At 42.8% G+C, this 144179-nt stretch overlaps 3 protein-coding genes across 5 annotated transcripts in view; all 3 read right to left on the minus strand.

Annotated features, from left to right (window-relative positions):
* Positions 1-493: 493 nt before the first annotated feature.
* Positions 494-92489, minus strand: BCL2 (BCL2 apoptosis regulator; the record flags this gene model as incomplete). Its single annotated transcript, XM_084205214.1, has 2 exons — positions 494-1604; positions 91905-92489. The coding sequence occupies 2 exons, from the start codon at positions 92487-92489 to the stop codon at positions 1470-1472; spliced, it is 720 nt and encodes a 239-aa protein (XP_084061340.1). The 3' UTR covers positions 494-1469.
* Positions 92490-101165: 8676 nt separating this feature from the next.
* Positions 101166-126118, minus strand: KDSR (3-ketodihydrosphingosine reductase). Its single transcript, XM_084218726.1, has 10 exons — positions 125814-126118; positions 118689-118778; positions 117531-117587; positions 112593-112658; positions 112346-112441; positions 111186-111377; positions 109369-109452; positions 106913-106996; positions 105004-105105; positions 101166-104655 (listed from the first exon to the last, which is right to left on the minus strand). The coding sequence occupies exons 1-10, from the start codon at positions 125919-125921 to the stop codon at positions 104536-104538; spliced, it is 999 nt and encodes a 332-aa protein (XP_084074852.1). The 5' UTR covers positions 125922-126118; the 3' UTR covers positions 101166-104535.
* An 11411-nt stretch (positions 126119-137529) lies between these two features.
* VPS4B (vacuolar protein sorting 4 homolog B) overlaps positions 137530-144179 on the minus strand; it is a gene marked incomplete at its 5' end in the record, with an annotated part of 18636 nt that continues 11986 nt past the window's right edge. Inside the window, 2 exons of one of the 3 annotated variants that reach the window (XR_014616990.1) lie at positions 137530-139822; positions 141626-141699. Coding sequence is in view for 2 of the 3 variants with exons in the window: in XM_084226080.1 (XP_084082206.1) it covers positions 139721-139822; positions 141626-141763 (240 nt within the window). Of the gene's footprint in view, positions 139823-141625; positions 141764-144179 lie in introns of all 3 variants that reach the window. The other 2 variants (XM_084226080.1, XM_084226081.1) reach the window with 2 other exon arrangements.

Raw genomic sequence — 144179 nt, forward strand, 5'->3', positions numbered from 1 at the left:
CCATGCCTCAGAGCAGCCCCTGGGACTCAATGCTTCAGAGTCTTCGGTTTCCAGGGGACTCCTGGCCCCCGTCAAGCTCACGGAAAGCCCCGCTTTGAACACAGGTCTGTTTATAAAACTGTGTTATGTACTCTGCGTTAATTCTACATGCGTTGCATTTTGTAACAGGAGCAGATGACTTCACGCCTCCCACTCCCCCTTTTCCTTCACCCTATTTTCACTTGAGATGACAGTAGGCACCTGCACAAGAGAGGTGTCAAAGAGTCTCTGTCCAGAGAGAGGATTTTTAGTTTCTTCATCAACTTTTCTTCCGCAGAAAGTCTTAGGAGACTATTCGCATGAAAATATTTTGAGGGTGAGGGCTGGGATGATAAATCTCACTTTCCTTTCCTGTTATGAATATGAACTTGATTTTGGTGTCCAGTTTGATAAACAAGGATAGTCAGAGCTAATCTGTAACTTAGCTGAGGTCTGCTTTTTGCCAAATAAAATTAAGATCTTTTTCAACTTTCAGGGATTTAGAGACCACATCTAATTGGTTTCAAACCCCCGGAGGAACTCTGTAAGTAAGCAGGATTAGTTGCAGATATGAGCCCACTAAAGTGGGACACAGGTCAGGTCTTCAGACTCCAGCTCTGCTCTGTTGAAGCAGGCACTTAAGGTCTCCTGATGTTTCTGTGTCAGTAGCCACAAAAAACATTTTGCTGTTGAGAAAATCATTGGAACAGCAATTTCCTGCGAGCCCCAAAGATTCAACTTCACACTTCTATTAAAAAAAAAAGTTGACGTGTTATGTGGGTGTTGTGATTATGATGTGATGGCACAGCTGGTAACTTGAAAACACGTGTTTAAAAGGCATAGGCAATCATATTTCCAACTGTTCTCCTGTAGGGATAGCAGAGTGTCCTTCAAGAAGTTTCTGTCTTGACTCCACATATGTACCATGTTGAATTGTTTACTACATCAGTTCTTGCCAGCAGGACAGGGTGAGAACTTTGTTCATGCTGACCTTGTCTTTCAGATCCCTCCCAGAAAATGCTAGGAAATTCAACACAATTTGGCAGTTTTTAGCAGCTCAAGTAACTGCCCTTGTAAGTGTAAGCAGGTAGGTCTTTGTCAGTATATTCGCTCTTCAGAGATAAAATAATCCAGCCAGCGGCATTAATTAAAAAAAAAAAAAAAAGAACGTAAAATACTCTGGGGCTCATTAAAGTTAAGAATAACAACATGATGTGATGACAGATACAACTTGCTGAGGTTCTGAAAATAGCAGGTTAAAATGTAAATATCTTTTAATAAATAATTTTCCGGCAATGTAAAAATAAATGATATTTCCTTTGGCAGTAATAGCTGATTTAATCTTTCGCTGGGAAGTTGCTTTGCTCATAAAATATCATTGTGCTACAGAAAAAAAAATATTATTTTGTTGTTTTGAAAGACTTTTGTAATCCACAATAAACTGGGTGACTCTACTTATGTCCGAGATAAGCGCCAAGAGTGATGCAAGCTCCCACCAGAACCAGACTCAGGATAGTCTTCAGAGAGATCCAGGAGAAATCGAACAAAGGCCTCATACTGTTGCCATACAATTCCACAAAGGCATCCTAGAAAGGGAAATAGTGAGAAAAGGAACATCAGAATTGCAGTTACTGGGTTTTTTGGGAGGACAGGGGCAATGGGGAAAGGGAGGCAACTTCTTCACCCTCAGGGGTCACCCAACAATCCCGCTGGCACAAGAAGACCACACAAACCTATTAAAATAGTGATTTGGGAGGTCTGTTTTGTGTGCTTAAAAAAAAGTTCTCCCGCCTATTTCTTTATAAATATTGCTGAAATTACTTATGGTTGTGACTTCTTCTTTAGGCATGCCTAGTATCACAGAACAGAGAGAAGTAGCATTGTAAAATATAAGTTACCACTATTTTGGGTGCAAAATGTTGTCTATATGAACGCATATGAAGGAAGTAGATGAACCTTCATTCTCCAAATCTTTCATTTCCACTGGATAAGGAGCATCTATATTGCAGGTCAGCTTCATTGAAAATAAGGCAATATTTGTTTGGTTCCCTGGGGATGGGCTCAGAAGACTCTGTGTAGTAGCCACAGATGAGGTGTTAGGGTTGTGTTACACCTATGATAATCTTTCACAACTGTCACCAAAAAGGGTGATGCCGTGGTCCAGTGCTCCAGGAAAATCTGGTCGTGCACATAGGCACCAAATGGAAAGGCTGTTTAAGAAGCAAAGATAAAGTTTTTGTGACTCATAAATAGAGTGGGATTTGACCAGGCAAATGACTGGATTGGTGATACTCTGCACGTAATGCCTTTCTTTCAGGCTGCAATTCCTAACGAGCATGACGCTTCAGGGCATTCCTCAGAGACAGATAAATCATACTGTATGGCACAAAAGCAGTAAATAGCCAAGCTGAATGACTTAAAAAATGTGACAAAACTGATAGCATCATTTGTGGCAACTCTTTCACTGTGCTGCCAATTAAGGTCTGCTCCCAAGCTACTGCAATAAGCCCATGAAACAGCTACCTAACGTGACAGTTTCTGCCTCTACTTTTATTACCCTAGACTTCCCATTTTTTAGTAGAAGTTCACATTCTCTATTAAAGTTATAGTGCCTTTAGCTGTTTTGCAATGTTATTATGCAAGGAGTTGACCTGTCTTCTAATAATGCATATCTGTCTTCTAAGAATGCATATATTGTTATGGTTTACAGCAGGAACTGAGGAGAGAAAGGTGTCCATTATTGATGTAAACTTCCCAACCGAGCTAATGACAATCAAATTCTGTAGTTAAATTAGCTTTCTTCATCAGGCATCTCTAGTTATCGTCAGAAGAGGCACGTTTGTGGTTTTACCACGAGAGGGCGTGTAAGGATTTTTAATATTCTGACTTCTATTCACTAGACGCTGAATGAGATTCAAATAAATAATAGATATTTGCTTCCAAAATGTGTTATCACATTAAGTAATATTAGTGCATGTTGTAGGTCAGAGTGGATGTAAGTAGGTAAGGCTTGACAGCAGAACAGCCACAGGCTCTGGCCAACTGAGTGACGTGAAAACACGTCTGCCTCTTGCTATTTCTCAACACTTGTTCCTCTAGGCAATCATTTTCCAACTTGGGTTTCCAAAGGTATATTCTTAAGTGAAAGCAGCTTAACCTTTTGTGGGGAGAATGGAATGTTTTAATGCAAACTCTTCATTTCAGAGAGAAATTGGCAACTTTTGCTTAGCTGCCTGTTTTTTGACATAGACATTTGCAAACTCTGGCCTTAATATTCTGCTGTGCTTGTACTGTTGCAGAGCTGAAAAAGCACACTCAGTTTGCTGCGCAGCTCTCTGGAAAGCTGCTTTTATTTCTCCTTAAGGCTATGAAGTAACACAATATCCTAAAATGTTACAGACTGGGCTAAATCCTGTTGTCGCCAGTACAGACTCACTGACTTCCACGGGAGCCTTCTCTGTATAGGGAGTTCAAGACTGAGCCTTATAAAAATACAACAAGGGTAAAGTTCAACACTTGGTGATATTATTATGGGTGGAAAAGAGAGGAAATGAAAAAAAAAAAAACCCATGGAAACGCAAGTCATGTGAAAACATTTAAATGTTAAGGTTTTCATGGTTTCTTTCTGTGGGGAAGGTCTCACTTCTGTATATTCAGGACAGTTGAGGCATACACAGTATCAATATCAAAATGAGCGTATTTTGTGTCTCCCTTCTATCCCAGTTCAGGAACATTCCTCCCAGTTTTTCTGTGAGACCATTTCCAGTGATTCCATAGAGCTTCTGGTACTGGGTATGGAGATGGACTGAGAAGAACAGCAAAACTTGGACACCAGACAAAAATATGGCACAACCTATGGCTCAAAAGAGGAATGTTAACAAAAAATGTGCAGCATGCAGTGCTTTTTTGTCCGAGATTATTACAACAATAACATGAACCCAACCTAATGGTGTCTGCACTATATATTACAAGTAGCCCTTTATGATCGTTCCCCCTCCCCTTCTCAAACATTCTGATTAGGCCTATTTCCGAAGCTTGTTTGAACAGCCTGTCACTATTTGTTTAAGTTTCAAACCTGTTTTAAATAAACACATGTCCATTTTATGTACTAAAACAAGAGGGGTGGGAGGAGGGAAGTATGACCCGTTGCTGAGAACTATTTTAGCACAAAGAGAACCCTAAACAGAATTTTAACCTTTCATAAGGTTTTGTCTTCTGTAAACCCATGTATTTGTCACTGGATTTTTGTCACCTAAACTGCTCTGTTTAAAATAAAAGAATCTCAGCTAAAATAAATAAGATTAGGAAAATTGTTTGAAACACTTGATGTCCTTTGAAAAGCACTCTTTTTAATGAAAGCAAGGGTCCCCTTGGCAAATAGACCGAGGCAAGTTCTGGCTTGGTCAACCTTTCTGGAAGTCTTACACAATTGGAAAGAAAATCGTTGCAGACCTTGCTTTTAAGACCTTCAAAATTTAATGGGAAGTTATATCCTGGATGTAAAATTATATCAGGGCTGTTAAAAATTATATGGAAAAGAACTCTTCATTCAGTGCTGTAACTTTTTAAAAAGCCATTTCTTAAGAAGCTTTTATTAAGTCAAATCAGTCTGTTGCTGATTTACTGTGCAAATTTGTGTTGACCGTTTCTGTGAAGCATGAAAGGTGGTGGTGGAGAAGGAAAAGATGCTCTGCCTGAGCTCCTCTTAGGCACCAAAGCCCCTGAGATGTCTGCTTCACCTTGCCTGCTTTGACTGGAAGCCATGAGGATTGCCCCAAGGGCACCCCTCACTGCCTTCTTGCACACCGGACTATATATATGGAGGACAGAGCATGTTCCTTGCCAGAGTTCCAGGGATTTGCAGGGAGCCCAGGACAGAAGTGAAGTTCATCACTCTGGGAGGATTAGGAGGTGTAATAGTGCACTGAGTCAGGGCAGTCTCAAAACAAAGAGATCACACTATCCCGCTCTTCCTCTGGCCCAAATTCGACAGCTCTGGTCCAAGAAACAAATGTCATTAATTACATGGGCATTCTTTGCTAGTGGAATGAGCCAATTTTGTTCAGCCTCGGTCCTTCTGCAGCTCGGCTTGCACCCCGGCTCGAGAGGCAAGGCACAGCTCCTCAGCCACAGAGGAGGACCTGCAGCCCACAGCTGAGTCCAGAGAAGCATTATGGATTTGACAACTCCTTACCAAAAATGTGGAGGGAGAAGGCAATTTCTGCCTTCTGGCCGGAGGTATTTCTGACCGAGGGGGCGGCGGGGAGAGCGAACATGAGGAAGTAAACGCTTCCTTTTTCTACCTGAATCAAACAGCTGGTGAGGAAGTGACTTTATTTCCCTCGTTATCATTGGTTTGGCAGGATATCCTCTTGAGCCACATTGTATTGAATGAAGAGCCAGAGAGACTACCATTTTACTGTACGGGAATTGCCTCGCAGCTATTTTACGCTGCCCTCTCTGTGACTCCAAAACAAACAAACAAATAAACACTCAGTAGCCCCCGGCTTTTGAAGAAACTTGCACAGGTCTGAACAAGGCTACTTTGCGACCCACTACGGGGCGGGAGAGGGAATGGCACACACTCTGATGCCAAGGTTTGGCAGCTGAATGACTTTTACCTCATCCCTGCCTCCACACGAATGACATAAATTCTCATAAAGGCTTTTGTTCCCGCATGGTAACTCATTTCAGAAAGAGTTTGGGGAGGGAGGAGGGAGGGAGGGAGGGAGGGGGTGGACAGAGCTGGTTAAATCGTCCCATGTTTTCTATGCCATGAAACCTCATTAAAATGTCATCTTGCAGCTAACAAGAAAAGTTCTTGGAACACAAAACGTAGACAAATGTGTAGCTGTTCTTTTCCCAGAGAGTTTATGAGTCTTTCATGCAAGCCTAAGTCGTGAGTACAAATAAGGGCAGCTCAGCCCCTGGCTGTGCTGTGCTGAGGTGTGGCGTTTCACAAGGTCTGTATCTTTAGAGAGGCCGATATCCTTTTACACCTGGGAGTGCCAACATGCTGGTAGTCCTGCCAGGTGCACATTAACAAATTATAATGGGAAGGAAAAGAAGGTGTCACCACACAAACCCTGCTGATCATGGAAAAAGAACCTGCCCGGGGAGTGGCTTTGGCACGTGAACGCCTGAACCAATTTCCATCGGGGTTTTTTTCTTTCCCCCTTCACCTCTGCTCGTGGTAGGAATTGGGTCTATTTTGGAGACACGGTTCAGTGGTGAACATAGCAGTGCTAGATTAATGGTTGGACTTGATGATGTTAGAAGTCTTGTCCAACCTGCTATGATTCTATGATTCTGTATTGAATTCTCTGCTTCTGCAAGGCCTGACACAGTCTTAGGTCTGCAGCTGATGTATTCGATGCTGGCTGCATACACTTTTTAATTTTGTTTCTCCAGTGTTGTCTGAGGTTTCTGACTTTGAACAAAACTAGTTTTCATCACAGTAGTCTTGCCTAACTTCTTTGTTCCTTGTCATTACTATCTATTTTTATAAATTCCTGCATCAGTGAGGCTGTGATTTTGGGGCTCTCACTGTAAGGCTCTGTGAACTGGCATTAGTGGAAATAGTATTTGCATGACTGACTAAACATGTCAGTCAGATGGAGACATCTAAGGAGCAAGGACTGACTGTGGTTAGGTTTGCCCATGAAAAGTGATGCATAGGCTTAGAAATACATAAATGTGAGTAGTTACAGTAATGGTGATGACTAGTCCTCCTGTCTGTGCTCCTAAAGAGTGACTCTGCTGGCAGGTAGGTTTTCTCCAGACCCCTGAGGGATGAAGGGTACATCCAGGCTATGACGAATAGTCAAGCCACATCTTTAAACACAGGATTTGTAAGGTGCTGATCACTTAGCTTGGATGGAAATCCATCTGGTGCTCAGACTAGGCCACATTCTTGTCAAACCAAGTCAGCATGAGAACTGTTTCAGTTATTTAGTCTTGGCATCTCTATTTAATTCATTTAGACATGGTTCTGCAATATGCAAAAGGCCAGACCTAATGGAGGCTGCCTCGTTCTCTTACTCCTGGAAAGGCCCACACTATAAAATGAGGTATTTCTGGCATTAGGATAACAGCTGTAATGCCACTGCAGCAGCTAGCTGGTGGTATTTGATGGGTGCCACTTCTGAAGGAGCACTATTAGCAATTACGAGAAAAAGAAGGCAAGAAGGCCTTCTAGATAAAATACTGTGTTCAAACAACACAGTCAAAGCCACCCTATTTGATCCTTCACAATTTTGAGATTTTTTGTAGGTTGATAGTCCCATTCAAATAATTTGCTGCTTTATTTAATTTTCTGGAGGTATCTTACTTAAATAGAGTGCTAGAAACTCTTCTACCAAGGAAACAAATGTGTCCCTACACATGAATCTCAGTTGCACAAACACCGAGTCATTAGTGGGCCATATTCTTCCCCAGTTTATCAAACCCATTCTAAAGAGGTTACATTCCCATGCAACAGTAAAATTAGTGACATCCATTTGTGGATTTGTGAATCCCTTTGAAGGAGAGACCAAATGTCACAGAGCTGCTGGGGAGACTCATCTCACGCTGTAACATCGCTCTTATACCGACATCCTCCAAAAAGAGGTTGGATGCATTAAGACCCCTGTCAAATCTTTAGAATGGCTTAAAAAACAATAATGACAAAACAGACTTGAATGTCAATGCAGGCCTGTTTTTCTCTAAATCTTACTTAAATTCTCTGTCTTGTTTGTAACTGGCTTTCGATGTGAGTGCCCTTTTCCTGCAAATAGCCCAGCCAATTTAAAACCACAGCTCTGAAGATTTGTCTACAGTGGGTGCTGCACAGACAGTAGAGGGAAATGTGAACACGTCCCCCATTATATTCCCTGCCTGCTCCAGCTGCCAGGGCTGCCCTTGGGCTGCTACAGAAGAGTTAAATCACGTAACCGCCTGGGAAATGGGAAATGAAAGTAGCTGCTTGTACAAGCGCTCAGGGTGCTGCGGCACAGTGTCTGTCCTCCAGGCCACAGAGGCTTTCATTTAACCAGTGCATCCAGAGGTGCCGGGCTCAAGGCACAGGTATGAGCGGAGGCAGAGAGAGGACAGCAAGGTGGCAAAGCTGTCAGCCTGGAGAGGGACCTGGCTCAGGGTGGCCTTGGCCAGAAAAGGCTCAGTGCACGTGTGAACCAGATGGGTGAAATCCGACTGGTCTGAGCAGGTTGTCCCATCGACTGCACCACGAGGGACCAGTCATGCGTTTTTCTGCTGCTTGTTTTAACATCCCTCAGGGATATGCTCCATCTCATGTTTGTTGTTTCAACACTCAGTTCTGATCCAAACTCCTTCAGCTTGACAAACTCGTGCTCGGCATTGAGCAAGAGTAGCACAGAGCTGGAGTGGTGGCCTGGCTGTTCCATGATGCTCCATGGTGCTCCAGCAGCAAGAGGCCGTGCAGAAGTGCCACCCAATCCTCCTGTGACTTGATGCAGGCACTTGTTTTTTTCATAAATCTTGTGACAAGCAACTGATTTACAGGGCCAGTGAGACAACACAGCTAACATTACGCCAAAGTAACCTCACGATAAATCCGCAATTTAATGAGTAAGTGCAAGAAAAGGCCATGCTGTAGACTTCAATGGACAGTTACATTTCTACCACCAGCCACCTGGAAAATACGAATTTGCCCATGTGTTTTCTTTGGCAGCCTACACCTCATTAGCGGCTCAGACCATTTCTGCTCACCTGAAAAAGCCTCATTTGAAGCAGAGAAGAGGCAGCATTTTTTGGTCATTTCTGTCTTTTGCCATTTCCTAAGTCAGCCCTCCCAGCAGGAGCTGTGGGAGGCAGACAGGTCCTGGCAGTCTGATGGATCGCTGAAAATTCTCCCCTTCCAATGTGGTGCATGTGAGAATGGGGCCTCTTGGTGTCTCGCTCCATGTTCTCATCAATTCACAGCTAAGTGATAATGGGAAATTAAAATAAGGGGAAGTTCTCTGCTCAGAAGAGATTGTTTTTAAATGGGTGCCTTCCCCCACCACACTTTTAGTCCTTTCTGTCCTGTTCACCACTTGCACAAAAATGTTTCTCTGGTAGAGAAACTAAGGGTGAAGGAGCAGGGAAAGGAATGAGCAGAGTCTGCATAGACTGAGGCAATTAGAAACTTGAACAAAATGAACTAAGTGGGACAGGTGAAAACTGTTGTCAAAAAAGCTGAAATTTTAAGCCAAGACAGCTTTATGTGTTGCTTGCCTTATAGATGGGGGAACTCGTAGGTTAAAGTGGGCTGGTAAATCTTCAATTTTTGGGTTCATCCAGAAAGTCCTTTGGTAAATGTTATCAGGTAAGAGCTAATAGAGACCACTTGAAAAAAAAAAGGACCAGTAAGAGTGCAAGAATACAAGCCAAGTCACAGAGTAAAGGACTTTGTTTTGTTATTCAAAACAGCTCAAATTCATTTGCATACACAGTTGTAATTCATTAACTATGACCAATAGATTTATTTAAATGTCACCCAACAAAACCAAAATATGAAGACCTAATAAAAGGCAAACCTCTCGACCTCCAAAACCAACACCAAAACATATAACAGCCATCCTGCAGGAGAACTGGGATCTTCTCCTATTCAAAATACCACCAGGATGTTGGAAGGCAACACACCTCCTATCCATATCTATACTTTAATTCTTCTGTAACAAGAAATAATGTCTTGATGATATGAGAAAGGGCACAAATTCTGCATATTTCCTTTTAGCAGAAAGCTCTAAAACTGAAAAATACTGGACACTGGTAGCAGGAGAAAAAATGCTATTCTTTAAGTACTTCAGGGGTGTCACTATTCTGGCCATATTCCTTGATGGAAACATGGCTTATACCAGCTGCAGCAGTCCGCCAGCATGGTTGAAGTATCTCCCAAACAATGTGAGTTACACTGGCAAAAGGACTCCTCTCTGGTCTAAGTCTACGTAAGTCTACATAGTGGGGAAGGGAATCATGCCAAAATAGCTATCTTTGTAGGCTAGGGATGTGATTTTTTCCCCATGAGATAGTTGTGCTGGCCAGACTTTGTCATGTAGACCCTAGGAATTTTTATTTGCAAAATAAGACTGTAATTTATTTTAACCAGATGTTCAGCACTGATCTGTGTCTGTGCATTCACAGCACACTCCAAGTAATTTTTGCTGTGAAAGACATATACCTTCAACACTGGTAAGATTTTAAAAACATAATGCTGAAGCTTTAAGACTGTGGTGGGCTTTCCTTTCTTTTTGTTAGTAATGGGTAGCTCCCAGTGAAGTAAGCTGGTGTTCTGGGTGTTGAGTTTTGCTCCTATCAATCAGATCCCCCACAGCCCTGTATGGCAAAAGCCTCAGCTCTCCCAGGTATCAGAAATTCACATCAATTGCTGGAGCAAGTCATGCAGTTCCTTACAACCTAATGGTTGCTGGGAGAATAGAGTGGGAGCTGAAATGACCTAGGATCTCTCTTTTCTCAGTAAAAAGCAGGAGGTGCGAGTGCCAGTCCTCTGAATAAACAGATCCCTCTTTGTTTTCTTTCATGCCTGGTGTTCTTGAGGGGAGGCAGGGGCTGGTTCTGCTACAGGACAGTGATCATCAGAGTGGTCACGTAGCTGTCACTGGAGCCTGATGTACCAACCACTATCAACATGTTACACATACACATCCTTGGGAACAGCTGAAATACAGCTTAGCCTGCATTCCTATGGCCAGTCATTCAAAACAGAAACTAAAGGATTTAGCTAACTGCTGGTTTTTTTTTCATAAGCCTGCATGTCCTTGCAGATCATTCACAAAGGGCTGCACATTTATATTTCCTGTTGACATCCTCTGAAAGGGAGAATGCCAATGGAAATTGGATCTTTTAATCAACAATTTTTGTGGACGGCAAGTCAGATGAAAATTCATGAAGGATTAAATTCTATCATTGTGACCTTGAACTAAGAGCACAAGGAAGGAGAATGCTGTAAACTTAGGCAGGAAAGATTGGTAATTACTCAATGCGTTGGTGCTTGCAAGTCAGTAGAAATTTCATGCAAAATTTCAGATCCTCAAAGGAAAGAATATAAAACAAAATCAGGACTGTCAGCCAAGGAAACAAAAAAACATCACCTATAAAATCGGCCTTGAAAGCTTCTCCAATTTCTAAAATAAATAAGACCCCACAGATCAGAAACCACAGATCAAAACTGATATGAAGTCCTTCATAAATGTGATAATTTATTTTTTTAATACTTCTAAGAGCAGGTGGAAGCACACAGCAGAGTGCAGTTCTACAGAGGGGAAGAGAGAGCTCACCTTGCACTCATCAAGCTACCTCAGGATCAGGGATAGGGGTGCAAACACTGTGGGTATATTAGAATAGCACTCCAGGCAGACTGAATATTCCTGCTGTGAAAGTAGCACAGCCACTGCTCAGAGGCAGCTCCAGAATCCCAGTGCAGCGCTGCGCTCTGCCCTGTAGATGTGCCCCGAGGCACTACGGGAGAACAAATGACGGATCCTGCTCCTGCTGACGGCATTGCCTTCCCCGTAGAGCAGCGTGAGCTGTGAGTCCTGTGCCAGCAGCTGCTGCTGAAAGCCTCGTCTCTCCTGCCCAGTCACTTCAACGTAGCCTCAAGAATTTCATTAACACATTAATCTGCAATTAAAGAGCTGCCCTTGCTTAAGAGCCAGAGGAAGTGATTACAAGGGCTGAGGAATTCATTTGTGGCGGAAGGAGAGGCACTAGATTGGAAGTAGGTACAGCAATCATCTAGAGGATGACCACAAGTAACTCCTGTGTGCAACCACCCCCGTTTCTGTCCCTCTTCAGGTGATGTCCCTTGAACATCTTGATGCTCTTTTCCGTAGAGTTCTGCCATTGCTGCCAAAAGGCTTCTTCTCCCCCTAGATCTTCCATCACCAATATCTGCTGCTCCTAGCCCAAAGTAGGAAGGCCCAAAGATGGTTTCCATCAGTTTTGCTTCCTGCCACAGTGGTAACTCTCAGCTGGCTCTTTATGGCTAGAATCCAATGTATAAGTGTCATAAACCCATCCAGAAGCTGCCTTCATAACCTCCTATAATTAACTGTTGCTGCTATAAGTTTAGACAAACCCAGGAAATCACATGCAAAATTTTGTCTGATTTGCTATCTAATCATCTTCTATCTAGGTTCTTATACCACACACATTGCTGTGGTATCTGAGCATCTTGATGCCTGGATGCAAGTCAGATAAACCCTTTTCAAGCCAGCTAAGCTGCAGTCCTGACACTTCTACACTCTTTTTCAGCCCACACTTTTGCTACGAGCAAACTGCAAAGAAGCTTCTTCAAAGATTTGCTGAATGTACCAGCTTCTCCTGTCTTCCTTTCCCAGATAATGTAAGGTTGGGAAATTTGCCAAGCATCATGCTAAACTGAAAGAGACATTCAAATTGCAGTGAGTGCATGAGCCAAGGGAGCTCAGCCTGCCAGAATGTTATTGTAGTGTTCTCAAGAAGTTCTCAGCATTAAGACTTCATTTCGCTGTGTGCCTGTCTGTCTGGTTAGGAGATGCTCCACTGGAAACCAGAAAGCCATTGCTTCCTCAATATTAAATACAAGTGTCTCAGCCAGCTAGAAACCATTTGTTAGCTTCAAACTTTTGAATCAGTTTTGTTTCTTTTTCTTTTAAGATTGGAGGCGTTTGAAACAAAACTTTTGCTTTCAAGAAGATTTTAGATATACCCTTTTCTGATGACCATAGGATCGAAGCAAGAACACGGACAGGGACCAGCAGTCAAAAAGGAGATGAAAAAAAGGTGTATTTTTTCTGGATGAGAAATAATAGATATGGGTTTGATTGATTTAAGAACAAGTAAGGGAAAAGTTCAGAACTTATTTATACTTTTAACAGTAAAGAAACAATCCTCCCCCCAGGAGGAACCATTTATACTGATATCAAAGTGTATTCTGACTCATTAACTGAAATATGTTGTGCTGGTGGGAGACAGTTGAATCAGCAAGATTTTGTCTACAGAAGGGTTCACACCAGTGTAACTTATATCCACAAAAAAAGTCAGATACATCAGCAACAGGGGCACAGTAGAGTGCAAACCAGGTATGAAACATAGGGAAGAACTTGCAGATCAATGTTTTGGGCTATTTTTCATATCTGTGTTGTAAAAGTTCCTGTATGTCCATAGTGAGAGCAGTTAAAATACAAACACCCTCAACCCCCATCTAGAAAAACACAAGCATCAAGAAACTAAAAGAAAACCAAAGCACCTTCCTTTTTTAGGCTATTTACTCCCACAGCTTTAGCCATTGAGTTGGGGGGAGGGGAGTGAGGGAAAGAAGCTGAACTGAGCTGGTAATCACAGCATTAAGTTGATTTGACTATTAGAAAACTTTAATTTCAATGTTCCCCATGGTGTTTGTGGTATTTATTTCCTTATTTACTTCTTGAGCCTCTTTAATACTTTGACCTGAAAGAAGAAGAATTCGTACAAGCAAGAAGATTAAAGGTTCAAATTAGTTAAAGATGAAACAAATCTATTGATTCATTACAGGCCAGTGTTCTCAGTGTCACCAGTGATACCATCATGTACTAATGCAATAATGTACTGTCATGTACTATGCTTGAAGAAAAAAGGCATTTTCAAGATCAGGTTATAGATGGTTTTTGATTGGAAAAAATACACAGCTGCTTTGCATTCTTTTTGCCCAATGTTTTCTGTCCCATCCAAATGGTCCTTCTACACATGTAAGAACCAAGAAAGGGTCAGTGATTCTCTTGTCACACCAACCTTATATGTTGGTTTCAGTCTAATTTTGCCATCTGTGTTCACTCCAAAATTGTACCTCTGAATTTGCATTCCTCTCACACATTGAGGGCTTTTCATATGCTTTGTTCGTGTAGTCGCTTTCCTTATGGTGTGTGTTTCTTCTGCCATTTCTTGTGTGATTCCTTCTTCTTCTGGCTGTTTACCCTTACTTCCTTCATTACTTCTCTTTTCACTATTCACCTTCAGGCATTCAGTGCTGCCTCGCAGAGTTTCCACAAAGCATTTGTCCATGCACAAGTTATGCCTTTCCTTGATGGTATATTGCTTATTCCTGTCTATGAAACCCAAGTTAGTGGAGACAAATACATGATTGTCATTGTGCCAGCTAATCATGCTTGAGCCGTGGTCCCAGCAGGTTTTAACTGCAGTTGGCTGCTACAACGCTGAGCGTAGCCTAGGTGGATGCAGTAGCCAAGTCACCGCAGGCACTGTGCCAAAGGGACTCTTCAAGGTTGTGCTGTGACACAGCGGTAGCCTGCAGCGAGACTAGCCCTGACTAGTACTCAATGATAGCTCAAGACACAGTTTGTGACTCGAAGAAACCCAAGCTGAGATGGTGTTCCTCTAGAAGCAAGCAGGGATTGGGTAGGAATGCTTAAAATAAGGCTTAGTCCAACATCAGTCTTGCCAGGTTTGCTGTGAAGCCAACACAAAACCGTGCTCAGAAAGCAGGGATACCTGGGCACTGTATGGCTGGAGACCTGCATGCAAAAACCTCCTATGTGGAAAGCACAGCACACCTGCATGATCTGTCAAGGAGTTGGTAGCAGCTGAGCCGTGTGAGAAGTTCTCTGAAGGCCTTCACGCTCCCGGGAGGAGGAGCAGCTCATAAAGCTGTGTTTATTACTTCCCCTCTGGTCAATTTTTAAGGGTAGATTTAGGAGGAGGAAGATGAAGTTGCTCTTTGTTGAATTTTTACATGTTCAAATACATATTTATGTCACAGAGGTTAAAGAAAACAAAAAGAGCATCACCTCAAATGGGTGAAAGTTCAATCCCTGAACTGCCATCCCAAATTAGGTTTCTGGTACACCTAAGCGTTAGTACCTAGTGAGTTAGCTACAATCAGTTTGTAATTAATACCCGGGTTAGTAGTTTCTTTCTTCTGTCTCTCACTTTTCCAAGATAGTGTTGTGTCAAGTGTTAAGAAAATTGCTCTTCTAATTTGTGTGCCTCCTGATTTATTTGGCCAGGCTTAGGGGAGTAGCCCAAGTCCCCGTTACCACAAATCTGTTAACAATTCTTTTGAGTTCAACAATGCTCATTCTGTTTCCTTTTCTTAAGCTGGATATTAGCAACAAAGACCTGCTAATGTCTTTACTTTTCAAAAGTTGTAAAAATGCTTTCGAATTTCTACTTTAGCATTTATTTATTTGTCTTCAGAGATTCAGTTGCACAGCCCTTCCTACTTACAGTTCAGCTAAATAATGTTCATGTTATCCTTCTATACAGGAGTATTTCCTCTGCCTCTGCGGCCCAGTCTTTCTTTCCTGAACAGTTTGTAGGTAGATAATTATGTTTTTCCACTACATTTCCCTACCACCCATGGCTATTAAAATCATCCTCCATGGCAAAATACTCCGATTGTTCTTTTGCTTTTAAGATTGTTACATTTGTCTAAATAGTTACGCTACTCAATTCCTTTTTCTGATACCTTCCCAGTTTTCCTGAATTCCCTTTTATACATTTACCAAAGTTACGACTCTCCAATGGTCGTAATTGGCATCGTGTTCTCTGAATTCACAAGACGCTGCCATATATACAGATGTCTTTAATAGACATATCTGACTAATATGTTCCCCAGACGCTCATAACTTCTGGCTTATTTGCAGGATCTACTTCTGTTCTGGTCCTCTCCATTTTCTAGGCTCTCCTTCACTCAGTTACTGTACTCTCTATCTAGCAAACTAAAACACCTTCTTGCACAGTCTGTTCTGGCCACACTGAGAACTGGCACAGATCTCAGTGCTTCATCAGACTTGCGTATGAAACTGGGAACAGCTGAGTCAAAGCCATTTGCCCCGTCTTGGACCAGAGCTTTCTGCCTAGCCAAATGATGTTACTTCCCAGACAATTTCTCTTACTTACTGGTAAGAAAAGTTCATCCAGTGCCTCATGATATCCATTGTTTTGGCTGAAATTAAGAAGCTTGCTGAGCTCATGTTCGTCACGACCGTGTTCCTGGGGACAACTGGGGGTGTTTGCCTCACCAGTCTCATTCTGAGCGGTGGCAAAAGTCAGCTTTAGTTGCAAAGAGTCGCACTGTCTGCCAGAGAAGGATGATCTGACCCTCCACTCTGCAGCCATAGGGGGACTGACTTCTTGAAGCAAAGCCTTGGCCAGCTTGTGCCTGAGAGCCACCCTTCCCTTCCCAGATGATATTTCAGCTTCTGAGCTTCCTCAATTTGTCACAGACATTTGTGGGACTTCAGAATATTTGAAAGTAAAGAAGCAGAAGTTGTGTCAGATCAAGGGTCCTTAAGGTAAGATATTTTAACCAGTTCCATAGTCAAAATAAGAGTTACTGTCTTTTTATCTACTTGCTTGTGGTAATAAAATGTTTGGCTTTTGGCTGGGCAAACAACTGTCAGTACTGTATAGTTCATGTGAGTGCTTTCCCATTGTCACTGGAATGTATCCCACTCACCTAAATATTCAAAAAATATGCTTTCAAAATATGCTAAACACGAGTAGACACCTGAGAAGACTGAGCTTCGCAGTGGGGGCCTCCTGCCTTGGTGGCCTGAAGTTAGGCACATGACAAGAATTGGAAGTCTTGGGCCGAGAAATACACCACAAAGCTACAGTCTAGATGGGGACAGAGGAAATCAGTAAATTCCTGATCCCATTTCTAAAATTTTAATATTATGCATCAGTCAGTGCACTGATAATAATTTATTAAAACTGTTGGAATTTAAGAAATCTATTCTGAAGATGGTGTTCGAATTTTCTGCACTCTTTATTTGACAGGGATCAGAGTAGAGCAATAAGACTATAAGAACACAGAAAACTTTTCCATAGGGAAAGCACTGGAACAGGCCATTTGGGAGTGTAGCCATCTAACTGAACAGGGAGTCAATGAGTGACAGGGAGAGAGAATGTGCAGATGGAGATTCAGCACTCCCGGTCCTCACCATGCAAGCAAGAAATAGAGGGATTTCAATAACATAAGGAAGGACAGGAAATTCAAAGCCGGTAAGACAGCATACTTTTGCATGCCATCCTCAATTAGACCATCTTATTATATAAAGTATTTAAATTAGATAATTGCTACAGAATGCTGAGACGAGAGTTTAGTGAGCTTCAAAGAATAAGTAAATATTTCTACAGTAAACAACAGCCATTAACAGTCCAAAATAATAGGGACAGTAGTAGTAATAATAATGGTGGCAATAGCAATAATAGTAATAATAGTTGTTATTATTATAATAATTATAATGAAAGGCTTTTGTTTGAAGGATTAAATAAATCTCTGATTTTGGGGATTACTGTGAGATCTTCAAAAGGACTATACAAGACAGGGGGAAGGGTGGGAGATGACATTATCCTAAATCCACCTCTTGGGGCATTTTTTTGCCTTCATTTGAAGCAGGTCGTGCCCAGTACAGGCACAGACATGGACACGGTCTATGCTAGATTGATCATGATTCCAATAAAGATGGACGATTTTAAATAATTATGTATTACCTGAGCAGGGGATTTTTGTGTCCTTTTGTGTTTATAAAGACATCCTTCTAATTTTTTTTCATGTTCATCAAACAAAAAGACTGATTGAGACAAAATCCATGGATTCCTAAAGTAAGACTTGTATAGAAATTTGAAAAAAATTCTATACAAACAACATAGTATCTTTAACTTAAGAAAAAAATTCCAGGATGCTTTTTTATCTGCAAAACTAATGGGATTATTTAATATTAAAAAAATGCTGTGAGTTAAATGCAAGGCATAGTGAAAGATAGAGAAAAGAAGTTCAAACCCGAATTTTAAAATGGGCAAATTCTTTAATCTTAGAAGGAACATTTTCATAAACTCTTTAATGAAAACTAAAAAGGAAACAGAACAAAATTTAGGCTTTGTTCACGTGCTTTATCCAAATGGAAGGAATAATAATTCAACATATAACAACAGCATCATAAAGGGAAGAGGCTGTATTTAAAAAAAAAAAAAAGATAGTTCTGGTCCTTACTTAGCTGAAAATAAAGCTAAAAAACCTGGTAACAATACAGAATTTAACCATGTGCCAGGGTATAAAATGCTACTGTTTATGTAGGGCTGCCTTCACTCCTTTGTCCAGCCACAGACACTGTGATGGGTCAGTCATGGGTTTTTAACTGAATTAATCACAGCAGGGGAGGACGCTCTTCCCGGCTGCTCTGAGGACCACCCCTGCATTCCCGCTCTGTTTGAGGCTTGAGTGAATGCTGGAAGAGGCCACAGAAGTGTGGCTGATGGTGCTGGGGCAGAAAAGGATTCACTATGCCCTAGAGAGGGAACTGGATCCTGTGGCTGGAGCCAGGGGCAGAGGGGCAGGCTGAGCACAGGTGTCCTCATGGAAGGTCACCTGTAGGAGCAGCGACACAGACTGTCTCCCTTCATGTGGTGCTACAGAAGACAGCAAAATCACATCAGTCTGCAGGAGTTTATCAGTCTTTGCTTCTTCTCTACTCTCCCTAGGGGACTTCTCAGTTTATTTTTATTTTTCAGCCTTCCCTGAATCTCTTTCATTTCCTCCCCTGCTTAATTATGCAGCACTACATTATATAATTTAGACAGAAGTGCGTGAGCACTTTTAATGTCATCAAGTCTTTTAAAACTGCTTCATGGAAGAAAATACAGCTTGTGCATCTGTACTGTGCCACGGGGTAACACAGCAGTGTCTTTCCCACCATCAGCCCTCCCCCAAGTACTTTCACTCACCCCTTTTCAGACCACTAAGCAACCACTGCCAATCACCCTTCACGCCCCATCCCACCACTTTCGCTCTCAGTCATTTGCCCACTGCCTGTGAATCTGTCAGGACTTCACCAAACCATTACAGACACCCACCCCTTCTTAAGCACCTCCTGAACCCTTTCATGCGGGCAGGGATATTCAGCAGTTGCTCAGCTACAGCTCTCGGTACTGTGGCCAATGCAATAAATTCAGAGAGAGAGAGGAAAGAACCAAGTGATACGAGCACTAGGTGGGAAACTCCTCAGTCAGAAGTTTAAGCAGGTATGAGACTCTCAGGACAGCTGGGGAGTGCAGGAAACTCATCTGTTAGAAACACTTCTGTAATGCAACAACTACACCCAGAGGCAGGTCCCCTTAGGTTCAGTAATTACAATGATTGAGAAAGAAACTCTTCCAGGTGATTCAGAGAAACAGCCACATAATGTGGCTATTCCCACACGTCCCTCCCATGAAACCTCTCTTCCCGTCTATCAAGCATACGAGGGAAAGTCCTTGCCTACCTACCTGAACCAGAATCCCTCATTTAGTCTTTGTATCTCAGCGCATCATCTGTGGGTGGTGGTAACAAAGGGCTTGTCTGGGGCCCGTGGAGAAGTGTTCCTGGAAGGTGAGCGCTACGGCAGCTGTGGAGGATCACCCACAGGGGGAAATGACAAGTGCCTCTGCATGTAGGCAGAGCTGGGAAGTCCCCACAAATGCGGTGTCCATGCCTGCTGAGATCAAGCACGGACACTCTTCTCTCTGTTTCTCTTGTAAAAAGGGTCATGGTATTTCCCTTTGGGAATTGTGTATTGTGGCAAGTCACTTCCAAGCTGTGTTTATCTTAAGTGGTTTTATATTCCCGTATGAGTTTGCTATAGCAAAAGAAACTTCCATGTACATACCTCCTCAGTTTTTGAGTAGAAAATGACGACAAGAAGAAGAAATTTCTCAACAACTCTTCAACCTGAACACTGCTTATCTTTCCTTTCTGTCTACTGTTGAATGAAGTACCATTTAAGTACCAGCTAAGGGAGGCACTATTTGACAGAACAAAAGGTATCTCTCCATGCCTGTCAAGCTCAAGAATATCTGGAAGGTACTATATTCAGATTTACTACCTTACAGAAGTATTATGCAGAATCCAAGGATATTTTTCCCTGTAAATAAATCTAATGCCTAAATACTGGAGATACACCTATATGTATATGTATATACATATGCATATTATTCATGTGTGTATATATATATATATATACACACCCAATACATGTGTGTGTATATATGATGCTGAGCAGTCTGAAGATCTAAGTGAAAAATCAAGACCCATGCAAGGAAATTAAATCCAGTATTCTGCTACTGTTTTCCCAGCCAACAACCATCCTCTAAAATACTCTGGTTCATTAGTAGAGTCCACCAGTGAGTGGTTACCGATGCAAAACATCCATCTTACACATTGTAAAGGCTCAGTGCCAGAGCCTGCTTCCTGTAAGCACCTGTTTTATCCACAGCCCTGAGGTCAACAGAAAGAGTTCCCATGCTTTCGTTTGACTTTGATCAGGTCCTCAACATCCTCAAGTGAACCTTCCCACCGTTCAAAGAAAGAACCTCCCAGCTGTGAAAAGGACCCCAGAGCTCAGCTTGCTGTGTTACCAGGGGTGTGGGGGTAGTATCTGCACAGAGACCGGGCAGACCCTGGAAGAGAACGGTCTGGACCGTGCACTGAGGGTTTCAATTACAAGGTTCATTTAACCCAGAAAGCCTCCTGCTGCAGAAGGCCACAGATGTTTCGTTACTCCCCCTTGGTTCTTCCTATCTTGACAGACATCACAGAGACACCGTGCATAATAAGGGTTTATTCGAGTTTTCCGCTCGGGACTGTGTCCTGACCCCAGACCACTGAAGAGCCGATCTCATCCCAGCTAGCAGATGCCTGTGTGAGATCTTAGAGTTCTTGTCCTTCACAAACACTTCTTAGTCCCATCTATTGCCAATTAAATCTCCCTATTGTGATGCAAAGAATGATAGCAGCATTTTCTATGTCCACACACTGCCTAAACTGATAAAACGCTCAGTATATGTTAAGAATGTAAGTGTGCTCAGTCCATTCACAACACACAATAAGTGCACAATTCAATTAACTAATGCAATTCATATTTCATTAGGACAGAAGCTGTTTGTGACCTTAAACGGACAACAATTTCATGACGGCACTGCAGAATTTTAATTAGATAGGAAAATAACAAAGACAAATGAAACAGAGGGAAAACGCGCTGCCTGGCAGAATTGTTCCGAAGAACTTATAAACAAAAGATGCAGTTGTTCTGCTAAGTTCTTCTCCTCCTTCCCCCTTACTAATGATGCAGAGAACAAAACATTATCGCCTTTCTTTGCCTTAGGTTTGCAGAGAAGGCTGTCTCAGCACTGGTGGTATGAACCTGGTATGGTACCGAAAGGCACAGGCAAGAGAAGTCCGAGGGCCTGGTTTAGCTTTTGTTCTTGGGTACCTAAGGGAAGAGCAGCTCCTCCAAGAATAATAATTTTTATATCAATTCTTCAGAAAAGGCCTAAATATTGGGGCCTAAAATCATTTGTGAAGGAAAGTGGTAAACCAACCAACAACAGACATGATTAATAAAATTGTTAGTAATATTAGGAATAAAAAAATAACACAATCACAGTATATAAAGGACTCCGATTAAAGCCGAGAAGGATTCAAATACTAAGCTGTGATTGCTGAAATATTTCTTTTTGATCTACTCTTAAGAAAATGAGAAAAGATTAACAAGGTTAGTTATTACAGTCCTGTAGTAATTTCATACTTAATCCAAAGTATTACCATATATGCTGACCCTTATGTGAGAAAAATGGCTCCCTACAGTCTGTAATTTGGTTTCATTATTTTACTACGCATTACCAGAACTGTATCTCATCTTACAGAAACATAAAAGGATGACATCCTTCAGGTTTTAGATACTACATATAAAGAGATGGCAGAAGGATGAAACTATAGATCTGAGTTCACGTTCTGCAGAACAGTCTTCCCCCTGCCCCCTCCTTCCCAGACTATGATTTATGTTTTAAAGATAAAAACAGTAAATACATTTTGTACAAAGCTGGCCAGGTTTTGTGTTAAAGGCAAGATGCTGAATAGGAAGCAGTTGGATGTGTAGCAAGATGTGTCTGTTTAATCAGGATATTTGTTGATCTGGGTCAGTAACAGGATGGTTGTTTGTCCCTGGCCAGTGGGTGGCAATGGCAGCAAATGGCTTATAGTAGACAAGGATTGATTTTGATAAACATGTCCAGATGGGTATGATTTAAATCAGTAAATATATTGCTTCATATAAAGAGATATTTTCAAATTAATTTTAAACCAATGTTTGCATCTACGAGTCAGTAGGTCCTACATATACACTCTTAAAATAGTATTTGAACCAGGAGAATATCAGTAAAGAAAAAGGAAAATAGCTTTGCCTTCTCCAATCGTAACACCTCCGATGCTTTAGTTTTTCATGATATATTAGATCAAAGCCCCGCTGTCTGTATATTAATATTATTTAGTAGTTATTTTCTCAAACTTATTGTGATCTGAAGCTAGTTTTACTGGAAGAGATGAAGCCAATTTATCGTCAGTCTTGTAAAGTAAGTTTTTAATGCAATGAAAGTATCATAACAGCTGCTACATGAGAGAGACCATAAAAAGGGAGTTTCCAGAACTCACTGATATTAGCTGCTCACCCATACATTCCCTTCCTCTCAAGTTTCAAGATGAGATTATTATAAAAAACAGGCTGATTTGTTACCAAAAAAAAAAAAGAAACTGTCTGTACAAATCTGCAAATAAACCAGCTTGGGGGAATTCCCATGTCTGTGTCTGACCTCCATGATCAAAATAAGGCATCCTCGACCCGATTGAAATTCTGCTATTTTTTAGTACTTAACTCTTCACCTGATGGGGTATCTGAGCATCACGGCTCATGCTCCAGGAAAGCTGTGCTTTAACTGTGGTGGGCCCAGCCTGTGCCAGACCCCTCAGGCTGGAGGGGTGACTGCTCAGGGATGAGCAGTGGGGAGCAGGGTGGTGGCCATCGCTGGTCACGGCAGCAGCGTCTCGCCCAGCCCCTGAGCTCCGCGCTGAGTCCCCACACCATGGAGAAGCTGGGCCCAGGCTATTTATCTGTGATAAGTGCAGCCAGTTGTGCAGCCAAATTGCTCTGTACGGCTTCCTTTTTATTTTTTTTCCTGTTAAGTTTTTGGCTTGGCTGATGGAAGACGAAGAGGAAATGCATCCCAGCAAAACTGCCTCTCTTGGATTTGCGGGGGCCTTGTTCCAGTCTGCTTGCTGGCCTTGGGCTGACTATGAGCTGCGATTGTTTTATTTTTTTTATCCTTTTCTACACTTCAATTTACAAATCTGATGCCAAATTCTTTTCTTTCCCTTACTGTACTGCAAAATGGGAATCACCCTGCAGACATTCTGGGATCTGCTTTGCACAGCCAGAGATGCCACTGACAGCTTTTAGATAGGAGGAAGCTGAGGCTAAAGAGCAGAGAATATTTCTTGCCCTACATTGTTCTTGAAGACTATTTCTGGCACACAGGAAGGTCTCACAAAATTACCATCAAACTTATTTTAGCTAATTCCATACGTGACTTGAAGTACTCCAGAGGTGTGTGTCAAGCCTCGGAGAACTGATGGCAAGTTTCACTCCCTGATTAGACATAGAAATAAATGTATGACACTCTAGGGGTTGCCTGGAAGTGCTTTTCTTATAAACAGAGGGGAAAACAGCTTCAAATGATACACAAGAAAATTAACAGGAGTGGCTCCAAATATTGTACTCTGAAATGAACACTTTGATAATCATAACAATGTGGTTTGAAAAGCATCACTTTAAAAGGTCAGCTATACCACCCTCTGACTGCACATTGAAAGCACAGCGGATATATTGAGTCATACATATTGTTCATTGTCATTTGCATTTGGTGAAATCCCTGCATTTTACCCAATTTAGTAAGCAAGCACCGCCTCGGACTCCCTTGGCAATACCTCTAAATGCAGTTACTGTTTGTTGGGCTAAAACAACATCTTGTCCCATCCTGCACCAGTAAATCACTCTTCGGTCTTTTGATCAATGTTTGCCTTTTCAAGCCTGTGAGTCATTTTGCATTAATGGAAAGAGAGGGAGTGACACACGAGAGCAATGTGGGTATTTTGAGCTGCACCTCTGGGATACTTTTGTGCACGTTGTTCTGAACAAAACGACCATCTGTATCAGTTTGCTGACAGCCACTAGTGCATCAAAAGATCTGACTTCCTATCTTTGTGGATAAAGACTGGCTGAATTCTACAAACACCACGCAGAGTTGTCGGGCAACATGTCATGAAAAGGCCTTACTGAAAACCAGCACACTTTTTGCAACCCAGCATTTTTTTCAAAATTGTCCTCAGCATCCGACCTCATGGCCTTTTCCATATTTTCCTGCACATCACCCATCACTGTTCAACTTCCCAATAGTCATGTCAGTGATGTTTCCAACCAGAATAAGGCGGAAGCTGTCCTCACCCTTCCGGGGGCTACACCTGAAGAGTAAGCAAATTTTGTGGGTGTTTAAGCCTTTTTAAATTTTCTATGAGCAATGTAAAAATGACTCATTCCTGCTTTGGCCGGAATATATAATTGGTAAACATTGGTGGGGAGCAATCATATTTCTAAATTTGTAAATATAAACAGTGCATAATGCACCAACTCTTTGGTCCTGTGTTTTTTGTGGGAAGGGCAGGGCAGAGGCTCAGCCTCACAGCTGGGCAGGTTTGGTAGCTACAGCCAACAGCAGCTGAGGGGGGAACCAAGAACTGTCCAGCAGGAAGGAGACTAGGAGGAGGTGGAGAAAAAGAACAGAGGCACCTTCCCATCACAGCACTGATTGGGGCTTTAAAACCATTAAAAAAAAAAAAAACCTCACTCACAAAGATGCATGGATACGCAAAGCACCATGGAGCCTAATCACCACAGGCAAAGGAAGATCCAGGAAGGAAAAGTCATGGATGTTCTGGATTGAGTTCCGCAGGGAGGACAGTCAAAACACATGTCCCTGCAACACACAGACTACTTTAAAACTAGTTGGTTTGCTGACTGAAGGAGAATTTAGACTGATTGTGGAAAAGCACATATATAGCATGCACAAACTCATCAGGAAAGAAGCCAACCTAAAGTGCATTTATAAAACCTAACACTTTTACAGTGCCTTCAAAATGTTGCTAATAAGGATTTTTGTTAGTATTCAATAATTTGAATACTAACAATGACAAATTTGTTAGCATTCCACCCAAGAATGTATGCAAGTCATATGCCTTCCCTTGTCCCTGATAGGGACAAAAGAGCAATGCTCAGAGGGTTTCATTTGGACCCCTAACCCAACTTGTATAAGCAATTCTGATGGAAAATCTGGAATGGGAACCCACTGACTTGCTCCCTTCTCTCCATCAACCACCAGAAGGAGCACACAGGCTGCTGAAGGTCACCTCTGTGTGTGTCCTCCCATTCTGCTGGACTGGGGTCGCTGGGCTGCCATGCCCAGCACTCTGGTCCCCGCAGTTGTTCACCCACTGACTTCCCAGTCCCAGCTGAGGATTCATCTCACACAGCACTGCTTCCCTGCTGCTGGGCCACAAAGTTTCTTTGAGACTCTGCACATCCCTCCAGTGACGCCTGTTCGGAGTTACCCGCTGATGAGTAATAGCGTGTAAAAGTCAATTACATTCATATTCATAGAGCTGCTACTTAAAATGTTAACGATGAGGAAACTTGCCCTACAGGAATGAGGATGGGGGCAAACTTTTATTAGCCCCACATGAGCTTTTATCTGTTTTAAATGTTACATTGTCCCAGGGAAAGAAGTGCCATTGTTAACAGCATTGGAGGCAGTCAGCTGCACTCAATTTAAAATTAAAAGGGGAAGAAAAAATAAATGAAAAGGGAAAAAAACCAAGGGTCTGCCTGACGCACTGTAGTATGGCAGGCTATGGTAACTTGCCCCAGAAACTTTTTATTGAATCCAGCCTTTCACTACAAAAGAATTCATTAACCACTTCATGATGCAAAGTCTGCTAAAGACATTACCCTCAGTGGCCAGCACGGGGCTGTTGCCATACACTGTGAGCACTGCTTTCACTGATCACTGCTGAGTCCAAGGTCACATCTACGAGTTACTGTTATCCAGTCCTGGGCACCAGTGGGATGTCCATGCTCTAGATGGCTCCACATCTCTGCCCACTGTAGCCCTGCTCAAGTCAGGTCTGGAGAGCTCAGCTCAGGAGAAGTACAAAGTTAGTGTTTTAATCAGGTGGCATTGAGTCTCTTGAGGGCTGAATTTCCTCCCCTCTCTGAACAAGCACTACCAGGGATGCACAAAGCCCTTCTCCTGCTTTCCCCAGCAAACTACCTGTGCCACACACATGTTGCACAAATGGCACAAAAACCACCGTGCCAACCACCAGCTCAATTCTGTATGGCTGGGTACACCCACCCTTGGGGCAGTGCAGGAGCTACTCTAACGAAGTCATCCCAGTGTAAAAACTCCACAAACAATAATGCTACATGAATGTAGCCTCTGTTACTGGGGGAGCCCCACCTTTGAAAATGTTCTTTTTAGGGCCGTAAAAAAGGCTGGGGCAAGAGGAGCCAGCGTGACTCTGGGAACTGCTAGAATCTTCACATCAGTTTATGATTTCCATTCACTATCAGACAGTTTGCACTTCACCGGTGCACGTGGTGCTGAAAGAGATGCACTAGTGGATGTTTGTTATATTTACGAACCAGGTGGCCCTAACTGCCCCAATTACACTCGCTGCCTTCCATTCATCACGCCGCCTTAATGAACAGAGAGGCTGGCGGATGTCAAACAACCAGCCAGAAGAAACAAAAGAGAAGCCAGGCACGGTGTCACCCGGCTTGAACCAGCCCACCGGTACCTCTCACGTGGCTGTATCCATTCAGCTCCCCTGCAAATCCCAGCGTGAATGAACCACAGCCACTGCAGAGCAAACAGATAAGAGTCCAGAGGAAGTGATCGATATATTTAGATAACGTGTAACAAGAACACGTAGCAACCTGCCCCCTTTTCCATGCTTGGATAAAGAGGAGAGGAAAATAAAAATCTCTGTATTGGCTGCTTCAGGCTGAGTGATTCTTTGACACTATGGTTAATCGACACCACCGTAACCATGGAGTTAGCCTAAGTTCAGGATAACACGGTGGCTTTATTAAGAAACTCAAGCCCAGAAGTGCAGTTGGAAAGTCCTACTTCTCCTCAGCAAATGAATCTTTTGAACTCAGCTCAGCCACCTGCACCTTCGCGTTCGCTGTTTTTACAGAGCAGATGCTGGAGGTGTAAAAATAATTCAAAATATGTTAGTCATGCTTGAAATGGTCAAATGAAGATTAGAGATAAACCCAACAGCTTAAGAGAATGTGAAGGGACATTAAAAGGTATGTAAATATTTATCCATAATTTTAGAGCAGTATGCTAAATACTGTACTTTTTTTTTGCTCACACACTGATTCCAGTGCTCATTAATTGGAATTTCTTCAACTCTGAAAAGGACCTTTATGGGATTGAGAAAAGAAAAACTAGGACAGCACTGAATACGAACTAGCTTTTGAGACAAGAGCCACTTACGTGACCAAGACTGTGCTCAATTGCCTTTGCTGTTTTCTTGCAGAGAAGCAGCTGAGCAGTTTTAAATAATAGAAGAAAAGAGTCTGTTTATAGAATAAGCTGGAAATGAGACTCTACCTGCAGAGGCTGAGCACACAGCCAGCCTTCCTCTGGGTTCACTTTAGTTTTGAGTTTATTACAAAGCTTAGTTCTCAATCTGAAAAGAATGTTTTTCAAGCTGAGAGTTAGTCTTTGCTAACTAGGGTATAGTTCAGCAAAGAAGGTATAGTTTTTCTTCTCTAAATGACATATATATATAAAGACACATGCAGGGACACACAGGGCAGAAAGAATAAGTCTGTCTGTATAAAAACCCCTCTATCCTTAGCTGAAAAATTTTCTGCTGCGTCAAATTCATAATACAGTGCAAAACCAAAATCTAGAGAAGAGTATTTTGAGACATATTTAGTTTTCAGGGGACTTTTTTACCTTAGAGATAAAATAGACTGTGAGCTTACCTGTGTCTTGTGTAAGAATCTCTTAATGTTCTGTGACTATATGTCTGTAAGACAAGGTGTTTGGCATAGGAAATGCACCAGTTACACAGACTTTTGTTAATCAAATCACAGAAAAACTTAGCAAATTGCTTATGGGGAAAAAACCCCCATCCCATTAACATCTTAGCATCTATGTTTGTTCAAATGTATTTTTTGTAAGCACACGCTGTATTACCCACCAGAAAAAAAACTCAACCAAGCTGCATCCCAACTCTCAAGTGCAAGGCATGTACATGGGTCTCTCCCTCTGCTCTGTTCCTTTAAAAACAATTTCTCTTCAGCTCAGTCAGGTACTTTATTTATAGCCTGGCCCAACATTTCAGCTGTGGTTTTAGCTTCAGTTTTCATCCACTGAGTCCAGTATATTTCAAGTGTTGTTTTGGCCTTTGAGGTGTCCATCGTCCATCCCTTGTGCAGATTTACCTCTTGGCAGCTGACAACAAGGAACCCTTCAATGTCAACAGCATCCAGCAGGCCCACAAAGTGATTCATACCTTAGTTGTCATCTTACCCACACCAGCCCCAAATTTAGGCAACCCCTCTCAGTCACCGTGAGCATTAATGTAATGTTTTTTAGGTCTCTAGGTGTTGGCTGCCTATGTGGCTTTGCTCTGGCTTGATCTGGTATGCATCTACACAGATCACTGTCAAGATCAGGCCTTCCAAAAAAAAAAAGACTTGTGTAATCCTTGTGCTGCTATTCCCAAGAATCAAGGTCTGCTCTCTCCCTTGATCACTACAAGGAGTATAACATGACCTGCAAGATTGCTCTATAAAAGAGCATCTATTTTCAAGTTCATCTTTTTCCTATTGAAGGTCTTCCATTTTGTTTTAAGCATTTAAAATTAGTCCCTAGAAGATGATGAATCCCACATCTTACGTCTGGACCAGCATGAGCCTGCAGAGTCAATCTGCAATAGTGTCTAATACAGTTATTGCAGGGAAAATGAAACAGTATGGAGAGGAGATTACATAGATGTGGGCTGGCTACATAATTCAGGGCCATGGGAAGATTCCTCAGTGATGGCCACTGCAGCCCTCAACAATTTCTTTGTGAAGACCAGACCAGTGCATGTTGCTGATGCTTCCAGATTGCAGGATGCAACATTCACAGTAATTATAACCCTAGCATTTGGATTTGTATCAGAAAAAAAGCAGCTCATTGCCAAGTGCAATTGTAAATACCACTTACATTTTTGCAAAGCCTAAGCCAACAGATAGATCCCTACAATCCAGAAAATGCTGAGCTACAATGTTCCTCATGTGCCTGCAGAGCCAGGGATGCTGTAATACCACGATGCTAAACTGCAATCATGCACTTTTCCCCCCTGAACATTCACTTTAATGAATCCTAAATTATTTGCAGGCATAGTAATAATAACAATTGTCATTTTGATCACCTAAGACAGGCACATTATCACCTGTCTGAGCTAACAGTGTGCACAGGGCTGGGGTTTTTTCCCCAGCTCAAAAATAAAGTCTAGCAGAAAGTACTGCAGAATGACCAACAGCTGTGACAGTCTTAGCAAAAACTAACTCTCAGCTTGAGAAGCACTATTTTCAGCTTGAGAAGCACAATTTCCAGTCAGGTGGGGATTTGTGGGGCAATTCCCACACTGACTGAGACACTGGCTCCTTAGAAAGGAAGAAGTAGCATCACACTAGTGAGACATCAGAGGCCTGTAAGAGAAGGTGTTTTAGAAAGGACAAAGTCATCCACAAGCCCTTCTGCCTCTAAGCCACCTGCAATCCTGAGAACATCCCGCAACTCCTCTTTCATTGGACAAAGATTTGAGAAAAAAACAACCAAACAAACAACCTTAGCTTCATCTTGAGAGAGGCAGAGGGGGATATTGTACACAGAGACCCTGAGAACATCTTGCCTTGTGCAGGTGCAAAATCCCCCTCTCCCCTGCCCATGCTGGGAGTCATTTCCAGGGCTCTGCCCAGGTGGTTATGTGCTACTACCTGCAGATAAAGAGCCCCATGCTAAAGTGAATCTGAACTGCACAGCCCAACGCTCTGCATCTGTTCAGCTTGGATGGGTTCAGTGGTTCAGTTAATGTAAGCTCAGGCTAGTCTGAGCCTGTTAAGTGCTCAATTAAGCCTGATCCACTGCACCTCTTTATTTCCTTCGTAGCTGGGTTCTGTTTTTTCCATGACACAAGCATTTCCCTAGCCTTTTGGAAAAGGCATTTAGCTGAAAAGCACGGAGTAGTAGGAAGTTGTTTGCTCTTGGTATGCTGTGCCGGAAATAAAGTCAACATGATAGATTAGTACTGAGTAAGTGGAAGTTGTTTTTCCCAAAATGTCACACTTGTGTTTCAGAAATGATTGATCTTGAGCATCAAATAAAGCACCAGCAAACCCACCAAAATATACATCAGGTATAGCAAAACAAATGCCATAAAGAAATGTGCTATAAGCTCTTCCTGAGGCCTGCAAAGCCCAATAAACATTTGCTTGTCACAGGGCAGAGCAATGGCTACAGCATGCAGAGGAAATTATGTCTCCACCAGAAGAATGTGTGTCTGGACTTAAAACTAGGTGAATGGATCAGATCTTCATCTGGTGTAAGTCAGAAAAGCTACAGACATTTCAGTCAGGTTTTAGATGATTACTCCTAATGAGCTCTTGTTCCATGATGTCTGCAGAGATGCTTGGTTTACAAGGCCACAGCTTTGAAAATTCATAATCTTCCTTTTAGGCTTCTCCATCAGGAATTCCTCTTACAGATTTGTTGTTTGATCCTCCACAGGAGGAAAAAGCCTGAATAACTCCTCTCTCGTTTGACTACAGCTGACAAATTGACACAGGCACCGAAATTAAAACTCTGTTCCGTTCAATTTGGGAATGAAAGAAGAACCTGCTTAGGGGTTGGGGAGGTGGGGTTAAAAATAAAGCCCACACAGCAGATTGCCTCCAGCAGCTCTCACAGGTCCTACGAGCTCCTATGACACAGACAAAGCGCATCTCCAGAAGCAGGGATGACAGGGAGTTTCCCTTGAGAGCTGTAGCTGTAGTTTATGAACGTGCAACTTCATTAGCAGCCGGTGACCCCATTAGACAGGGCTCTTAATTTCTTGGCTTGGACAAAACTCTCCAGGGATTATCACAGCTGTGTGCCGCGCACAGAGATCTCATTGCTGGGGCAAGGAAGATGGCTTTCAAAGTCACCTTGAGAAAAGCTCAAAGATTCAAACATCATCCTGTGGATTCACAGAAAATAAAGTGTTTAATTTCAGATTTTGCTGAATGGAATTGCTGTAACTTGTAGGAAACCCACTCGAACTCCCAGGTGAGGAGCTGACACAGAAAATCACATGTAGCCCAACAAGGCTCCTCTTTCTATTATTAGGGGAGAAGGATGAGACTATTTATTTCTAACATTACTTCATACTGTGGGGTTTTTTTGAGAAAAAAAATTAGAAACAGAAGGAAAGCTCACAAGCAGCTGATGACCTGCTCCATGTAGAACAGTTACAGAGGAGCAACTGTGCTCTTCACAAAGGACTTTTCAAGTAGGCAGCAGGCCGTGATTTAAGATGGGCCGGGTTTGCGGGGTGGTAATGGCAGGCCCAAACTCTTTTGTCAGTTACCTCAAACCACAACAGACCTCAGAGTTCTGTTCTCTGGGAATGAGGGTGTTTGGGAAGCCCGCGGCGGTGTCTGGATAGCTGGGGGCGCTGCCTTTACGAAACAGAGGAGAGGGAATAAGTGACCCTGCAACTAGAGGTCCTAGTGGGATGGATGGATGGATGGATGGATGGATGGATGGATGGATGGATGGATGGATGGATGGATGGATGGATGGACGGATGGAGCAAACTCAGCATATCAAGCACTAAGACTAGGAAGACAGCAGAGATTCAAGTATCTACTGAGAAGAAAGGAGCTGTGAGAACAGTGCGGAAGGAAAGGTCATTCTGATGTCATGTTTTTCAGTATTCAAATCTGTCGGGTCACAGAGGCTTTCAAGCAGCCTGTAATGCTTTAAGTTGGATCGCTCAATTAAGAGCTGTTTACAGCTTTGACCCAAGTTTAAATTTTGTCTGGAGGGAGAAGCAACAGTAGTAGCGTTCAGCAAAAGCCTGCAGTGGTAGGAAGATGTGGTGAATGTTGTACTAACGGAGTTTAAACAGTGTGCTCTGGCTGCAAGGTTCTCACATCTATTTTGGAGAGAAAGGGGATATATATGTTGTCATTAGTACATGCCATATTAACTGCTATTCCTAATGCGTTCATCTGGCATGATTTTCTGTTCCTTTCCTTAAAATCTCCTTTTATGGCTGCCACGCAGTAGATCTGTTATTTTTAAACTACTGCATTTTTTTCCTCCTAATACTCATCTGATTGTTCAAAGCCTGACCATGGACTCTCAAAATACACATCTGCATTTTTCCACAGCTTCATGCTGAGTTCAATCTAGATTTTTATCAGCAGAAGGATTTCAGCCTGGGAGGTTTCATGGCTTCAGCCCCAGTGGCTACAGGTGGGAAGCTTTGATTCATGAGCAAGCAAGTTCGAAGGCTGCAAAACAATCTCCTGCCATGGCACTGAGGCTGAGCAATGAGCTATCTAATGTACCGCAGTTTCCAGTGAAAGGCATTTTTCAAGATGTATCAGCAGTCTTGAACTGCTGGTATGAGCGAAGGGTAGTTTTTTTAAACTGCCCCAAACTCTCCCTTTGTCCCACTTTTGTGCTCTTGTTCTACTTGGGAAACTTTTTTCTGTTGTTGGTTTCTTAATGCCGACGCTTTCGTTTAAGGGAGCTGCCCTTCGAGGCAGTGCCGTGGCTGATGTGGAGTGGTTCAGCTCCACTGACTTTTCACTGGAGTTGCGCCAGCTTGCACCACCTGAGACAGAGCCCTCCCTGCATTTTCAGAATCAGATCTGCTGTATTTAGAAGCAAAAATCAATTTCAACAGTTTCTTAATCTCGTTAGCTCTATAAAATCATGCAGCAGGGCAGGGAATGGCAGCTGGCAGGCATCTGTTACAGAACAAATTTTACCAGTGAATGGAACATCTCCTCAACCATCTGTTTGTAATGTGTAGAGAGAGGAATTACCATCCTTGGTGACTTCAGCCTCAGAGATATTTGCTGGAGATCTCATGTGGTGTGGTCATTCAAAAAATACCTTAGACGGTCATGCACCCAGCACACTTGAGATGAGTACTGACCTCATTCAGACAGATAAAAAGTAAAAAAAGTTTGTGACTGAAGGATTAGCAGGTGGCTGGGCATAATGATGACCATATTAGGATCAAATAGAATCAAACATCAACCCCGAAAATGTACGAAATAAATTTAAACGCATCAGTATCCCCAAACTTGACGTATTAGCATAACTGAGGGGCAACAAAAATTAACAACAGAAATAATTGACAAAAAGATGGTTTTATAAAAGGACAGCCGCAATTCCACAGGCAAATTCATGACTAAAAAAGCCTAAAACTGCTAGTCTAGATAGAAAGGCATTTGTACTAAAGAACATACAGAAGCAGTGTGAATACAAGTATAAAACACGGAGGAAAACCAAAAAGACATATCCAGTTACTAAGGGATTTAGAAATCACCACAGGAGCCTGGTGTGAAAAGATGAATGCCTTTTTCCTTGGTCCCAAGCCAGTGAAAGGTGCATGAAAGGCTTACCCATGGAGAAACACCACATTTGGGAGCCATGCATGAGACTGTTGGGGTAACACAGCACGGTGCAGTGCTGTGTTCATCTGTCCTGACCTGCTCTTGTATTTCCAGGCCCAGAGGTAGCTTGGAACCTGCACATCACAGGAGACAAGGCTATCACCATGATCCATCACCTGCACTGATCATCTGGAGTACATTTCTGGGCCCATCTGGGGATGCTTCATTTTCCCCTCCCTTTTTGGCTCCAAACACCGCAATATGAAATCTTTCAGGCTTAGCAAATGAACAAGTGGGTGAAACTTATGCGTGACACACAGGCAAGTAGGTCAGGTGAGTTAATAGCCACCATGTCCCTAACCTCTGCAGATCTAAGGAGAGTCTTACTCTTTCCCAAAGATCAGAGACAAGTTTAACTACCCTCTAGCAAGCTCATTTCCCAGCCAGGTTGCAGGTGGTAATGTAAGACCTGCTCTTCATCTCGAGGCAGAAAGGCATGCAAAGCTGCACTGGGGTTGGTCTGGCGGCTGAGGAACTGTGCCAGCCCTAACAAACGCAAGCTGCAAAGTATTTAGATACAACTGCAGGTATCACATCATAAACAGATAACTTTTACTTGGCTGTTTTGCAAAAACAAAGTCCAGTATTTACAAAGCTCTTTTTGAAGGCACATGAGCACTCCAAGGAACTTTGCTGACTCACTGAGCCTCTGCAGTGAAAGGAGACCACAAGCTCTTGAGGAGCAGCGTACGTGCGGCAGGAGAGCTCTTGGGTCAGCAGATGAGGATGTTTATGGCCACCAGAGTGTCATCATTAGACCTGAGGCCCTTTCCAAAGGGAAAAAAATCAAAGGAAAGCGAGTTCAGCCATAGACTGTCAATAGTGACAGCTCTGCAAGGAGGGAGAGCCTGGTGGGTGTTACAGGAGAAGGGCTAGGCTGCTGTAATCTCAGGGTGGGCAGGGGGAAAGAGTCATGTATTCTACAGTCTGAAGGCTGAAATGGTTTGCAATGAACTTCAAGGCTCATCAGCTGTAGACAAGGCATGGGTTGCATTGGGACTGCAGCTAGTAAAACAAAATGCTGCTGCATGGAGATCCTGAGAAAGATTTCTTTCAGCTACGGACATCTTCACATATCCAAGCAGGGGGTGCCAAAGCCACAGGCTTTCTAATCAGCCCCTGGCACTACAGATGCCTACCCACTTTGCCTCGGGACAACCTTATTTGTGACAGCCTCAAGCCTGCAAGAGCTGGCCTTTGAGTCTGGCCAAAGCCTTGTGTGGGGCTGGGGTTTCTCTGCTTGGAGCAGAGGGAATTTTAAACATTTAGGAAAAGACTTAGTGAAAATCAGCTGGCTAAGCGATGAGCTAAACCAGAGAAAATGTGGGAGACAAACCATGCCCTCACCCCAAGGCCAAAGTGTGGGGTTAACTCGGGATTGCAGAGCAATGCCTGTGTCCTCAGGGAGTTCAGACACTTACATTTGGAAGCACTTACTTTCCTTCAAAGAAAAAAATATAACCCAGAGGCCTGTGCTTTCCTCTTCCTTCCAAAACTATTTCTCTCTGATCTAATCCAGGGGGTCTGGGCTCACCCCACTCTGCAGGGATATGGGAGGACTGGGGATCATTCCTCTCCCAGCCCAAAGGGATTGCAGCCCACTATTTCACTTCATTTCAAACTCAACACCGTGGGTTTGAATATCCTGAGGAGAAAATGCAGCAAGCCCCACCTGCTGTAGTGTTTTCACATCTCACAGCTAATTTCTTGAGACAGAGGGAGGAACAACCCCTATGATGGAGCAGCAGATGCCCTCGCCCAGGAAACATTGCGAGATCCAGCATGAATGGCAGCAAAGGATGGCTGCCCAAATGGGCATCTGTTCCCCACCACCATCCACTGGGGTAGGAATGCTATAAAGATACCTCTGCTGCCTACAAACTCTGCCTGTCCCGCTTTCCATCGCTGGGGTAGCAGCAAACTGCAGATTCCCACACTCCCTGTGTTGTACCTTAGCCCACAGAAATGCTGCAGAATCACTGGAGCAGTCTCTTTACAGGTGTGCACACTGGGCTTTCTTTCCTTTGTTCAAAAACCAGCCAGAGCATTTAAAGGAAAATAATTTCTTTATCCTTTGCTCCTGCAAGTAGGATTTACCTTGTGTATCTAAAATGTCCTGCAGAACAGCATGAAGGGAACATAAAAGAACCTCCTGCAAAAATTATTTATTTTCATGTGTCTTTGAGAAAGATAATTTTATGTTTGTTACTTTATATAATCATAAATATGTTACAAGCCAGTAGATACAAGCAACAGAGTTTACTTAATATAGGGGTTTTTTTTAAACTATTTTCCTACATTTTAAGGTGTCTTTCTCTATACCTTTTATCACTTCACTTGGCTTAAAATTGGAACTATTGCTCTTTGACCTAGAACTGATTTGTTTTTCTAGACTTTTGGCCTACATGTTCGTAATACAACAACCCAGGTTATCCAATATCTAATTAAACACAGGTGGAGCTTGAATTTCTTACAAGAAGGCAGCAGAATGAGCAGTCTGAAAAGGGAAAGGACTGCATTGGCAGGGAAGTGGGGATGATGAGGAAAAGAGATCACCTTGATTAACTTGGTCTGCTACTAGCAAATGTATTCCTAAATAGCCAATTTGTATGTGAAATTTTTGGGGGGTTCGCTAGTATCTGTTGCATTGATTATGTTATTATGGGTGAACAGGTTTATCTGTAACCTTGAAGCATCCCCACAGCACTCACTTAGAAGATGTAGCTAGCTCATCCTTACCCACTCTTGCTTTTTCTTTGTGCCTTGAATGTATTTCATATTATGTTACTGCTCCCTGTAAAAGGCACTGTGCTTCTCACCTTCTCCTGCCTACAACTTCACCAGAAGTGACAAAGAAAATTTTTAGGCTTACAGTACAGAAAGTAGAAGAGAAATGAGTTCTTTGAGTTCCACTTATATACGAAGCTACTCCTAAATAAGAAGAGCTCTATTAACAACCCTGTCCTATATGAATCATACTCAGGTTCCAAAAATGACAGAAGCTTTGTAATTGCAACCTTATCTCAGAAAGATGCACTCCAAAAAAGATCTCAAACTCTGCACCAGATTAGTGCCTTGGGCCTCGGTTCTGCCCCCAGCTTTTGTATTTTTGCATCTTTTACATTTGGAACCCCAGAATCACAGAATGGTTTGGGCTGGAAGGGACCTTAAAGATCACCCAGTTACAACCTCCTGCCACAAGCAGGAACCCCTTCCACTATACCAGATCATTCAAAGCTGCATCCAGCCTGGCATTGAACACTTCTGGGGATGGAACCTGTACCATTGCCACACCACCCTTGCAGTAAAGAATTTCTTCCTCATATCTATCCATCACCTTTGTCCTATTCCTGCCCATGCTTGTAAAAAGTGTCTCTCCAGTTTTCTTGCAGGCCCGTTATAGCTAGTGGGGAGGTCTCCCCAGAGCCTTCTCTATTCTAGATGGAACAACGCCAGCTGCCTCAGCCTGTCTTCATAGAAGAGGAACACAGATGTAACTGCCTTAAAGACAATTGATTAAAGAGGTGACGCTCTCCCTGACACAAGAGCATGGAGCTGGACACCAAATAGGCAATTCCAGAACCATGTTGTGAGCCATCCTCCCTGCTTCCTCATCCAAACAGTACTGTGGTGTTGGATTTATACAGAGATTACCATCACAGGTAAGCCAGGCAGGTGAGCACCCGTGTCTGTTGGCTGCTAGTGGGTGCCTGATATACCTCAAGTCCCTCGACAGTGTCACATCAATTAAAGGCACACACTTACTGGTGCTACAAAACTGAAACCCCTTTGTGCCATATTTTCTTGGATTGCCTCCTCAGCATTCTCCTTCTGAGTGCAACAAAACGGCAATGGGAAGAAGGGCGATGGAGCCAGATGGGTGAAGGCACTGGTGGCGGTGTGTCTTTAGCCAGCTGATGACTGTGAGGGAGATGTGCGACATGAGCTGGGGATACGGAGCTCACTGCCTCACTGCCAAGTGTCTCGAGCACAGCTGGACCCAGGATACCACCCTGACAATTCCCCCAAGACCAGAGTGATACCAGCCTTCCCATGGCAGCAGGATGCTGGTGTGTGAGCCTCTCTCTGTAGGATCATTGCAATTTGCTATTGCATTAGCAACATGGAAAACACTGGTGATGACAGTGTCTGTGTTTCTGTAAGGAGGCAGTCGTTCAACACTCGTGGGCACGGGCATAAGCACCAAGTATGGACACAAACCTTGCCCACATTACCCTGCCAGTGGCCCCAAGACATGAAGTTCCCATGAAAAAATGCCAGCGCAGTTCCAGCCATCAATCCTTTGGGACATCCCGGTGCTGGGGGCTGGCCAAAACACAGGGATGCCTGCCTGGCTGCGAGGGCACCAGCAGCACCACCCCAGCTCAGGGTGCAGCGGCGAGGACGCACCTCTCCTGCAGTCAGGGGCGAGGTCATGGGTGCTGCAGAGGTTCTTCCTTCCACGATCTCCTCCGTGCGCAGGAAGCCTGTCTGATGCGACGGGGCGATGCGGCGCAGCAGCAGCCCGCGCCTCCCCCACTTCTGAGAAGCCCAGCTTTCACCACTACCGGCTTTCCGTGAGGCTGAGGGCCACAGCTGGCACAGCGCAGCACCGCACGGCACCCGCCTGCTCTTTTCACTGGAATCCCCTGCTTCTGGCTATTTACATCCTTTTCTTAGAGAGAGACAGGAAGCCAAATGAATCAGAGCCATCTATGGTTACCTCCGCCCCAGCCCTTACCAGGCTCTCGGCGGTCCCCGTGCCTTGATGGAGATCCCTCCGTTTGGGTTTGTGCTCAGCCCCTGCTGAGATGGGGCAGGAGGGGACCAGAAGCACCTGTGTCATCCCTCCTGGGGCAGTGGGTAGGGACCAGGGATCACACTGGCCCTGGGGAAATGGTGGCGGGGGGCAGGCAGAGGCATCCCATGCCCTGCTGGCTCCAATGGTCCTGTCAGCATTTCCTACAGGAGCCAAAAATTGGGCTCTCCTGCAGAAAGCAGGAGACAGGACAGGTCCCAGGGCAACCCTGCAGCATTCCTGCTGCTGCAGCCAAAGTCCTAATCCTGGGTCTGCAGGGGTGTACCCCAGAGGAAGAGAGGAAGGATGTAGGCAAAACATTTCATGGTAAAAGTTGGTTCCACATAAAACTAAAAAGCAAGTTGTTCCTCTGAATGAGCACAAAGTATATGAAAACACCCCACCAGAGTAACTACAGTATATTCTTTGCTCTTCCCTTGCAATACCTGACTGACACACAGGGTTAAACACCAGTGAGCTTTGCTGTGCATCCTCTGCAGAGAGGTTTTCTTCCCTCTGAAACTTCGAACAACAGGCAAAGTGCAAAGCAGCAGTTTAACCAGATGCCTCTGATCAAGGAAATAAACCCCATGAGTGAGGATGGGGCCCTTCCCTCCTGTAAGTGAATAGCAGTTACAGTCCTTTGCCCATCAGATGTAGGAGGCTGCCTCTGAACTCCAGTGATACATCCATACACACACAATTGGTTCTGTTTTAAATGACACCTCTTGCTTCAGGGAATGCTTTTAGCTGCCAGAAAAAAAACTGCAAGGAGGAAACGAACATCATATTTGGGCTACCTTTGTCCAATCCTCTTGTCTTAGGCTGTATTAGCTGAGGGTCAGTGCTGCAAAGGAGCTCAACTCCCACTACCCTAAGCACAGCTGTGCTCAGCTGCTCAGATCCTTCCAGACCTCCTGGGACCCCCCAAAGTTACCAGGATTTCTGGCTGCATGGCAGGTTTCCCACGAACTCATGGAGGCAGCTCTCTGCTGCACCAAACTCGCTCGTGACATATGCATGGGGTCTGGGACACTAAATCAGAGCCAGGCATCTTCCTGACAGCTTTAGAGCCAGGCTCGGCAGCACCATGCCTAGTGCTGCAGCACCTGAGGTGAGGCAGGCAGCTTGCTGGGGACCCACAGAGCGCAGCAGGGAAAGTCAGATGCCTGCAAATGGCACTTGCAGAGCCTTGCAAGTATTTCCTATAGAGGTCTATCCAATTGCCTAGTGGGCAGTAACACTCAGGGGAGATGGCAAGCGATGCTGGGAAGCTCCCCTGCCACCCCAAAAAATTCTCTGTCCCGCAGGCTGCCAGCACACGCTCACTCTGTCGACCACAGCTCCCAGACTTTGTTCTGGCTCACACAGCAGGCCCCAGCTCTTGTATGGGAAACCAGAAATGTTCAGGACTTCTGAGGTCCAGGCCCTTTTTGCCAATATAAAAAATTTACCAGCATGCTGGGAAGGTCAGAACAACGCACCCTTTGTGTCTCAGCTGAATCTGCAAAACAAAGCGTATGTCTTCCCTTTTCCTCTTCTTTTCATTAAGGGAAAAAATTATCCGTAAGTTACAGCAACAGGACAACCAAAAAAACCCTCTCCAACCAAACGAAGCCTAAACTTGCAAAGGCAAGTACTTAAAAGTTCAGAGATGCCAGAACTGAGCCTGCCTGCTCAAGAGCAGAAGCAGTAAGTGACTGAAATGAAGGACATTGGTCCTGCCTCTCTCACAGAGGGAAGACTGCATTCTCTGGCCACGTCGCACTGCCATAAAGTACCTGGAGAGAACAAATGGAAATATTTTCTTAAGCGGCAGGGGAATGCTGGGGAGAGGTGAAGCCAAGCAGCTCAGAGCCAGGGAGCTCCAGCCTGGATGCATTCCCTCCCGCACCCAAGGACTGTCCCACTGCACGACCCAGCAGAGACAAAACCAAGTTATGAGTCTGATTCAATCCGGCCTTGCTCCAGTTTTCCACCAGTTCAACACCCATTACTTGAAAACAAGCAAGCCCTTAGCTATAAAAAAAAGCCCTTAGCTTTTCGTTTTAAGGTAGGGACAGAGGAAAGAAAAGAGAATAAAGGACCCTCTGCCAATAATCCATTATATGGAAGCATTTAATGGGAGCTGCATTGCATAACAAAGCAGTGGTTTTGTTCTTTCCTGAACAGATAGAGCAGACGATGCTTTTTATCAGCATCATAAATATCAAGTTATACTTTTTGGAACTCACACTTCAATATATATTTCTGCACTGTGGTGTAGTCATGACAGCTTGGGCTGTCAACTACTCAGGTCCTGTACTAATTCTGAAACTAAATGTCTGTGCTTACAAACAAGCACCACAAAATATTTGGCAGCTCGAAGTCACACAGCTATAGAGAGCGCACCCCCCTCCCAATAGCTGATCATGTCACTGAAAAGGCACCTTTTTTTGGAAATTCAGGATCCAGAGATGCGCAACAGAAAAGGGTTTGTTTCAAAGTTTCATTTGCTCCATGGTTCCAGTCATTTGGTTTATCAGAGGGTTCGATTTATTAGAAAAATACAAACAGTGAATAGAAATTAAAAATGCAGTGACCTTTCACTGCAAGGAACAGCAGCATCACAATGCATTCCTGATTAGAAGAAAACACCAAACTACCCACATGCTGGTAGCTGAGCAACTGCAAAGCTGACTTTTTGCTATCTACAAAATCATGGGATTTTTCAATTTTTTCTTTAAAAAATATAAACAGTCTGTGTTCATGTTCCCAAGTGGAAAAAGTGTCTGAGGACCTTATTTACAGACTTGGAAGGACAGCCTAATCCCTTGTCCTTGCAGCCAGTTTTAGGAACTTACAGGTTTTTCTTGGCAAACACTCAAATGCAACACTGCTGTCTTGCTCAGACTAGCTTTAGTCAATATGATTTCTGTTAAACTCACCTGCAGCGTGAATCGGGCAATTGTTTGGCCTTATTGCTACCAAACAGCTATTTTAAAGAGCAATCCTTACAGTTTACGAAATGACAGCGGAGGCCTTGGCTTAGATATGCACCAGGAAGAGAGCATTTTCTTAGAAAAGCATAGTTCTCAGTAAATGATAAACCACAGAGCTACTGCTGTGCACATTAAACCACAGAGCTATATTTATACAGAATTAAGGGGCTGAAATCCCACCTCCACCTCCACTCCCCAGCTTCTGCCATCCAAAAGCAAGGATTTTGAGATGCACATCTGGCATTTGGACTCCTAACACAATCTCCTGACCCACCTATAAGGCATACACATTATAGCCATGGGGAACACAAACTCTTTTTCCATATGACTGTTTGATTTAAAGCATCTGAAATGTCTTCACTATTTATTATTATTGATCTTCTGGGCTATGGTGATGCCAAGGAGCCTTACTGTGCCAGCTTCTCAGCAAACTAAAGAGTCCCTTCCTTACAGAGCTGCAGTTCAAAGAGACCACAGAGGCATCAGGAGTCAGAGGAAACAAGTGCTCTGATCCCAAACACGTACAGGAGGAAATAAATCAGCCTCCAAAACAAGCAAGCATCCCGATTCAGAAACACACTTTAAAAATGCCCACACTTAACCCTTGGCAGGGACCTGTAGGACTAGCGAACTCCACAAGCTACTGCTTGTCTGGGCTTCATTATATGTCCCAGGCACAACCAGTGCTACCACCAGCACTGCCAGGTTGGCAGGGACACTTGAGGCTCACTTCATTTTTCCAGTGGAGAAGCATGAATAGCCCTTACAGAGGGTTCGTATCCAAAGCTGGTATCCATAGCTGTGCGGCTGCAAAAAAGTATTTGGCGAAGCAGCTTCTGTCCTGAGGGGGAGAAACGCAAGGCTCATGGAATGGGACAACAAAACAGACCATGGAGATGTTTTCCTATGCCTGATCATGGAGCAGATTCTCCTGGAAACTAGACTGAGGCACATGGAAAATAAAGAGGTGGTTGGTAACAGCCAATGTGGCTTCACTAAGGGAAATCATGCCTGATAAATGCGGTGACCTTCTTTTATGGAGCTACAGTGCTGGTGGATGGGGCAGAGGAACTGACATTGTCTACCTGGACTTACGAAAAGCGTTTGACACTGTCCTGCATGTCATCCTTGTCTCCAAGTTGGAGGCATGGATTTGGTGGATGGACCACCTGGGGATAAAGAACTGCCTGGATGGCTGCACACAGAGAGTTGTGGTCCACAGGGAGGCCAGTGACCAGTGGTGTCCCTCAGGGGTCGGTCCTGGGGCTGACACTGTTCAGCATCCTGTTGGTGACAGGGACAGCGGGACCGAGGGCACCCTCAGCGAGTTCAGTGCTGACACCGAGACCGACACCGACACCGACACCAACACCAACACCGACACCGAGACCGAGACTGATACCGAGACCAAGACTGAGACCGAGACCGACACCGAGACCGACACTGACACCGAGACCGACACTGACACCGAGACCGACACCGACACCGACACCGAGCTGTGCAGGGCGGTCACCGTGCTGGAGGGAAGGGATGGCATCCACAGGGACTGGACAGGCTGGAGAGGTGGGACTGTGCAAACCTCCTGAGGTTTAACAAAACCAAGTGCAGGGTCCTGCACATGGGCCAGGGCAATCCCAGGAACACCCACAGGCTGGGCAGGGAGGTGACTGGGAGCAGCCCTGAGGAGAAGGACCTGGGGGCGATGGCTGATGGAAAACTCAGCGTGAGCCAACAGTGCGTGCTCCCAGCCCAGACAGCCAATGGAGCCCTGGGCTGCATCCAAAGGAGCGTGGCCAGCAGGTCAAGGGAGGTGATTGTAGCATACCCCTCTGCTCTGCTCTGCTCTGCTCTGCTCTGCTCTGCTCTGCTCTGCTCTGGTGAGACCCCAGCTGGAGTGCTGCATCCAGCTCCAGGGTCCCCAGCACAAAAGGACATGGAACTTTGGGAGGGCACAAAGCTGGTAGGAGGACTGGAGCCCCTCCTCTACAAAGTCAGTCTGAGTTGGGGCTGCTCAGCCTGAAGAAGAGAAGGTTGCAGGGAGATCTCACAGCAAACTTCCAGTACCTGAAGGGAGCCTGCAGGGAAGCTGGAGAGGGACCCTTCATCAGGAGCTGTAGTGATAGGACAAGGAGTAATGGGCACAAATGGAAGGAAGGAAAATTTAGGTTAGATAATAGGAAGAAATTCTTGGCTGTGAGGGTGGTGAGACACTGGAACAGGTTTCCCAAGAGATTGTGGATGCCCCAACCCTGGCAGTGTTAAAAGCCAGGCTGGACAAGGCTTTGAGAACCTGGTCTGATGGGGGGTGTCTCTGCCCATGGCAGCAGGGTCGGGACTGGATGATTTTTAAGGTTCATTCCAATCCATTAACATTCCATGATTCTATTATTCCATGTGATAAACTGCCAGGAACATTACTTCTGAGGAATTTTTTTCACAGTTTCAGATAGACAAGAAGAAATAGGAGTTAACAGTGCTGCACCTGCACAATGCAATCCAAACCTGCATTCCAGAAAGACAGACTCTCCTCAGGAGAGACTTGGGGGGCACATCCTGCATTTCTCCAGGCTTACATGTGTCTCACCCTTTCTAAAGAAACCAAGGGAGGAGGCAAAGGGCACATGAGTCTTGTCCCAGCACAGCCTTTTTAAAGGCATCTGCTTGAAGGAGGGAATGAGAAGGTAGAGAGACTCAGCTGAGGCTCTGTCAGTACACTCTAACACTTTAAGAGAAACACAGAGCTTTCTATATGCCTGGAAAGACTTCTAGGTTTAATCCTGCTGTCACAGAGCTGAAGGCAAAGAGCAGCTTCACTTAGGCACTTAGGAGCAGCACTTCTCAGGAGTCAGGGGGCTGTGTGTTACCATGAACAAGCCCCACTCTCAATCCCAGCTTGCAAGGACTTTGTTCTCCCGCTGACAAAGGGAAATCAAATAAACCCTGTTTGTCAGAAGAGGCTTCAGCTGACCACAGTCGGACAGTTTCTGGCCTCCATTGTTAGGTGAGTGCCAGGATTCAGCAATAAATCCAGCAGAATTGAAAGCTGTCTCAATACTTCAAAAAGAATAAGCAAGATACTCTTTGCAGAGTAAGGTGGCCACTGGCTGTACCAAAGCCTCAGAGCAATTGCTGAGATGTTCCTTGAATTTATTTGTGATTTTGGGCAGTGTTAGCTGTAAAATGACAACTGCCTACATCTTAGTGGTACAGAGTCGTGCAGGGCATGCAAATACCAGTGGGGCAGGGCCTGTGATAAGCACTGAGTAACATAAAAATCAGTTTCCCAGCTCCCTGAGCCCTCAAGAGAGTTAACAGAGCTATGATCACAGAGGACAGAAACCAAAACACAGTTATAGGCAGGACAGGGGCTGAGTGAAAGCAGGATGTGCAAGCTCAGCCGGGCAATGCCTGCCCATGGCCCAGGGGCAGAGCTGGCTCAAGGGACAGCCCTGAGGAGCTATTCAGTAGTTTGTGCCATGATCTAAGTAGGCTGTGGGTACCACTGAACTTCATAGTTACTGATTGCTCCCCTCATTGGCTTGAGTTGGACAAAGATATCATGCACTCCTCTCTGACCCCACAATGCTGACAGCTCTGGGAAGAAAGTGGAAAGACTCCAGCAATGACTAGGAAAAAACCAAAACCATTGGGTGACTCACTTTTCCATATCAAACATGATTATTTTGTATCTATAAAGATATTTAATCCCACAGAGACTCCTACATCAAGTTCACTCACAATGCAAATAATAATTTTCCCCTCTCAAAACATCTGATTTGGGGGGCACCTGTTATCAAAGCACGTAGAGCTGGAATGAAGGTGCAATTGGTTGTTTGACCTAGGCTGACCAAGCCAAAATATTTCATACTGCACTTTTCAGGCTGCTGAAGAATGAGGCAAACATGGGTTAAAAGTACTCAACTGACCCAGTGTGGAAAGAGAAGTATAATTCTGGTACCAATGAATTCTGTATTAGCAACGTATTCACTGGCGGGAGGAGAGGAACATTTCTGTCACATCTCAAAGGCAAGTGGGAAAGCAGCCTTATGCTGGAAATATAAATACTGCTTCAATAACCCTTACTATATCTAAAGGGGTTTCTGTTTGGGGATAATTATCTTTCTTTCCCTCCAGGCACTGCTTTAAGTAAGTGCTTTGAGTAACAAGGAAAACAATGACTAAAATAGTCACTGTGCTCTCTGTAAGCTCACAGTGCTCCATTAGCTCCCAATGGGAGACACTTTGGACAAGTTTTTTTTCCCCAATCCACACCACCTAAAGTCAGTGAGTGTTCCATTTCTGCTCCTCCAAGAGGAATTTCACCCATAATATTTCACTACAATGAGCAAATCCACCTTATTAGATATTGGTGGACTGGAAAAATGCCCTAGGTATTTTTAGACGGCAACCTGGAGGACACTCCAGATCCCAGGGTTTACCGTGGCTAAGCTCTAATTTATGAAGCAAGAGTTTGGCAAGAAGAACAAAAGCACATGGACACAGCTATTGCACATCTCATGATCAGCTCTTAAATGGAAAAATGGATGAGATACCTGAGCTTGGAATAAAATTAGTCCAGCCAAAGGAATCCACAAATGGAGTGGGTCTTGAAAAATTGCAAGGCATCAAGAAAACATGAAGATACCAGTCTAACACTATGTCACTATATATTACACAATTATTATCATAAGAAGGGGTTTACTAAACAAGGGAATACTTGTTTCTTTTATTCAAAACAAATCAGAGTGGAATAAAAAGCCGCCTAACAGATGAGCAGCTAAAAGCTGAGGAGAAGACTAACAAAATCTCCTGTTCATGGACCCAAAATTATTAGTTGGATAGAGCACACCACAGAAGCAGTTTCAGATGAGGAACCAAACACTTCATGCTTGCCACTCAGATTAGCCAGCACTTAACATGAAAAGTTTAAATGCTGCATAAAATTAATGGGGGTGTTGGTGTTGGTGGTGCTCTAGTTTATGTCTCTAGACCAACTGATGATATGCTCTTGGCATTTCTATAACCTCAGAAACTTGCAGATGTAAATTTAAAAGAGTTGCTTAGATCTGTAGAAACTTTAAAATATAAGTGCCTGGGGAAGTGAGGAATCCCTTTTTTAAAGGAATGGGATTACGCAGAAGAAATGTGAAGAACTGTAAAAGGGAAAATATCAATGGAAGAGTAGCAAAAGCCTTCCTGATGAGATAAGTTTAGCTACAGAAGGAGTAAAAACACTATCACTGGATGCATATAAAATTTTACTAGGCTGTCATAGATGTCTTGCATACTCACTCACAACCTTTTCTGGTTAGAGTTTCCTTTGTAACAGATGGATAGGCATGAAGGAGCAAAGTGTTTTCCAAACACTTCTCTTACCAAAAAAGTTAAGGCGTAAGACAGCAGAAAAACTTTTCACTCTTGAAAGAAACAAGCTGAACAAAATCCACACCACCACATGACTTTTCAGCAAACCCTACCAAGGGTTGCACAGAGCAGAAGAGGTAACTTTACCTCTTTGTTCAGGTAGTAACAGATGGGAAAGCTGGGAGAAGAAAAGCTACCCAGCTGTCTCTGGAAATTTTAGTGGCATCAACAAATTCTTAGCTTGATTGGCCCCCATATCACCAGCTCCAAATAATCCTTCCTTTACTGTGGCACTGGAGGATCGAAGAAAATCTCACCTCTGTACAACTGCGGCAATTGGAAGGACCTTATTTGGATTCCTCCCCCCAGCTCCACTTTGCGCTGAGAATACATGGCTTCAAGAGCATTCACGAAGGGATTTTTTTCCTCCTCTGGCTTAAACAGTGAATGGCAGAGCTCCGAGTCTGAATAAACAGTGTGGGTGGTGACTGCTCTGTGAGGCCCATGTAAAGGATGCAATCATTTTCTGACTCTGTTCAGCATTAAATCATGTGAAACTAGCTTGATTACCACACATAACATTGACTCTGTTACAGACTATAACGTACCGTGTATCCTTCCCTAACTTTGCAGGGGAAAAAAATAACAATTAATTCTCCCAGATTCAAGTGTTTAATTGTGTATAAAGTTCATTGACCTCACTAGTTGCTGTCAGATGATCTTGCTAAGGCCTGTGAAAAACATCCCAGGAATGCAGTGATGTGGGCAGAAACAAAGTGAGTTCATGCCACAAAATACTTTAAATGGAACAAAATCAGCAACCATCCAGAGAGCCTGCACTGAAAACAGGACTTCAGAATAATCGTTGATTTAACCTCACCTAAGCACAGCTAGTCCTTGAAAAGGGGCTATTATAAATCATAGCCTTTAAAAAAATAAATCCTTTAGGGATCCTGCATGTGACTACATGAAGTAACTTTGTTTACTGGGAAATCTCTGCAGCTGACTGGGGAGGCAATGTTTTGGAATGACTGGAGAAACTGGGGCACTCAGGAGATAAGCTGGGAAGTGGGGAACCTGCTTTTGTGCCCTGTCCAGTCCCCATTAAGGGCAATCGCAGATAAGTCGGTTTGCCTCTGTGCAACTCAATTTCTTCCTCAATAAAAATGGAAATAGGTCTGCTTATCTACATGAAGACATGCTATGCTTTTTTCTGTGCAGGGAAGCCACTGTTAATGGGAGGTATTATCATGTATTTGACACATACGTGAGCATCCTGCATCGTTTTTGACATCCCTCTGAAATGTAGCTTCTGAGCTGTGTTTTAAGAAATCTTTCCCTCAATGACCCCAAAGAAGTGTGTTGTGTTACTCATTTCATACACCGTTTCCAAATGAATAATTCAGCATGAATTCTGCTGGTAGTGCCCATTAAAATGTAAACTGCTCCTCTTACCTACTTTTCACAATTGACCTATGCGATTTCAGAGGGATGTCACAGTCCAATTTTCTAGGGAAGCAGTGCAAGTACCACTGATTAGATGGCAGGTTTTGTTAACCTGTAAATCCAAGCACAACTTAAAGCACATGTGCTAAATGTCTGTCCGACTGCAAGGCCTCTGGGGCGGAAACCACAGGTACCTATGGGCATGGATGGCATTTTTACCATCCCCGCTTTCATCTCAGGGTGATGCAGCCAGATGAGCCCCATACCTTACCAGGACTGCAAACTGAGTTCTTCCCTGCTTCTGCTGTTTTCTTGGGAGCCTCCAGCAGAACCTGACTGTTAAGAAACAAGTTCTTTAAGTGTGACCCAGCAAACTGCATCACTGCAGGGCACTTATTCATTGCATTTATTTCACATCCCCTCCTGTACTGCTCTCACCATTCCTTCCCTCCTCCTCTCCAAAGGCTGATGTACACGAAGAGGGAAGGTATGGCTCATAGACAGTAGAAAGGGGATTGAAAAGCTGGTCTGCAGTGATGATCATGCTTTCATCTTATTCAGAATGCTGCTTAACAGCAGCTGTCTCTTTGCTTGGTGGGGGGCACCATTGCCTGAATCCCTTCCCATATACTTCTGATATTTTGCATATCTTATGGTGGCTATAGCAGATAAGCTCCTGAACAAATAATTCTGGTGAGACCATTTTGCATTTGGTTATTTGGTTCATTTTGGTGATCATAACAGGCTTGGATTATAACTTCTACCATCTGGAATTTAATCTTCTTCACAGACAGTTAAAACCAGATAATAGCCATATTAAATTGTGGATTATGATTTCTCCTGGTATTAAGTTCTAAAGTCTTGCCCCAGAAGGGTATGGGATTAAGACAACCTCTACTATTAAGTGCATTGGAAAATATGTAGTTCATAATTTCTCATATCTATTTTATCTGCTCATTATCAATGACAACAGTGGCCTTAAAAGATAAGAAAATGCTCCAATCAAGCTCTGTAACCCAAACAAAGTGTCTGTGGGAAAAAGGAGTTTAATTAAATTTTTCTTTCCATTGCCCCATTGCAAGTGTTTGCATGGGAGAGGAGGGGATGGAGAAGGAAAAAACAGAAAGTGTGATGCAACTTCATGTTTATGGGAAAAATATTTGGAGGACAAGATATCTATGAAATCAATGGGTTCCAGGCCTCAGTCAGCATTTCATGCTTTTCCCAGATGGTGACATATTGGAATGTTTTCCCAAACAGCAAGAAGCCAAACTGGGGTTTTTGCAGCTGCAAATAGGTAAGAAAACTTTGAGCCAGTTCCTCAAACAGCTACAAAATATCAAAAAATTTCAAGGTATGTGTGAAAGACAACTGTAATATACAATGACATACCATTCTTCTGGATTCTACTTTTACTAATAGCAGAGCAAACTACCTAAGTAGTAATAATAAGAAATAGGCTTCTGAGCAACACCCACACATTTAAAAGTAATGCTAAGACTTGGGTTTAGTTCAATCATTTCCAAAGTTCAAGATAAATAATCTTGAGCAAAGGACTTAATGTAAGTGCAACCCTATTTTATTACCCAGAAAACTACACTCCACCAGAATAAACCAAAGAGAAGTTATGGAGTTTGCAGCTTGTCAAAAATGGAGAAGACATTAAACTTGCCTTAGGGGAAATACACACATGTATATATTATACACTGTGCAATCCTTGGCCATTAAGACTTCCTCTTACCTGAAAATGCCATTCTCTCTTGTTAGGAAATGAAAAATACAACACTAGTAATCCAAGAACAGCTGGTGAAAACCAAACAAACCTAGGAAACCATCTGCATATCAATTCAGAAATTCTTACCACATCATTCCCTTCCTTCAGTTTCATTTCAGGAAACCTAACACATCCTGCAAGCAGGAGTTTTACCTGAGAAAATCCTAAATAGCACCTTGAATCCTCTCCCTCTATCTCCTCCCTGCTGTTTAAATCCAAAATTATTTTATCGGCCCAACAGCTAAAATTTCCTTGGACTAGCAACCCCTGCTTTGCAGATTCCAAATGCTGAGTTTCTGAACTGTATAAAGAAGGGGGTTGTTACGTCTGATAGCTCCTGACACAATCGACAGCAAAAGCATGCTGAAATTTGAATTAAGATGACAAGTATTATCTATATATACATGAATAAAGACTTTTATTTATATAAGGTTTGTATCCTCAGATAGTATGGAGCTAGAACATTGTTTGGATAGTGGTACAACAATATAATCCCAGCGTTCCTGTGGGATACAGCATGTGTTTCTATCCCTGGTGATTTATGAACTATTGGACCTTAAAACTCTTGCTGCTTCTTTCCTTTAGCAACCTTTCACTGGCACAGATCCAGCTCTGAATACAACCAGTCCACAGCCTTCGACTATTAAAAGTATTTGGTGCCTGTTTATGTCGAGGTGAGGGTCTGCACAACCAACCCTGCAAGGCCGACTGCTACACTCACTGAAAGAACCCCACCAGGTTCAGCAGAGACATCCTGATTTACACCCCTTCAGTATCTTATCCATGATCCCACGGCAATCCATTAAAGAAACACTGAAAAATCTAAGAACAAACAAACAAATCAACCCCGCATTCCCATTAAGATAAAAATGTGAAATGAACATAAAATGAAGGGAGATACTGCTGTCACTTCAAGGAGTGAGGATTAAAGGACTCCAGCCTCATCAGATAAGACTCTGGATTTTCTTGTCTAGCACTCTTGTTTTAATCCATTTTCCAGTTCTATATGAAATGAATTATAGCTAGATCTGCATAGCGTTTAAGGACATAAATCTATCCTACAGTGTATTTGAATTTAAAATACACACAGCCTAATATCTTTCATTCCTGAAAAAAATGGACGTGAAATCTCAGGGGGAACAGAGCAATTACCTATTTCAGTCAACGTGTGAAGAACAGTCAAATAAATGGGCTAACAGGCCCACCAGCTGGAAAAATTAAACTGAAAGCCTGCTTCTGAATATATGCATTATATCACCCTTAGCCAGAATGGCTTTAATTATTCTTAAATATAGCAGTGGAATGAGAAATAGGAAAATCTTACAGCCCTTTTCTCCCACAATGGAGAAAGAGATGAAAATTGCCATCATTATAATTTTTGTTGCCATTAGATAAATGGGTAGTCTTCCAGGTCATGGTAATCCTCCTTGGCTTTTTATATTATCTATTTAGCCCCAGGATCCAAAGATGTTTTTTCAAGTGCTTGTGGATCTGTCACTCATATGTCATCTGCTGGTTATGGAAATAGAATTGGGCCCATTGTGCAGGTAGGGACAAACACAGCTCTCTCAGTGACAAAGTGTGACACTGGCTGAGCCCGTGCAGTCAGGTCTCTGCTCCGACCATGAAGCCGCTCAGAGAGTCAGGGAAAGGAGGGTGGGATGTATTTTACCTAGCTTGAGCTGCCTTAAAACTGCAAGTCTAAACAAAGTGTTCATGTAGACTTGCTCTCTGGATGATTCATCTCATTTCGCACCACCTATCTTAGGACCAGATGAATCACCTTTTGAAAGTGTCTGTCTGTTGGATGTCTAACTTTTAGGCACCTCAAATCCATCCTATGCAGAAAAGCATCATCATCTCCACTAAATACTTGATAAGCTCTAAAATGCCATCTCTCTAAAGCTAGTAACAGAAGAGTTTTACCTAGTATTCTTTGACAGAAATTACAAAAAATACCAAATGATTATTTTTTATAATCTCAACAGTTTCTCCTCACAGAAAACAAACAAAAGAGCCACTATGTTTTAACAGAAAATGCTTCAAGAAGAAACTACTACTTTGTCAGGCACACCACACAATTGAAATCAAGTCTCTCCATTGAGATAGTGAGGAAGACAATGCAAACACACAAATAAACTTTGCAGCCAGGATACCTTTTTCTGTAGTTCTAGCTTTGTACATATGTCTTAGGAAGGGCTGAAGTTACATTTGTGTTTTCTTGCCAGTCATGTGCCAGATGGGTTCCTTCTCAAATGTGGGCTGTTTTAAGACCCAGTCTTGCCTAAAACAACATACAGCTCCTAGGTCAAGCCCACTTTGACACTACAGCTGGACACAAATTTCTGCTGCTTCTCTCTCTGTTGCTCGCTTTCCTTTTAATGTCCAATTCCAAAGAAGATTGTGGAGCTCAGTACAGATCTAGCAGCAGGAATTATTTGCAGAGATGAAGTGTTTCCCCTCTCGGGGAGACTCCCCAGTGATTCCCATGTGACCAAACCCCTTCCAAGCCATCAACTTAAAAATAACATGTTGGGTTTTGGAAAAAATGTAATTCCAGGGGGTTTGTGGAGCCTCTGGTTTTGACTTTTTTAGGCTGCACTGGTGTTGAGTTTTCAGAAGACTCCTCCACAACCGAGAAACTTCTCAGCAACCAGCTCCAGAAGCAAAGGTCTTAAGGACACGGGTCAGGATGAGACTCAGCCCTTGTAAGGAAGGCTTGGCAATGCTGCCAAGGCACGTGGCAGCCCAAAAGGCCTCTGAAACCCAAGAGGCCCATCTGAGCAGACCTACAGACAGATAAAAAGCATCTTTGCTCCCACAGTGACAAGTGCCTCAGGCAAGCCAACGGATAGACTGCCTCAAATTCAAACTGTTGAGTTTCTATTTCATGACTGATTTCACTCTTATGGGCAATCCCCAGGGTAAAAAATTGTCCTTGCTTTATGCCAACTGCTACCAACAGGTTTTAGGGAGGTTCTGCACAGCTTGGGGATTTTTATTCAAGTGTTTTAAAGCCTACATGATGAAAACCACAGTGACTAAAACAAAAATCCTGGGCATTCTGCACCATATGTTACTGCTTTGCCATAGAAAACTTCAGAGCTTTAGGGCTGGCAACTGGGAGATGATGACCTCCTGCCTGTGAAGTTGTGAGTAATTAGTGCACTTGCACAACTGCATCATTCATTCTTTAAGCTCATAGGCAGGAGGAACAGAGGTGGTTTTCATTGTTAAATCTGTTTCTCTAAAAAAACCCCATATTTTAAAACCTCTGAGCAAAAATGGACTTAGTGGATGCGCAGAGGTCACAGATGGACTTCTCCCCTTTGCCCCAAAGTGCAGTTTCCTTGCTTCAAGCAGTCAGGTCTTACATTGTTCAGTTGCAAAGCAAAGCTTCTGGATGTGACCTGATGTGACACATACAGTCAGAAAAAGATCAAAGCTCTGGGAATTGCTCCTTTGAGTTATATGGACAACTTTATTGATAACAGCTTCAAATTACTGCATTGCTGATAATAATAATGGAACAACTCCCTCGCCAGGTGTACGGGCACGGCCAGGAGCTATGGGTGAACCTGAATATAGTTGTACACAAACTCCCAACCTTATAATATCTTCTCTATATGAACAGCTGACAAAAAATATAGAGGCCCTTGAATCTTCCTCTGCTTAAGTTCTGAAATCTAGAAAAGAGATTATATTATATTTTACCTTACAATGAATTAACTCCTTCTCAGCATGTCCATTCCAATGCCAGGTTTGTGAACTAAGCCACGACAGAAAAACTGCCAGTAAGTGCTAATTTAGTGCTAAGGAAGACATTTCTCTAAAAATGCAGCAAGGAGAGGGTGATAAACCCCAAAACGTTGTAACACAAGTTTTACTGAAGTATGTAGGTAAGTAAAAAGTGAATAAAGGGTGGTTAAACTGAATGCACTTTCCCTATTCTGGGTGACAAGATTATTTGGGATTAACTTCTGTATTGGATGGATGACTCTGAGTACACTGTGGGTAAGAAGGAAATAATACACATTCTTGTGGCTACAAACACTAAACCAAAAAACTAAACTGTCTGGCTTTATATTGCTAAAACACCGAGTTGGGGAAACATTGCTAAAGTTTTGTTGGTACAGACCATGGAACTAATCTTGTCTCTTTCTCAGTGTATTTGTCTCGTGCTTTATCTCCCCTTTACTTTCTACTTTCTCCCCCTTTTTCTTTTCTTCCACATTTCTCTCCCCACTCAGCATTCAGTTTCTTTGTGTCTCAGGCAAAGCAAGGTTGGTTAGCAAGGAAATCCTGATGCAATCGTGATGCTTTCCTGTCACCCTCCATTAGTCATTAAGGTTATAAAACCATAATGAATGATATTGTTATTATTAAATAAATTCTGCACAGATTAGATTTCAATAGCTCAATCTTTCTCTTTTGTTTCATTCTTTAAGAAAAAACATTTCATTTTTTTCAGTACAGTCCACAGAGGGCACAAGAACATCTACAGATTATCTCTGAACATAGTCTTTTTTTTTTCTTTTTGCACTGCTCAGGCTGCAGTGGTGGCAGCCCATGAGGCCACCTTGGTGGCACCGGGTGCTCTTGGAATACACCTGTGGGGCAGTCCACCTTCCCTCTGACCCAGGGGCATTGTCCCCTCTGGTGGGACACTGGCCACTGAGGTGGGCAGCTGCTTCCTGAAGGCTCCTGAGCTAATGGACTGCATCCCTTTGCCTGCCTGTATCCACAGGAAGAGTGGGAAGCACAGCTTTGCTGCCAGCACCATGCTGCCACGCTCAACAGGAGGGCAGCGATGTCCCCACCCCAAGATGCAGACAGAGATGGGGTCACCACGTTTCCCTGAGGTGTCTGGCAAATGACCCAGAACTTAGAAGGATCCATAAGTGGAGAGGATTTTGAAACTCAATCCAAGGCTTGAAAAAGCAGGCCCTAATATCTCCTCTTCATTTTCATCCAGTGTAAAGCTCTAAGCACACTAAGGCTGGTGAGATAAAAGAAGAGAGGCTAACATACTGCGTCTACTGCTTCCCCTTTAGCACCCTCCTACCGATTCCATACTCATTTCCATCTGTGCAAAGTGCATGTAAAACAACTTCACCCCTTGCCAGCCAGACATTGAACTGTGGGATTTGGATCGTTCTGAGTTCCTGGGCCTCCTTAGGTACATAAAAGCCGCGTCTGCGCCTCGGGAGGCGGCTGAATCGCAGCCTTTGTGTGCCGGGCACGGGGGAAACGGAGCCCAACTGCGGGCATGTGCCAGCCCCTGCCGGGTAAGAGCTGGCATTGTCTGCCCAGCGCAGCCCCGGCATTTCCACCAACCACACGGAGCAAACTTTCAATGGCAGGATCAGGCTGTACATAGTGAAATGTACAAATCCAAACTTCCTAAAAGCGGGAAGGTCTGTGATCAAAGCACGCCACAGAAAGACCTGGGTTTCCTAGCTTGGTGCATAGAGCAGAGAGAGTAGCAGCACATTTGGAGCATCCTCAAATGCTGAGTTTTTAGAGCATCCTCAGCTGCAGCAACCCATGCTCAAGATAAGGGCCAAAAGATGCTCAGCATTGCATCACCTATGGGTGCACAAGGGAGATGTGCCCAGCAGGACAGTTTTGAATGAAGCAGTTCTATGCAAAACAGCCTTTGCTGTGTCCTGTTTCCCCTGGACAGATGCATCTCCCCGTCACAGAGTAGTGAGGGGCACCAAGCGCACTTGACACAGCAAAACAGAGGCAGAGGAGCGTTATGGCACATCAGCAGTTCCAGGTTACCTCTTCCAAAGTAATAAGAAAGAATAACTTGTAGTCTGCTACATGAAAAAGTCTTTCTGCAAAGTTTTTCTAGCTACAGTGAGATACATATAGCTACATATTAACAGTTAAGACACCAGGGAGATAATCTATGTACATATACTTCCAGAGTAGCTTTGGACAAGAACTGGAATTTTCCTCTGCAAGTAGCGTAACAACTAAATATTTAAATGGTTAGAAGGCCAAACAATTGCAAACAAGTCTGCAACAACCATACTTCTCTCAGTTCCTGACATCACCCACTAAAGACAGCTGTAAGACAGGACCTGAGTAAGCCCCAAGTTATTCCTTTAAGCTGATCATACTCCTCCTCCTCCTCCTCCTAATAATAATAATAATAATAATAATAATAATAATAATAATAATAATAATAATAATATTCAACCAAGAAACAGCTATATGAAGTAGAAATATGTATACGCCTCTCAGAAAAACTACAAAAAGCCAGTGCTTCAGAGAGTTCACCATTTTTTCATGTAGCCATCAATAAACACTTCTCTGATAAATTGTTATGCAAACTGATGCTTGATGGAGTTTGGACTAACTAAATAGTCTTGTGTCAGAGTCAGACTCATAGAAGAGCCTTATATGGGTACCCAGCATCTCAGCAAATGCTCCCAGTGCTGCCTGCTCAACTGGTGCTGTGCCCTGCAGACAATCCGTGACCGCTGGCACCCTCACAAGCCCACACGTGGCGAGCAATGGCCGAGCAGGCTAACCAGAAGCAGCCAGCGAAGTTTTGGGGTGCGAGGAGCTGCCCTCCCCAGCCAGGGAGGGAGATGGGTGCAGGGGCATGGGGAACGGCATCACGTGAAGGAAGAAGCGAGGCACTACAGATGTCCCGCCGGGACAACGACACAGTGTTCCTGCTACATCCCGAGCGCGAACGTGGTTTGTGTGCATTCAATGAAATTGTTTTTGTATACAAAGAGGATTTCAGCTGCTGTGAGGCAGATGGAAGGCGCTTTTGGCCGCGCTGAAATGTCTGGTACTGCCTGCGTTCGGAAGCATACACGGGGCAAGAACAAAATACACTACTGTGCAATGTAAGTTGTCTGGTAAAAAATTAATTCAGCACAGAGCTATCTGAACTACAGGAAAACAAGGAGGAGTGGATGGCTTACCCTGACGCTCTGCCCGTTCCTTTCTCTTAGAAGAAAGAGAGCTGCTCACACTGCTGATCGTGAACCCGGGCAACCCAAAGAAAGGTGAGGGGGCGGCAAGTGTCAGAGGGCAGCAGCAACCATGAGAAACTTCATTTAGTTGAGTTTAAACTTGGAGTTAGAGAGCAGAGCAGAGCGAGCAGGGAGTAGCCACAAACAGGGAGCCTTAACCTTCGGCAGAGCGCCGCTCACCTCCTGTAGTTGCTGGCAGCAGTTCTTCGCCCTGGGCTGGGGGGAGGCACCCCCAGCCGGCGGCTACAGCTCCCCCTCCCTCCGCTCTACTTTCCCCCAGGAGCTGAACTGCTTCTGCATGCCTTTCAGGGTGGCACAAAAACAGGTGAGACAAAAGGCAGTCCTGCTTTCAGAAAGTTTTAGAAACTCTTTACCAGCTAGTTCATCCTACCAGGGTGTTTGCATCACTTAAATATCTGGTTTGCTAAACTCTTTTTAATTGGGAAAGTGTTTTTCTATTAAAATTGGCAGGTCTCCATAGATCATTTACCTTCCAGTACCCCATGCCTGTTAAAATCTTTCTCCCAGCCCAGTTTTGTATGGTGCTAATGTCAATCCACATCAAAGTCCACAGGAATTCTACACATGTGAATCCAAGTTTAAGCAAGAAAAAAAAAAGGGGGCTCAGATTTTTATTACGTGAATTTTATTGGAACATTCCCTTCATGTCCCTACATACAGAAGAGCGTCTGGATTGAGTTACAGCTGCATTTACTCCCACACATCTGCTCCCTTATTGTTATAGTTACCTTTTCTCAGGGGATTTAAGAGACTACCCCCCCGAAAAAAAGCCCTTCACCTTTAGGTCCATGATGACAAAGATCAAAAAGCCTTCAGCATTCCTGCACCATGACATGAATTATGCTCTGCAGCAGTTTAAAAATTGCTTTTCTAATTCGAATGCTGCTGCTTGACCGCTGGGTTTCCAACAGCGGCGCGCAGCAGGGCCGGTGCCCTGGCTCTCCGTGAAGGTGTGCAGCTTTGCTTTATAACCCACAGCACGTCTGTGACTGGCGTTGCACTGGGAGGGGCGTGAGGCAAGGTATAGCAAATCACCCTGGCAACAAACATGGAAACAGAAAAATAAACTTTGGATGCACAACACCCAATTGATTTCACAAGTTGCTGGGCTGGCTGCGTGATGGAAAGCAATCGGAGGACAGCTGAGCCCGCCAAGAGGGGATGCCAGCCAGATTAAAGGTACCCAGCACTTAGAAACATAAGGGCCCAATTGTGTCAAAAATCCTATTTTAATAGAATAATACTGTATGAAGCAAGATACTTCCCTATTTCCAATTACTCCATTGTGCAGACCCTCAGGAGAGCTTTGAAGACCAGATTTTATCTTGGTCTCACTGCAAAGTCGAACCCCATCCCAGCTGAAGGCAGGAGGAAAGTCCTGGTTTATTTCAGTGGTAATGAGGGCGGGCATTAAATGCATATGTTGATGGACCTCGTGCAGGAAGTGAGACAAGGATGTCAGGGACATCAGGAGTGAAGCCCCGCAGCAGCACACCTAAACATACACCCTGGCAACGGGGGCTTGGGCAAAGGAGGAGAAACCACTGCTCCACTGCAACAATTACAAAAGACAAGGCTATTACTGACAGGAACAAAAACACATCGATTGCTTTCATTAGCTGGCTATGGCCAGCTAGTGCGTATTTGGGGCCTGGAACTTGAAGTGGTTCAAAGACAGACATTGACTGCATTTTCTATCCAAAAAACACAAGGTAGGTCCCAGAAGTAATAATCTTCTGGAGAGACAGTTCAGAAATACTTGGTTTTAAGTATGGATGGATATGATTTCGAAGAACCAAACTTGTGCATGGCAGGGATAAAGGCTAAGACCAAGGGAGGCACAGCTTATCTGAACTATCTCCTGATAACCTCACTAGTGAGCTAACGCTACTGGGTGCAGAAATGACATGGGCAGATGGGGTGCAGGCTGCAGGACTGCCTTTGCCCTGCCCAGCCTGATGACTGCCCTGGGAAGATGCTAGTTAGTCTCAACAGCAATGTGCACATTACCATCCCAACCATACAGTAGCAGTCCTATCTGAGACCTGTAAGTAAGGAGAAACGGCGTATTCCTCAGCTTGTAAATTAATTTAATTCCTGGAGTGCACTTATAGAGTAATGCCTGAGGCTTATGAAGGCAAAATGGAGCTAGAGACAGCACATTAGTCTCTGGAGAGACATACCAGCTGTTTCGTGTCCTGATGGGGGTAGGGTGGAAAACAGTTGTATACAGTCTGCACCATCCACTTAAAATCAGACCATTTTCCCCTTACTTTCCCATACTATTAAAAATCATATACCTGAATAAATATATAGGGAATTGGCAACTCACAGAGATGCATTAAGTCCAAATCCAGCACCTCCGAGGTGCAATGCTAAAATAGAAACAGCAGCCTTCTCCTCCTACAGAGTATTATCAAGAAATAATGGTTCTCTCTGATGAAGAAACAGATTAAGAGAGAAATTAAAGTGCAGATTTAATTTCAATAGTAGTGCACCCAAGTCAGCCTGTAAATAAGCCAATCTCACCACCTAAATTAGGCATCAATAGAGAATTAATGCTGGCCTTAGGAAAACTTTAAGCCTTAAGAAAAGGAAAGGGTAGATGAGTGCACCCTTTTCAAACATAAATCTATAATCAACCCTCTCAAAACCAGATAGAGGCTGATGGCAGGCAAATTTCATTTTAGAAGTATCGAAAGAGTTTTCATCTTACTGAAGGGTATGATGAAATCTTACAGGGTTGGCCTTAAAGCTGGGATCCTATTGCTCCTAAACTTTGTGGAAGCCAAAATTTATATCCAGACATTATGACTGGCCTATATATCTTTAACAAGCTATATCAAGGGCTTGCATTCAGATACCTTATCAAGTTGAAACACCTCAGATGCAAAGCTCATCTATGGATCCCAAAGCTTGATTTCCATAAAAAATCCCCTTCCAAAAGCTTATAGTACCTGCTAGGAGGTTCTGCTTTGGTGTCCTCCTTTCTGCCTCCCAATGAGTGGTGGTTGGTACAGTACTGAGTCAGAATATGATGTCTCCAGCTCAGCTTGAATCAGCCAGGTAAGGCACAATGCAGCTGATCACTTAGAGCACATAATTATATCATCCATGAGCTGCTCGGAGGATGCTGGCACTGACAAAGTAGGAAAGGCTAAAAGCATCATATTAAAATGTCATAAAACATTCATTTTACATGATTAGAGAAACTGGTAATTAGCATTTTTCTTTTAGTGCTTGACTTTTTATTCCAGCTGCTCTAATCCAGCTTCTTTCCATGGCAATTATTGCCAGGAAAGCTGAATTTGGCATCCTTTTCATGTCCACTTTAAAACCTGCTCTGTAATCTGTCAGCTAGGCAGGTCTCACATGCAGTATTGGAAGGTAAAAGTGAGGGGGGTTTTTGCCCTATAGTCAAATTACATTTATAGTAAGCCTTAATTGTAGGAATATGTCCATACACCATTAAACAAATCATATCAATATGTTTATTCTCTGTTAGTCTAGATTTATCTTGCCAAGGCTGAAGCTTTGCGTAAAAGGACTGACCCCAGGAGTGCATATGTCAAGCTGAATTAAGGAAGAGAAAAAAAAATAGAGCCGTATCTAAACTTCCTTAGAATAATAGGATGTTGATTAAATTGTTAGAAAGTTAAATAAACAAGCGATTTTTTTGTAATTGTCCTTTGAATGCCTCAGACTTCCACTCGCCTTAGCTGTCTCTGAAGGTGAGGAGGAGAAATGGCCCATTGCTGGAGGGCACATAGATTTCAGGAGGCAGCCACCCTGCCAAAGCTTTCTGAGTGACATTGGGTAAGTCGCTAAAGCCTGGGGCATTTTGACATCTCATTTCCATCAAACTAATTGAGTTGTTGTAGGAGTAAATAGAGAGCAGAGCCCGGGACTTCTGCAGCAGAAGGGCAAGCTAAGGTCTGCTTCAATGGGCAGGGCAAGCAGCCACGGTACTGCAGCCAAGAGCCGTGCTGGGGCCCTGGGCTGGCCTCCTGGAGAGCAGGCACCAGCACCATCCTGCCAGGAGCACAGGCAGAAAACCTGGGTCAGGAAGCTCTGAGAAACAAGCCATCACGTGGCTTTGGCTGTGCACTGTTTGGAGAGAAAAAGACAAAAGCCATCAAGCAATCCCCAAATCTTCTGACCAAGAAAGGGTCAGGTGCTATTTAGACCGGGGTAACATGGCCATGTCTGTGCCACAGACACAGAACCACTACTGTGAGGGGAAGAGAGAGTGCAATTCAGAGGCTTAAGCCATCATCCATCCCTTTTTGGGGTCATCACTTCTTGGTCTGGCTTTAAGAGAGCAATCTACATTCATGATTTGCAAACTGCTTGCCACCCTTCACTTCCCTGAGGAGGCAATATTAAACCCTCAAAGCCCTTAATGTAGCAAGATTTCCTTAGCACTTAAGCTAAATTTTGGCTTTTTCAATGTCATTTCTGCCCCTGCTGTGCTCTGACTGTCAGACCTCATTACGTGAGTTGTCCTAACCAAGAGTCAGTGGCTCCAGCCACCCATGGCTGAACTGCCTCCACACCACTGGAAAGCCATGCAGCCACCTTTGTGTGGCACCATGCTCCAGCCACTGTCTCCAGTCCCCAGTAAGTGTGTAACCTTGGGGACAGCCCCACAATCATCCACAGACATGGATTTTGGTCTGGAATTGCCTTAACCTTCAAGCTGACCTTAGTGGGTAACCCTGGTCAAGTGTAGGGTTGTCTGCATCCCCTCCCCATGACCCACAGCCACTTAGAAAAACAACAGGCACCCTTCCTCATACATGTCCTTTTTAGCACTCCCCCACTAACCTGCTTTTGTTCTTTCCTGAACCCCTGCAGAGCTATTAATCTCTGTCTGACAAAAAGTGTCAATTTTTCCAACTGCAGCAAAGTCATACAGAAATGCAATAGCATTTCTTGGCTCATTAATAATTCCAGAGAGGTAGCAACATTTTTCCTCCTTTGTATGATTGACAAGCTGGTTTTTCATTTCATATTAAACACCATAGGTAGACATTAACTAGCTAAACAAAGATACTTTTATTTCCCTAAAATGATGCTTTAAATATTTCAAGTTCCAATCACATTTCTGGTGCAACATGAATTCCTAATAAAACCATTAACTAATAAATGCTCCTCTTTGATATGTTAGTAAGAAGCCCCACTATGTCCATGTCTTGCCATAAAGCTCTAGAGAAACTTAGAAAGATGCTTGCATTATTTACTCTTAAAAGGATCTCGCCAGCATTTGAGGAAGAAAAACATGGAAATCAATATCAAGGAACATAAACACAAACAAGGAAGATATTAAATTAAGCCACAGTTGAAAAGTTCCTTCTCCAATGAGTACATGGTGTGCAGCCAAAAGCCTATTTTTATACTACAGAAAGTATTTAAGTGAGCACATCTGCAATAAGCTTCTGTGGGAACATATACGGGGGAATCTCGTTCGCACGAGGCACTCAGGTGGATTCCCGTTCAGACAGCAGACTTCCAGAGCACTGCAAGTGGCTCCTGCCCACCCCCCCTGCCACACACCGCTACAGAAAACTGGCTCAGCCCGGCTTCCCAGCATTTTCAAGATCTCTACACATATGGCTGTGGCTTTTCCTACTGCCTCTCTGGTTTTGCTGAAAGGGAGCGTGACTTCCTACACGTCAGCTTTCCCCCACTACTTCCCTGTGGCAAGCAGGCAAAGGTATATCATTTTGGCTAAATCTTGAATCTGCTGAATGTATCTGAGGAGGGTGCCTGCCTTGCTCTCCTCCAGCACATCCTCTCCTTTTGGGAGCCCCTGGGTCTCCCACACCCAACCTGGCATTCCGGATGGATACGAAGGGCCCCTGCATTACAAGCAGCTCCCCAGCAGCTGAAATTGTTCCAGAAGAACCAACTGCAATGCAGTGCCCAAGGGAAACGGCAATTCCTGACAGATACCATCTCTCCTGCCTTCAGATACAATGTCAGCAGTGCACTTCGCCTATCTTGGTGACTGATAAGAGGAAGTGGCAAGGTAATGTTGGACCTCACAGGAAAAACCTGAAGAGTAAAACTTTCACAGCTGAGCAAAACCAGTCCCTTTTAGTCCTTCGTTTCTTTAGCTTGCAAAAATGGCGAGCTCTGTAAATGTTTCCAATAGACTGCAATTCCTTTTTGTGCAATTATAAATATTTTAACATATGACATCAGTACAATATGTTTTCATTGTGTTTAGATCTCTTTAATTAGGATGGGGCCTGAGTTCTCCTTGCTGCCTTTGGTACTTGGACTTGGCAACCAAATTTGTTTTGTCTCAACTTACTGTTCTTTCTTTCAGTGCAGAAGGAGCAACACGCACTTTTTTATTTATTGTTCTTGATAATTGGCTTCATTTTCAGTCAGAACTGATCTGATCATCATGGAAAAAGAAATAAAACACATAAAAAAACCATTAAGGGATATTTATCTCCAAGTTAGAAGGGTAGTGAAAATATCCAGAAGGATGAGATAAGTGGTATTTCTAATCTAACGGATAAAATCTCCACTTAAACATCTACAGACGACGATACAGCTTTCAAACGCAACTATTTATGCCCTTTTATTTCTGGACTTTGCACTTAATACGGCGGTTAATTTATAGCAAGCAAAGGCAGAATTTACAGGACTGCAATAAACCAGGAGCCCATTCCTGACATAAAAGAAGTCACTGACACACCGTCCGTTCCCTCTCCGTCACACGGGCCACAGCTGCACGCTGGGTCACACCTGGACAATGTCACCAGCTGCAGCGCTGGGCCACCCCAGGTACCAGCACCCCTTCCTCCTTGGGTGAAAACAAGAAGCGTGTCCCACCCCACCCCCTTGCTCCAAAAAGCCCTCAATTCCCTCCCAGTGACAAGTCCCACCACCCTGAAGCCATACTGGGAAACTCTGGGATTATTCATCCCGTAGCTGGAGCCCCTGTGTGCTGCTTAGTAATGTGAGAAGTGCCAGCAAAGGGGACTTTCCATGGCTTGTTTAATGTTTCCTGGTAATGGCTTAGGTGAGAAGCAGGCCCAGAGGCTGGGCAGAGGGGACTGCTTCGCTGGGACTTACACGAATATGGGCAGGAAACTTCTGTTTGGGTACGTCTGACTACCAGAATTAGTCTACAACTTTTGCTTGCTTATTTGTGGTCATCGAAATTGAGCTGCTGCACCGCATTATTAGTCAAGGCTGATACTAAAACAACTGAATCTCTAGAACATGGAAATGAGCTAGTGAGAATGAAAGATTGCAAATTAGTAAAGTACATGGAGTAAGAATGCAACTCTTGCCAGCCAATACAGCAAGGACAAGTGTTTTCTTCCCACAAGCAAGCTGATCAGGAATGCTAGGATAGGCTCTATTTGTTCTTGAGAGAGAGAGGCTTTTAAAGTAGATTTAAATGTATTAACTAGCATACCAAGATGCTTTATGAGAAACCCTGGCAATAGAATTACTGAGGTTGACAGCACATTCGAAGTGAGAAATTAAATCATAAATGGTGTTCCCTGTCTAATCCCATTCATTTCAATCAGTAGAAGAGCAAAACTTGTCACAGAAAGAAAAAGAACTAAACTATCATGATGCCTGGGGACCCTCTGGTCCTTTCCTTGATGTCTCCCAGAGGCATCGAGAGGAAGTTTCATCCAGTGATTCAGCCAACTGGCCCAAGACTGCATGTACCTGGGCCTGATTCTCTAGTCCCTGCCTCACTTCAGGCACATCAACTCATGGTCTGATCCAGAAACAGCAATTGCAAGCATTTAAGCAGGACATGGGCTCTTCATGTCTCTGTAAGACCCACAGAGAGCCCAGCTGGGCACCACATAGCCCTGGAGCTAGGGAAGTTGCTGGGTCACCACAACTTCACTTTTCAAAGCAGCCCTACCCAAGGAGGTAGGACCTCTTAGCTATGGAGCCAAACCAGTAGAGCATCCCTACCCATGCACAAGAGCAGCTCCTCCCACCTGACGCAGCTCCTTTCTTTTCTCTAAGCACAGAGCAGTGGCCATCTCCAGGCCAGCAGTTAACATTCACCTAGGGAGTGGATCTCTCTGCCTCCAGTCTGATGGAACTCAAGGTGTCCACTACCATGGAAAGCAGCCTAACCATCTGAACCAGGGTGGGAAAAAGAGCTCAAGTTTGGGAAAAAGGAGATAGCACATTACAAGCACCGATGAACACCAAGAGCTGAACTCTGTACAAGGTGCCTGGGAAACCAAAGCTTACAGTGTGTTCTCCTGGCGAAAGAACAGTGCTACGAATGTAACAAAAATACTTGCTCAGGGTCCCTCTGAATTCAAAGAAAGGAAAGGATTTCACTATACAGCATTAAATGTAAAAATATGACATGTGAAAGTACTGAAGCAGTAACATGAAAGAGATGGATATTTACATTTTAAAACCTCCAACTGTTACACAACTTTTTTTTTTTTCTTTAAGGATATACAAAATTTGCATACAGAAGAGGGAAAATGTTTGGGGGGTAAAAATAAGGAGGAGTAATATGATCCTCAGTTCAGATCTTCCACGAAGTATTGAAAGAAACCAGAAGGAAAGCAGAGGCAAAGCTTCCAACAATACTGTAAGTTACTCAGTAAAAGTCTTCGGGAGCACATGTCTTTGAAGTACCACGGGGAAGGCTCAATCCTATTACAGCCCTCCTGAGGAAGTGTTAATCTTCTAGACAAAGAAACCAAGGCTCACTTTTTATGAACTCCCATGTACTTTTGATTGCTTCTGGCTTGGTTTATTTGTTTCTTTAAGGCTCATCAAACCTGATTTTTTTCCTGAACCACTAAACCTACAGTTCAACTCGAAGGCAAATGGAAGCTGCTATGAAAAATCAGGCCACTTTATTTTGGGAAGGGTGAATTTATGGGCCTGTATTCTACTGTTATTGATGAAATGCCAGCATTGTGGAAATCAATAAAGCAGCCTATCACCAAAAATGGCACTAGCACTAGGACTGTATTCTTGATTTAGAAATTGCTGGCTATGATTAAAAAAAAAAAAAGGCAGAAAAGAAGACAAAATGCATGCTTTGTGGGTTCACAAAAAAGGCAGAATGCTAGGAGATAAGCTATATTGATAAAATGTAATCCTTTTATGTTGGAATTATAAAGGATTCAAGGTTTATATTTCTGGTGCTTTAGACTGCATTTATCATAAATAAACCAAAGTTAGTATAACATCGTGGCACTGTCTGTTGGTGAAAATTTATAAATCTGCCTGTTTATTAGGATTACTGTTATTACTTTAGGGGGAGGGCAATCAAATCCAAACTCTGGGCTTTTTTTTTTTTTTTTATCTTCCAGAGACAGATGAACAGCTTTTGGTTGGGGATTTTTTTTTTTGTATGAAAACCAATTACTGGTCTTGACTGAAGCTGAATTCAATTCTTTTTTTGATGTTCTGCAGTGCACTTCTGAGCAGCTTTTGCAAGCTATGACTAGAGTAGAGCATTTGCAGTCCCTCCAACAAAACAGAAAAAGTATTTGTAAGCTCATTACTACCAGAGTAACAGCACGAATACGACTCACACAGTTTGTTCTTGCAGCAATGATGAAGGAAATTCACAGTATGAGCAAGGGGAAAATCACAGTGAAAAATTTCTGATTTATACAATCAGTTAGGGTTTTTTTTTTTTTTTTTTTAGTTTAGGTGTGGATACATTGCATCAGATGTTTTTCAACATCTCGGCCTTCTTGCAGAAAGGTTAGCAAATCCAAAAGGCAAACTGTCCCAGAGGGCAACATGCATCTTATACAAACCTGTACCCCTGCTCAGGAGGCCTTCAAAATGGGATTAAAGAATTGAAAGTCATTTTGCATTTCTTCCTCCTTTGCAAGGATCAGTGATGCCATCCTCACCCTTGCTCTCAGTGACCAGGGATCGGCTGCCCATGGTTTGCCCACTGTTTCCCCCAAAGCCCAGCCTTGCTCCCAGGAACATCATCCCGCCTCCCAACCAACAAGAAATGCTGCACGCGGCCAAACCACGGAGGAGAAGGATTTGTGACTTCAACATGGACTTTACCTGGTATCCAACACTGGGGCCAAGACTTAAAACCCAGCAACTGCATTTGCTGTGGCATTATTGCTGCTCTGCATGCACACCGCAAGCTGCTCCAGAGTAAGTAGAGAAAAAAATGCACTATGGAATTTAATTATTACATTAATTTGATTTTGTTCAACAGCAAAAGGGAATAAAAAAGACATATGAGAGCAGCTTCAGACATAAACAAGGAGCGTTTCCCATTCTGGAGCGGCTCACGTGCTGTGTATGGCACAACATGTAGTTTTCTTCTTTTTGTTTGTTGTTTTCAGTTTAGGTTTTATCCAATTATATATCTATTGTGTGACAGGCCTGGCATGAGAGATCCCATTTACAGGAAATATTTCTGAGATCACAGGCCCTGCAGGCTAAATGCAAACACTGGAGCAGATGGTAACTGATCCAGTAGAGCTGTACCTAGGGGTGCTGGAAGGGGGAAAAGACTTGGAAAGTCAAGCTGCTAACAAAATAACCTCGCATTATTAAAAACTACAACCAAATCAGCCCAGCGAGCAGCTAGGGACCTCATTAAGGATGCCTCTGACCACTGCTGCCGACCTGCTTGTGGCAAGGGGCCGGGGCTGGGAGGGAGGGCAGGCAAAGGAGGGTGCTCGCTTGTGGAATGACTCGCTCCTTGCCCGAGAGCAGAGCAAAGGGGGTGCTCTGCCCACCGAGTAATCACCATTGAACAGCGGTGAAAGTCGTAGAGGAGGAACAGGAGAGCTAAATGTCCATCCACTCTTTAACACAGTCGTTCCCAGGCTCTCCCTCCGGCACGGCTGCAGGATGCCGGGCCAGCCCTGTGAGAGGAATTCCCTCCCCTCCCTAACACAGTGCCTGTGTCCTGCCGGCCCGCCGATGCTCCGTTTCAAGCAGGTGCTCTCTAGACTGCAATGCCTCTGGGGTTCACAAAGCTGAGCTGAGGCTGGGTCAGCAGGAACAAGAGCTGACCAGGTTAACAGGCAACTGCATTGCACTGGTGAGCTCAGGTGGTGAGCAGACTCTTATCCCGGGGAACAGTGCAGATTAAGGAAGGAAGCAGGCATCAGTATGCTCCCTTTCTTGCAGCAAAAAAACCCTTTTGATGATAAATCTGCATTTATACTAGGGTTGTAGAAGTGTGGCTGTGACAAGAAATCACAGCCCTAACGAAGTGTACTGTAGCAGGAAAACAATTCAACTACAGACCCGCAGAAGCAGGTAACTCTGTCTGCCCATACATTTAAGCAGCATTTCCAGTGCATTTCCAACCTCATTCATACTCTGACAGTATCTCAGTATACTGACATAAACCTGGTTCTGAATACATGAGGGGAAGCACAGAGAGACTGGATGACAAAAGTGAGATTCCAGACCAGTAAATGGGAACATCTGACCAAAGCCCTTGAGAAACACTGACTCATTCACAATCAGTATTTCAAAGATTGTTAAAAGTTACATCATTTCATAAGGCAGAGTGCAAAATATCAGCTTAAGTACTTCATCTACTTTATTTTCTGGAGAGGGACTAATTATACCCACTTAAAACACATCAATTGTACTGTTCCATCTTTACTAAGTTGAGTTTCATTAAGCTAGCAGTGATCCCTCACCTATGTGTTTTTGGTCACTTCTGTTCTTGTCACTTTTGTTCTCTGTCTGCTTCTCACTCACTTGAGGACTTATCCTTCCATCCTTTAGCCTTCTGCACTTTTTCACAGAGCAAACAAGCAGCTTTGCTCTGACTTTCCTTGCAGACGATGCTCCCCAAGCCATGGGGGAGTCCCCAAGACTCCCTCTCACAGTGGTCAGCTGCTTTTTTGTTCGAAGCAGGGCACAGCATCCAGCTGAGACTTCCCCAGCGTGGAGTCGCTGTATAAAGGTTTCTTCACACGTCTTGCATCTCACTCCCCTCATGTGACTTTTTCACCCTTTGGAATGCAAAAATAAGCCTTGATTTACATGAGCAGTCCAATCTTACCAAGATCCTCTAAAACAAACCTCCCTGCTGCTGCTGAGCGCTGTTTAAATCAAGAGGCCTTCACATGGGTGAAGATGTCTTAAAAAAAGATCAGGATGTAACTCTGTCACAATTATTATGATTTGGTAACATTTAGCAGCTGTGTTTTTTTGCTGCAGACATCAGTTTTATAGCTGAAACTGTTCCTTTAATTTTTTTTGCAAGAGTGTTTCACTATTTTTTTGTCATTGTTGTTTCCTGGACTCCTAAATATAGCCAAGTGGAATAACTAGCACCTCTGTAAACTGTTGGTTAAATGCCACACTGAGTTTCATTTTGCTCTCTAAAAGGCCATTTAAAACACATCAGACTTGTAGAGCTCAAAATTTAGGAAATTATTTACATTCTGGGAATAACTCATAACCATTTCCGCAGCCTTTTCTGCCTTTAATACACGTTAATGCTATTCCCACCAAATAAAAGCATGGCCTGATAAATACCAGGTATCAAAATAAATGGCACTTCAAAGTTTAAGAAACGCAATTGAGAAACAAAAAACTGTAAAGGTTGCTCTGCTGTCCTGAGGTGTTTTATCACTAGGGTGTTAAACAGCAAGTAGTCTGCTTTAGGCTTCACGGGACATTTCAGGCAAACTCACTGCTGGCAAATGAAGTCACTGCTGCTCTTAACCCTACAGAGCTGAGCTCATTTATGTCATTATCTAGTATAAAGATGCCCTACTTCAAAACCAAAAATGCCATGGAACTGAGTGCCACATTCCTGCCAGAAGGGGAAGTAAGATGTCCATCCCTCTTTGGTTTACATGCCACAAGGTGTCAGATGGTGAATGGCACTGCCGTTGGACATGAGGCCAGGAGTTATGGAATCACAGGTTGGAAAAGACCCCCAAGATCACCCCCAGCCCAACCACCACAAATCCCTCACTCCATCCTGAAACAGCACCACACACACACACCTGAAAGCTGAGGTAGGGGGATCAGTATTGAAAAACATAGTAAGTCCTCAGAGACCCAGATCCTGTGCTACATCCCTTTGCTCCAAAGTTATTTCAAATAATAGAAGCTCTGAAATCCCTCTGAGAATAAGACTGCCTGACCCCCAGAGAGTAGAACATGCTTATTTATTCAACTTTCTGTCAACATTTAAAAGGAATTATCATTCCCATTTTGCAGCAACTAAGCTGTTTGCCTAAGGTCAGAGAGTGAATTAACGTTAAACTAGATTACACAGTATCGTAGTTCCCATTCCTGTGGTCAACCAGCTACCATCTGATTAGGTCACCTCAGCACATTTAATTTAAAAAGAATGTTGAATCTAACACTTTGCCGAAGAAGTGCTTGGGTCTTCAAGAAAAAGTCATGTGAAAGAGAGAGAGGGAACAATAAACAAGAAAGCTTCCTACGTCTCAGTAACTTGCAAGTCCAAAGAGACAAAGAGTAATTCAAAGTCCTGAAATACCATAATTTGCTGCAGAAAAAGTCACATAAAAACTCTTGGCTTTTGGGGCGGAACTGCAGCCCACAAGGCCGGATCATTGCTGTAGCTCAGGGCCAGGGCAAGCAGCTTTGGGGAGGCTGAGCTTTGGGGAGGCTCAGCCGTTCCTCTCCCATAGCCCAGTCCTCCATGCAAAGGGCATTGCAGCCTGCCCAGAGGCAAGGTGTTATGAAAATTAGGTAGAATGAAAACACTCAAAACGACTTCTTGTATTTTTCAGCTTTAAAACAAGAAAATAGGCTGCAAGACCTCTCCAGACATCCCCATGAAGAGAGCCTCTCAGAAACAGCAACCATCCTGTGCTGGAAGGGAGACTGGAAAGGTTTTAAATTAGGAACTGCATTCCTCTTCCAGGTGCTGATGAAACCCACAACACCAAAACAATTAAGATGTTTTCTATTTTTTTTTTTATATTTGCTGAAAGAGCTGGAGCTTCTCAAAAGAAGAGAAACACATGTTTTTGCAAGGCCCAGCTATTCCTTCTCTTACCACTGGCAAAGCAGCAAATAGCTGCCTGCCCAAACAAAACTAAGGCAGCCCACGAATGAGCACTGTTACCCCTGCACTTTCAATATTCCCAAAGCATCCCGATCTCAGAATGTGTACTTTGAAGCAGCAGGAAACATACAATGATTTTGCTGAAAATCCAATGTCATTTGCTGACAATTCCAAACATCATCTAGCCTTCTACACCTTTGTGGTCATTTAAACAGAGCTTGTTCAGCCTGCCTGCCAAGCCAAGTGCTCCTGAAGTCACCGTTCAGATGACCACTACAAAACATAAACTGTGACAACAGGTGTTCAGCCGGCCCAAACCAAGCCCTGCAGCACATCCACAGAGTCCACTGAAAGAACACAGCTCAGCTTCATGTGGGATTACTGAAGAGCAGCTATTTATGAATTCTTCCACGAGTTGCCACCTTTTGCTCTGCAATAGGAGTGCTCTGTTCCTCTTCAGCCAATACCAGCGCTGCAATACCCAAAAGATTGTTGAGGAGTGATGTGGCCTCTTTCCAAAAGAAAAAGACTACTGGTTCATGGACTTGTTCTGGAGCAACTGCTCTTCCATACCTATTTCTGAATAACACGAGCAGAGAAATCATGGGAAATCTGCATCATCAAAAACGTCAAGCTATAGTCTAGGGAGATCTGTCAGTCACCTATGCACAGGTCACTACAAATAAAACAGTGGAGGTTAACTAACACTCCTGGATGAGCTGCACAAAAAGCTGTTAAGAACTTGGAACAGTCACTACAAAACCTTAATGATCAGAATCTCTGCTGGCAGAACCACCACATGTTTCCCAAAGGAGATCTCCCTGTGGTATCATCTTCCATCTGTGTTGGTATATATATCTATAAATATCTATATATACACACACACACACACGTGTATATATATATATATATACACACACACACATATATATACATACACATATGCATATATATACATATACAGGGTTGTATTTCAATAAAAGAAATTATAATTATGTACTTAAAGAAGCTTTTCTTAATGGGCAGGCAGCAAATAAAAAGAATGTATTCATCCATCTATGCCATGTGGTCTCTGCCCATGAAAATCAGAGGCTTCATAGTTGCATGAGGAGGATGTGGGATGCCTTTCCTCTTGTCCACTTCCCCTGGCTCCCCTACTCTAAAAGGTCTTAAAAAGCTCTACAAGCTCTACAGCTCTGGCGGTAATTTGGCCAACCAGTTTTATTGAGCCTCTTCTCCAAACTCCCACACAGCTGATGTATCCAGCTTGCATCCGCATCTTGTGTGCTAGCATGGAAGAGAGCTTGAGAGCTACTGCTACACCCACAGCTGTTTTCTGTGAATCTGAAGAACACAATCAGCTTAAATGTTTCTTTGAAGATAGACCATCCTTTTCCTGTGGCCTAATTTAGACTCAACATTAAAAGCACATAAAGCTAAAGCTGGAAAATCAGTCATAATTAAACTTGTAAAATATAGAATCTATTTTTCATGAAACAATCTCAAATTCTACTTTATTCCTCCCTCATTCAGACAGTTTCCTACTTCAAATGGAAAACATAATAGCAATGACCTACTCAGTTATGAACTCCAGCATTTCTGATCTGTAGCAAGTAGGACACCACCCGGGGTGAAAAAAGATGCCTTCGAATCTGACTCAAATTGCACCAAGGTCAAGTGAGAGCCTGCTAGGACTGGGATGATGACCACAAGGACTGCAGGCCTTCTGAGACAAGAGCATGAGTGCAGAAGGGTGCAGAGGCAATAGCAGGAGGACAATAACCATTGGCCTTTCAATGAAAACAAGCAGGTGTGGGGTGTTGGGATAAGCTGCTAAATAACGCTGTTTACCGCCAGTGAGTAAGCAGTTTCAGGGCATGCTTGGTAGAGGAAGTGTCATAGCGGCAACATGCACAATTTTGAAACATGCAACATCTTTGATGCAGCAGGAGAAACCAAGGTTGTGATATACTCAATAACCTGTTTGGCTCAGAGCTCAGGGCTCAGGCTGAGCCCAGCTGACCATACCGCCTCCACACAAAGGCCGCTGTGCAAGGAGCTCCCAAAACGCCACAAGACAAGAAGTCTTAATGGGTCCTTGCAAAACCTGGGAACTGTGCTATCCATTCTTCAGCACCATCTGCTGGTACCATACCTAGCACCAAATGGGTTATCTGCCTGCAGGCCACAGCTGGCGGCCACTTGCCCACTCCTCCAAGACAGCCATGGACCCCACCAGGTCCAGGGTCCCTCTGGCACTAACAACAAGGTGGATACATCCCAACGACACTGCTGGAACTTACCACACTCCTTCCCAGGCTGAGACATCTAAAGCTTAGACTTGAACCATCTTATGTGATACCAGGGGCCTGGATAAAGGCTGTTCCGGCTCAAGAAATGAGATTATGTATTCCCATGATCAAGGAGTTCCTGACCACATGTGTGACACTGACCTATAAATATCCTTGGCTCTGCTGGCCAGAGTGCTATCTGACAAGTGCTATCTCTCTTCCTCTTCACACCTTTATCACCTTTTGGCCTTCAGTCACATCTAAGTGGCATCATCACACTGCAATGACTTGGATGCCACTGCTTGACTCACTCTAGAGTGGCTTCAGGAAGGCAAGAGTCCAAGTGCAAGGCACAGCAGCATCCCCATGGATGGTGCCCATGCTAATCACATGCAAACAGACTGGACTTGCATGGGGGAAGTGCAGACCACCCCCACTGAGCCTCCCCTGATTGGAAAGCTTTGTGTCGCACCATGCAAGCTCTGAGCAGCATTCAGGAAAACAGCCCCCAGCAAATACTGCAAGTGCAGGTCACAGCTGGTTAGGCTGCTTCTGGAAAGCAAAGCAGTTGAAGGAAATATTCCCATTAATAGAAAGAGGCTTTCTGGGGCCACGTGGACAGTTCTGGAGACCGGAGTCAGTACAATGCACAGGCTCTCATCTCTGCTTCAGTGTCCCCCTGCTCTGCTGTTTCATTGCTTTAGCGAATGTTGGGAAAGTGCTGACAGGGATTTCAAAGGGAAGTTTCTGGTCTAAACACATTGTTGTATCCAGGCCCTTGGTAGTTGTTTTGTTGCACAAGAGAAAGGAGGGAAAACATTGAATAAAAACCCCACTGCAAGCACTTTCCCAGGGCACGGGCGCAGTCACGCCAGGGGCTGAAGCCCGGTCAGTGCTGTGCCCTGCCAGCCCAGCCACCAGCTCCTGCACAGCACCCCGCCATCCCTGCTGCACCCAGCTCCCAGAGGGGACATTTCCCAGCAATGGCTACTGGGGAACTCCGTAGAGCGCAGTCTGAAGAGCAGATGAGAACTGCCGCTGGCAAAAATAATTCCAACTGGGATTTTTCAGCCTGTTTTGGGAAGACGCAGTACATGTAAAGACCAAAAGAAAAGAATCATCTTTCTTATCTTACTGCCTAAGAAAGCACCTTTGAAGAACCAGAACAAACAAAGTTTACCCAAAAGGGGAATAAAGGAGGACTCAAATAAAGATGATAACTACTGACATTCTACTTTAAGCCAAGTTTTTAGATCTGAACATGGAATTTAAATATAACATACATAATCCTAGGAGAAGTGAATTTCAACCTCTGTTACCCATGTTTTTTTCCTGTTTGGTTCAGTCATTTAAAGGAACAACTTTCCCCTTGAACTCTAATCATTTTTGAATGAATTATTAAACAGCCTGACTTTACAAGCAGATTTCCTTTTATATACAACAGCGCACAAATAAAAGAGGAAACTGATTAAACAGGGAACATGACAGTATTCACTTGACAGCATACTTTGTAAAAACCAAATTGGGCATATGTGGTGCATGTGTGCACAACTGCTGGCAAGGAGGGGTGGTTTCTTTTTCCAGTCTTCCTTCTCTGAATATTCCTATTTAGAATAACTGTGTGCTGTTCTGGCACTTTTAATTTTAACATTATGATCCAGCTAATTGTGATAATTTTTAAAGTGGGCAGTGCCTCTTTAAAGAGATAAAATATTTTAGCTTGCAATTATATTTATTTCTATAGCTTTATTTTTAACTAATGGAGCTTAAGTTGCATTCCTGAATGGCTTGCATTTTATCTAAAAAAAAAATACTAATAACTACAGAATAATATACAACTTATTCCTTCTCTTTGCAAACAAATTCTATATATTATATCCATAATAAAAACAAAGAGGTGCTGCCAGCTGTCTTTCGAAAACTTGTGGCAATAGGAAGTCTATATTCTGCAACTTCATGTACTTACTCTTGACTGATAAAAGGCTCTTTTTGAAGTCAATTATAAGAGTGCAGTACCTTGAAGGGACTAAAATGGAGTAAAATATCTAAATATGACTAATTTTTGTGTGAAAGCAACCACTTCTGTAACAGCAAGGACGTAGCATAAATGGGAAGAGTTTTCCCCTATCTCCACACCTTAAAGCAAAGCTGCTCTCAGAGTGGCTGGGCACACGACCAACCACGGTTTCATGTCTGCTTACACTGAGGCTCACTGATGGCCAAGGAGCCACAACCATCCACCCCCCGTACTCTTCATTTGGCATTTCTCACCTGTATTACCTTTGCAACGAAGACTTTGCCTTCCAAGAACATTTCCATCTAAAATGCAACAGGCAGAGTTCCCTTAGCTCTGTGCTTCCTCTGTAACACATTTTATTTTCATATCCTTTCTGTCCATTTCTGCAGAGGGTATACACATCCAGTACCTTACATCTTTGTCTGTATTAGATACTTTTAGCTTCTCACATGACTTCCATTAAAAAGAAAAAAGTTTTAAAAAAAGATTTATGAGCAGCATGAACATACCAGCCAGCTTGCTTTCAGAAAATTACAAATCTATGCAAGAACATGATGACAGGATGATTTTGAATGAAAATAACACCAGCATAATCCAAGCCTGGGAAATCATTCCTCTGAAATTATGTTCACAAAACCCCAAGGCTGATTTTTTTTGGGTGCAAATTGGACCGTGAATCTCAAACTACATGGCCACTCAGAGTAACCTTGGTTACCTCTGTAAAACTCTGCCGCACTCAGAGGACCAGCATGAGCCTGCCCAGCACCAAGAGCCAGCCGAGGCTCACTGGGAGAAGCGCCGTGATGCCGACGCCTCGCCCTGAGCCTCGGCACTGGGGTGAGCTGTGCCCACAGCGAGGAGGGGACCTGCTGCCCAGTGCCACAGCCGACACGGAGCGGCCAGATCACATACCCTGCTACGGCACGGAGCGCGGGACACGGATCCTCTCCGGCGCGCGAGCCCGAAACCTCGGCTGACGCGGATGGCCAAGGACTGCCTGCCAAGATACTGACTGCTGCACTGGGCCCTGGGGTCATACATCAAATGTTCACATGCACTGACAGATGTTTATGTTGGTCATCCTGATTTAACTCCCATTACATCATTTACCAAGCTACTGATGTTATCATAAACGATTAAACAAGCCGGCAAAGGCGACTCAAATACAAAATACAAAGCTGATTCCCTCATGGTATGAGGGCATTACCACTCCGGACTGTGTCTTGCTCTTACATCAAATTGAACAACTGCACGGATTCTTTAATTCATTTGAATTCTGCATGGAAAAGTGCTCTTTTTTTCCAGAAGACTGATTTCATTCATCATTTGTCCATCACAGGATGAATGAAAGGTATTAAAAGGTGGGGGGTGGGGGGGGTGTCAGACTTGGAATCACAAATTATTAGTGTAAAACTAAAAACAGTTTTGTACTTTAATTTAGGAGCTCCTCGGGCTGGGATTCATTTAAACTACCTTAGTTCTTCAAAGTCTGCTGCATTATTTAGTGCTCCCAGTCACTTCTGGTTTGTGTCTGGACTATTTTAAGATACTGAAAATAACTGAAAGTTCTGAGGGAGCAAAATTAATAAGCAGAGGAAGTCCTCAATCTAGCGTGTACATAACATGCTCGCTGCCTGCCATTGAAATACAGCATTATCAAATACAAGGGGTTAAACTTAAACTCCGTGACCACCTCCCTGCTTGCTTGGTTGTCATTAAGTGTGGGGAGGGAATAGGAAACACTTCACACATCTTGTTTTCCGCTTCTAATATATTTTTGAGTTTTCTAGTGCAGGCTTTGCTTGGATGTGTAATCACTGTGGAATGGCTACTATACTCTTGCTTCACTGCATAATACTTTCCCTTCCTCCTTCTGTAGGATTCCTCATGAAAATAGGCACTTTGTGTTTTTGGCCCTAAGGACAGAACATAATGTACTGTCTCTAGGAAAAAATTAAAAAAAGAAAAAATCATTAAAACATTTTCCACTACTTAAAAAAACCTCGACACATGAAGTACTACTGTATTTCTGTTACACACATGACCTCATAGATAGATGTGTGCATCCACACACACAAATGCATTCAATTTTCAATTTAGCTATTTATAGAACTCTATAATTTTTCCTGGCTCAAGTTTTAGTAAGTCTTCCCTGGTGGGGTTCAGTTCACACGGTTTCGCAGCCCTTCATTTTGCTTCAAGTTCATATCCATGGAATGCCCCTCCCCGACCCTGCCTCCTCCTGGAACCCCATTTAATGTTTTGCTGATTAAATTGGCCCTTTGCTTTACTGAACTCATCACAAAAACCAGCAGGTTTTTTATTTCCTAAGGAGCTCTGTGTGTCTTGACAATTTTTCTTGCAGTCTCCTAACAGCAAAGTTCAGGGATCCAGTTGCTTCTGTCTACAACCACTCCTTTCTTGCTGATGAAACATGTAAAGCACACCTAGGAAGTCTTGGCAGAGAGGCACATAAAGGTCTTCCAGCCATGCTGCTGCTCCCTTAAGTAGGAATGATGGAGATCTGGGGAGTGTTTGAGAATCATGGAGCCTTTGTCCAAGCTGGCAGCCAGGCAGAAGTTCTGGAAGACAGGCGTCTATGCAATGCTGCTCCACTTTGCTTGCTCCACTTTCAGCGAGATGGGCAAAAAACAATGAAGTGTTCAGAGACCTCAAGGCAGGAGAACCTTTTTTTCCCTGAGTTCAGTCCCCTCATACTTCAACAAACCATCCTGTCCCAGGGTAAGGATGCCCCTAGCTGATTTAGGATGGATGGATCTCATGGTACTTCCATCTCTTCCCATTCTCCATCCTCTTTCCATCTTGCCAGGTGGGAAGACAAGGCTGAACTGCACTGCAGCCCAGCAGCTGTGTGAACGCCCACTGAGATCTTAATGCCCATTTGTGTAACTTCCAGCTGAGCTCTGCTTTCATTTGGTAAGAAAAGCCATCCTGCCATGTCAAGGTGCAGTGCTGGAATGCACAACAGCAACAAGAGGGAATTGCCCCCTCTCCCCACTCTCCAAAGCTCAGCTTACTTGGGCCGGGGGCATACAGCCCGCATAAAGGACAGAGAGGCAGTGCTCAGAAAGTAAAAAGTCATTAAAGGGAAAACCCATGAGGCAGATAACAGCTTGCTGCCAGACTTCTCAAAATTTAAGTGTTGATTGTTCAGAATTTATGTCTAGATTTTTCTTAAGAATGCAATTTCCTGGCACATGGTACAAGTCACTCTAGACCTGCATGTCAGCACAGCAGGCATCCTGTTGCAAAGGTTATTATGGAACTATTGAATGTTTTCATGCCAAATTTGTCCAAATTAAGCCGAGGGGAATGGAAATACTTTCCCTGGATAGGTGGTGGTTACATTAGGTGGGTTTGTTTATAAGGAGAATAAAAGTTACAGCTAAATATAAAAGCAGATATATCATAATATTGTCTGAGAACTTGAATAACATGTCATTCAGCCTGTGTGCTGTGGAAAGAACACGAAGGTCAAGTCTAAAATAAGATCAGTGACTGTTTGACAATAGAAACATGTAGGAGGTAGAGCAGGAGAATTTTCCACATTTTTTTCAAATGGCATTTTTCTTTCAAAAAATATCCTTCTCTACCTTGCAACGAGTCTGATGCAAAAAACCTCTTGAACTTCATGCAAAACATACTGCTGAATTCAGTGTGTTTTTGATCAGCCCCCTGGCAAACCTGTATTAGTAATTTGTGCCAACTGTTTACTTTTTTGCATTATGCTTGGGAAAATGAAAGAAAGCTGCTCTGTCGCATTTGTGTTTGTAAAGAGTTTCACTTTCTCCTTGAGCCCTCTCATTCTGCTTCCCTGGAAGTCAGAGGCTTCAGTGAGTCTGTTGCTACCTTTTAAAGGTGAGCACACCTGAATTCCTGGCATTGGGGAGCACGCAGAATCCTTGCCAAGGTCAAAAAAAGGGGGGGGGGAAGCCCAGCCAAACTACTACTTGGAAGTATTTTATAAAATCTAATGCATTCCTTTTTTATTTTGTTCATCCACCAAAACCCAGGGTGAAGACATGATGTTAAGGTCTTGCCATTTGCCACAGTGCAATGGAGGGGGCGATTTCAGCCTCTGCCCTGCAGCAGGCACAACCATCCCTCAGCGAGTCTTGCAGGAGAAAAGGAACTTGCAATCCCAGTCTTGACAAAGAACATCCAATTCCCCCTACTTTTACTTCAGTCAGTGATGTCAGACATAGTTTTTATTTGTCCCCTACATTCACTTTCAAATACAGTTACAGCCACTTCCCTGTAAAATGTGTTATAAAAGGAATCTTGCAAATGCCCTAATCCCCCTGCCAACAGCTCCAATGGCAAAATCCCATGACTTTAAAGCAAAGGCAAGAGACAGCTCAAGGCTAAGGCCTGAAGGCAGCTGCCCTTCCTTTCCCTCTGAGCTGTGGTACACAGTCCATGTAGTTTCCAAAGCCAATGTTGAAAGATTAATTGCCAACTTGTTCCTCCATGGGAGGACTCTCAGGGTTTCTGGGAGGAAGGGCCTGGCAGAGGAAGGAAATGTGGGGGTAGAGCCTCCTTATCCTCTCCTCAGCTCCCCCAACCTGTCCCTGTCCTCTGGAGACTCTGCACCAAAGCTCAGGGTGCCAAGGTCCCTGTGCAGGGGAGGACTTGTCCCCTCTGAGGAACCTTCAGCGAGACTGCAGGAGAGCTGGAGGAGGGAGCCGGTGCCGTGTGGCACACCAGCCCTACCAAGGGATCAGAAGCTGCCCCAGGCTCAGGCTGACCAGAGCCCACTGCAGGGACAGGTCCTGCGTGGGTTTGTGCCCAACAGCCCCCTTCCGCTTGACCTGCACACCCTGGGGCACACACGGCCAAAATTAGCATCACACTCAGGGCTGGCACACGGTGGCTTAGACCCTAACGATCCCACTGGGAATGCAGTATTGTTCTGGCCCTATTAACAATAATTTGCATGTTGTCTAATGGCCCTCGGAGGAAAAAAATAAAAAAGAAAAAGGGTGGCAGGCCCTAAGGGAAGAGAAGAGGAAATGGGACTGCTGCCATTTTCTTCTGAGACCTGGCAAAGTAAGAAGGCTGACTTTCTTAAGGAGCCAGAGGTAAAACCATTCATTGCAAAATTATTTAATCTCTAACTTAATCATTCAGCCTTCATTGCTTCAAGGCAGGGTTTTGAGAACCTGAGCCGTTTAACTACTCTGAAGAGCTCCTGTCAAACCAGCCTGATGGGGACCTTGATCATAGCAAACTGATTTTAGCGGGACTCTGGGTCTCTCCCAAGGCACTGGTGACAGTGATCTTTCAGGATGAGGAGTTGCTCTCAGCAGGAAGGTCTGAAGTACAGAGGCAAGGGACATCTGCACACAGCGCTTCCCCATGGAACTTGGAGCCTTACATATAAAGAGCAGTCAGCAACACTGAGCTGCCACAGTTCCAGTCATTATTTCCTTTTGTCAAGAGGAGTTTCTTTAGGGATCAAAGTCTCCTGAAAACCAAACAAGCTGCCTGTCCGTCCCTTCCAAAAGAACAGGTAGTTTATTCCAGCTGTCAGCAACTGCAAACCAAACAGCTCCTCTCCCACTGTCAGTTTTTGCTCTAGGCCAGTTATTAAAGTTAAACAGTTGCGTTTGCAAGAATGATGTATTGTGTCTGCAGGGGGGAAGAGAAGGGAGTAGAGAGACAGGGAAAAAAAAAAAAAAGCAAGCAAGTTTTCTAAAACAAACCCTAGGCCAGTTTGCATAGTCTAAGAGGGTGCCAGTGCTGCCTTTTCCTTCAGTCCATTGAACTCCCACAGAAGTCCCAGCCTGCAGGATGTACTACCATGTCACAAGCATCCTTCTCACTGCGTTGGGGAAAATAATTGTTTTTCCCTAAAAAAGCAGGAAAAAAGCAGTTACTTGTAAAATAAATATACTATTCCCTTGTGAAAGAATCCACTTCAATAGGTATGAAAAAAGGTACAGGTTTCCCCACCACCTGTGCCACCCAGACTGAGAGCAGGGTGGAAAGGCCCCTTCCAAAGCTCCTGGAGCACCAAGGAGGCTCCCCAGCTTGCCCCTGGGGCTGAGGAACAGCTTTACTGGCCAAGCTGAGCAGGACCCATTTCTAGAAGGGTGTTGTGGTCCTGGCAGGACACTACCACCCCTGCCCCACACAGGCACAGTCAGAAGGATGTGTGTGGCATCCTGGGCTCCCCTTACAGCGAGGATGACTAGGGAGGCTGAAGAGCACTCGCAAGGAAAAGCCAGAGGCAGCCTTGCTCCAGTTTTCCACCCCTGCACAGCCGTGCCCAACCACCCGCTGTAACCAGGGCTCTGCACAACCCTTCAGCGATCCCTTTCTGGGTCTGTCCACATGCTCACTGCTGTGTGAGGCTAGACACCGCCCGTTCTAGCACCCCCACTGAAAAGAAACAGCTATTGACCCCAAAAGGGCAAGGGTTCCACACATTCAATCCAAATACATGGATTTTCTACTGCAGGGATTTTTTTCAGACAGCCATGAGCTACTGCAGAAGCCTGAACAGACTCCAGGCCGGCTCATTTACTTGCAGCCTTGATTGCCACCTGACATTTCAAGAGATTGGTTTATTTTCTCCCTTGTCAGGGCGCCCGGCTGCGGCACTCCAGCCCCATGAGGAGCAAAGCCTTTCCCTCAGCCAAGCTCCACAGCAGCGCTGCTAATTACTGCAGATCTGGAAAACAGAGAAAGGAATGGGTCAAGCTGGAATCTGGAAATAACACAGGCATTAGGATTCCTTCTCAGTTATATCTGGGACCTTGCACATCCAGCAGCAGACAGAAGATTAGATATTTGGAGAGTGTGATTTAACGTGATGTGCCAGATCACTTCAGGAGAGGGGTTATGGATATGCCTTGAGCGAAAATTTGCAGACATTTGGAGCACAGTGTAGAATTTGCTTCAGTTATGAACGAGGGAGTCATTACTACAGGGTTTTTTGTGTCTTTTTTTTTTACTTAAGCTGTGAGTTCATTCTTGAGAATGAAACCTCAACTGGTTTTATCTATGTACAGCACTGACCACCTTATTCTGCTAATGGAAATGCCAACTCATTCACTAGAGTATTTATCTTTGATTTATTTCTAACTCCTTTTTCTCTATAAAAAATAAGAGATTAGAAATAGGATCCTCTACTATGTCTTATAACAAGTCTGAACATGGGAAGAATATTCTTAAGAAAGGAGCTCATTCTGTTAGAGAAAAGCCTGCAATAGTTATTCCATCGCAAAAACAGGCTACAGGACTGTCCCATAGATTTCACTGGCCAGCTGTCTGTGGTCTTATTCCATCTTTCTAGCAACTCATGCAAGTCTCTCCAAGGCACATAGCAAGAATTTTGTCTTCTAAGGCTCAGTTCAGCAAGATATTTAAGAGTAACTTCAAGCTCATGGTTAAGCCAAAAGGTTTGATTACAACTCAGTTTTAAAAAATATTTTAAATTGCTTTTGCTGCTTGCATCTCAACATTTAATGAATCTTGTGAATGGAAACACAAGAATACAAGTGTATAAAGATACCTCCTACAGGTGCATATGATATACCTATGCTACTCCTGAAGTGCCACAGACTGCTTTTTCCTACAGTGGGAATAGAAAAGGAAAGACAAATTCCTTTCGAAACACCAAATAAACTGTGCTGATACTTAAAGGAAAACAAATACCATCACTTGCACATTTCTCACTGCACATTTCTCACTTGCACATTTCTCACCCGTCCCCTACATAAAAACTAGAAATCAACACCTGAAACCCATCTTTTTAATCTGCTTCCATCACAAGGATTGCTAAATATCCAAACAGTGGAACTGAAAAAGTTTAAGCCTAATTTCCATTTAACTTTTTTTTCCTTCTTTTATCTCGTCTCCACTCAAATCTCACCCAAGATACTTTCACAATCTGACTCACTTTGCTCTTTCCCAGGCTAGCAAGCTCCAGCAATGACAAAATGTAATGCTACAGATTTGAACTTTATTCTAAACTCCAAATTACTAAACTGGACATTTTGTTCCAAATTTTACCTTGTATCAGTCCTTTTTTTTTTTAATTATAGACCATCAGCTCAATTCACAATAGCAACAACAAATTTCCCATACCTTGGGTGCTGTATAGCAAGAATACCTATTTCATATATGGGTTAACTGAAAAAGAGAGGTATTAGTGATTTGCCCCATTTCCTATTCTATACTCAGCGCTAGAGCAAGAAGAGGAAGTTAAGTTTTGACTCTTAGTTACTTTCTCAAACAACTGTGTGATGGCCTCTTTCAGTCACTATGCGGGGTAAAATGAGGCCTTTCCTTTTTCCTTATACCTGACCCACATTCTTAAACTACTCGCTGAAGTGTCCTGAAACCCACTGAGCTGCCTTTTCAATCAACAAAGCGGAATCATTCTTTTTATGCTTCCTAAATGAAATAGCAATAAAATTCTGTATGCACTGAAGGATGCAGACTATTTCTTTCAACTAACTCAAAGTCACAGAATCACAGAATCATTTAGGTTGGAAAAGACCTCTAAGATCATCGAGTCAAACCACAGTCAAACCCAGCCCCTGGTTCTTTTCGCAGAACTTTGATAACAAATAGAAGCAGGATTGGCTTGCAACTTAAATGAGAAATGGCAATGCATAACAGAACTCCAATCAGCACACGAGTAAATTCTGTGATGTAGGTGCTCTTAGAAACACATCAAGTGCATTTACAATTACCATAACAAAACACATGCAGGAGTAAGTTTTCCCTGGATGGATGAGACCAGCAGAGCATCCATCCCAGTATCCCCAGACACCGACCAACACCAGGTGCTCTGGGGGAGAAGTAAATGGAATTGATAATTTTGAAATAGCATTGCCTGCAGAAAGCTCTACACTCAGAACCTGGTGATCTGATTTCAGCAGCTGATGTTACATTTACCCCAAGGTGTATGACTGCCCTTTCAAGCAATTTGACTCAAATGGCAGCACAGATGTTTTCCTTGCTCTTATAAATAAATATCTAAACTTTTCCTGAATGCAACTCAGTACTTTCACTCACAGCTTTCCCATGAAAACAACTTCCAAAGGTTAATCATGTGTTGCAGAAAAGGCTGGTTTTCTCTATTAGCTAAAAACCTGTGGCTTTTTCATTTGATCTTATTTTTCTTGCCACATATACAAAGTAAACACAACTACAATTGTCGAAGTAAGTGCCTCTTCCTGTTCCTATTGAAGTCAATGGCAACACTTTCTAACATCAGATTTGTTTTCTTACTCATTAACTGTAAAATCCAGAAACTGGCAAGGAACTTTCCAGCAAGGGGGAATTTTGCAAAGTCTATCAATATACAATAATTATGACAGCAAACTAACATTAAGATAAAATAACAGAAAATAAATTCCAGACTTTCAGATGCATTTGGAAAAGTTATCTGGTTTCATAGTCTTTTGGGAGCCAAAAGGAAAAAAAAAGGCAAAAAAAAAAAAAGCCATCAGATTGTTAATGAGACTGAAAGCCAGAGTAAAATAAAAATCCCTCAAATCTGTCATCAACATTCATGTTTGCCAAGGCCTGGATGTTATCCTGCTGGGGAAGAGAAGATTTATGGCATCGCACACCTTCATCCATCCTATTATTATATATGAAATGGAAAATAAAACAGGCCGGTACTGCCCTTAGAAATAATCAGTATTTTGCTGCCACTGAGTAACAAATGTTGTTATTATTATTACTAAATCAGCAGGAGGGCAGGCACGAGGTGCTCATAAATAAATTATTTTTAAAAAACCAACAAACCAAACAGGGCTGGGCTCCACCCTCCCAAGGGTGTGAAGGAAAATAAAACAAGGATGGAGGTGGGCAGGGCAAGGCCAGACCTGGCACACATAGTTCCTGAGGGCCGGGTGGCAGCGCCCAGCGCCCTGCCCAGCACCCAGTGCCCAGTGCCAGCAGCAGGGATGGAAGGGGGCAGTCAGCAAGCTGAGGACTGCTGCTCCACAGACTGCTGGTCTTGAAGCAGAAAGTAAAAACAGGCAAAGAACCAGAACATCTCACCATAACCCTGATCACCAAAAGGGATGGAAATGAATCAGGCAAGAAGTAAAAATCCTCCTTGCTAACAGGATAGTCATTATTCAATCAGATTGCTTTTTTAGCTCCAGGACTGCCCAGACTGCTGACCCAGTTTGGGGCTATCCACACCTCAGGTCAGAAGCCAGGGGCCACTGCCTTCCCAGAGCCCTGGGCAGGACCATGGTGATAAAAGGCTTTGGGCTGGTTCAGCGAGGGGGCTGCAGAGCAAGATGGGAGACAAGGACACAGCAGGACTGCTGGCATCCTGTGCCAGCAAGCAGAGAGCCGCCACTTCAGCCACCCTTGCCCCAAGGCCAGCACCCCTTGGTGGCGATGGCAGAGCACAAGGCTGGCTTTCTGCGCGCCAGGCACAAACCACCACACGAGACCAAAACCACAGCGGAGGTTTCAGAGCGACACCTGAGCGCCACTCCCGTTTCTGCATCCACCTCCCTCCACCATGCCAGGTCCAACCTGCTGAGAGATGACCCTCCCTCTCATCAAGGACACCTGGATTGAGCATGAGGGCTTAATGTTTGCTGGCGATGCAGTACAAAGTTCCCATGCTGCCTTAGGAAGCCCGGGCACTGGGATCTGGCCGCTGGGAAAATGCTTCTGCTCCACATGCAATTTCACACATCACTGCATAGGTCTTGTGATTCTCCTGCTGGAGCCGTGCTTTGCCATCGGAGGAACGCTTGTGCCTCGACAGAAAAATTCAACTGGATTTTCTTCATGGATTACCGACTCTGAATTTCAAGCTACATACTCAAAAAACTAAGCTCCTTACTGTCCAGCGGAGCTAACACAGCAGCTCGGGAGATGCCTGTGTTAGTGCAGGCACAGAACAAACTAATTTCTCAATATTGAAAGTAAAGTAAAACTTTTTAATAGGATTGCTGTTTGAACTTTACAGTTCTTTGCAAGATCAAGGCAAATGACATCATCTCCAGAAGTGAGACCCCTGGTTCTGAAATTTTAAAGGTCACAGTCAATACATTTTTTTTTTGTTTTTTTAGAAAAAAAACAGACTTCTGAGAAAATATGCAGCCCACTGTTTCTGCAAGTTACAGAAAAAGCTATTATAAATGAAAGGGACTAGAGAACCACAATCATTTTCTCTTTCTGCCCTAGCTCTTCTCCTTGCTTCGGCACAGATCCTCCGCAGAATTAATTTCTTTCTCTTCAGCAACAGCAAAAAGAAAAATATTTTGATAATATTTTGAGAATTTGATTATAAACCCACAAAGCCACAAAAACTGGCAAAGGACATAGAAGGTGCAACACTTGAAACTGCCAATTCACTTATTTAACTGAATGGATTTCAGATAGTTTCCTTTTACCAGTCAAACAGTGACTTGGGGTTAGCCCCACAGGGGATTGAGTCGTTACAAGGCTGCACGTCGCCGCTGAAGAAAGTCAAAGCTCCTCTGCTCCATGCTCTCCTTGGCATCCCTCTGCAAGCAAGGTGAAGTCCTGTGCTGAAAGAGCAAGAGGCTTTTGCTTGGGACTTGCACAAGAAGCAGCATGTTGTGCAGGTGGGTGCCTGGCAGAGCAGCCCAAATCCAGAGACTAAGAGGGATGGGATTTTGGTCAGTGCCCCACACGAGCTCTGGAAGGACCCTGTGCCACACTGATCCATGATCTCTAGCTCTGTCCTTGATGCCTCTGCCATCCCACACCTTCATGACACAGCCATGGACCACTGCAGGGCACAGAGATCCTCCCAGCTTCCTTTCCAAGGTGTGCCACCAAGCAAAGAAAATTAATTATTTAATAGGTGCAAAATAAAAGAGGTAGTTCAGTGATTAGGACAGTCAGCTCAGAAGAAGAGAAAGCTGGGGTCTTGTTGCTTATCTAAGAAGCATTTATTCATTTGGCTGTGGACAGCCACCTGAGAAAACACATCAAAACTAGGGAATTAGACACCCTAGTTCTTCCTCCTCCACCAAATGAAATCTCACCCCTGTAGAATTAGAAGGAGCTCTGTTGCCAGAGGGGAAGACACCTCAGCAAAATCAGCAGCCATCTGGAAGGTGAACCCTCCAGAGATGTTGGAGATGTGATGCCCCACTGCCAGGCTGGAGAAAGTCTCATTGCCAAAGCTCAGGAGAGGCCTAAACTAAGGAGCCACTGGGAAAGTGGGGACTCCTGCTCAGATGCTTTTGCAAGCAAGGATGGCACCTAAGTGACTGCAGCTTCGGAACACGGAGATTCCTGGGAACAGTGTCCCACACAGCCCTGAAGTGCCTCCCTTCTCTCAAGGCAGAATCAGCTCCTGACCAGCTCAGGTGAGGAACAGTGAGAAGCCAGGGACTTCCATCGCCACTCTGGCTAGGCAGGCACTTGGAGGATGCAAGTGCTTATGTTCCACCTAAGGTCCTCTTCAGACATCTAAATCCTTCCCTGTATGTGGCCTTAACTCTCGAGCAGAATATAAAGAACCACAACAGAGGAACAGAATTGCATGAAAACACATGGCCATTGCATTCCTGGTTCAAATGTAAATAGAGTAATTTATAATCAAGTGTTCGTGGCTGAATTTTCTTTCTGGTTCTCTCACCTGGGCTTCTTCTCATACCTTACATCAAAATTGTACATGTCTATGTAAATATGATGGTGCCCGTGTCTCCTTCTGTAGTGCTCATGCTCTTGTTTTTTGCTTGAACAGCTTGGGGAGAAAGCCATATGTTGGACTAGAAGTGCCCAGAGCTGAGCATGGCTCCCACGTCTGTTAGGTTGTGTGCCCAAAGAGGGAACCCATCACTGCAAGACACACACAGTTGTTTCTCCCACACCAACTGCATCCCTTCAGTGTTCCCCATGTCAATGTCAAAAAAAGTTGCCAAGTGTGACAGGCCGCTGCCAAGCCAGTCCTTCTGTAGCTCTGGAAATTAAACTGAAGCCATTAGGTTTTTAATCAGAAAGCATATATTAGACCAAGTATCACAAAATTGCAGAGATGAGCGAGTTCTCCTCTTTTTTCTTTTTTCATACAATTAAGATGTTATCAGGCCAAAGTACAATATTGCGGTATCCTGGCCAAAGTGAAAATCTTTGAAAGCAGCATTTATTTGCCACCAGAACCACAAGCTAATAATGCAGATTACGTGCAGTCCCCATCTGTTGCTTTTTCTAAGTTTTGAACAAGCCCATGAGGCCATGTATTGTAAGGGCATTAACAACCCCAGACACCATTATCAGCAATGTCTAGTGCCTAAAATTTATACTCCACCAGCTATATCCCCCTCCTACCCTGCCCTGCTTCGATATGCTTTCCTTCTTTGTTTCCCTTGCAATATAAAGAATTCACATCCTGAAAACACACTGCCAACTTAAAGCATGGATTCAGACCAAACACACAAATAAGAAAAACACATCAACCAAATTTCAGACCTGAGTGTAAGACACAGGCTCATTCATGAGACATAAGGCCCATGCAGCCCAAACTACCCACTGTGCAAAACATGCTCTGATGACTAACTGTGGCACTCTCTTCTCTGGTACCTCTAATAAACTTACCACTCTGCAGCCTCTAATAAACTTACCACTCCACAAAATACCAAGGAGCCAAAATATGAAGAAGGAGAAGGCTACAGTAGCCAGGGCTCCTGCCTGCATGACAGGCAGATCTTGCAAGAGGCTGTGCTGAAGTCCTACCAAGCCTGACCACATACAAGGCTACTTTGGAAGAGCCATTTATGAATAAGGTTCATACATGGGGTATGGTGCAAGAGGCAAGTTGAAGACCGAGCACATCTATTAAAGCATCCTTTTACACTGACAGATCCTGAAATCTAGAAGAAGGAAAAAAAAAAAAGGAAAAGAAAAATCCACTGCCCCATGCCCTCCTTGATTTTTTCTGCCTGAAGAGAGGATCCCAAAAGCTGTGTTTGCAACTTCATGTTAGTCTTTTGTTCTTTGTAACCAGCTATAAGGTTTTGCCTACATTTAATAATGCTAGGGCTCAAAGGTACCAGCCACATGCCAGAGAGACAAGCAAAAGCCATCTTCAGGTAGTATTCTGCACATATTCCATGTGTACATTACAAATAACAAGGGACAGTAAACGGTATCACATGCATCCAAATTCTGGAGCTTTTGTTGATAGGAAACCTCAATAAACAATTAAATGGCTATTGATAAGAAGTATCCTTTCCTTTTAAAGGCAGTCATTGTTTACAGTCCGAGTTTCTTGTATTTCTAACTGTCGAGCAACAGCTCCAGCACTCGCCTCCTCTGGCCAATCACGCCTGGTAACACCTGTCTTTTCACATTCTCGGTTTTATTCATTATTTATGTTTCTCTTTACACAATACACCCACAGGACAATACATCTCCAGCATGCTTACGATTTGATCCAAAGCTCACTGGAGTCAACAGAATGACTTCACTGGCTCTGGAGCGAACCGAGGGCCCCAGCTCCGCAGACGGGCTTCCAGCCTGAGGAGGGACTTACGCACAAGTTAGGCATCCCAGCCCAGAAGTGCAATCGCAAAATCCCTAACCCTTTAGCTGCTCGTCTCTGAACAAGCCAAGCTCTCCAGAAGCCTGAACCATTCAGGTTTATTTTTTTTCCCTCCAGTTATCTGTTTTGTGAAAAAAAGACGCCCACAACACTAACTAACCCTCTGTAGTGATCCATGACCTAGGGGGTCAGGGGATAGACCTGCCTCTCCCAAGTGTGGTCCCAACAACCAAGTGCTGGAGTCATGCTCTGTGTATGTGTGTATATACAGAAGTGTGTGTCTGTGTATGTGTGCATACTTGTATATATTACACAGACACACAGACACACACACACACATTTTTTGCTCCCCCTTCTGGCCCCATGAATCTTGATTTTTTTTTAATTCTTGATGGAAGCAGAGGAGAGCAGGAGAACAATCCTGCCTCTAGTGCGACTTGTAGGCAGGGATCAGCAGCACTCCTCTGGGAGGTGCACAGTGTGGATTCCTGCTGAGAAAAGGGCCCCAAAGCCTTGCTCCCTCTGTTACAGCAGCAGGAGATGTCCTCTGCATCCCTGGACACGAATCCCCTTTAGTCAGGCGGGTTCAGCAGCAGGGAAGGCAACACCTTCATTTTTTAACAGAGATAGTCAATGCAGGCAGCACATTATTTAGCCTAACACTGATATACCAAGAGAGCCAGTGCTAACAAACACCAAGCTTGAAAAACATGTTAAATTCAAACATACATGTAATTTACATTTTTTTACAAACACCTCTTAAAGGTGTGCTGTGTAATTGAGTCAGCTTTCTGTATTTCACAGGAGACCGAACCTGAAATTGGCAATGTCCTACCTAGCTGACCTCCATTTCTAGGTGAGTTATGCCAGCTCTCAACATAGGTTTCTTCTTCAGTATAACTTTTGCCTTTTCTCTGTCCAAAACAGTAATATCATAAGCTCTATACATTCAACAGGTTTGGTTTGTGGGAGAGCAGCTGGGACCACATTTTGTTCCAGTATATCAACTAATAAAGGAAAAAAGGAAAGAAATACTCTTCTAATTCAATGCAGTTACATATTCTGGAAAGTGAGGGAGGGAGAAAAAGCAAAAGCTTTTAATTGACTAGAAGTGAAAAAGCTGTACATTTTACACAAGTGGAAAGCTTCCCTATCTAGTTGATGCTGAAGCCCGCCCCAGACAGGGGTGATCTCTACCCCAGAAACACAGCTACCCATCAGATCACCACAAATACTCATTTTCCAGAACAATCCCACAGACACAGCTCCCAGCACCTTTGTTTCATCTCAAGACAAAGATTTTTCACTCTAGACTTATCCCATAAAACCCCACCCAGTGACAACCACAGCTGCAGACACTGTCACTGATGGCCACCTGCTTGCTGGAAACACCAGGATCCCGTGTTTGCTGCACGCCAGCCCGGTACATCACCCCTCACAGGTAGGGATACTGCATGCACTCACACACAGGTGGCCCCGGCTGTCCCGACACTGCCTGGGACCTGCGGCAGTGCGTGTGTGCCTCTTCTGCCTGGATGGGCATCTCTGCTGCCCCTCCCACCCCACTGCACAACCCTGCCTTGGCTAGGAACCTGCCTCCGCTCTGCCAGCAGGTGAGGGTGGACAGGAGAAGTGGAGACCACAGGAAAGTGGAGACTGCTGATGAAGACAGAGCCTTGCTCACCCCTTTTGCTCACCCCTTTTGCTCACCCCTTTTGCTCACCCCTTTTGCTCACAAGCTGTAGCAGCTCCCCTCAACTCAAACCACTCCACCCTACCCCGCATCCCGGTGAAACTTGACAACGGGCAAAAGGCCTGCACTGCTTTGGCACATCCCACTGCAGACACCCCCTGGGCAAACCTTTTGCCGCCACGAGTGTGATCTCCCGGGCACTGCCCAACCCGGGGTCCCACCAGCCACGGGCCGGAGCTGGGAGAGGAACCGAGCAGTCGGGGGACTTACCCAGCCTCCGTTGTCCTGGATCCAGTTGTGCAGCTGCCGGTTCAGGTACTCAGTCATCCAGGCAGCGATGCTGTCCACGAGGTGAGCCATCTCCCGGTTGACGCTCTCCACGCACATCACACCGCCAAACTCGAAGAAGGCCACAATTCTGCCCCAGTTAACCCCATCTCGGAAGAGCTCCTCCACCACCGCCACAAAGCGGCTCCTGGCCGTGAAGGGCGTCAGGTGCAGCTGGCCGGACATTTGGGCAAAGTCCCTCTGGTAGCGTCGGGAGAACTCGTCGCCCGCCTGGCGCAGGACGAGGTGGACGACCTGGGGTGCGGGACGCAGCCCCTCGGCCGGGGGCGCGTGGCTAGCAGCAGCCGAGCCGGGGGGCTCGGGGTGCGGAGACACCAGCCCAGTGTGATCAGAGGAAGTCCCAGCAGCAGCAGCAACCGCAGCAGCAGCAGGAGCAGAGAGACCTGGAGGCAGGGATGCCCTGTCCTCGCTGGCAGGCCAGTCGTATCCCCTCTGAGAGAGTTTATAGTGGATGTACTTCAGCACTATCTCCCGGTTATCGTAGCCTCTTCTCCCCGGATGAGCCATAATTCCCAAGAGGAAGCAGCAAGAGGAAGGGAGAGAGGAAGAAGAGGAGCAGGATGAACCCAAAAAAGTAAAGCAGCCAATAATAATAAAATTAACACCAAAAATTATAATCCAGTTATTGTATTGGGCACGGTTTCATTCATGCTGGTGTGGGGGAGCTCTCGGGGTCTCGGAGGTACTTTTGTCTTCTCAGTGTTTCCTCCTTGGTTTGAGATGCACGGCATAAATAGGGATTAAAATGCTGTAAATACTTTACTTCCAGGTGCACATTTATTACTTATTATAAATTTACTTTAGGACCATTTCCTCCTCGGTGTTGAAATACATCTTAAAAAATATTATACCGACTCAAAATCAGGTGCATTTTCCCCTAGGTGCTGGACTACCATGGACACGAAGGAGCAGACGAACACACACTGTAAAAACTGCAATTCAACACAATTTGCTAAAGCAGCCTTGGATGGACGTCAATCCAATGCACTTTATGCTAGAAACCTCAACATTAGGTTTTGGGTTTTTTTGTTACACAAACTAAATTTCCTCTGTAAAGTACTTACTTGGACTATAAATATGTTCCTCTGTCAAGTTTCCTCTATAAGAAAAATAGCAACAATAAAATCCAAACATCACAAGTCTTCAGAAGCGTTAAGTTCTGGTTGCTTTGATGCTTCAAGTCAACAAGGGGATGGGAAAGGGGCAAAAAAAAAAAAAAAAAAAAAAATTCTACGATTTCAAATGTTTTTTCCCAGACTCCTGTTTAACAGACATCTCCAAAGATGTGTCAAAGCTCAGAAAATCCCGCCTCGCAGACCGGGAAGGCGAACAACCCCAAAGAGATGGAAAATCCTGGAGACCAGATGAACCACATTTGAATCCAAGCTCTCGCAGAAGTGCTCTGTTTTTCCCTCCAGTGCAACGTACAGACATATGCATTTACGTAGTTTCATTCAGACACCGATCGCAGGAACCCGGTGCTTCCACACACACGCACGCACACACCCAAAAAATTTAAAAAATTTTTAAAAATTGTATGTATTTAGGAAATTAATTCTTTTTCACGAGAAAGAGCGCAAAAAAAAATTAATTAAAAAACGAAAATAAAAATAAAGAAGGAAAATTGCTTTTGACTGCTGCCATTTCCCGAGCAGCTTTGTATCGGCGGAGGAAGAGCCCCTGGCGCTGCCGAAGAGGGGCGCGGACGGGGCGTGTGTGCGGTGTGACTGGTGCCGATGGGGACCGCGGCCGCGGCGCCGCTGCCCGCCCGCCCGCCCGCCCGCGCAGCCCCGCGCACCCCGCTGCCTGGGGGCGGCTCCTCCGGGCGCTCCGCGCTGCTGCTGCCGGCGGCGGCGGCAGCGGCGGCTCCGGACGGCGGCGGCGGCAGCGGCGGCTCCGAGCGGCGGCGGGCGCGGGCGGGGAGCTCTCCCGGCGGCGGCAGCGGCGGGGGGAGCGGAGCGGAGCGGCGGGGGCGGGGAGAGGCGGGGAGGAGCGGAGCCCGAGGGGGAGGCTCCGGCCCCGCGCGGCGTAGCCGGGCGCGGTGGTTTCCTAGAGCTCCGCCTCACGCTTCATTCAAGAAAAGGGGGAAATGGGGAGGGGGGGGTGCTTAAAAAAAAAAAAAGAAGAAAAAAAAATAGGCGGCGGCGGGGGGAGGCGAGCAGCCCCCCGCGGTCCGGGCCCGCCCTCCATCGCGGCGCGGGCCTGGGGCCGGCGGCGGGGCGGCGGAGGAGGCGCGGAGCGCGGCGGAGCGGAGGGACGGCAGGCTCCGGGGCCGCGGGCGCTGCTGCCGGCCCCGCCGCCACCGCCGCCCGTGCGGAGCAAGCGGGGCCGGGGGCTGCCGGCCCTCCGCGGCGGAGCGCGTCCCGCTTCGCGGCGCCGCCGCCGCCCCGCACGGATTCATTTAATTTTTTTTTTTTTTTTTTAATAAATGAAACCGTGCGGGAGATAAAAAAGAAAAAAAAGAAGTCACAATACACCCTTTTAAAAATCAAAGTGGCCCGCTGCAGGCGCGGGGGGCTCCGTGCATTTTGGTCCGAGGGTGTGCGCTGGCCGCAGCCCCTGCGCGGCCGCGGAGCCCGTGCGCTGCCGGTCCCGCCGGCCCGGCTGTGCGGGTACCCCCTCCCGGCGGCGGCCCCGGGGGCCATGTGGGGTCCCGCACACCTGCTCCGCGCAGGCCGCCCTCCCGGCCGGTGTTCAGGCGGTGGGACAGGCAGGGAGTTAGGTTTTAGGACTATTTGTAGAAACGGAGCTCAGGTTGTCCCTGTGCCCCGGCCTGAAAATTTTTTTTTACAATAAAGAGAGGCATTGAGGAGCTGCTTGAAGATGAGGTCAGTCTGGAGTTGACCAAAGAAGAAGAGTTAACCTTTAAAGCTGATTAAACCCACAGAGCTTGGGAATAGCGATGGCTCAGCCCCCTTGCCATCCCGAGCAGCGACACTGGGGGCCAGAGATGTGTAATGCTGGGGCTGCCCCAGCTGAAATGGAGCACCATACCGGGGAAATGCCAAGCCGAAGGGAGAAGGACATTCCCGGCGCCTTTCTCTGCTCAATACAAGAGGGGAAAAGAGACGTTTGATAAATTCTTCCAGGTTTTGTCGATATAAGGGTGATTGGGATGATAATCTCATCTGTAAACTACCTCGAAGCTAAAAGGAATAAAATGCATAAACGAAGCTGTGACCATGAATTCTCTTGGACAGAGGGCACTGGGAATGAATGCACCCTGCCCTTCAAGTCTGTTTTTAGAGACGGTTCCTTCAGGTAGGTCCTGAAGGAACCGGTCACGCGTACTTCACAGGGTGGCTGGTCCTCTTCGGAATGGCCTTGGTGTGGGAAGGGTGAGCAGCTGTCCCTCCAACAGAAGAATGGGAATGCGTCCAAACGAGGGTTCCCCTAAGCGCAGCTCACCTGTGCCCTCGGTGATCCCGGGTTTTGTTTCGAGGCCGCACCGAGGAATTGTTTTCTGACATGTACGGAGCAGCGTCTTTCCAGGTGCCTGAGGAGGCGTTCAGGGTATTTAACCCTTCTGGCGTCTGTTTTTTAGGGGGGGCACGGCACCATACCTAGTGCCAGCATCCTCCCCTCTCTCCCTCTCTTCCTGTCTCCTCTTCCTCTCCCTCCTCTCTCTCTTCTCCGGCGGGCGGCTGTTGCCACCCAGCGGCCGCCGCTCGCCCCGGGCTCGGCGCCGACAGCCCCGGGACCTCGCTCCGTCCCTGCGGGAGCGAGGAGCTCGCTCGCCTCATACCCGCCCGGGAAACTGCGGGGGCGAGGCGGTGCCCTCTCATCTGTCCCGTGTGCACTCCCGCCTGCCGATGTGTGAAACGGGGCTGGCTGTGGATGGTTGAGTTCTCGGGGGTTAAGAGGCACAGACTGCAGGACAGCAAGTGAAATGAGTTCAGATAAGACTGATGATGCTCTGTGAAATCGTGGACTAAGGGCTGTACCTGATCAGGGTAAGTGTGCAACTTACAGCATGGTTTAATGATGGACCACAAGCTCATCTCATCCCCATCCATATGAAAGACTCCCAAAAGTAAGGTGCTTGTGATGACCTGAGGGATGGTGTCTGACGGCAGAAATGCAGACAAGGGATCTGTCAACCACGTAGCATCATCACCTTTATATTCTTTCACCGAAAGAGAACAAAGAGCAAGAGGTCTCTCCAAACTCAAAGTAACGTGACATTTCCATGTAACCATTTCCATGGTTTAAATGGGACGAGGGATACAGGAAATCAGAACGGCCAAAACCAACCTGACTGCTCATTAAGTCCGTCACTGTGCTGGTGATTGAATCTAATGCAATTGGTCGTGCAACTGAAAATGCATCAGACAGAGAAGTTGAGTAACACAGAAACCCTGTCTAGGTGCACAATGACGTTCTAGAAAGATCAGTTTTAAAGCCCAAAGAGTAAATCAGTGTGGTACAGATACAAAAGGTGCATATAAAATCAATGGGATTTTGTATAGGGGAATAGAAAATATTGCTGATTTTATGGTATTTAAAGGTATTTTGCATGTAGAAATGCAATTGAGGCCAGCTAAATGAACAGAGTGTACTGAGGACACAGTAAAATAAGAATTTCATAATTTATAACTGATTCCTGATGAAAACAGGTACAGCAAAATTTTATGAGGTACCCTGTTTGAAAGGGATTTAGTGATGATGCTTTTTCCTCACCAGCTCCACATTCAGCACTTTGTTATGGGAATGATAGCTCCCAGCTTTTAAAAAAAGTTTAATAGGAAAATAGTGGTCATGGTTCACCAGTAAGCTTGCTAACACCAAACACAGCTGAGACTGTACCAAAAAATATAAAAAACACAAGGGAAAATCCTGGGAAGTGTTTGCTTTAAGCAAGGGTATTAGCATTGAGTCATGGGAAACAAAAACTGTGCCTCGAAGAATGACAAATTTGGACTCTGTAAAAAAGCAAAACAAAATTATGCACTCTTGAAGCCTTGTTCTTAACATTAAACGACAAAAGCATTGCATCTGACCTGTATGGCTCTAATTGAAGGGAGCGGCATCTTAAAAGCAATTATGCTACCTGAATGGGTGATAAACATCTATTACAGTGTCACGAGCTTGCATCACAGCACTGCTTTTCACCTTGCTTGTTTGTCTGAGCTCAGCAGGATAAAACAACAGTTAAGAAGACATCCAAAACAAAGGCAATATGGTTTTGGAGGCAGATGGAAGAAATGGCAAGAGAAGATCAGGATTTATTAAGGAACATGCAATCAGTGCACAAAGTCAGCTAAGAAATCACGGGGCTTTTAGGTAGCAGAATAAGATGCTGACTACTTAAGATCTGATCCTGCAAGTCCTTCCACACACATTTACCTTTATGTGAGTCAGCCCACCAAAGTAATCAGACTTAGAAGAATTAGCTGTACAAAAAATTGGAACTTGATTAGGAATACAAGCAGCAGCTCACCTGCAGAAAGCTCTTTTGACACTAAAGAGAGGTGAAAGCATTGCCATTCAGGCATCAGTCAGGTCTGGTAGCATGAGGGACAGATTATTTTCTTGAGATGGCTTTCTTATCCATGCTTGGGCAACTGACCAGACAGGATCCTGGAAAGCCTGCTCTTTTTTCAGAGGCCTCCCAGATGCCCACTGCTACATCAGTATTAACAAATGACGTAGAAAAATTTGTAATGTCTGGCAACTCTAAACTTCCCAAAAACCTGAAAGCGGACACCTTTTCCCTGTACCTTTGTGTTAACATCAACAGGCTTTCAGCAGCAATCCTGGCTCCTGGTGACCTGCCCACCCTTTTATTTCCTTGGCTCATGTGCAGGGAAGTTAGAGAGGCAAATGATTGTTTAAAGCCCTGCCTGAGCAGGCACGGAACAAGCAGGATGTGTGTCTGCACTCACAGTCAGCAACAACATTGCCACATTTTTTTTTTCTGAAAATCTGCAGGGGTTTCCTATTCTGGAAAAAAATCAAAACCACCATCACCACCAACCAAAACCCCCAACAACAGTCAACTAAATTTGAGTGACCTGAAAGAAGCGTTAAGAGCAATATAGGTAAATACACCTATGACATTGCATTACCTTATGGTGTTGGAGCACAGCTTAAATACTGGCTTTACTGAAAGAGTCCACTAAGACTGTGCCCACAGGTGGGGAATTTGCCCATATGCAACTCACCAAGTCGCTCCTCACACAGCCAATGGCTCTGTAAATGCTTTTTGGTGCCGTGTCCAGTGAGGTATTTGTCTGTCTGTGCCACCCATTATGGCCCTGCTTCCCTCAGTTCCAGGCATTCAGTGCTGCTCCCTCCCATGCCAGCATTCATTTACCCTGCACGTCTTTGTTCCTGCAAGAGCTTTCTAACTCGCCCTGAGTAAAACTAACCACCAACCACATGACCTTTCATGTTTTGTTTCTGTCCGTGAGACCACAATACCCACGGATCTATGGTATCTCTGCCAAGCTGGATGAAATGTCTTGAAAGCAATATTCTTGTAGAGACTTGCATGGATGCACATAACTCTCTGCTATCAGGTGCCACCATTTATTGCTTAGACTCTCTCAGCTGGTCTGCTCAATGTGTGGCCCAGCATTGCTGCCTAGGAAGCAGCCGTCTGTTGTATAGAACGCTTTAAAAATCAGTTTTCTGCATGAAAAAAGTATAAGAAAAGGTACTACCCATGAAGCCTGGATGCATATTTTCCTCATTCTTAAACAGGATGGTGGCAGGCTAATCTGAACAAACTTCCTCACTTCTTCAGAGTGCATTCCTGAAATGGGAAACTGCCTTTCATCCTGCTGGTGTTGCAAATGCTGCAGGTGTGGAGTGGATCCTTTTTGGCTGGAAGCGCTTACAGAGCAGATAATGCTACTGTAAAACACTTAAAGCACACCCAACCTGCAATTATGGTTTATTTCATGGGGTTTAATTGCACTCATCAGGAAAGGCAGCTGGATGAGATACTTGGATAATATCCTTAGGGTCCAACATAGCAAACAGCTCCTGGCTTTCAGATGCCTTTTACTGTACTCATCCCTCAACCATCTTCACTTCTTGTCAGGATCCAAAGGCCCCATGGTTCGGATTGGAAGGAGGCAAACAGCCCTGGATATCTCTTTCTTTGACATCTCTTGTGGCAGTACTCTTGTACTTCTCTATGTGGCAATAGGGTCTTGCCTTCACAAGAGCTGAGCTGTCTCGTCACCTTTCGCAAGACACCAACCTGTGCTTGTGACTGAGGCAGTGCCGCCCATGCCCTGTCTTTCTGCTCTGTGGAAAAGGATTGGACACCAACTTCCCAGATGAAACTGCAGAGGAGCAAAGCAGGCAGGTTCTGCACCAAGGAATAGGTAATCGAAACAGTCTTCTAGACAAACAGGAACATCCATCTCTGATTCATAAACTTTTATTACACCTGTTAAAATTTCTTAAAGTAAAAAGGGGGGGGAAAACACTTTTTTGAGTAAATGCTTTGAAATAAAGACAAACACACTTCATTTTAACAACTCTGAAGCACCTGTTAGCTTTAAAAAGGCAGTTCCCCTCAGCTGCAAGTAACCTATGTCATTAAAAATTTCATTTTAAACTTAATTTTATATACATTATTTACAGTTGGTATCTTTATAGATTTAACACCTTTTTTTTTAGCCAAGGGAGTTGATTCCTGGTGCTTCGTAGAATGATTGTGTTAATCATGTATATTTTGCTCTTGCCCCTTATGTTTATTTACATTGCTCTAGCAGTGCAATTACAGAATCAACTTCAGAGTTAAAACTGGAAAGGTTTAAAATTAGCATGGGGATTCCCCTCCAAGCTGAAAACAAACTTGTTTTCAACTTAAAAAAAGAAAATTTTAGACTGGATTGGTGGTATTCTACCACAGAGGAGACTTAGTATTTTATTCATCAAGGTTTCCCCAAACAGCAAATCTTCCCAATCAAGTCTATGAAATGAATCTCCCACATGAAATTAGATTCTGCCCCTCCATCCCCCCTCACCCCGCTCCAGAAATTAGATATGCATCTTTTGGTTTTTAAAAAAAAATAAAAACTTGTACTTTCCACTTCCTTCAGTGCAAGTCTCATCCAAAAGCATACCAGCATTATTTCCCCCCACCGCAGACTATCACCCACAGTCAACATTTCCCACCAATTTAGAGCAACTTAGGTTGAAAGTAGTAAAAGAAGAATGAGAGGCATGACAAGACAGACACCTTTTGAAGTCTCCCTCCAGTGACAGAGGAAAGGAAATTACTTCATGAGGTTTTTACTACCAGCTTTTCACAGACAATCACACACACACCTACTCTACAGTGTGCCCGGTACTGGTTGGGCAGGAAAAAAACCCAATTAAATGAAACTAAAAGATAATCTTATTTCACTTACAATTATGAAAAAGATTGAAGAGAAATCTAGTTTAGCCTGCTACTTGTACTGAAGTGGAAAAAACAGGAGTTGCAGAATGGCCTTCTCCCATTTAAAACTCTAGGATGTTGGGGAATTAAAAGATTAACATCAGCAACACATTTTACACAGCATATGCTTTCTTCAATCCATCTTTGATTCTGTCTCTCTGATAATTTAATACAAATGTCTTTTAAAAGACTGAGCATTTACAATTTTGAATTTACTTCGAGAATAAGTATCTTGGCACTATTTTTTCCCTCACTGTTATGCTGGAGGCAAGCTACACACTCAAGCCTGTGGTTCCTACCACAGAACTCCAACATAATACAGTGATTTTCTACACAGCTGCATGCTCAGTGCTGGTACAGAAAGACATCAGCCCTAACTATTCCTTCTATTGTTTACCACTAGGAAGAATGAGCATCGCTTGGCTCCTCAGGATTCTCAAGCACTTCCAGAGAGCACAAGCACTGGTTACATACTGGCAGTACCTCCAGCAACAAAGGCAGGTTTTGTCAATTTAATCTCACTTTCATTATAGTTTGAGGATACTGGGTTTGCTGACAATGCTCAGTCAAATTTTTTACATCCGTTTTTTACCTCTGCCCTCAGCTGCTAAAATGGAAGGACATGTTGCCCCCTCTGCTGTCCTAAAAATTAAGAGACTCCTGCTGAGCTAATCTCAGGTTCAGAAAAAGAAAATCCCAAACTAAAAAACCCCACCACACCAAAGCCCTGCAAACGAATTTATCCATTACTCTTTATCCTCTCAAAGAAGTTAAAAGTTACAGGCTTTGTTGATTCTCCATTTATTTTGAGAAATATAAAATATGAAAACTAGTTTACAGTTCTGGCACAAAAAATGATGTCGCAATAAGCACAAAGTTTCTTTTTACAAATAACGCTATATATCTTTACCATTTCAAAGTGCCTAGAGTTTTTCACAGCAAATAAATTTTATTCACCTATATATTTTTTCCTTATTAAAATATTAAATCTATTTAAATTGCACGTGAACACCTCGGTGAAGTAAACTAGAAGTAAAATTATAATAAATCTGTATATAAAGCAAACAGTCATTAGAAACTACATGGAATGGAAAAGACTATCAAAGCCTAAATTGAATCTTAAAGGCTGACCAAGAAAACAAGAGACAAGACAGCAAATGATATGGCACAAGTGATTAAATTATTGACAATTAGACAATAAGTAGAAAGTAAAGCCTATTTGAAGATCTTCACGGATCTAATACACTGCTAAAACATTTCGATGCAGAGGTTTTGTAACATTTAAACTGGCAAGAGTTTTTCAACTGCTAAGCATTTTTCCACAAGATAACAAGGCATCTCCTTCACTTTATATTGGACCTTAAAATGAGTACATTGGTAGACAGAGAATGTGCATAAGAAAAAAAAATTTACACCAAAGGTTGCTGTAGTTGACAATTTACCTTGTTTTGACAATAAAACAGTGGAGAAGTTTATCACCTAAAATTAACATCATTAACTTGCAACAGTAGAAACTAGAACAATGAAAAAGATTATTCTTCTTGCTTTAAAAAAACATACCTTGTTCCAACCTCCACAGTTGCTGAGGGGTTCAACCTACAGTTTCACTGTTAAGACAACCACTCACACTATGCAAAACTGAAGTGCCTGTAGATCAGGGCCATAACTTTCACCTGGTAGTCTTAATTATCCAGATACTTGCACTGAATTCTATCAGTCATGACTGGGAGGTGAGTGGCAATTCAAGATGTCCAACCTGAAAGCTTTAGAGGCCCAGCTGCCATAGTGTTGGTGTGCTCTGACCTTCGGGTCATGTTTCTTAAATGCAAACCCTTTAACATTCCAAGCTGAAGATCCAAAAATTCAAGTATCCAAAGGCTTACTGGTTTTAAGTCCTGACCTTCAAGCTTGTGCTGGTATCGAGTCACCTACATAAGCATTTCTTTCAAACTACAACACAACCAATTCACCCATTTTGGTATCTTTCCCAGGTGGTCAAAAGAATACTTGATTTGCATCAAAATAAGAATAACACAGATCATATGGTCTGAAGAAGTGTTCCAAGGCCAGGTTGGATGAAGCTTTGAACAACCTGGTCTAGTAGAAGGTGTCCCTGCTCATGGCAGGGAGGTTGGAACAAGATGATCTTTAAGATCTCTTCCAGCCCAAACCATTCCATGATTCTATGAATAGCATTGTTATGTTGCTTTAAGAAACACACCAATGTTGACAATGGATGTATGGTAAATGCTCCTTTATGTCACTCACATTAAGCAGCACAGGAAATACAAATGCACACTGGATTCCTTTGCACTGAAGCCAAGCTGTTTAAAAATGCAGGAATACACTATACTCTCAAAATTAGTATTATAGGCATGCACAACTTCACATATCTAAACAAAATCAGGAGGCAGGACCTAAAACACAGACTTTGTGAAGAATTCAACAGCGCCTCTATATTTGCAAGCTAATGAATTCTCACCACTTAAAATGAGAGCACCAGTGCGATCCTCTCCAAAAAAATATTTTTATATCCAGGTATTAAAGCAAGTTTAGTCTACGTGAAGAAAATTTGAAAAGTGATCAACCTAATTCAGAGAGAGAAAAAAAATAGCCTCAATAAATTACATTCTAAGGTTTTCCAGTTAGCAACCTATTAATTTTTATCTCAGTTTAATTCAATACATCTTCTTAAATAGATATAGAGAATCTCTTAACAAAAGCAATCAATTTTGCCTATTTTGGTTGTTAAATATTACTGTCAAAGATGTGAAAGTGCCCGGTTTTACACACAATTTTAGATTCAGAGTACTGAATGAAAATGGAAATACGACACTGAAAACACAGCAGTGCTAACAAATACAAAATATGCAGCTTTTGAAAAAAAAAGCAGCTCACAAGGCACTTATACTATAGTGGTCCATTAAATAAACTGTATACATAGTGCACCCTTAAAACATCATTGTTATGCATCAAGCTTTTTCAGTGTTAAACGAGTTTTATTAGAAACCACCACTGGGTTCTGTGTATTCTGAAGCAGTTATTGAGCAGCCTTGTTTCAGATAATGTAAATGAAACAAATTAGAAGTGGGTCATATAAGGAGAGTATTTTATGTAATTTCTCATGTGAAAGCTTTTCCGTGCAGTGATAAAATGCAGTGTGGAAGGCCATTCTGACACACACCTCTCCCCCCTCCTGACCCCTCTGCCCTAAAAAGCTACATCCCTGCTACTGGAAGAGCCCGGCATTTTAATTACAATTAATTCTATCATCAACTACTGGTTTGGCTCATCATTTGCAGCTTTGAAATTAATGTGCATAACAGTAGCATTAAGCCACTTTCCAGAACAAAAACTGGCAGATTAGGTCTCTGTAAAAATTGTACATTGTTTCAATGGCTTAAAATGCTGAGTTATAACTGACACACTTGATACTGGTTTGATTTTTTTTGTTGTTGTTGTTCACAACATACTTCAAAGGCCAGAAGAGCTACAGACCCAACCACATCTCCTAGCATTTCTCTGTGGGAACGGGTTCTTCATCTCCCTTTAGAAAGTATGCATATATTAAACCATACTTTTTAATTACTCCCACACTGAGAAAGCTTGGATCATACAAACATATTTGTGATCTTCAGGTTTCCAGTTGTATGTTGGACAGAATAAGGAAAGCTGTCATTGACAGAAGGACCTGTAGATTGGCCAAAGGAAAAGTTAACATTCTAAATCAAAAGCAGTCCCAAAACGTTAGCAAAAGGTACCAGCTTGTTCAGGGGACTTCAATCTACTTCAGCCCAGTCTGTCATGGTACTTATTTCATCCATAAGCACCAAAGTGAGAAAACTTAAGTATTTGTCCAGAATTACCACACACAGTCCATTCTCAAATTCTACTCTGCAGATCACTTACGAGCTCTCCAAATTCTTTCCAACTCAAATCACCAATAAAAAAGATATCTAATCCTCATTCACACTTTTGCATAGTTTGGCATTTTCTGGATTTGTACTTTTGTTTTTTCTTTCATAGCTTTTGAGGGGACTCCTCTGTCACACACGCAAGTACTTCCAGCCTAAATCCTTCAGGAGCAAAACTGAGTCCCACAGCAAGCTGTCCAGGACCGCTTGACATTCTTCTTTCCACTCAAAGCAAAGATTATTCAGTTTTATCTGCACTTTCAGATTTTTCCCTTTGCATCATGCAGCGACGAACTATGCTGTCAAAACTTCCTAGGTAAAATAGGCCAATGATGCGAAAAATGCCCATGCAAACAACCTGGAAACAGAGAGAAACAGCTTTCAATTCATTTTGGATCCTGGATTGCACCATATTATTGAGTCATTAAATTTTTAAAAACCCAAGTTCTAGGCAGGCATGTTATATAATCTTCAGAAAACAAACTTACCAAACCAAGCTAACTATGTAACAGTTCAGGACTGAGTAGCAGTGGATACTCTCAGCTCAGTCACCAACTGGCTGCTTTAGCTTGAATTGCAATTTCCTAAACCCAAGTGCCACAGTATTAACAGATGAAAAGATAATCCATTTTTCCATCATGTTTTACATTCTGAAATTATTTTGAACTACGAGAAATGATGACAGCAGGTACTTCCCAAATCCTACCTGCTGAAGACCTTCAGTAATAGAAGTGACTGGTGACATTCCACTGGTCAATATTGACAGCATGTAACCATCTGATCCAACTGAGCTGTTGAAGTTCCCTTGCTGGATGGAAGGATTAAGAAAACAAAAAGTAATTTCCCCAGTTGTGGCAAATCACAATGTGTCTTATTTCAACAGCTACTCGTGATGGACACAGATAACTGATATCACTAACAACAAATATTTTATTGCCAAAAAATATTGCCACAATTAAGAAGCAAAATAGTCCAAAATATTTTGGGCTATACAGCAACATTCCAAAAGGCATTCATTTAAAAATGGAAAAGGAAGCTAACTTGTCTTTAAGAGAGAGTGTGCTAAATTACTGCAGAGTTCTACAAGATATAAAGGCTGTAAATTTCTTCTTGAGGCATGCTTACTTCTATAGAAAATACATGACAGTCTTCATAGCTATAAGCATATTCCAGAAACCGAATGATACCCTAAGTCTATCAGATCACCAACCACTACTGTAATTGCATGACAAATACAGCTTGCCTTTTGTTAAAACTCGCTAGCTTATCACATGAGATTTGCAAGGGGGTGTATTTCAAATGCTAGGTAGCAGGTTCTCTTTCACCTACATCAAGGATTTTTAACTGCAAGACACAGCTTGCTAAGCAATTCAGAGGAGAGAAAAGGGGGGGCGGGGGGGAAAGATACAAGGAAGGAACCCCAAACAATCAAACAACTTTAATTACTTTACAGTAAAATTGCAGTTCTACAGCTCTTACTCCCAGGCTTTTCTCATTTGCTTTCATTTGACTTTATGCCAGACAGACTTTCTGAAACATTGTGGGACTAAGTCTGTGGAATGTGGAAGTGAAAGGAAAAGGTGGAGTTCCTGATTCAGGGTTAGGGGTAAATCTATGCAAAGTAGTAGAGGTTATTAGATCTGATTATTTCCCAACACACACCTGAGAGTACACAAACACCTCCTTGTTTCTATTTCAGTCTCTCTGCTGATGGCCAGAGTGCATAAAGACCATGTCTGAACTAATATATGATCCAAAGTGTAGAAAGTATGGTATAAATATAGCAGATGCTTAAGATGAGAGAGGGGATTAATTTTCCTCAATCACCAGAGAAGAATACTCTGTTGAGGTAGTACTTGCTTTTAAAACAAAATCAGACATAATACTGTGTTTATGTGCTGTATTTGTGAAAACACTGTAAAAACTTCACAATTGAGCACCTGCTGTAGATGTAAACCTTGCTGAAGATCGAGAGTATTTGGAACTGCAAAGTAATTGCAGATTTTAGCATTCAATGGGTGTGCTTTATGATAATGAAATTTCATGGTTTTTTCTATTCTAAGGTGCTTTATTAAGCATGCAGGCATTCCCTAGCACAAAACATTGAAAAAAAATCCTCAGAAAGGCAATACACTGAGAACAGCATTTAATGTATTTTAATCACTCATAAATCACATACTTCAGATATTAAAAGCCAAAAAAGGTCAACTGCCTTCCTTTATTGTAAAATTATTTTTCTATGAACTCATCTTCAAGAAAAATAAGAGAGTACAACAAGCTTTTGAGGTTAGACAAATGGTATTTGAGACATAAAAAGTCAATAGTTTAGTGCTTTCAAGTCAGTCATAATCCATCTTTGAGACATTGCATCATACTGATGCATCATTTTAATCTGTCTACATACAACTTCAGATACCTTTTACTTCTGAGAGACTGTATAAAATCCTTTGTGGGCACAGTGGCAAAAGAAAAATAAAGAAAACAGCTCTTGTTCAAACTACCCTAAGAGAACTGCTTTGTGTTAATTGCTTTTGCATTTAGCTTAGCCATTTTCTTACTGTCTCAGTCCCAGTCTCTTCAACACAGAACATGCTCAAAAAACACAATTTACTTACTATGGCATCTTTCACTATAACTCTGGCAACTTGCTCTGCTTGGCAAACAGATGAGGTTTCAGAAATCAGCTTCGTCTCTAAGGGCTTTAACAGAAACACACCAGTTTAAGTTTGACTAAGCATACACAGGAGAGAACAAACTGAAGGTCACATTTTGGGTCTTTTGTCACAGATGACATCGCTGCTAGCAAGTGTCACCTAAAATACCCATTTAAAGAAAGGTATAAACATGTTTATAAATAGTAGTCCAATTTTACAAAGGGAAATGACAACTTTTCCTTGAGTAGTACTTTTTTGTATATACTTTATTACTACCATGACAATGAGGTTTTTTCCCCCCAAGTATTTTATTTTCAGTATCAGCTATCAAAACACTTGAACTACTTTTCTTCAATACTTACACTCATTCATTAATGGTTTTTTTGCCAGAAATTAAGTATAAGATGAAATATTTTAAGATCCTATAAAACAGCTTGCTTTTTTTTTTTAGGCCTACTATAATACTGTGATTAGTTTAATTTTGGGATTATTATTTTTTAAAAAAGCACTTCTAGGGAAAAGTTGAGCAACTACAGGTTTCTCATCATCAATTTGAAGTACTACAGTAATTAAATTTCATAGAAAAGGGCCTATTTCCCAATATTTGTAGAATTATGAGTTCTGATTTCATCAACCAAGCTCACTGAATTTTATTTTTTTTACTATGTCTATTTTAAGGGTGGCCAGGGGTATATCAGTGCCTTTGCCAGCAGAAATCACACACAATTTTACATGCATTCCTACAGTGATATGGCTCATGTCATCAGATCTCCATTTCACAGCCCCTTATTTACTTTTGAGCTTACTGGCCAGTATCAAACGAATCTGAATGAGATATAGGGATATCAACAGTAATTCAAGTACTCTAAATCTGGGAAAAAAATAGCAGCTGTACAGGAGTGACAGCTAAAGTTAATGACATGTTGGGAATAAGGCAGGCAGAAATCAGCCATTAAATGCTTGATCTGGCTACTCAGCTGGCCAAGGCATGGCTGTCATGTGTGAGGCAGCTACCTCAAAAAAAAAAAAAAAAAAAAAAAAAAAAAAAAAAAAAAAAAAAAAAAAAAGCTTACTGAATAAACACAGGAAAGCTGTATCCTAGCTCCTGACATTTTCTTTTACTATATTCAAAAATTACAGAGAAAAATAAGGAGATGCAAGATAGAGGCATATGTTCTAAGTAGTCTTAAATATTAACATTAATTCAGTAGTATTAAATAAATGCAACAATAAATGAGTATCTGAAATGTCAGAGCAATAGAATATTGCAGAGATTTAAGCTACACTATCATGCTAGAAGCAAGTCATCAAAAGAGGTCATGTAGGCTAAAATAAAGCATAATTCTCTCCTAAAAGACAAAACAGACTTTTTTGACAAATAAGATAAATCTCTCTGAATCTCTTTCAAAGAGAAATCTTAGATGAACAGTACATTCTCCTGGTGCCTGCTGGTGCCCTGAAATAGGCTAAAAATCCTAGAGAATATGCAAGCTATACAAGTATCTGCAGATGTCTAATTCTGGCACTTCATGCGGATGTGTGGGAGTATACATTTAATACAGAATATCTGTATCAAGAAATGATGAAGTAAGAATTGTGTTATACAATCCCTGCTGATTCCTATTCAAAGGGTGAAAGACAAAATGGAATTCAAACTCAATTTCCAATTGTACGTGATGGTGCATGTTGAAAAGATGATAGCCTTAGATAGCAGATTTCTAGGTCACAGTATGCAAATAAAAAATAAAGAGATTTTTTTTTTTCTGGTTACCTGATGCTGTAGTCTGAACAGGGGGCCTGAATGTGATTTTTGGAATTATATACTTCACATGTATGGACATGGCAAATGACAAGAGGTGACTAAAGGTCAAAACTTTCACTTTTAATGTAATCCAAATGAAAAATGCCTCCTGCTGCTGACACATCCTTCTGAAAAGCAATACTGTCATTTCCACTATGAACACAGTAGCAAAGAGTTTCCCTTCTACCGTAATACTAGAGAACAGCCATTACTGAACTGGGTCATTACATGCACTCATACAACATGATTGCAGGCTCTCCTGAAGGAACTGAGGTTTCCTTCCATCAGTCACATCTATCACAACAGCCACACATTATCGAAGATGCAAAACAGCAATATTATTTTTGCTTAATTAAGTTTTAGTATCAAAACAAATAGTGATTTTACAGTTTACCCCCCCACAGCAATATTCTGATGGCATGCAGGAATATTCTGCAATGTTTCAGATCTTAAAGACACGTATTATAGCCTCAGAACAAGAAACTACACAAAATTATTCTACAAGCTAAATAACTCTGCGGAGCTAAAAACTGGTAAAATTGAAGTGTTTAAGAGTACTTCTTAAAATCTTAATATGATTTTAAAACACTATTTCAAAAATTGAAGGACAATTTACCTTTGTTTTACTTTCTTCTGCAAAGCCAGGAGTATCAGTATCTGGAGGATAGGCCACTGTTACGTAGACATTGTAAGGTTTTACCTGTGTTTTACAAAAGCATTAAGCGTTACCTTAATACTGACAGCTTTTACATGTCCCTTATAATTTCATCAATTTCTCTTGTAATTAATAAGTTCAGCAAGCAACAATTCAGATTGCTTCTAGGGTTAAGTATTCAGCAATTTCACGACTTGCAGCTTTGTCAACTGAGAAACAAAAGAGCAAAGCTTTTAAAAAGGTGGTTGTGGTGCTTTTTCTAATAAAATTCCCTAAAAACTTTGCAAATCATTTTATGAATCTTGGTGGTTTTCAAGACATTTAGGAGGAATATTAAAGTAGTTTAGGTCTATAATTTTACCTATTTCAATTTCTAAAAGACTAAACCACTGTCAAATACCAGTACCCAACATTTATAAACACAAGGCCAAAAAGGCTTTCACCGAGGAAAAAAATGAACAAAAATGTAAAATTCAAATTTGTTATCTTTAAGAGGTATACTCAAGTCTCAAGGCTTTCCAACCCATGGTATAAACTTGCAAGAGGTCATAGTCTAAGGAGACAAAAAATAATTGGAAAATGTAAGGGAAAATGGAAGGTCTTACATCAAGGATTGTATTTATTTATGTATTTGTAGTACGCGTTACAGAATTACTACTTAGTGCAAACCTATTCAAACTGCTACAATGCAAATGTGTACCACAATACAAATAGAAAAAAATTAATGAAAATATTCAGAGGGCTACAATAAAGCAAAATGCTGTAAAACACCGAGCATTTTTATTTATATTATGAAGCACTCTATATTGAAAACACTTCCTGAAATACCACACCCACACGCCCATAAACACCCTATTTTTAGTCTTGAAAAATTCAGCCACCACAAAAGTATCTGTCACCAGTCAGAAGAAAGACCCTGCACTCATACTCTTCTGTTTGGCAGACCAGAAGTGATTAGAGGCAGTTTTACCCCACATTCTTATCCTGATCAAGGCATATGACAGGGACTATGTAAGGGTCTGGAACCAAACAAAGGCATTTTATATATAAACACGTAATTACTCAAATACACATTTCTTGACAGGAAAATGACAAAAAGAACCTTCAAATCAGTTTTATCTCTCTTATTACAATGTATTTACCCACCTTGTTCCACTGAACAATGAAAATAGTGTTCGGTTTTGGTCTTAAACATAAGCTTAGATCACTGCAGGATAAAAAGCTCATATATATGAAAATATAGAAGAGTAAGTAACCGCAAACCCAACTTTTGTTTTGGTGGACAATCCTCAAATTCTAGCTTAGGAGTTTTACAGTTTCATATGGTTCACATACCACTTACCATGGACTCTCAAACAAATTGGCAATCATTGGCCTGTCTCTCATGCATCCGTGTGGTATCTTCAATATAATTTTGCACTTAAAACCTTGAAGAAGGCTTTTAATAAAGAGTCTTAAAAATCTAGTCCTTTTAATTAAAATGAAAGATTTAAAAAATGTCTGCACATGTGGTCATACTCAGTTTTAGGAACAGATTCAATCTATTCCCTTTATGCAACTGAAATCAGGCTAGTTTCTGCAACCCATGCAGAGCAGTAAGACTGTACTGCTGCCAAATGAGGGCAAATAACACACAGATATTAGCAATATTAGCAATGCTGCACAATACAAACCCCCCACCGCCCCAATCCGTTTGAATGAACATGTCCTGTGCTAAACAGGACAGTTAAAACAAAATTGTTTATAACCAAAATTACTTAAAATCATTGCATACATACCTCCATTTGCAGGGCTTCAGCCAACCCTCGAAGAGCAAATTTTGTGGGAGAATAAGCTGTATATCCAAACAGGCCTAACTGGCCAGCCTGAGACGACACAAAGACAATCCTTCCCATTCTGCGTTCCTTCATGGTAGCGATTACTGCTCGGCTTGGGTAAACACTACCCAGGTAATTGACTGCCATTAATCTCTGTACAAACAATATCAATATTGGAGCATTTCAGCCTCACAGCCAGAATTCTTCAGCTGTTTGGTCTTATTTATCAAAAAAAAAACCCTCTACTTGAGTCTGCTTTAACAATCAAGTTCACCAGATCTGTTCTGGCAAAAGAAACAACTGTTTTCTATTCTACAGCTTCATAAACTGTTTTATAGCTAAAAATCTCACTCCAAGCCAAAAGAAATCCTGTAACTCTTAATAGCATCCAGGATACTGATAATACTGTGAGCCATATGGCCTTGAAGGAGAAAGAATAATATTTCAGGGAAAACCTAACCTGAACAGCCTCCAGGAAGCAATCCATTTATGCATGAGGCATGAAAACATACTGAAAGTTTAAAGAGCTTTCTAAAACAGGAAACAGGAAAAATGCTATGTATCTACACGTTTCAGAGATTTTATTCTTTGCCAGGATAAAGGGAAGTCTTTAATTTCATTCTCTACAAGACATAAAACACAACTGATAGCCTATACAAGCAATAAAATGGATGATTCAAATTTATTATAAAATTATGCCCATTTAGAATTTTCAGATGATTCAGCATTGTCTGTAGATGAATGGAGGCCTGAGGGCTGCAGGTAAAAAGTAACCAAAATACAGGTGTTTTGGGGTGGCTTTTTTGTCTTTTCATCAGAGCAGCAGCTTCTCAAGCTGAAACAATATGTGCATCTCAGAACTGAACACTGATAACAGCTGCATTTTTTTTTAACAGGTTAAAAATATTTTTGAAAAATCTTCAACAGAAAAAAATTAAACTATGTGAAATCATTAGGGGAGAAGTTAGAGGCAACCTTTGCAAATCTGAAGAGATTCTGACAGCTAGCACAAGTCAAGTGTAGCACTGTTCAAGTCCGCAGACACAGGAATGCAATCTAATTGTTAGAATGGTTAAATAAGAAATCATCATATGATGAAATAAAAAAGTATGCTCACTCACTTCAAAAGAATTCACTTCAATATCCTCAAATTTTCCTGTAACTGATGTTCCTGCACAGTTTACGAGCATGTCAACTGGCCCCAACTTCTCCTGAGCCTGAAAGAGGGGACAGAGGTTAGGTAAGATATTCTTTATGAGGAAAAAAACTTTCCTATATCACTGTACCAAATAAGAAACTATATCCAACAGAAATACAACACAGAGATAAGCTTCTCAAGATATGTAGGCGAATCAGTTATTTCCTCACCTGTTTTAGAACATTCTCCACCTGTTCATAGTCTTTAGACACATCAACGGAAATACAGAGTACAACCTAGAAAAGAAAAGTGAAAGCACATTTTCACAACACACTAGAGTCCAGCAATTGTTGACTTAGAGCCTTTCAAAATGAAACAAGCGCAATGTCGTATCTTTTCCACAAAAAAAGTCTTTTTGACAAGATATTCTGCACTTCTTACACACTGGAGAAAGCAGTTTCTGCTACCTCCAAGCTCCTCCTCCTCACACACAGGTTCTAGTATAATAAAGATTATATTAAGAACAAATAAGCACCTGATGATCTTCAAAGTAGTGACTCACGTGCAAAGTACAATTCTAATTTACTGTACTAAGAAACACTGTTGACCAAGTTATTTACATGAAGTTTAGTAAAAGCTATTTTAACTACGACAATCAAAATTCCCCAGTGTTTTGTTTAACTTTCATCAGCTAAACATAAGTCTGACTTAGGCTCATCTTTATAGAAAAAATTGGTTTTTTTCCACCTCATAGCAAGGCTATGTTGCTGCAGTGTTACCCTGAAATGGCAGCACCAGCAGTGCAAAAAAAAAAATCTGTTCCAAAATTTAGGAAGCAAGTGTTAAAACCCCTCTAATTTTAGTACTTGCAATGCACACTACCTCCTTATTTCATGACTTTTTTTCTTTTTTTTTAAGAATAGTAGTAAACCTAGTTGCATAATATTTAATTGGGACACCTCAAGGACAAAATTAAAATAAAAATTCTATGAGAAACTGACTCATTGCACAGTGTCATAAATATCTAAAAAAGTGAAGGCATGTGTACAAATTTACATCTTGTCTGAAAATCAAACATTAAGGGGTTTCGTTTGAAAGGTATAGAAAAATTAAAATAACCAGGGAAGAAAGAAGCAGAAGGGAGGGGTGGGCAGGCAGGATGAAGGAAAAGAAGTGATAGTGATATGGATTTTTTGCAGCTAAAAGTTAGGGCCTGTTTTCCTTGAAAGCTACAGACTACTTTCAGCAAGATGGTCTCAGAATCTAGGTTTTCAAACACCTTCAAATCAACTTCTGGCCAAAGAAAGCACTGCTTCTTTTGGGTTACCACTTCCAAGCTGTAAGACTGCTGCAAACACCACATACTGACAATAAGCTACTCTCTCTGCTAAACCATCAACAGAGCTCTGAGGCAATTCCTCATCTTGAACAGAAAAGCCATCTATTGCAATAATAGGAGCGACTCGTGCATTCTTGTTCCAGCTTCTATCCTTTCTGTTACTTTGGTCAATTAATTTAAAAGTCAGAGATAAAATAAAACAAAGCCATCAGTAGTTTGTAAAAAGTATGCTCAGGGTCACTTATCATGGAGCATGTGGGCAAACACACATACACACACACACACACAAAAATGGTCACCATAGTGTAACTGACTGCTTTGGCAGCCGGTGATTCGTCCCTGCCCCTGGTCAGACTGTGACACTTCTTAGCTGCATAAACAGAATCTGCCTGCCATTCCTGTACAGCAGGTTGGCTATTCCTGCCTCCCAGCACTGTGTGTAGTTGGACAGCAGAGTAAACTTGTGGCACAAGTTATTGGCAGGAATCCCCTTAAGGCATTTATTACATTTTGGAAACATTCATCTTTTTCGTTAGTTTAAGAACAAAACAGCAGCTGAATGCAAACAACATTAAATTATCATTTAGATGTCTTTGCCAAGATCAGTGAGATGAAGTAAATCACAGTTCTCTACAGAAACTGGAGCAATTTGTTAATTTAACAGATTGCATAGATTAGTTACACCGTGAAGAACACCGTCGGGAACTACCACAGCTTTTACTGACTACTATCACATTTTACAATTCACCTCTTTGCTTCTATTATCATACATTCTTTCTGCTACCATATACTAATTTCCTTTACTCCAAAATATGGACCATAGATCCACATCTAGGACACTAGAAGTAGTCTTATGCCCAGTCCTGCTCATTACATTTTGTTCTAAACACTGAGTGATGTTGGATTATTAATAAACCCTTCCCCAATAAAAGATCAACTCTACTCCCAGTAAGGTAACTGAGAATATTCTAGATTAGAGAAAGGATTTAAAAAATACTGGAAAAAAACTCTTAAGGGTAAGGATTTTGCTGTGGTGCACACCTACAGCCAGAGAGGCTGCACCATCACATGCAAAGGTGAAACATTAAAGGTACATCTAGGCCAGACTCTGGTTGTCAACACAACTTGGTTTCAAGTACGGGTCCAAGAGCTGAACAGTGACAGCACATGACCAAGAAAACAGTAATCTTTTCTGAGGATCTCTGTCTCTTGACATGGGACCACTCAGTGTCTTCAAGGTCACAGACAATGAGATCTGCAGGAAGCTTGAAGGTGATACCAAGCTTGGGGGTGCAACTGACACACACCAAGGACAAGATGCCATCCTGAGGAACCTGGACAAGCTTGAGAAGTGGGCTCTTGGGAACTTCATGAAGTTCAACAAGACCAGTACAAGGTACTGCACCCGGATTGAGGCCATCTCCCCCCTCCATCGATGCAGGCTGGGAGATGAACTGATTGAGAGCAGCCCTGATGAGAAGGACTTGGGGGTGTTTGGGGGTGCTGGTGGGTGAGGGGCTGGACATGACCCAGCATCGTGCACTCACAGCCCAGAAAGCCAAAACCTGTCCTGGGCTGCATCCAAAGCAGCGTGGGCAGCAGGGCCAGGGAGGGGATTCTGCCCCTCTGCTCTGCTCTGGTGAGAGCCCACCTGGAACACTGCATCCAGCTCTGGGGCCACAGCAAAGGAAGGACATGGACCTGCTGGAGTGAGTGCAAAGAAGGCCACAAAAATTACCTGAGGGCTGGAACAACCCTCTTATGAGGACAGATGTAGAGAGGGGCTGTGCAGCGCGGAAAAGGCTTCAGGCAAACCTTACAGCTGCCTTTCAGTATCTAAAGGGGGCCTACAAGAAAGCTGAGGAGGGGCATGTAGTGATAGGACAAGGGGAAATGGCTTTAAACTGAAAGACAGTAGGTTTAGATTAGATACAAAGTAGAAATTCTTTACTGGGAGGCACTGGCACAGGTTGCCCAGAGAAGCTGTGGATGCCTCATCCCTGGAAGTATTCAAGACCAGGTTGGATGGGGCTCTGAGCAATTTGGTCTAATGGAAAGTGTCCCTGCCAAGAGCAGGAGAATTGGAACTGGACAATCTTTAGGGTGCCTTCCAGCCCAAACCATTCCACAATTCTGTGATCTACTAAAGGTTACAGTCAGTGTAAGTTACCTACACCAGGCATCACCTTTCTCTACGGCCTTTCAGTAATCCTTTTGTACAGCTTCTCTGTTTATCCACTGTCACTTCACAGCTTTTGATCTGTTGTTCCAGGGCCAGCTCTGCCCCAGACTCCCTGCCTTTTACAGTTCTGCTCTTTCCATTCAGATCAGTCAGGCTTCCCTGAGACCACGTCCACAACCCAACAGCTACAGAGAAGCCATCCTGCCCACCACCTCTGCTGCCAACTGCTTAACCTGGCTGCAAGCCTGAAACTGCTCCTGCAAAAAAAGTCCTAGTCAGTCCACACTGGAGCTTGCTCAGCCTTGAAGGTACTTTTGGAGATTTTCATTGAAACTCCTAGGTACATGCACCAAATAATAGTCTTTTTAGAAGTCAGCATCTATCAAGCTAGGACAGATTTTTAACAAGAACATCCTGACACAGTGTTTGACAAGGGATTAACTGTAATGCTAAGCTTGGGAAACTGCTAGAGCAGCTAAAAGAAAATGGTTATCAGGATTTTTTTTTTTTAATGGGCAAAATACACCTTCTCCTCACCTCAAATGGCTTAGATTTTCAAACAAAGTTGATCTGAGTAAGGCAGCATGCACAGGAAAAAAAAAACAACAGCTCAAGCCATTTAATAAAAGTATAAGGAAACAAAGACAGAATCTTATCTTATAAATGGAGATATTAAAATTTTTTTTTAAAATATAGCTACTATAGCAACATTTTTCCCGGCAAATATTCAGCTTTTTTTCATTGCTTCTTTTCAACAAAATATCTAGTTTATCAATTCAAATCTCTAAAGTTCTTGAGAACTTTAAAGTAAGTTCTCAAGTGTAAGTAAATTATCAAATCAGCTGGGACTGAGGGACCCATAAAAATTATGGACAAATAAATTACTTTTATTTGTGATCATGAAAATAACTTAGTTACTAAGTTACTTTTATGATAACAAAGTTCTGGAACACAAGAAATCAAAGATGTTAATAGTTTCAGTACTATTTCCCCTCTCCCCTTCATTATTAGTAGTAAGAAAAAATTATTTTACTATTTCACCTCAAGGTTGCATATTTTGAACACAGCAAGCTTAGCTATTCCAAGTTAGTACTTCTGCAGGCTCTAAACCACTGCCCTCATGCACGACTGCATTATCTATTTAGCAAAGCAGCTTCTATGTTTAGAAGTCTCTGAACTTCACAAATTTAACTTGTGTAACTGGTACAGGAATTAGTCAGGAAAAGGAACAAAAGTATGACATAGCAAAATAAACCTGGGAACAAGCAACTAAATTTCTTTCCCAAGACAGATGCTGTATTTATGAATTGCAAAAAACATGGTATTTGAGGAAAAAAAAAATTGCTTCTTCCACTTCATTTGAAAGAATAAAATGCTTATCAAGTGACAGTAAATTGCAGCTATCCAAAAAAGCATTCTACACCTACACATGAAGACATCTTTTTCTAAGAAAAGCAGGCTAACGTACCAGCTAGGCAACATCAAATATAGCAAGAGCTCAAAACATCTCATGTAAACAGACTGGTATTCCTGAATCCAAATACTGAGTCCTCACTCAGCTTTGTCTTAAATACAGGACCAGTGAACCGTGTTGTAGTCACTGTCTTAAACAAAACACACGACAGCCCCTCTTGGCAGTGACCTTACCTGCTTGTCATTAACAGAGTACTTTTCTATTTCCTTCTTCGTCTGCAACAGCTTGTTCTGAAATGGACACAAAGACAACGGAAACATAGTTCTGAGAGCAGTAGTACTCCTCAGTACTTCAATATGGCTTAAGCCCTATAGCCTCCCAAAGTCATCCTCATCGAGTTAAGAGCATTTGAATGTCATTTTGAAGACTTACAAAGATATGAAAGCATTAAATTTATCAAGAACTCACTTCTCTGTTTTTCACTTTGTGTTCTAAAGCCAGTAATTATTTCCATAGATTTAACACTTTTGTTTCATGCTACAGAGAACACCTAAAACCGTAGGTATTGATTCTTCTCCTTTATTTTAGCTCTATTTTATATTTAAATGATATTACATAAATCTTCCTGCAGAATAATCACTGGCATAAAATCATCAAATCCCAAAAATCTGGTAGATTCAAAGTGTAGTAATCCTTTCAAGAAAAATTCTCTTAATTCTGACTACATTCAAGGTTATGTAAAGTAAGTTCTCAAGTGTAAGTAAATTATCAAATCAGCAGGGACTGAGGGTCCTCCAAAAAATGAAATGCTTTTATTTCCAGAATAAATCGGTTTTTTGCAACAAATAAAACAGCCTGTTATGAAAACAAAGTAATTCCAATTAAATTCTGAATACCTCTTAGTTAAAAAACAGCAATAAAAAAACCAACAAAGCAATGCTTTTCCTTCAAAAGCTGTCTTGATGAAGAGTTTTTCACTAGTAAAAAATATGACATAATGCTGATTAGACACCAGTACATTTTGTGAATTTTAGAGATTATTAAACTCCCACATGTCACTTACTGTAGAGAAATTCCACATTTTTAACCAATATAGGGGTTTTCCTGATTTTGTGCTCTGGCACAAATCTAGACAATGATATAACAAATGCCAATAACAAAAACAACAGCACTGGCAAACTTTTAAATCAAGCTAATCACAAAGTCCATGTTGGGCTATGCTTCTTAAAAAGCCAGCCACCTCTGCTATTCAAAATGCATTAATTTGGAATGCTTAGGGTCCCCTTGAAAAACACACTGAAGTAGTATGAATAATCATCAATTCCAAAATGATTCCCCATCTATACATATTTTGTGAACAGTTTAGCCGGTAAAATTACACATGCACTTACCTCATCCCTTGCAATCAGTGTTATGAAAGCACCTTGCTTATAGCATTCAATAGCAATACATTTTCCAATTCCACTGGAACCTCCAGTTACCTAAAAGGTGTTTGAAAATATCAGTGTTAGTCAACTATTCTCATCCCTTCTCACATATGTATGAGGCAAATCACATGAAAATTGTAAAATCATACTGGGGTTAAAATAACAGCCGATGAGATACAAATATAGGAGATGCACTAAAGTTAGCTTACTTATGGAGTATGAATGAAACACAAGATCTGACTAGATCAATGAGCCTTTGTTTCTACCCTAAAACCAGTTTTACCTCAGTGGTAATTTTTGGTCATTTCTGTTGTCAGGCACACTTAGACCACTCCCCCGTGGGTGCTCTCACACGTTCCGCAGGCTACTTCTAAAAGCATGCTGTTAGAAGTTTGAAATCACTATGAATGCCATGATAGTACCATTACATACTGTTCCTTCAGACCTGGCCACAGTAGAAATTTCTTGTGAAATCAGCTATTGGAGATTGTTTTCTGAAGATGTCATCATGTAAACATAAACAGAAAACATCTTCTTTCTTATAAATGAAAAAATCCCATTAAGTCAACAATTTGCCCTTTGTAGTGTATTTTTCAGTCCCCCAGTCAGAGCCTTGAACTGCCCCCATTCCATCCTGCTATTTCAGTTTACTGGGGATGCCAGCACCTAATTTCCATAACCTTTTCTCTTCCTCCAAGCTGTAACATCTGGATTGTCTTATATGCAAACAAGAAGTTAATATTTCATTAGACAAACACAGGTTGATGGCTACAGTCCTGCATCATATGCTGCAGGAGTGTACCCTGACAAATCATACCAACATATAGGTGAAGGTCACCTTACCACCTCTTTCACTACCCTCAATAAACCTACTTATGAGCTGCCTGTGGAACAAGATGTAGATGACAATCCTGACCTCTCTTTTTGACTAAAATAAAAATGTCTGCCCGACATCTTTAGGTGATTTGGATCAGTCTCAGTCTGCATGTGCCGTTGGTTCTAGGACACTGGTATCTACCTTATATACCCAAGTTATTTGAATTTTCCTTTGACGGCATTTTAAAACTCATATTGAGAAATTATTGGAACAAAATACCTAGAAGCAGTTATTTTAAAGAAAAACACATTGATGAAATGAGTTCCAAAGAATTGGAAAAAGATGAAATTCAGATTTCTTCGGAAATCATCACCTTTTGCTCTTTATCAAAGCCTTTCCAAAAACTCCAGTGAAAGCTTACCTCCTCCATTTTAAGAAAATGGAGGCATTGAGCTAATTAGTGTATCAGCAAAGATCCCAATCTCTAACTATACATCCTATCAAAAGCTTTGTGTTGTCTTCTCATTAGGTAATGTCTCAGTTTTGTTTTCAGAGATGCATTATCCTCAAAATTCTTTCCACTCCCGGAGGCAGTAAAGTCAGAAGAGTCAGAAGTACATTCCCATGAGTCACTAAACTCTTCTTTCATTTGAGTATTTTACCACTACCCTTCAAAAACAGCTTAGTGCAAATAAAATAATCCCAGCAAAGATTTTCGACACAATCCACAGTTTCTGACTGGTTCATCTGGAGCCGTAAATGGGCCAAGAATGGGCGTAGCACTCACAAAGACTAATTTCGGCACTTTAGGCTTCCTCTGTTATTAGAGAGAACTGCTTCAGATTAACTTCTAACTGACTCTGCAAGATCAGCTTCACACTACCTGAACCTCTGAGGATAACTCCAAGATGTGTGTCCTGTTCTGAAAATGCAAAACCCTGTCTGTAGTATTACCAACAGCTTTCAGAGTAAATAAATCCGTAAGAGTGCAAGTGTCAATTATTGATTTGTCACTTCAGCAGAACCACAGAATTAATTTAATAATTTATTGGGGAAAGAAGCAACAAATACACTTTGACCTTTGGTACACTGAAATTCTTAAAATAGATTGCAATGCTTCAATACATATCTGAAAAGGTTAAAATAGTTTGATACATTCAGGTAGACCTCAGATCCACAGTATGTGCGACACGCTTTCACAGATCAGCAGCAGGTACACCAGCAGTAATCAATGGACATGGAAGACTGTTCCAACTCCAATTCTTGGTGAGACAGCTGATTACTACCAGTACAAACTGGCTACTATCAGGAATGGTTCAACTACACCAGTGCTTGAGGAATTCTCTGCAGGTGAAGGTAATGGCACCAAGCCTCCAGCTTGTCAAACAACGCTAAGGCTCACTTCAGAAAGACAACGTCTGAAGTCATGCAAGGAACAGAAAAAGGAAGTTTTTATTTACAGTCACACCCAAGAATACTGGATAGAGCTCATGTCAGATTGGTCAATGATAAAGTGCAATATCAATTAGCTGGGAACTTTTGCATTTAGGTGGGAGGCTGCTACAAGCATGTGGGAGGTTGTTACTGATACATCTTGAAGGAGCATTCACCATGAGTGCTAATATAATAGCAAAAAAAAAAAAAACAACTCCCCAACACCAGTGAAAAGTTTGCTTTGTGCTATAATGACGTTAACCTAAGCAAATCTATGAGGTCTGTTAGGTATGCAAGTTCCTAGCATGCTCAGAACTAACAGAAGAGCACACACCTACTCTGTTAAAGACAACACTATTACAATTACTTACCCTTGTGGCTAATGGTTCTACACTGCTATTGCATTTCATTAATTCTGAACATTTGAATTGGCACCGATCCCATTTTTAAATTTTACTGTAACCCAGCCTCAGAGGAGTTACCAAAAATAAAAATCTGGCCACTGCAACTCAAATCACAGACTAGTATTTTGACAAGAAGGCCCAATTAAACCTTAGCATTAATTCAGATATTCAGAATGCAGCACTTGAGCAGTGTTACTGAGCTGTTTCTATGCTTAAAAGAAACAGCTACCAAACTATGTATGCCAAAAAGTACCTGGCTCAAACTTGTTAAGCTATGATCCTTGATAACAGAGTTCAATTTTTAAGAGTCACAGGATTTATTTCCCCCTTATAAGTGGAAACAGTGGTATGAGGGACAGAGAATTGATCTATTAGATCTTCAAATTTGAGACACTGGAAATTCACTTCATTTGATGAGACAGTCCAAATCCAAACTAACTGAACTATCATCAGGAATGATCACGACTTGATATGGCATCTCCAATAGAACTTAGTAACTTTCACAGAGAACTGGAAGCAAGCTGGCTTCATGCTTTGAGACAGTGCTCTGATAGAAGGTTCTACTGAAACAGAACGTGCCTTTAATCGGTTCTAGGATCAAAATGACTAGGCTCAAAATGACCTCCTGTCGAACCACTCAGATGTGTCCAAACCACAGATCTTATCACTCCCAATACAGGAACGATGGTGCTAAGACACCAAGATGGGTCTTCCTTACAGCTGACCACAGTCACCAGGCCAGGTTCTGCACAGAAGTGGGGAAATTACTGGACTAGAGAGGACCCACGTGCAGGAGGGTTCAGCACAATCATCCTGAACTGCACACACACGAAAAAGGGCCCTTGTCAAACTGAATGGGAGACAGTCCCAAGCAGGTAATGTTTTTCCATTTCCTGCCATCGCTATTCCTCACTTGGATAACTCCATTCATAACACTGAATGCAAACTCAGGAGTTTGGGTTCTTCTCAGAAATTCAACTTGGTTTTAGAAAGATTAAGGCTGAAACAAGGGGAGAGGATCAGCGTTCATATTTCAGCATGGTGTTTTTAAACAGCGCTCAAGAACTTTTGTACAGAAACTCAAGAGAGAACACGTATAGAGAGCAGGTGTAACATCCCTGACAAAGTGCAATTAAATGTGGCTCGAGTGAGCTCAATGCAAATGCAGCAGTGGTGACTGCCTTAGCCTATTTCCATACTTCTGTCTACTGTTACAGCCAGCTGCCAAAATACTATCTTATTCTCACAGAATCCATGACATGTACTAGTTTGTAGCCTGAGACCAAAGGAGAGAGATAAAGCCAATGGCAAAATAAGGAATGTATTAAACCGCCTTCTGAATCACAAAGCACAAAGAAGTTCAGCACATGAAGCCGCATCTCTACAGCACAAAAGTAACTTTTACATCCTTTCTTTGAGAATCTTTCCGTAGTCATGAAAGACGTTAAAAAGTATTAAGCATCTAAGAAGCATTTTGTATAAAATAAGTTAAACCTAATGCCTGAGCCAATTTAAGAGCAGAGAAAGCACTTATCATTTAATGGTGCTAGCTGGGGTAAAGAAAATACATAGCAGATGAGGAGGGGGGCAGGGAGAGGAACCCACAAGATTAGACGATGAGTAATTTGGAGTTCTCTAGACTCTCACTCTGAATAGCACTCCTTTTCTAAGAAAAAGGGACACTTATAATTCTATGATTTCTCCAGAAACTATGTCTCGCCTAACACAGCGAGGGCTTCTGTCAAGCAAATGCGCAAATGACTGTGGGAGAGGACAAAGGAAAAAAACCTCAAGTTTTCTGCTTCAAATTCCTATCCCAAATGGCAGCCAAAGTTATTCAGCCATAACTCAGACATCTCCTAACCATAACTGCTAGGAGTAAAGAGAAATAATTCTTCTGAAGGATTAAAAGTGAAAAGAATGCTGACTTAAGTTGAAAATTCAATAACTGGAATGTAATAGACTCTGAAATTGCCCAATGACCTTCCTTCAGAAAAGCAACAGATTTCATTATACTTTGAACAGATCCATAGAAAGAAATGTTTCTAGGGAAGACTGACTTTTTCTGCTTCAATAAAGCAATTTATTCAGGTATATTTTGAAAAATTATAGTGTGCAATGACAATCACCCTGTTGAAAGGGCTCAACCAGCTATATGCACAATTTGTAGGTCATTCTTTTATTTATTTCAACAGTGGGTTTAACTGAGGCCTGATACTTAAACAGATTTTGATCTTTTTCAGTGAGAAGACTTCAAAGAAGTTCTTACATAATGTTATGGTCCTTAAATATTTTCATGAAGTCTCTCAGTCATTTCAGTAGCAGAGAATATTCACTCCCACTATACAATTAAAGAATTCACTTTACACATACAACATGGGAAGTCTTCTTGAATAGTATTTCTAGATTTACATTACCATCATCCAATACTTTTCCTTATGCATGATATTAGGGAATCTGAATTCCACAAGTACAAGTGTCCAGCATTATTAACAGCATCTACACATCTAAGAATTAGTGACCTTCAAACCAACTCTTCCATATTTCATTAGTTTGCATGAACACTTTAGGAGCATAACTGAAGTCAAAACAAGCAGTTCTACAAGTGGTGACATAAGAAAACTGTTTGCCTGCAGATTTGTATCATCAAGTTGGATATATCTTACAGTTTTTTCCTTCATCAATATATTAATATAGTTAGTTTTCCAGCTGAACTCCTAGTTTTACAGGACTTGCAGGAATACTGTTTTTCAGACTTCTACTAGTACCAATTTGAGCATAAACTGCTAATTAGTAGCAATGGTTACAGGGAGGCTTCTCCAACAAGAACAGTCTCATCATTTTCAATGTCAATTTGTTTAAATGAACCCTTCTGATTGGAAGAGCCAGGACAGTAGCTTTTAAAGAGTTTAATCATTATACAGAATGAAAAAAAAAATCCACGTAGTCACCACATATATAAATAAATAAAGCCAACCAAGCAAAATCCATTTCACTTTTTATGTTTGCCGTTCTATTTCTTCACAAAAGTCACAGAAAATGTGTAAATCTCCTTCACCTTTGCCTTCATAATCATTACTCCTACAGGAAAAGAGCCATAACCCAAGAACCTTAATGCAACCTTGAACACACCTCACACAGAATATCATGCTGTAAAGCCAGTTACAGCACCCAAGTTAACACCTACTGCATAAAGCAACTGGGGAGCACTGTTGCAACTTGGAAACATTTTAATCATGCTGGGGACAGCTCCATCCTCCAAAGAGGAACTCCAAAAGATAATAATGAAAAAAACCAAACCAAAACTACTCACTTACAGCAAATTTAAACAAACAGTAAACTACAGCTTCTCTACACACAACATACCCTGGAGATGTGGAGATAAACTAAGAAAGCTAATAAACTAAGAAAGCTAATTCTAGAACCCTGAATCTTTTGAACTGCTTAACTCATTTGCTGTCATGTGCCCAAATTCACTATTTTGTGATGCCTCTGAAAGCAACTGGGTAGTATTCCCCTTTCTTTCGCCCCCCTCTTCCCAAGCCACATATTCATATAACTTCCAGAGATGCACTACTCATGGACTCTTTCAACAGTATGCTCTTCCAAAGACTTCTTTCTACCATCTCGTCAAAATATTGCTCAAAGACATCCATATCAATGTGCTTAAAGATCAAAGGGCGCCCAAGTGTCATCTGACCACTTCCTTTGTATTGGTTTTTCCATTTCCTCATACCTGACTTGGTTTTCTAGACCAAGGAGATCATAGATTTATATGGCCTTTGGTTTATGCGGATGTACACACACCACGTCATTACCCTGGGAGATGCTAAAAGAAAAGAAAACTCGAGATAACCGGTAGCTTTGGACAATACAAAAGGAATGTCTCAAAAAGCCAGCACTGAGATTGGAAGATGGTGACTCAGACCATCGCCTTAAGCCAACCGGGACACGCAGCGGTTGTCAGAGCCATCGGGACAGGTCATTTCCTTATCACCCGGGACTTGTGGCTCCCGGTGTTCTGGTAGCTCGGGGTGCCACCGCCAGCTTTCCACGATTCCTCTCGGAGCCGCGGGCACCCCCAAGGTTGCCGCTCCCCGGCCGCCAGCCCCGCTCCGGGCGCCCCCAAACCTCCCGCTCCCGCCGAGAGCCTTCCCCGCTCTGCCCGCTCCTGCCGCGGGATTCCCGCACCCATACCCCCGGCTGCCAGCGGGGCATTGCCCACAGCCTGCGCCCCCACCTCGGAGAAAGCGGCTTCCTGCCCTACTTCCTTCCCTTTCCCGGCGCAGGGCGGGCGGCTCGGGAGCCATCCCGCCGCCTCCCCCGGCGCCGAGGCCGAGCGGCAGCGCCCGCCCGCCGCCTCCTCCCGCGGCGGAGCGGGACGGCGACCGGGGACCCCCGCCCCGCGCCCTTCCCGAGGGGCGCCGCACTCACCACGACGTGCGCGCCGGGCAGCTTCAGAGACTTGGGGCTGATAAGCGGCGACACCATGTAGAGGAGGAGAACGAAGGCCACGATGAAGGCGGCGGCCAGGAGCAGCATGGCTTGGGCTGCGCCGGCGGAGGAGGGGCAGCGGGCGGGCGGGGGGCAGAGCCCTTCGGGCGGATGCTCCGGCGCGGGGGTCGCGGGGCCGCCCGTCCGCTGCCCGTGCCGCGGCGGGACCGGCGAGGACGGCGCTGCCGCGGCGGGAGCGGGAGCGAGCGCGGCGCGGAGGAGGCGGCCGCGGGAGGAGGGGCCGGGCCCGCCGCCGCTCCGCCGCCCCATTGGCTGCCGGGGCGGGGCGCGGGCCCGCGCGTCGCCATTGGCCGGCGGGGAGGGGGCGGGCCCGCGGATTGGGGCCCGCGGCGCTGCCGGGGTCAGGGACGGAGGCAAAGGGCGGCGGGAAGCGGGAGCCGCTCCCGGCGCGGCGGGCGCCCCCTACGGGACAGTGGCGGCGCCGCGCGGCCGTCCCCATGGGTCCGTGCCCGTGGCGGCCTCTCCGGAGGGCACCGAGGAACGGCCCCGGTCAGGAGAGCCCGGCCTTGGCGGCGGTACCAGCGGCAGGGCAGCGTGAGGGCGGGCTCGGCCCGGCCCGTGGGCTCGCCGCTGCGGCCCGCCCCGAGATGGGCAGTGCGCGCCGGCTCGCCGCGGAGGCGTGGGGTTGGAGCTGAATGCCCTGTCCGCGATGAGGGAGCTGCCGGCCTCGGGACGGAAGGGGGGAAAAGCCCCTGACGTTGGTTAATCATAAAATCGTAGAATGTTTTGGGTTCCGAGGGACCTTAAAGATCACCTCGATACAGCCTCCTGCCGTGGGCAGGAACACCTTCCACTAGAACAGGTTGCTCAAAGCCCCGTCCTGCCTGAATGCTGCCACTCATGGGTCATCCACAGCTTCTCTGGGCAGCCTGTTCCAGTGCCTCATCATCCCCACAGTAACGCAGTTCTTCTGTATATCCAACCTAAATTTCTCCTCTTTCAGTTTGTACCCATTCCCCTTTGTCCTATCACTACAGCTCTTGAGAAAGAATCCCTCTGTGTCTTCCCTATGGGTTCCTTCAGATACTGTGAGGTTTCTCTGAGGTCTTTACACAGACTCCTCGTATAGAGTATGAAGCACCTGTTTGTACACCAACTTGTTAATACATTGCCTGAGGTTACCAATTGACATGACGAAAATTGTGGAGTTGTGTCGGAACGTTCCTGCAACATGCACTCAGAATGGGATGAGGGCAGAGAGGTATTTCCCTTCTATGGGAAATACCGTGTGTCAGTGAGGTAGAAAGCATAAACCCTTTATGCAAGACGATTAACAGACTTTATCACAGCGTGTTTTAAAGCCTGTTTTACATCATCACTCCAGTAAAAACAGATGCAATTTCTGTGGGACTTGGTTTGCACAGTGGTTGAGCTCCACTGGGTTCTGCTGGCTGCACTTGGAGCTCATGCTGCTCTCTTCTAAATCCAGAATTTTTTTCAGCATGGTGTTCCCTGCTGAGTGAAACTACAGGTTTTTCATGTTATTCACATTAAAAGAAGATAAAAGCACAGTTTTCAGCTTTAAGGCAGAATATTGGAACAAATATTCAAACAAACTAACAAAAAACCCAGAGCAGTCTGAATAAAATAATTCTGTATGCTTGACTTAGACATTTAGATATTTATTTAGGATATTTTCATTTAAGTTATAATTATTTGTAACTTTAAAACTCAGATTATTTTTTCTTACTAGCTAATATGCAGTTATTAGCTTGCACAAAATAGTTCCCCCTCCCGCCCCAAAAAAACCCCAAACCAAAATAAAACAAAGGAAAGCCTAAAATCCCCTAGGCAAGAGGGTGTGCAGAAGGGCGTTGAAAATAATATTGTAGAGGAGGAGATTAGAAGGAGTGAGTAGGTGGAAATGGAAACAGAGTTGTGGGCAGGGATTATGCAGTTTTTAGGGTGAGAACAAAGGACCTGAATTTGATGCAGTAAAAGAACGAGAAAACCAAGGATTAGTCTTGAAATGGGATTGATCTGGAATATGTCTTTGGTGGCATTTTGAATCCAGTGCTTCAGAGGTAGAGGCACAAGGAAGTGAGAGGAAGATACTGTGCATAATAAAAAAAATGCTAGCTGCTAGGGTGACATCCATGGAAGCTGATTAGTGATCCATCTAAGAAAATTATGTCAATTATGTTGTTAGCAGAAGTCGAAATAGGATGTGGACAGGAAAACGCAGCAACCAAATATGTTAATTTCCTCTTTTACCTATGGGACAATCTATATGTGCTGTCTTTCCGACAACATCAAATTGACAAAAAAGAGGAGATTAGTCAGGTAATAACTATGGATTGTTTCTAGACTTCCACCATAAGAGATGTTGAGGCTTTCAAAGCTCAAATGTCAGCAGTATAGAGACAGAGCAAAGCAGACAGAAGTAAATCTGTCTTTCACCATATAACTGTTGAGATCAAGGTAAGGCGAGGACATGAGTGCAAATAATCATCTGCACTAAGCTCCCAGTAAAATGAAGATTAAACATTGGTAGGGCACCTTTAGAATCCTTGAATTTGTGATGTTGCCCTGGTCAGTCACAGTTAAATGTTCACAGCTTATTAATGGGGAATTTCTCTTGTAGTAGATTTCTTGGATAAAAACATACTGCTTTTTTCTTCTGGCTAAAAGGCCATTTTAGCAACCTTGGGATTGACAGTGCAGCTGTGATAATGTTTGCTCTTGTTTTGCTCTCTGCATTGTAAAGTGGCATTGACTTCTGTGTGAGAAAGGCAATCAAAAGAGAAGTCATGAACTCCACACAAGTTATCAATGAATTCCCCAGCAAAGCTTTTTGATTCTTTTAAATAATGCCAATGGAAACTGAAGTCTGCCCTCCCCGAGTTACCTGGTTTGTATTCATCTCACATGACCTCATTCACGGAGGAAATGCATTCCTGGCACAAGGGAATTGTTTACAATAGAACTGTTTTCTCAATGACTGTGGAGCTGGAACTTGAATGCTAACATAAACATCATAACACCACTCCAAACTGCAGTTATATATAAAGCAATACTTAATTAATCTGACCTTCATAAATAACATCACAAAGTGTATAATTTTCAAGAGTGAGCCGGCCAGTGTCTGTATATACCCTGAGGATGGGGAGGGAGAAAGAATGGATAAAACATACTCATTACTTTGCTAATTAATCTGCAGAAGAAGCTTCAATACAACAGTGATGTGTTTAGAGGACAGAGAATATAACACAAGTAGATGAAAGCAAAGTATAAGAGCTGTTGCAGCTGTGGTTTTCTGCTTCCTCAGATTTGTTAATTTAAATCTTTCAACAGAGTTTTGCAGTGACAGTTTTGTGGGTTGAGATATTCAGTATGAAGCAAAGTGTGGCAACTGTAGAATCAAAGTTATCATTTAAATGTGGAAACAAGTTTTTGAATTGATAATACTGCAGGACAAATGGCTGATATTAGAAATATCCTTTTGCTCTTAAAAGATACATGCTCCCAAAACACATCAACATGTAAAAAAAACATGTCACACTTCCAGAGGCCTTTGGGAGAAGGGATGAAGTTTTGGAAGAGCAGGTAGCATGGTTGCAGCCTCCAGCCTCTGGAATCACTTGTGCCTGACTATTCATCTCCTGAATGTTCTGGTTGTGTTTTCTGCCTATTGGGAAGGGCAGGGGAAGATCAGGATCCCATAGGCTAGACTGTGAAAAAGCTGGAGATGCCTTGGTGAGATTTCCATCCAAACTCTCCTACTGCATTTAGAAAAAGAAATAGCAGTGAGAGAGTAATTTCCATGGCCAAGCAAAATAACTTTTTAATTTTCTCTTTCAAAAATAACTTGCTTTCTTTTCTAGCCTTCCCCAGCTTTTCTTTTCTTCTTTTTTCTTGTAGCAAGCATAGATGTGGCATCTATTAGCATTAATGGTTACATGAAATAAGAGCCATGTTAGTAATTCTGGGATTCCTGGGAAATGCAAAGTTTTAGAATAATGGTAGTGCAAATAGGTGGTTCCTGTCAACCAGCTTTCATAACCCCTTATCTCTTGAAGAGTAGTTAATAGGAACTCAAGAGCTGCTGTACTCCATCAGAAAAGGATCAAACATACTGTCTGTCCCTGTCCATTATCTATAGAGGATACTTGGGAAAGAGGAATGAAATGATGGCCAGTATATGGTGGGGACAAATGTAGAGTGGCTGAAATGTGTATCAGACCCACTTGTCTGCTTGGCTGCACTTTCCCAAACAAAAAAATGGCCCCGCTGTAGCTGTACAACTCGTGTGCTGTTGGTCCTGCTGGCAGAGATCACAGAATTGTCTTTGTCTTGCAGGGCCACACAGCTCCCAGAGCAGTGCTCAGACCAGAGCACCCTGTCCAGGTACCCTCTCTGCTGAAAAAATGTCAGCCTAATCCTCTGGGTCTATCTGGAAGGAAATTTCCTGTGCCACTGCACTCTGTGTATCTCCCAGGAGGTGCTTGTTTGCAGCAGAGCCAGGTCCCGGTGCTCTCACAGCCGCCAGTCCTTGCCACGGTGAACATGGGCAGGGCTGATGGCCCAGGGGCTGCTGCAGAATCCCTCCTCAAGGCTGTGTGCACACAGGCAGGTGGTGCTTGTAGGCAGCCAGGGCTCAGGTCGAAGAGGGGCTGCCTGCTGGGAGCAGAGGAGGTGTTGGTGCCTGATCGTGTGCTGCAAAAGCAGGTGACATGTACATATATAGCCCAGGCACCAGCCTGCTTCCCCAGGGCTGCTGCAGCTGCTTTGGGAGGAGCGCTCTGGAAACAAAAGTGCTCAAAGCACTGTTTGAATCAGAACTTTGTCTTCACACTGTACTTCAAAACCTTTTAAACTGCTTAACATGTTTGGCATAGGTGTTAGAAAGAAAAAAAAAAGGAAAACAAAATTCTAAATTAACTACTTGTTTATGCTGAAGAAGTAACTGTACTGATATTTTGCATGCTGAGCACTAGATCTATTGAAATAAAATTAGTGACAACCCAGTAGTAAATGCAAGTTATTTGAAAAGACATAAATTAAACTTGGGACCAAGATGATCTTGAACTTCATTTAGTATGTGTTTCTTTTAATTTGGTATACCTACTTATACCAGACCTCACACGGGAACAATTTGCTGTTCACACTTGGACATGAGACTCCTTTAGCTTGCTAATTATTCCTAGGGATGCTGCGGATTGTGGGTTGGAAGAGAAGGCTGAGCAGCCTACCTTCTCCTCAGGTGGCATGGAAAAGTACTGCTGAAAGCAAGCAGGCACAGGAGGGAAGAGGATGTGGCTGGTCCCTCCACTGAAAGGTTCAGAGCTAAAACATACTTAAGTATGTGCAAGAAGTGAATGCAGGCCTTTTGCACAGGGGCATCCACTTTGTCTCTTGACATGAGCATCCTCTCTCAACTGATCTTATCACCTCAAGAATTATATTTAAGCAGATGATTACAATGCAAGTTGATGCTACAAGATAGCACAGCTGATATTACAGATAACAGCAGCTGTCTGACTAGATGAAGCTCCAGAGACAACAACTATGTGTTTACCTGACACTGTAACAGTGTCTCACTGGCCCTCCCACCTTATTGCACATCCCCTGGGAACACTCTACTGGGCCACAATCATTGAACATGTACAGGAAAATACACTATAGGATTAGAAGTGATACACGGGGGAGTTTGAAAATGCAGTTCTACCAAAATCACCTTCCTTTCAGGTGTAGTATGATTTTCTCCATTACTTATTATACCCTGAGTGCTGGCTAAGGGGGTTCTTTTATTCCTAATGAAAGGCAGTCCTTTTTCTAATATGTAGACGTGCCACAGTCTTTATTGGAGGAAGCTTAGTGTTTGTGTTTTGAAGGTCTTTGTCATAAAATCAAATGTAGAGCCATTCTTACAATCAGCAGTATTTCAAGATGTGACACGTGTCAGCCTTTTCTGGAGTTGCTCTGGCTTTCCACACCTTCCCCTTGCAGCCTTCCACTTGTCAGCACTGCCATACAGCCTTTCCTCCTTTGCCAGCAAAATTATTAGCAACTCCTATCCTGCCTCACAGTTTTCCAGCTGGTTGCAGCTGCCCCCTTTCCCCAGTGTCCTAAGGAAGAGCTGAATGGCTGAGTGCAAAAACCAAGGATCTGCCGACCAGAGGGATCAAAAATATGCATTGCCTGGGAATCTGTGCTTTGGGGGGATGGAAGAGGAGAAGATGCCAGTGCTGTGCTTACTGTGGGGTGACACACACCTCCTGCTGAAAACTGGATAATGAGAGAAAAAGAAGAGGTTCACAGGCTTGAGAGCCCCCCTCCCCCTTTGCTTAATAAACACAGATAAGAGTAATGTGACGATTACCATGGCTTCACCTTCCCTTGGCCCCTGCTCGTCTAGAAAATCCACAGCTGCTGCTTTTATGATTCCTAAGCTCCTATTATGAGACTGTGGCAGGGAGAGCTTTAATACAAAATTTCATCTATGGGGAAATTAGTTCCTTGGCCACTATAATTTTCTAGGTTTTCAGGTAGAAACGGTAGGTGGACAGCTAAAAGAGGGAGCCTTTTCTGGCTTTTTTCAGAAAAACAGCCAGAAAAGTCTTAGGAATTACCATTGAAGCTACTGCATTGCTTGCTCAATGTTTATATCATGTTTTGCATTCCCTCAGACACAGTCTTTACCTATTACTGTCATCATTACCTTCCTGGATATGTATTTTCATTAATGCTTTCACTTTTTAGCCAGATAGGGAACATTTTTGTAGTTAAACTTGCAGCAACTTCTGGTCTATGTCTACTTAGCAACTTGGTGATTAAGTTGCTCCGCCCATGCTGCTAATGTGTTTTTCAAAAATAGGAATAATTTTCTGCTTTGTATTGTGCTTTTAGAAACACCTCCATGTAATCTTTAAAGATTGACAGGTCCTACACGTTTGTCAGTCTTCTCTGCCTCAAAACTAAGCTACCAGTTATACCACCCCAGTTAAGCCATGTCTATTATGCTCATGTTGATATGACTCGATCTTGTTACAAAAGGCTAAATTAATGATTTGGAGTCTTGGTAGGCCTCTGGTTTTCTCAAGAATTTACCTTTTGTAGGTGATCTTAGGTAGTTGCTGTGCTTGCAAACAACAACATTGCTCCCCGGGTCTTATTTGTGCCTCTCACTGACATCTCATTTCTAGAGCTGCTTTCCCTACCCCACGTTGTTGCGTGGGACAGCATCGCAGGCTCCCATTGCTCTTTGCTTTATAGCTGCACTCTTAAAAATACCGGAAGAACTGAAATTACCTCCTCCAGGTTCATGCCAGGTTCTCTATCAAAGTCATTCAGACAACTTTGTTTGCTCAATCTTTTAACATGAATTAGGTCTGATTCCAGTTCCAGGTAACACATAGGATATTGACAGCACTGGCAAGAGGCTGATGTTTATTTCTTGAATGAAATTACACAATCTCTGCCCTTGCCATCAGTCCCTGCTAATTTATCTTTGGCACGCACTGCAGAGAAGCTGCTGCTACGCAATAGAAATTTAGAAGATGTCTTGTACATAGCTCTGTTTTCCCCCTCTAACCCAAGAAACAGGTACAAAACAGGTTGCTGAACAGAAGCAATTCAACCATTCCTCCCCCTTGCACCGCTACCAAATACATCAGAGTTGCTTGTGCTCCTCCAAGTCCCCATCCTCTAACAACAGCACAGCCCATTGCCTTCCTGCTGTCAGCCTGGGAAAGGACAGCGTGTACAGATGGGCCTGTTGCTTTGAAGGGAAAAACAGAAATCAGAGACACTCTGTCAGCTTCTGCTTTGTTGGATGTAAACTTGCTTTACTATAAACACTGGAGAAATATTGGAACATAAAGAGCTTTGAAATAGGATTTAAAAAGAAGTCAGTGCTTTATCTTCTTTTTGAGAAAGGAAAAAAAAGTGGTGTGAAGGACAGAGAGTAAGTCAGACAAAAAAAGAAAGAAACCGAAATTAAAAAAAAAAAGCAAAAACCCCAGAAAATTAGTCAAAAGCAACAGGAAAGAGGCAGGCAAAAATTGGCAATTAACATTCACATCAAAGGAAAATTCTCATCAAAACCTTTTTCTTCTTGTAAGAAGCATCATGCATTTCCAGTATGTACTGCAGTGAAGCTAGCACACTTTACACAAAAAAAGGCCCAAGAGAATAAGCCAAATAGCCTTAAAGCTTGTGGAAACCATTTTACACAGCTGACAACTAGGACAAAACCCCACAGGAGCCCTGAGTGTCAGCATCGCTGCCCTTGTTCACCAGTCAACTTCCAGCCTGTACCAGCTCCAGGGGATCTGAAGCACAAACCTTACACATGTTTTTGTGGATTCATTTATCCCATGAAGACCCTCAGGCTGCTCAGGATGAACAACAACACTATGTCCACTGCCCCACAGAAACCCCATAAATGCTCCAGCACAGTTGATCCCAGCTGGACTGAGCCCACCTAAGCCTGGAATGTGCAGGAACCTCGCAGTGCTCCAGGTGCTGGGTGGAGGTAACTTTGCAGCCCCTCCCTGGTGGGTGGTCACACAGGACAGGACCCCGCGTGTCTGTGAGGTGTTTGTCACCAGCATTCCTACCTACGGGTGTGCCCGTGTGCCCTCTGTGTGAGTTTGGGCCATGGCAGTGTCTTCATAGGGGCACCTCTTCTGTCTTGAAGCTGGTGAAGGGGCAGTGAAGACAAAGGGTGGACAGAAAGGTTTAGGCTCTGTCAGCAGGTCCTGTGGCTCCTGTGGGAACTTTGGCTGTGCTGCAGCTAAAACAGCTTTGCTGTCAGGCAGGCACAGTGCCCTGCTTGCTCCCACACTGAAAGGGGTCACGTGCATCGTGGGCATGAGCTTTTTGGGCAGGTAAGAAAAACAACAACAAAAAAGAAAACATTTTAAAATTATAGTAACAGGGCAAGGCAGGACACAAACATACCAGTCCACATACCTGCAAAACAAGAGCAGGTATAAAGATTAAAACAGTAATAATTTCTTTGCTGTTCAGTTGTCTATGGAGCAACTAATAGCTGTGATTAATTAATTAAAACATCATTAAAATTTCAAGTGAGCTCATGCTCAGCCAGGCAAGAGCATGAGCATTTCAACTGGCAACTTAAGTGGGACATTTGAAAACAGTAATCAGCTAATTTTTCCAGATTTTCTAAGACCTTGCATAAAGCAAGTCTTACTAGGTCAGAGCCTCCCTGCTGGAGCCCATGCTCTAGCCTTCAAGGAGGAGAGGAGGAAGAAATGATAATTTGAATTCATATGGTTTTAATATTTCCTAACTTTCTACTGGGCAAACAATTCACCTGGCTCTGTCAGAGCCTAAGTCACAGCTGCAAATAACAGTCCCCAATTGCTTCTGTATTTCCTGAATGAGATGGTGATATTTATAGCCACTTTCCCAGCCCCTCGCCTAGCTGACTCGCTACTGCTGAGACATGGATGGAGAAGCAGCAGAAGGCAACTACTCCAGCTGAGATTTTTGTAACAAATTACCTGTGGATGGCCATCAGGCCAACAACAGAGTGAGTCAGAGGAAATTACTGTTTATAGTTGACAGAATGCATGTGACACTGAGCATGTTTGAAAGCAAAGTCCCTGCCTTGAATAGCTTGGATTTAAATGAGTTGAGGCAGCAGAGGAGGAGCGAGGGCAAGCAAAAGCAAGTCCTGCCAATTCATGTTACAGTGCCTGATAATAGGTCACCAAGCAGGAAAGAAAACTCAGGCTGCATTATCAACATCAGGCCTGTGTCATGTGTCAGTGACTTATTTCCTGGAGATGTCTCAAAACACAACCAAAGCCTATTTAGAAGGGAACCCAGCTCCTGCTGTGATGCAGATAGGACATTCTATTGTGTTTCCATGAGTAATGGTTGACAAGTTCGGCTGAATGTGTCCAAAAATGTCAATTATTTCTGCAAAAGACTGGCCAACTGTACATGTGGCAGGTCCCATGCACAGGTGGCATGGATGTATGGAAATCCAGTGTCCCTGAACTTGGGATATGACAAAGGAAAGAAGTATCCTTGAGTGTTTATTCATCAAGCTGGAGCCTCTCAGGTAGGAAAGCTGCAAAGTCGAGTAAACAGAAAATGTCACAAACCAGCGACCTAGTAGAAAAGCTCCCATCAGAAGGGTGTGTGTGCATGTAGAAGTAGGGAGGGAGAGGAAGAATTCTAATTAGGTCACAGGGACCAAAAGATAAAAACAGGACAATCTTATCTAATACCTGGGCTGTCACTACACAAATGCCAGGACGGAGGATGAACGACCAATTAAAAGAGTTTTTACGCAGCTAATTATGACGACAGGGGATTTGTAGAATAAAATCCCTAGATTAGTATGTTAGTAAAAACCTAAAGAAAAATTGAAGGGGTAAGCACTGAAGCTACGCCACAAGAGCTACAACAAAAGCTGACTGCTCGAGAATAAAAGAAACGATGTTTTGATAAGAATTAATTATCTGCTGGAATAGCAGCACAGTATGAAACAAACAGTCCACTGAGTTCTTGCAATAGTTTACGTAAGTTACAGGAATGGCTTTAAGTCAACCGTGATTACTAGGGTGAATCTGGTTAAGACCAAAAACATGTATGGAAGCCAATCTTGAAACAAGCTTGTCATTCTGGAGGAAGGAAAGAGTAAACAGCAAAATGAAGATGTTCCTGCATATTTCAACATATTCAGAACTATTAAATAGCTTTCTGTCAAGATAATCCCCTGAAGAACAACAAAAAAATGTGGAATATAATATTCTTATTAAGAACACTAAATAAACACCAAAAGTAGATCAAAACACCTGACCAGAGAATATTCAGCTGCCTCTTTGCTTCAGTTGACAAAAAGAGCAAATTCTGACAGGCAGAAACATGAAAAAAGCCAATTCCAGAGTATCTCCCTCAGCTACATTTGTTCTGTTCCACTACTTAAAACAAAAGCATATGAGTAAATTCAAAGACCAGCAGACTTGAAAAACCAAACCAAATTAAAAACTTAAGAGATTTATGGAAGACTGAAAAGATTTGTATGCTTTTGTTATGCTAGACAAGAACAAAAAGGCAACACGTAAATCAAACTACTCTGGAACTTGATGTCAGTCAGGGAATGCAGGAAAAAATGTAAGTTGATTTACTGAGCTCTTCTAACCCTGTAAGTATGTACATCAAGAGACAGACCACAAATGGTATGAAATCCAAAACTTAATGTCACTGTGAAGAAACCATCTGTGAAGGACATAAGCACATACAGAAGTGATTTAATTGAAAAATTATTTTACACACAGGAAGGAAAATGACATTTTTTCATATTGCAGTCAGAGTAAGCAGTAACACCAGAAGGTATGAAAACAATTAATAAGCTAACCAGCCAAAGATCAAACCTCATTAAAAATATACAACTAATTTGTCCAGTATTTACAAAGGTTTTCATTATTCAAAGCAAATACAGCCTTTCATGAATTCTTTGATTTAGAATATTTTCAATTAACACTAAAAACTAAAAAGTGATTTTGCATGCTCCCTCATTAGGCTTTCTTCTGCTATGGATAACTTGGCTAAGAAGCTTGGTGATATATATATTAATTTATCATAATTTCACAAAGACAGCAAACCAAAAAGTTGCCCTTGTAGCTGCAATTTTAAGCAGCAAAGTTTATTTGGAATATATTTCTAAAAACAACTTTCAACATCAAATAGTAAAGGTTCTGTTACAGATGTCATCTGAGCAAGCAGCAAGATGTAAATTTAAAACATACAGTATATTTTTCTTTTGCATTTAAGATACGAGATTATACAGTTAAGCATATGGAAGCCCATAAGACAAATCAGCTTACCACAAAAAGGAAAAAATAAACGAAAAACCAAAATGTTCCTGAGAATTTTAAGATTGCAGGATTGCAGTAAGGGCTCTCATTTTTCAAAAGATCAAGAGATAAATACTTCAGACAGTGGCTTCAAACCTCTGAAGGACAGCCATGCTAGTATGTGGCTTACTTCTGAAGTGTTCACAAGAGAAATCTACCAACAAGCTCTTGTTGCAATAAGGATTATGTTTACTAACCATAGTTGCCTGTACCTATGCTGGAATTGCTGCCCTCACCGACTCCCTCTCCTGCCATCCCCCCAAAAGCTGTCAGAAAGATTTGCAGCTCACTGATTCACATTGACACATTCTGATGTAAGACAAAGGTAAAGCTGTGTAACTGAAGGATTTTGGAAAAAATGCTTCATCATGTTAGTTAAAAAAAAGCTCAGCACCTTGCAGATCAAAGAATATTTAACTATTTTGTTTGGCTATTAAACACAGAAACAAAAGTCTAAGAAGACAATAAAGCAGTAAAAACTTGAACGTAACATTGAAGAAATACTCAAATAACATAGCTGATGTTGTACTACAACATTTTACTTCATTAAAGTACAGAAAATGTGAAAATGTCACCCATCCTATGATTTATAAAGTACACAAAATATGTACATAGAAGAAACCAAACCCCATCAAAAGATGATCATATTTATGCATATGTACATAAAACATACACACCTAAATGTGCAAATTTCTTTTAATGCAAGTTAAACAAAACATTTGCAGGATAGAGTTGGACAATGATAATGGAAGATAAAGTATTCTAGATATTCTAATGATGTTTCATATCTACAGCCAGTGCAAACTTACAAGGCACAAACTCAATGCTGATGCTGTAGTGTTTTAAGTTACATTCAGGCACATCTCCATTTGCAGTTCTGCAGAAAAAGAGCAATGGAAGTGCTACTTCTGTACTAAACTGCCAGCCTTCTCTCCCAGTTTAAGCACTAAATTGATGTAACCTATATGCTACAGTTACCAGTGGGGTTCTGGGTCAATTTATCACTTGAAAGGCTGCGGCTTAAACATCTCTTCTAATCTCCTTGCATGTGAAGTATGCCATTTCCCAAAGTACCTCCCAGACATTCTCCAAAGACTACATATATCTTGCCAGCCTCAACACATGGGATCATAGAGGACATTACTAATGCTTTTTTCTAACTTCAGTCAAAACTTCACCAGGGAGAGAATCCCGATTTTAAAAACCAAAACAACAAATAAAACAAATCCAAAAAACCTCTCAAGAAGGGCCAGCAAAACACCTTCTGAGTTACTTGCATTTAACAAACTTGTGTTAAATTGCATAGTGACAGTGTGTACCAGCTGGTAAAGAGTTAAAAACAAAAGCTTGCTGTTTAAGGCAAAATTTTAACACAGCACAGCAGAAAAAAAAAGCCAAATAACAGGTCCATCAATATTTAATCAAAGTACTGGCCCATGTAGTCTTATCCTCACAGTGTTTTCTTTCTTACTTTAACAGCAAACCCACACTTGCAGTATGCTTGATTAGAAAATTTTGTTGCTATTTTCCTAAATGAAATGAGAGCAGTTAATACATATGCTGATTGACTGATATTGAAAACACCTGACAAATACGTTCTCTCCCACCCCTAAGAAAGGTTTTTGGCCTTACTGGGAGGTAAGGTCAAAACCTAAAACTCACTGGTATCCAGGTCTAATATACTACCTAATATGGAACTAGTAATTTAAAGCTTTCTAGTATTTATTAGACTTTACCACATCACTTTGCTGTCTCACCCTAAAATTGCATTTTTGTATTATTTTTCAATAGAAGACATTTAATAGACATCTGAGGAAAACAATACAATACAAAAGCTTAAGGGTCTTTGCAAAGGTATCTTCTATTCCTTCTGCAAAGTAAGAAAGGGGTGATTTTATTGGCATTTATTTGAAGTGCCATCAATAAAGACACAAGAATACTTTAAAAAGAAAAAAAAAAAGGTTCTAATGCTTCACACATATCTTTGGTTTAGCCTTCCTGACCAAAGTCTTCTGTAAACTTCTTCAACTTCTCCAAGTCCTGTTCATTAACTGTTGGTTTTGTGCTAGCAAGTGACCTGAGCATATCGGCCTGTCAGAAAAAAAACAAACCTGTTTTCAGAAACAAGTATAGTACCCCTGCTGGCAATTTTGCTGCCAGACAAATATGCATTAAAAAACCCATTAAAAAGTTCCTATTAACACAAAACTTTAAGTGAGCCTGAACACTTCTGCCCAGAGGCAGCCTTTTAACCCTTTGAATACAGACAACTGTCTGTATTCCAGTTTTCCAGTACCAAAATCATAACCAACAGCTTTCCAGTAAGAAAATCATAACCTCAGGTTTAGGTTTAAGCCACTCATCCATTCAAGCTTTATTAATCTCTTTTTTTAAAAGAACTGAACTTTGTTTTGGTCAGTTGCTCTTTTCAACCCATGATTAACTACAGCAGATTAAATGGAAAATAATCAGATGTTTCCATGTACTCTTCACAATCCAACAGTGTAGAACAGGAGTTTGTGATTAATCTCTAGCAAAGTTTTACTGCTCCTGACTGGTAATTTCTGTCTCTTCAACTCAGTAAATTTCCTAGATAAATATTTAGCTGCTAGGAAATGGAGCTTAGAAAAAATCTCACTGGTCTATGAAGTTGAAACAGCAGTTAAAATACACAATGAAAAAAATCAATTCCCAGCCAAGGGCAACTGAAAAAAGTAGATGCCCAACATCTCATATTGCTATAAATTACAGGTAAAATCCAAAAATTAGTATAATGTTTTTCCATACATGATGTTTATCTCATCAGATCAGAGGCACCCTGCTCAAAAAGAATTAAAGCCTTATATTTTAAAGATAAGAACTGATTTGGGACACTGAAACATCTGCCTGTAGCACATCAGAGCCCAGGTACCATTAGGAGCACAAGAGGAACTGCTGTCTTTAATTCCAGGAAGGACTGATTAAAAATCCAATTAGATCATGCAGAGAGAAGTTTTAGGGCAGGCCTGCACCTGCATAAATCCTCTTCTGCTTCCTCAATATGCAAATTCACACAGGAAATTATTTTCTGAAATACAGTGATGGTTCTATTTTCAAAGCATTGCCTGTGATTCCCCATGAAATGCATTGATTTCTTTCATTCCTTACAAGACTGTTTGCACACAGGAAACTACAGGAACATAGATTTGTTATTAAGCGCTTCCTACAAACTTTGTACTGAAATACAAAATTTTCTTCTGCTGCTCTTGGGGAAAAATACAGAATGAGTGTCCAGCAATTATTTTTTTCTTAAGCAGTGATCTAAAATTGAAAACTGTCTTACATATTTTATGCCCTAGGCCAAAGCAAGTATTTTCATATGCACAAAGAAAACAGCAGAAAAAGCTGCTTTATTACCTGTAATAAATTTAAACCTAAACTACCATTATATCCAAAATCTTCTTACATTTTGGTTTTATACTTGTATCTATTTCATGGGCAATATTTACCTATAGAATATCACTTCCTAATTTACAGTGAATGTCATTTTCCATTTCCCAGTATTAATGCCACAGTGATGAGAAGAAAGTATATCACGGTGCAGGAACCCTAAAGGTTTTGAATGAATAAAAGCCAAGTGAAAGAACAGTGCAAGAGGCAGATACTGTCTATGGATGAAAGCATGGCAGCTGCATGCCAGCAGACAAGAATAAGAAATGCTTATCAGGGATAGACAGCTGTCTTTTTCATAGCATGCCATACTGTAGTGATTTATGTTGAGAATTCAAATGTTATCTGGTATGCCCAGCATTTCTGAAAACAAACATCTCATCCAATTGTCCTGAAAAAGACTCTTTATCTTAAAGTCTTTTCAGAGTTCTGCAAAATAAGAAAAATGCTACAAAGAATACCTACCATGGAAACTCTAGGCTCCAGTAATTTATCACCTGGGACCTCCATCCATGTCATTTCTTTGGCTTCAGGATCACCTGGAGAGCAAGGGGTGAATAAATCTACCATCATATTTGGATTAGACACTGATGGTCCTTTTACCTAAAAATAAGAAAACACTCAGTTTATGGGAGTTATTATTTAGAAGACAGAAACCAGAAGCTGAACAGCACCCCAAGCAAAAAACATTCCTTGATTTTATGCAGATGCCATACCCATTGGGAACCCATGTCCTGTGAAAGAGAAATTTTATAAGTGTACTGGTATTATTCACCTTGAAAACATGCAGCTGTAGCAAGATACTTAAATTCACATGAGGTCAAACCCCAGAAGCCACATCCTCTTAAGGCTGAGGATTTCTGTGGAAAACTGACATGCCAGGAAATCTGCTTGGTGAAGACCACCCTTCCTGCTCCCTGGTCACTTTAGGAGTTCATTCATCGCTAGTTAACAGCTCTCTAAAAGCTTCCCAGTGCTTTTCGCTCTGAGCCTTCCCAAGCTCCCAGCACCTTTCCCGGCACCGCCGGAGCAGCGCTCCATAGGAAACAGCGCCACCTAGCGGGAGAACAAAACAGCTTTCCCCCCACCCCGCGGCAGACAGACGGACAGACCCAAAAGCTGCCCTGTGCATCTGTTCCCTTTGTGCAGTACACTGTCCGGTACCAGCGATGTTGCCTTCCCTGGCTGTTACGTGCAGCACCACACACCCATGGGAACTCGGAGCATGCACAGAGGTTAAAGGACAACACACAAACTGACTAGGGACAGAACTGGATCTGCTGTTCCGAGCTGTATTTAGAGCAAGATGCTGGGCAGCAGATTGCAATATTCAAAATGCACTCTGGCAAACCTGCATTATCACACATGGCAAGGAAAGGTTTACAGTTAATTATTGACAACTGAGGAAAGCTCTGCTGAACTGAGGCAAGTTGTCTGTTACAACACAAATAAGATTTTGCTTACAAAAACACAAAATCGCATCCAATTAAAGCATTAACAATACAAGTAGAATCAACTTGGCTCATGTCGGAGTGTTCAAAGCATTGCAGTTGTGGGGTTTTTCCTTCCTTTTATTTTCTTAAGCAAAAATAGTTAAGATGCAAGAAGTGCTTTTGAAGTTGTTCCACAAACTGTGACAACTGAGGTTATTTCACTGCTCCATGGCAAGCTGAAACATGCCTCAGTTCGTTCCAAATTTGAACTAAACACTAAAAGCTAACAACCCTTTAGCCAGAAATGCCATTGTCATGTCAAGTTAACAACAGATAAATACTTCAGACATGACTGCTTAAGGGAAGGAAGCATCTAGAAAATCCTTGATATATCAAAGTCACGGTTTATTTATCAACAAATACAGCTTACATCATATTGTAATTGTGAGTTGTCCTCAGAAGTTAAATTCCCTGCCCTCTCATATTCTGGACCATTCACTGGAAGAAGCACATTGAAAAAAAGGAGCCTATCTTCAAAGTCAGTGTAGCTGTTCGGTTCAGGGCCCTTAACCCTTTTATGTCAGGTTGAGTTACTGGTAAAAAAAACTGTAATTGTAACTGAGATGACAAAGAACTGCTGCCAACACAATATACATGGTACTCAACACCTTAGGATCTAAAGTTTTTTCTACCACACCTGCTCTTTTAAGAAGTAACAAATTAAAGCTTCCTTTTACAGTAATTAGCACCTCTGCAGAATATCCTGACCCACCTTCACCCAAAAAACATGAATTGCTGTAAAATCAAACTTTGCACTAAAAATATTAACAAAAAGTACCTTTATTCTGGGTCTACTTTAAAATATGCTACACAGCAAAATAAAATTTTATTCAACTGATACATATTGTCTATATTTCAACCTCTGTTTATAACCATCGATACTATCACTCCTTTTTTTCCATGAAAGAGTTTAATAGTTTTCAGGGAATAATAAATTTGACTGAACAAGGCCCATCTGTGCAAATTCTCCAGGGGAAAGACATTCCCAGATGTAATGGATTTAGTGGTAAAGAATGCCAATTGGTTCTTGTACAGATAAAGTTTCTGAGATTCAAATATTGTGAAGAAATGTTACTTAAGTCAATACATAGCATGTAGAGGTAACTGGAAAATAAGCCAAACAATATAGTTTGAATAGGCTCTTTGGGGTGTACCTATGCAAAAGTAAACTGTTTTTTACATTTCAGCAGTGTAAATGAAACACAGACCCTGCTCAGTGGTGTTGCATCTTTACTACTGTAATTGATTCAATGTTTCTACCAGAACTCTACAAGAACCTTAATTTTTCAGTTTGAAAAATATGCCAAGTAAACAGAATGTACTTAAGTACAATCCATCTGTTCTCAAGTGGATGAGGGATACTTTTATTTTTTTTCCCAGCATGGTAAGAACCACTTAACTTGAAAGAGAAAAAAAGCACTTCTGTAACATTGCCATTTAAACAGCAAACTGAATGCTTTTAACACTCTCTAGAGACATGAAGAGTCAGAGCATGAATATTCAGAAATGAGCTCTACCAGACTTAT

This window comes from Fringilla coelebs, assembly GCF_963513975.1.
Source record: "Fringilla coelebs genome assembly, chromosome: 1".
In the NCBI taxonomy this organism is placed as follows: Eukaryota; Metazoa; Chordata; class Aves; order Passeriformes; family Fringillidae; genus Fringilla; species Fringilla coelebs.

Coding starts and splice junctions, on each gene's coding strand:
- KDSR (XM_084218726.1), bottom strand. CDS start 125,921: ATGCTGCTCCTGGCCGCCGCCTTCATCGTGGCCTTCGTTCTCCTCCTC. Junction 112,442..112,592: donor TGGAGAATGTTCTAAAACAG/GTGAGGAAATAA, acceptor CCCCTCTTTCAG/GCTCAGGAGAAGTTGGGGCC. Junction 109,453..111,185: donor CTGAAGCCCTGCAAATGGAG/GTATGTATGCAA, acceptor TGTAAAACACAG/GTAAAACCTTACAATGTCTA.